The 111,668-nt window shown below is 48.1% G+C and overlaps 1 protein-coding gene, 1 non-coding gene and 1 pseudogene across 3 annotated transcripts; all 3 read left to right on the top strand.

Annotated features, from left to right (window-relative positions):
• The first annotated feature begins 2,066 nt into the window (after window positions 1-2,066).
• On the top strand, window positions 2,067-3,310 carry LOC122702504 (annotated as a pseudogene).
• A 41,096-nt stretch (window positions 3,311-44,406) lies between these two features.
• UXS1 (UDP-glucuronate decarboxylase 1) lies at window positions 44,407-101,784 on the top strand. 2 transcript variants are annotated; one of them, XM_043917879.1, is made up of 15 exons: window positions 44,407-44,579; window positions 57,635-57,662; window positions 58,865-58,913; window positions 59,900-59,943; window positions 63,891-63,951; window positions 75,029-75,209; window positions 84,874-84,978; window positions 87,222-87,281; window positions 88,822-88,943; window positions 92,063-92,182; window positions 92,653-92,696; window positions 96,069-96,129; window positions 97,747-97,804; window positions 99,460-99,563; window positions 100,957-101,784. In XM_043917879.1, the coding sequence occupies exons 1-15, from the start codon at window positions 44,486-44,488 to the stop codon at window positions 101,086-101,088; spliced, it is 1,263 nt and encodes a 420-aa protein (XP_043773814.1). In that variant the 5' UTR covers window positions 44,407-44,485; the 3' UTR covers window positions 101,089-101,784. The 2 variants fall into 2 exon arrangements, with proteins under 2 accessions (XP_043773814.1, XP_043773813.1); XM_043917878.1 differs by having other exon boundaries at window positions 58,850-58,913.
• Window positions 101,784-101,895, top strand: LOC122704211. The gene has a single exon (XR_006343813.1). It is a non-coding gene; the product is annotated as a U5 spliceosomal RNA (small nuclear RNA).
• The last annotated feature ends 9,773 nt before the right edge of the window (window positions 101,896-111,668 follow it).

Below are 111,668 nucleotides of genomic sequence, written 5' to 3'. Positions count from 1 at the left end.
CAGAGGGGAGCTGACCCTTCTCTTCACCTCATCATCTCCAAAAGGAAGAGTCCATGAGCCACGAGGGACACCCTGCCTGCAACCTCCCCCCACCCCCACTGGTCCACAAGCACCTCCACGTGCCACATCCTGCGGCTGGTTCCCTGGGCGTGCCTCCAGGGGAGGAAAGCATGAGCCTCTGCAGATGGCTGGTGAGCTCATGTAGAAAGCCAGTCAGTCTCTGCAAGGTTGGGAGAAAACACACATACCTGAGCAGTTGGCACCAACAGAGGGGAAGCACAAAGTTCAGTTTTGCAAGATCTAAAGATACATGTGTGCTAAATCGTTCAGTTATGTCTGACTCTTTGCAACTCCATGGACTGTAGCCCACCAGGTTCCTCTGTCCATGGGATTTCCCAGCCAAGAATCCTGGATTGGGTTGCCATTTCCTTCTCCAAGGGATCTTCCCCACCCAGAGATTGAACCCAGGTCTCCTGCACTGGCAGGCAGGTTCTTTACCACTGTGTCACCTGGAAAGCCCAAAGAATACAATTCTAAGAATTCCCTCCAAAAGGAAACAAGAAGTGTGAAGCAAGGATATCCATAGAAAAGACTGAGAAATCTCAGAATCCTGAGTGAAACTGATGGAAGGTGCTAGTCTTCTGAAGCCAGGGAGTAAAGACTGGAGGAGGTGACTCTTCAAATGCAAAGACAGCAATGCAAGACTTCAGGGAGCATGGGGAAACAAGGAAACTTGACGCCATCAAAGAAACACAGTCCTAAGGAAACGGAGATCTGTGATTTGCCAGATAAATAATTCAAAATAGTTGTTTTAAGAAAGCTCAGTGTGCTACAAGAAAACACAGAAAGACAGTCCAAAATCAAGGAATTGATACACATACAAAATGAGAAACTTAACTGAAAGATAGAAATTACCAAAAAAAAAAGTAAACAGAAATTCTGGAGCTTGGAAACTACAGGGAATAAAGTGAAAATTGCCATAGGGAGCAACAGCAGACTTGATCGAGTAGAAGAAAAAGACCTTGAGAAGTCAAAAACAGGTCACTGGAAGTTATCCATTCAGAAGAAAACAAAGGAAGTAAAAGAATGGACAGAGTGGGAAGAAAGTATACCTGAACCATGGGAGACAATTAAAAGAAACAATCTACAGTTACTGAAGTCCCAGAAAGAGAAGAGAGGAAGTTTATTTAACATATTAATTCTTGAGAACTTTCCAAAGCTGTGGAGAGATTTGGACATCCAAGTTCATGAAATTCATAGTTCCCCAAAACAATCTATTCCAAGATAGCACTGGATTCCCAGATGGCTCAGAGGTAAAGAATCCACCTGCCAATGCAGGAGACTCAGGTTCAATCCCTGGGTTGGGAAGATCCCTTGGAGAAGGTAATGGCAACCCACTCTAGTATTCTCGTCTGGGAAATCCCATGGACAGAGGAGCCTTGTGGGCTGTAGTTCATGGAGTTACAAAGAGTCAGATATGACTGAACATGCATGGTAGGGGGAAGAGAGCATTAATAAAAATCAAAGAAAGAATTTTAGAAGCAGCAAAAGAAAAATTCCTCATATGTAAGGGAAATGTGATAAGGCTCCAATTAGATTTCTCAGCTGAAACTCCGCAATCTGGAGACGGCAAAATAACATACTCAGAATGCAGAAAGGGAATCAGGTCCAACCAAGAATACTTTACCCAGAAAATGTGTACTTCAGAAAAAAAGGAGAAGGAAAGACTTTCCCAGACAAATAAAAGCTGAGGGAGTTCATCACCCCTGGTCCTGCTTCACAAGAAGCGTTGAAAGAGCTCTTCAAGCTACAGTGAACGGACGCTAATTACTAACATGAAAACATGAAAATGGAAAACCCACTGGTAAAGGTGAGTATACAGTTAAATTCTAAAACTGCAATACTGAGTATGAAAATGCAGCTGGATTAAAGGAATAGGCAGTGACTACAGCTGGACTAAGCAGGTCACCTGCAGATGTAGAGATGGGTTGGCAAGGAGGGATATCACTGTGAAGACTGAAAGACAAAAGGCACGACAAAGAAACCAAAAACCCAGATGGTATTTCATGCATGGGGTTTGTAAGGAAGGAGATAACTGTCACTACCCACACGCCCTCTCTAACAGTCCGTATGGTATACTGTGCCCTCATTTTCAGGGAGGGTACTGTCTTTACAGAGACCACTCCAGATATGAACACAGCAAGCCACTGAAACAGGAAGAAGCAGATCTAACTGCAAAGTCATCCCTTGCTGCTTCCTGGAGTCTCTCATCTGTTGGACCAACTGTTGAATTGAATATGGGCAAGGCTGAGTCAAGAAATTCAAATTTTGCAACTGTTGGAGCTGCTTCAGAAGACTGAGTGAACACCATCGAGTTTGTTCCAGGGCAGCCCTACTGCGGCCGGACTGCCCCTTCCTCCACTGAAGCCCCCCTGCAGGGCTCAGTGACCAAAGAAGACTTGGAGAAGGAGCAAAGTGCAGTGGAGGCCAAGAAGCAGTTCTCACCCTATGCCGCAGTGGGGGATTGCCACTATGGGGAGAACTGTGCATATCTGCACGGAGATGTGTGTGATATGTGTGAGCTGCAGGTCCTCCGTTCCGTGGATGCTGCCCAGAGGTCACAGCATATAAAATCCTGCATCGAGGCCTGCAATGAGAAGGATATAGAGCTCTTATTCGTGGTGCAGCGCAGCAAGGACATGGTGTGTGGCATCTGCATGGAGGTAGCCTACAAGAAAGCCAACCCCGGCGAGCGCTGCATTGGGATCCTCTCCAACCACAACCACACCTACTGTCTCAAGTGTATTTGCAAGTGGAGAAGTGCTAAGCAATTTGAGAGCAAGATGGTAAATTCCTGCCCAGAATGCTGGATCACATCTAACTTTGTCATTTCAAGTGAGTACTGGGTGGAGGAGAAAGAAGAGAAGCAGAAACTCACTCAGAAATACACGGAGGCAATGAGCCACAAGGCGGGCAGGTATTTTGATGAAGGCCATGGGGGCTGCCCATTTGGAGGGAACTGTCTTTACAAGCTTGTTACCCTGATGGCAGTAGAGAGGAGTCACAGAGACAGAAAGTGGGAACAGCAAGCAGATACCGGGCCCAACAAAGGAACCACTTCTGGGAGCTCATCGAGGAATGAGAGAACTGCAACCCTTTTGACAACGAAGAGGAGGTTGTCACCTTTGAGCTAGGCAAGATGTTACTCATGCTTTTAGCTGCAGGTGGGGACGACGACCTGACAGATTCTGAAGAGGAGCGGGACTTGTTTCACATTGAGATGGAAGATTTTTATGACTTGGATCTGTAGCAGCTCAGCGGGGTGCATGAACCCGTCTGCCGAGCCTCAGATGGCAGTGGGCCTCCAGGGTGGTGGCCGTGCCCGGGGCCGCTCTCCTAGGCAGGCCTCTCAACTCCAGGTGCTGCAGTAGTCATTTTTACCCAGGGCCTGTCTTCTCAACTCCTCACCTTTCCCCAAGGAGTATATTGTTTTCTCTGTTTAAAAAAGTTACAAAAATAAATCTGAAAGTTAGTTTTTTTGTAACATGAATTCAAGGGTCTAGACAGTTAGTGTAGGTTTGTCCCATCATGTTTTCCACCAGATCCACACAGTTCGAGGGGAGTGTTTCTAGATTTATAGGACTCTAGAGGACTTGTTGAGGACCCCCCTGCTTTGGGGGTCCAGGAATCGGGGTGATGGGTGAAGGATCTGAACTGTAGCAAAGAGCCGCCTTCTGCTCTAAACTTGGGAGGTGGGTACTTGGTTTCTGATGAAACCTGCACATCTGTATTTTCTACCTGGTCCCTGTCCTGTCTTCCGTCCCCCACCCCCACCCCCACCACCGTGCACTCATCCTGTGATTTTGGTCTCTTGTTTCATTGCACACAAGTAATACTACTGGGTAACCAGAACCAGGTGTGAATGTATTTGAGATTTTTACCATGTCTAGAGTGATAGAAAAATTGTAAAAGAACACATATAAAAGATAGGAGTGGAAGAAAATAATGCAGAGTTGGAAACTGACTCCCAAGGCTGATGGACTTGGGATATGAGAGTGTGACTGCGTGACAAGCTTCCCATTCCTGCATAGGCACAGTGCTTGTAGCCTTAGCGAAAAATCTCCATTTAGTGGTTTCTGCCTCATGGGGCAAATAGATCTTAAAAGACAAAGCAGTTTATTGGTAGCTGTTAATAGAGCAGAGCTAACTCTGTCTGTATAAACAGAGAAATGGGCTTAGCCATAGAAGTGCAAAACTATCTGGTTATCCCATGTATTAATACAACCTAGGGCTTGGGTCCACAGTTGTGTTTAATGTTGTATGATCTCCAAGACTTCCCAGTCCAGGCACTTTTTGACAAACCTTTGTCCTTATTTGAGGGTTTCTTGTCAGGTTTTTGTGTTCCTTTTTTGTGGATATTTGCCTCATTCCATCCCCAAGCTTTTCTGCTAGACAGTGTGATTCAAATCTATGTTCTAAGGTGTTTCCTGTAGTTGGTTGGCAGTATAGTAGTCAGGCTTTTCCACTAAAAGGGGAAACAGAGGGTGCTAATCCACATGATAAGCTAATGTTAAATTGTTAGAAGAATCCCTCAGTCAGAAATTTTAGCTTTGCGTTTTGTTGCTCTCTTTCCCGAAAATAACTTGGAGGTGCCCCGGCTGTGTTCATCTACTGCTCTGATGCCTCAGATATCACTCATTCTTTGCTCACTCATGTTAAGAAAAAAAAGCAGTAATTGCTACAGAGGTCTTTGTATTTTGCAGCTACCCTTTTGTAAGAGGCACTTTTCCCAAATAAAACAATTTATAACCCCACCCCCCTGCCCAAAAAAAAGGAAAGGAACAGAGAAAAACTAGCTACAATAACACTTTGAAAGAGGAGTGGGTAATTCAGTTTAAGACAGAGTGGACCTCAAAGCAAAGAAAGAAAATTATTAGCTTAGACAGAGGGATTACAATGGCAAAAGGGGTCAATTCTTCCAGAAGACATGACAGTATTTCAGTTCAGTTCAATCGCTCAGTCGTGTCTAACTCTTTGTGACCCTACGGACTGCAGCACACCAGGCCTCCCTGTCCATCACCAACTCACAGAGCTTGCTCAAACTCATGTCCATTGAGTCGGTGATGCCATCCAATCACCTCATCCTCTGTCTTACTCTCCTCCTCCTGCCTTTAATCTTTCCCAGTGTCACAGTCTTTTCCAATGAGTCAGTTCACCTCAGGTGGCCAAAGTATTGGAGCTTCAGCTTCACCATCTGTCCTTTCACAGAATATTCAGGACAGATTTCCTTTAGGATTGACTGGCTTGATCTCCTTGCAGTACAAGGGACCCTCAAGAATCTTCTCCAACACCAAAGTTCAAAAGCATCAATTCTTTGGTGCTCAGCTTTCTTTATAGTCCAACTCTCACATCCATACATGACTACTGGGAAAACGATAGCTTTGATTAGACGACCTTTGTTGGCAAAGTAATATCTTTGCTTTTTAATATGCTGTCTATGTTGGTCATAGCTTTTCTTCCAAGGAGCAAGCGTCTTTTAATTTCATGGATGCAGTCACCATCTGCAGTGATTCTGGAGTCCAAGAAAATAAAGTCTGTCTCTGTTTCCATTGTTTCCCCATCTATCTATTTGCCATGAGGTGATGGGACCGGATGCCATGATCTTTGTTTTTTGAATGTTGAGTTTTAAGCCAGCTTTTTCACTCTCTTCTTTCACTTTCATCAAGATCTTTAGTTCCTATTCACTTTCTGCCATAAGGGTGGTGTCATCTGCATATCTAAGGTTACTGATATTTCTCCCAGCAATCTTGATTCCAGCTTGTGCTTCATCCAGCCCAGCATTTCACATGATGTACTCTGCATATAAGTTAAATAAGCAGGGTGACAATACACAGCCTTGATGTACTCCTTTCCCAATTTGGAACCAGTCTGTTGTTCCATGTCCAGTTCTAACTGTTGCTTCCTGACCTGCATACAGATTTCTCAGGAGGCAGTTGAGGTGTTCTGGTATTCCCATCTCTTTCAGAATTTTCCAGTTTGTTGTGATCCACACAGTCAAAGGCTTTGGCATGGTCAATAAAGCAGAAGTACATGTTTTTCTGGAATTTTCTTGCTTTTTCTATGATCCAAGGGATGTTGGTTTGATCTCTGGTTCCTCTGCCTTTTCTAAATCCAGCTCAAACATCTGCAAGTTCATAGTTCACATACTGTTGAAGCCTGTCCTGGGGAATTTTGAGCATTACTTTGCTAGTGTGTGAGATGAGTGCAATTGTGCAGTAGTTTGAACATTCTTTGGCATTGCCCTTCTTTGAGATTGGAATGAAAACTGACCTTTTCCAGTCCTGTGGCCACTACTGAGTTTTCCAAATTTGCTGGCATATTGAGTGGAATACTTTCACAGCATTATCTTTTAGGATTTGAAATAGCTCAACTGGAATTCTATCACCTCCACTAGCTTTGTTCAGAGTGATGCTTCCGAAGGCCCACTTGACTTCACCTTCCAGGATGTCTGGCTCTGGGTGAGTGATCATACCATCATGGTTATCTGGGTCATGAAGATCTTTTTTGTATAGTTCTTCTGTGTATTTTTGCCACCTCTTCTTAATATCTTCTGCTTCTGTTAGGTCCATACCATTTCTGTCCTTTATTGAGCCCATCTTTGCATGAAATGTTCCCTTGGTATCTCTAATTTTCTTGAAGAGATCTCTAGTCTTTCCCATTCTATTGTTTTCCTCTATTTCTTTGCACTGATCACTGAGGAAGACTTTCTCATCTCTCCTTGCTATTCTTCGGAACTCTGCATTCAAATGGGTATATCTTTCATTTTCTCCTTTGCCTTTAGCTTCTCTTCTTTTCTCAGCTATTTGTAAGGCCTCCTCAGACAACCATTTTGCCATTCTACATTTCTTTTGGCGGGGATGGTTTTGATCACTGCCTCCTGTACAATGTACAAACCTCCATCTATAGTTCTTCAGGCACTCTGTCTATCAGATCTAATCCTTTGGTCTATTTGTCGCTTCTACTGTATAATTGTAAGGGATTTGATTTAGGTCATACCTGAATGATCTAATGGTTTTCCCTACTTTCTTCAATTTAAGTCTGAATTCGGCAATAAGGAGTTCATGATCTGAGCCACAGTCAGCTCCCAGTCTTGTTTTTGCTGACTGTGTAGAGCTTCTCCATCTTTGGCTGCAAAGAATATAATCAGTCTGATTATATTTAATCAATCTGGTGATGTCCATGTGTAGAGTCTTCTCTTGTGCTGTCAGAAGAAGGTGTTTGCTATGACCAATGTGTTCTTTTGGCAAAACTCTTAGCCTTTGCCCTGCTTCATTCCGTACTCCAAGGCTGAATTTGCCTGTTACTCCAGGTAACTCTTGCCTTCCTACTTTTGCATTGTGGTCCCCTATAATGAAAAGGACATCTTTTTTGGGTGTTAGTTCTAAAAGGTCTTGTAGGTTTTCAGAGAACTGTTCAACTTCAGCTTCTTCAGCATTAGTGGTTGGGGCATAGACTTGGATAACTATGATATTGAATGGTTTGCCTTGGACACAAGCAGAGATCATTCTGTTATTTTTGAGACTGCACCCAAGTACTACATTTTAGACTCTTGTTGACTATGAGGGCTACTCCATTTCTACTAAGGGATTCTTGCCCACAGTAGTAGACATAATGGTCATCTGAATTAAATTTGCCCATTCCAATCCATTTTAGTTCACTGATTCCTAAAATGTCCATGTTCACTCTTGCCATCTCCTGTTTGACCACTTCTAATTTACCTTGATTTATGGACATAACATTCCAGGTTCCTATGCAATATTGCTCTCTATAGCATTGGACTTTACTTCCATCACTAGTCACATCCATAACTGGGTGTTGTTTTCGCTTTGGCTCCGTCCCTTCATTCTTTTTGGATTTATTTCTCCACTCTTCTGCAGTAGTATGTTGGGCACCTACTGGCCTGGAGAGATCATCTTTCAGTATTCTATCTTTTTGCCTTTTCATACTGTTCACAGGGTCCTCAAGGCAAGAATACTGAAGTGGTTTGCCATTCGCTTCTCCAGTGGACCACATTTTGTCAGAACCCTCCACCATGACCCGTCCGTCTTGGCTGGCCGTACATGGCATGGCTCATAGTTTCATTGAGTAGACAAGGCTGTGATCCATGTGATCAGTTTGATTAGTCTTCTGTGATTGTGGTTTTCATTCTGTCCACCCAGTGACCGATAAGGATAAGAGGCTTGTGGAAGCTTCCTGATGGGAAAGACTGACTGTGGGGGAAACTGGATCTTGTTCTGATGGGTGGAGCCATGCTCAGTAAATCTTTAATCCAATTTTCTGTGATGGGCAGGGCTCTGTTCCCTCCCTGTTGTTTGACCTGAGGCCAAACTATGGTGGAGGTAATGAAGATAATGGTGACCTCCTTCAAAAGGTCCCACCGATGCACTGCCACGCTCAGTGCCCCCAACCCTGCAGCAGGCCACCGCCAACCCACACCTCTGCCAGAGACTCCTGGACACTCACAGGCAAGTCTGAGTCAGTCTCTTGTGGGATCACTGCTCCTTTCTCCTGGGACCTGGTGCACACAAGGTTTTTCTGTGCCCTCCAAGTGTCTGTTTCCCCAGTCCTGTGTAAGTTCTATAAGTTCTGTAATCAAATCCCACTGGCCTCCAAAGTCAAATTCTCTGGGAGTTTTTAGTCCCTTTGCCAGATCCCCAAGTTGGGAAATCTGTTGTGGGTCCTAGAATTTTCTTAACAGTGCGAGAATTTCGTTGGTATAATTATTCTGCAGTTTGTGCCGTCTGCTCAGTGACTCTATGGTGGGGTTAATAACAACCTCATCCAAGAGGGCTTATGCCACAGGCTGTGTGACCCAGGTAGCTGCACCCAGAGCCCCTGCCTCTATGTCAGGCCACTGCTGATCCATACCTCCACAGGAGACTCAAACACAGATCTGCCTCAGTCTCTGTGGGGTCTCTGGGTCCTGACGTGCACAAGGTTTTGTTTGAAGCCAATCATGGTGCCTTTGTTTGTGTCTGACTCTTTACCATCCCTTGGACTGTAGCCCATCAGGTTCCTCTATCCATGGAATTTTCCAGGCAAGAATACTGGAGTAGGTTGCCATTCCCTTCTCCAGGAGATCTTTCTGACCCAGGGATCAAACCCAGGTCTCCTGCATTGCAGGCAGATTCTTTACCATCTGAGCTACTAGGGAAGCCTTTGACAATATTTAATATGTGTGTATCCAAAAGAAAGTGCCCAAATCCATGAAGCTAGAACTGCAAGAAGAAACAGGTGAATCCACTGTTACAGGCCAGAGAATTTAACTCCCCGCTAGCAGACAGAAAATGAGGAAGGATCTGCATGGCACCATACATAAATGGGCCAAACTGACGTTTATAAAATACCTCATCCAACAACAGCATCATAAACATTCTTCTCAAGTTCACAGGGGACATTCACCAATACATACCACATTCTGGGCCATAAAACCTACCTTAACAGATTTAAAAGAATATATATCATACAAAGTGTGCTCTCGGACCATAATGAAACTATAAGTCGATAACAGAATGAAAATCCCCAATATTTGGAAATTAAACAACACACTCCTAAGTAACAGAAGAATTTCAACAGAAATTCAAATACATTTTGAACTAAATGAGACTGAAACCACAGATTTTTTAATAAATTAAATAAAACTCAGGGATCATTCCAATGGGGCGGGGGCTGTATGATACTATAATGGTCAATCCATGACATCATGCACTTGTCACAAATCTATAGAATGTGCAACACAAAGAGTGAACCCCGATGGAAACTACAGCCTTCCGTTAATAACGTGTCAGCGCTGGGCCATCCACTTTAACAAACGCACCGCACCTGTGCCAGGTGTTAACCGGAGTCCCTGAGGGACTGTGCACCGTACCTGTGGGAAACAGTTCTACTTTCTGCCCGATTTTCCATAAACTTAAAACCACTCTTAAAAATAGTCTTTTAATTTTTCCTTTTAAAACTGGAAAGGTGACCAAGTCCCGTCTGAACAGTAACCAGATGACCAAGTACAGTATTTATTCCATGGGGCAAGGCCCAACAGGTGACGCCGGCTCTCTGCAGGGTAACCAGGTGGCTTGGGCTCCAAGTGGCCCCCCACCAGGTGATAGCCCAAGGGCACCCCTGCCCCCCGAAGGGGCCCCAAGACAGCAGCATCTGCAGGCCTGGCAGCTGCTGGGATTTCAGGTTCAGCTTCCTCCTAGGTAGGGGCTGGGAGGCAGCTGGTACCAAGCCCGCAGGCAGCCATGCAGGGGATGGGATCCGAGAGGAGACCTACCGACCACCCTACTGGCTTCCTCCCAGCGGCTTCTGCTCCCACCCGCCTCAGCGTACATGGCTGCTCCGCCTTCTCTAAAAGGAGAATGACTCACCTTCTCCTGCTCCCGTGCCTCTCACACTCAGCAGTGATGCGTCCATCCTTCCGTCTTGCAGAGAAAGCGGCGCTGAGGCAGGGCAGCGGCATCCCCTGACCCCTCACACAGGAGCAGAGCAGCACCTCACGCACCCCGGCTTCGTCCCCTGAGCTGACAGCGAGGATGCTGTCCGTCTTCCCGCCGCGAGCAGTGACCCCCCTGGCCATCCACCCCATCAGCCAGTCTCCAGGGCCTCGTCCTCTACAGGACGATCATGTGTGGGTATATGTAATAACTGTCTCTGCTGCAATTCACCCTCTTTAATCAGACACATCCACCGGCTTTAAATTAACCACCTCCTACTTCTCTGAGAGCCTTTCCACTGCTTTTGAGTAAGTTTCTGCTTCTTGTATTTTATAGCAAACTGGGATGACTGGGGGTGCTACTGGTAAAGAATCTGTCTCCATAAATGCAAGAAACGTAGGAGATAAAGATTCGATCCCTGGGTCAGGAAGAGCCGCTGGAGAAGGAAATGGCAACCCACTCCAGTATTGTTGCCTGGGAAATCCCATGAACGGAGGAATCTGGCAGGCTATAGTCCATGGGATTACAGAGTCAGACACGACTGAGTATCTGAGCATAGCACAGGGATGACCTTCACTTGACCTTAGCCACTACCCTATGTCCTTTTGGACCCTCATAAGTCTCTTTAAAAGTTATTTAGAGGGTCTAGATGGAGTAATAAATTCATGTTCTGGTCCACTCGCTCTGCTACCAGCCATGATACTTGAAATAGAGAGGAAATCAAAGTGAAATGACTTGTCTCAAACAACAAAGCCAAAAAGAATAAACCATAAAGGAAGATATTTATAAGTCTAAGGACATTGAAATTAAAAACATCTGTTCAAAGAAAGACACCAAAACAGACTGAAGGGTAAGGCACAGATTGAAAAACTATTTTGTAATGCACATTCCTGAGAAAAGATTTGGGTACAGAAAACATAAGAAATTCCCAGATGTTAATACGGAAAAATAGTAGAAATCTTCAGAAAATAATGGGCCAAAAGAAGAGGTGACACAGAAGAGGAAGCCAAACTGCCCATAAATGAAATAAACATATTCACCTCCATTCAGGCTCACAACCGTACATCCCAGGATCCCACTTCTAACAGTCCTCCGACACGGGTACAAAGAGGCAGATGATGGCGAGTTCAGGACAACAGCGTAACAGTAAAAACCTGAAACAGTTTAAATGTCCATCACACACGAGCATCACATATATACACATATTCATACAAGCATGCGTTATACACATATGTCACAAACACATGTTTACATTACATATATGTACACATATGCACTCATGTTACATGCATATGGGCATCACATACATGAATGCACGAATACACACATACACATTCTGTTACATGTATGTGCACCTAGTGCACACATATACACACTGCATGCACACATGCACATGTGCACACATATGCATGCATGCATATGCCCAGAAGCCTCTACTCTGTCCCCCTCACAATGCCCCCCTCTCTCAGCTACCAATAACTCCCTTAAAGGCAGTGGCTCATGAGCTATATTAAATGACATCCTCCAGTATTGACTCAAACACTAAAAGGTAAATTAAAAATCTAAAACAATCAATACTTAACAGTGGAATGACAAGTAAATGCTCTTGTTTTATATGAGAGCATCATGTCCTTCCTCTTTCATCCTCAGTTTAAATTCCATCTGCTCCTAAACCTGGCCAAATTGCATGACAAATCAGGAAATAAAGCAAGTATGTTGGAACCAAAAAAGCCTCCAGCCATTTCTGTGGACAAAGTGCCAGCTTATTAACTTAGCGTTCACTTTATTTCCTGAAGTTTAATTTACTAGACTTAAAAACCTTTAGCTACAGAAAAGAGGAAACTTCAGAGATGCTTCAGAGGTGCTTGACGCTTTAAAGCATGCATGTGATATTCTAGGAGATATCTGTGAAGAGAAAATTAGAAAATTAGATTGCAAAGTAGAAACATTTAACCCCATCTGAGTCACCTGAGCCTCAATTGAGCCATCCCTGGTGGCTCAAATGGTAAAGAATCTGGTGTGTCAGGTGTTACTATTGAATATAATAACCTGTGAAGTGCTAGTGAAATAACTAATTTTGGGTCAGCCAAAATAAACATTGCCATCACAGGCATTAGTTTCGGGGGGGAAGAAAAAAGCCGGCATTTTAAATGCACATAACCAATGACCCAGCAATTATCCTTCTTAAATTCTATTTCACAGAGAAATTCATCCCTTTATAGTCATTGATTTGATGGGTCTCCAAAGGTCACAGTTTAATCGACATAAGACAAGAATATTTATTCCCTATTTGCATTTAGAAGATTTATGGAAGGGGAAGGTCACACGCAGGGCAGAGGTGTGAATAAATATCAACCAGAGGGCTGAGGACAGAGGTACTCTGAGATCCTTTGATCTTCTCCTGCAGTTCCTGCCAGGCCAGTGCAGATTACAAGGTGAGTGATGAGCAAGAAGGGAAGCCAACTCTCAGATCTCGGTGGTTGGATTTGGCTGTCTTACCTCATGTGGACGCCAGGTGGCAACACCACCCGCGTCTTTCTCTGTCCGGGCCACGGAGCCGACGCAGCAGCTGCGCGGGTGCGAATGAGTTCCGCGCCCTCCTCGTAGGCGTGGGTGCAGCGGGCCAGGGTGAGAGGGGGTCTCCTCATTGCACACAGCTGGCCCATTCGCTCAATACCTGCAAACCCAGGTCACAACGCACTTTCAAGTTCAGAGAGGGAGCTGTGGTCTGTTTGATTAGGGGGTTTGCACCAACCCAACGGGCATCCCTGGGCTTCGTTGGTGGCTCCATTAGTAAAGAATTCGCCTGCAATGACGGAGACCGGGTTCAATCCCTGGGTTAGGAAGTTCCCTTGGAGGAGGAAATGGCAACCCACTCCAGTATTCCTGCCTGGAGCGTCCCATGGACTGAGGAGCCTGGCGGGCTACAGTCCCTGGGGTCACAGAGAGTGGGACATGACTGAGTGGCTAACATTTTCAGTTCAGTGGGTACCCCAACCTTTCGTGGGGTGACGCCAAAGCTGCTCCACTGTGGCTGGCCCAGCTGGGTCCCAGGACCGCACAGCCTGTGTGGTGTCCACAGGCCCCTTGGGACCACCCGGGCTAAGGCCCATAAGGTCTCCTTCCAGCTGTTCTGGGCAGGAGAAACAGAGGACCAGGGGCCGCACCTGCAGTGCTAGACCCTCCGCTCTTCCTGTTCACCCAGAGGGACGGCCTAAAAAACACACTTCGAGATGAAAAGGGAAGGAAAGCAGTGATGAGAGAGAGGGCCAAGCAGGCCAGGAGTCAGGGAGTGGAAACATAAGAGATGAACAAGCAGCCCAGCCTTATGCTGAATGAAGCGCGGATGCTATGCTTCTGAAATGAGGTGGTGAGGGAACTTGCTCTCTCTGTGTCTCTCTGTCTTTGTCTCTGTCTTTCACACACGCTTCATGTAAAATGTGGGAAAGGAGAGTTGGATAAGATGAGTGCACAGATGTGAGTTGGGAGTGGGGCAGATTGACAGGCAGGAACGGCTAAAAAGAAACCCTGCCAGCCTGTCTTGCCAGCAAATATGTCACTTGAGTCTCTCATCTCGTTAGGGAAGTGGAAGGAACAGAAGGCCCGGCTTCTGCTGGCGGGGAGGATTGTGAACGGGTGGTTCCACTTGATAGAACAGGTGGGGCAGGGGGTAGGGGGTGAAGAGACGCTGCAGGAGTCCACAGCCCACAGCCGGCAGACACGCAGCAGACAGGACCGGGTGCCCCGAGCAGGTTGACCTGAAGGTGGCCACGGTGAAGCATCTGAAAAGGCCAGGACCTCTGTCACGGGACCCAGGACTGAGGTTGAAGCTGCAGTTGAAACTGGGCTTCCCTGGTGGTCCAGTGGTTAAGAATCCAGCCTGCATTGCAGGGGACACCAGTTCCGTCCCCGTCCAGAAAGATCCCACATGCCTCAGAGCAAATAAGCCCATGTGCCACAGTTACTGCAGCTCATGTGCTCTAAAGCCCCTGCTTCACAAGAAAAGTCACTGCAATGAGAAATCCGCACACCACAGCTAGAGTGCAGCCCCCTTTCATGGCAACCAGAGAGAAGCCCAAGCAGCAAGCAAGACCAGCACAGACAAATAAATAAGCAAACTTTGTTAAAAGTTGCAGAACAGAGAACATCTGGGGGGGGGGGGGGGGAAGGATGCAAAACAAAATAGAAAAGACCCAGCAGCTTTGTTGACATAAATCAGTGCAGAGATCTAAAGAGCCCTGGTGATGACGGCAACCTCCAGGCCACTCACCAAGGAAATTAGACAAAGATCCAAAACGTTCCCTCCCTGGAGTGAAGTGTTGACAGAAGCCGGAAAGCATGAGTTCAGCAGCCAACTCGGGAGGGGTGAGCATTGGCCTTGAAAATCTCGGTTCTGTTCCATTCTTTCCTCCCTCCCCCATCGTGGCCCTGGAGCAGGGCAGTGAGTTTCTGCCAGCCTTGCTCCTCAGGTTTAAGTGACAACACCCAGAGGGTCAGAATCCACAAGGTGAACAGCAGAGAGAAGGGGCGGGAAGTCCCTGAGGTGATGGGAGAGCTGAAAGGACAACATCAGCCTCAGATGAGCAGCGGCAGAGGGGTGGGGGGTCCTGGAAAAGCTGCTTATTTGGGGGAATCAGGAACTAGGATTACAAGTATTTATGTTTAAATATAACCTGTATGCTCAGCAGAGTAAGGATGAGATAATGCCATTTGCAGCTACATGGATGGACCTAGAGATCACCATACTGAGTGAAGTAAGTCAGACAGAGAAAGGTAAATGAATATATGACTGGACAAAAGAAATTTTCTGACTTGTGAATTTTTATGTGAAAATCTATAAACAGGTCTGAAAATGAAGCCCATTTGAAGGAGTCCATAGAATGTGTGCTCAAGACCAGGCCCGTCAATGGACTCCTGGGTGCGCTCCTACCAGCCCAGGGGGACAGCCTCCTTCCTCCTGAGGGGCTGGGGATCCAACATTTCAGCCTCAGTTCTCATCAGCATGGCTGAAGGCTGCTCCTGCTGGTGTCGTCTCCTGGGTGCTTCTGGAATGTTCTGCGCAAGCTGGGCCTGGCAAAGAAACCGCTCAGTGGAGAACCCCAGGTGCTTGCAATAGAAGCTGACAAAACAGCTGGGGAGGACCACACCTGAGGGGCCTCTGGCATCATCAGCATCCTCTGTGCATGCAGGTGGGAGGCAGCCAGCAGACCGTGATACAGCCTGTAGACGTGGTCCCTGGGGCCAGTGCCCCGGGAGACACAGCCCACTGCCCAGCCTCCCCTGGCTCCTGGGGAGCAGCTGTTCAGTCTCAGGAACAGCCAGTCAGGTCTGTTCACACAGTTCCTCTCTGCTCATGGGGCAGCAGACATCCTCCAGGGCAGTTCTGAGCCCGGGTCACCAAGTTCACCGGGCCCCGAGGTAAAGACGGGAAGGTGTTCTCTGGGAGCCACCCCGGCCAGCTGTGCCCATCAGCAAGGGCTTTGACCCTGGGCACTGGTCAGGAGGTGACCCCTGGGACATGAGGGGGTGCCTTTTTTATTTTGCTGGCTGCCTGGGAGTTTTCACACATCCAAGCTGACAGGAAACCCTGGACATGATGTGCAGAATGAAGAAAAAAGACCGTTGACAACTTAGTTTGTGGTTTCTGCAGACATTTCACTTTCCTGATTTAGTCTGATTTCAGATCTGCCCCAACATTCATGTCCCCATCGAGCTGACAATATTTAAACGTCTAAATTGGCCAACAGCATATGTAACTGGATGAATTTTTGTTGTGTGGTCCAATCTGAGTCGGTCTCTCACCCACCTTTGAAGGTACAAGAGTCATTTCTCTGATTGTTTGCCTTCTGAAGTTCGATCATAGAGCATCTCTAAACACAGTTTATGACATAATCAGCTTGAGATTAAAAATATCCATCTTATTTCTTTTGGTTTCACAGGCCCTGCTGCTTCAAAACCCATTGCTTGACTATGTTTATTGTTGTACCATTTATAATATGTCCATAAATCCAGAGCCAATTATTCCAGTCTCTCATTTGCTGCCAATAAAAAGTCCTCCACCATTTCAGCTTCTCCACTGATGGATCCTTTCCATAAGAAAATTAGAAAGCTTCCAACAATGCATCTGATGTACAACTGATGATTTTTTTCTCCTTTGCAAATGACACAGGGGCTTCCCAGAAGGCGCTAGTGGTAAAGAACCTGCCTGCCAATGCAGGAGGTTGAGCAACTATAAACAAACAAACAGCATGGACCCAAGGAAAGAGGGTTGAGGATGATGCCTGTGCCCACCTGTGGGGCGGGGAGGAGCAGGGCTGGGGAGTGGCCAGAATGTACCAGTCAGGGTGAAAACCTGTGCCCATCACCCAGCCTCACCCCTCCTCCGGAAAGGATCCATCTGAGTGCCACAGCTCGGCCGCGGTCTCTCCCGGATTCCCTGGACACAAAACACTGGCTTCGCAGAGTTGCTTTGTCCCTAAACATCTGCACGTACAGCTGCCGAGGAGGAGACTTTGTGGCCTCTGAAATGATGGTTTTTTCCTCCTACTGTCCATTTCTTACAACAACGTTGGGGAGGTTTAACCATGATTCATCTTGGTTTCTTGTAGTATTACTGTCCTTGTTGTTATCTTAGCAGAGAGTCTCTGCGTGTTTTGGCAGGAACAGGGAGCCAGTCTCCCCTGCTTCTGTGATTTGCAGAGACGGAGGGGCCGATGCTTTTCCCACTCTGCGTCCTTCCCCCACTTCAGGCTGCCCTTCTTCCTCCTTTGTCACCATGACCCCTCCTCCCTCTAAAGAGAGTCTGCTGGCAGTTTTCCCTGGGGGATCTCTGTTTGGGAGAAAGTTTCCTTTCCAGGTTTGGGGTCTTCCTGTGCCTGAACCCAACCCCTCAGCACCTCACACAGCCCTGCAGACACCCCAGGGCACCCCCCCTCCAGCTCAGCCTGCCCCACCAGAGCCCGCCCTCCCCCCGGGGTTGTCCTGCCTTCTCTCTGCTCCCTCCGGAGGAGGACCAAGGCCCCCCTGGTCCCGGACACAGACACTGGGGTGCATAGGGATCCCTCAGCACCCGGCTCGCCTGGAGATGCTGGATGCAGGTCTCTGCCCGAGCTGTCCGGTGCCACATCCTGCCCCACCACCCGGAGCTCCATCTAGAGCAGAATGTGCAGAAGAGAGGGGACATGCTGAGAGAATCTGGCAAGACCAGCACTGACATGAGCTCTTTCTTTGCAGCTAAGATATTTTTATTGTCAAATATCTATGACCCGCCCCTCACATCCATCTATGAGCTTGTTGAGGAAAGCTATCCTATTTATCCATCTTCCTAACTCCAGGGCCTGCGATGGTGCCCATCATGGAAGAGACACAATCAATTGTGGTTGCATTGAGTTAACTCATGTTTCTTGCTGGGAACTGTGGTTCCTACCAGGGCTAGACAACCGCTGGAAAGTAAGAGATGTGTGCAGTCCATACGGTTTTGAAGACCCAAACACATTTTCTTTTCTTGAAGGGACAGCAGGAGAATAAATAAACCTAGGAGACCTGAGGTCAAAGTGCTAAAATCTGAGCCCCTCATTGATAAACTTCACGGATGGACACTCCCCTAGAGCCTGTGCTCCACATGAGAAGCCACTTCAGCGAGAAGCCCGAGCACCACAACTAAAGACTAGCCCCGGCTCGCCACAACCAGAAAAAAGCCCACACAGCAACAAACACCCAGTGCAGCCAAAATAAATAAATAATAAAGTTAATTTTTTAAAGGTCAATGTAAAAACAGTAGCAGTTGTAATCATGTATTTTGTTGATTTGCTGCCTTCTAAGATACAGTCCCCATTCAGGCAATTTTCAGAGAAATTTTGCAAAGGAAATAACTTCTATTTTCCTCTACAAATGTCAATAACACCTCCATATGTCCTGCTCACTACAAAATTGGGGTCTTATTAGCAGAAGAGGACACGAAAGACTGGTGGGCAAAGGACAATATTTGCCATCTTTGTCATCAGAAAAAAAAAAAGTGGGTGCAGTTTCCTCAAGGAGCAGCAGAGAGCAGCAGTGGGCCGACATCTCACAACGGTAGGACCCTAAACAACCTTGAGTATCTGCCTCTGACTTTGCTATTTGAGCATCACTGAATGGGCTGCCTAAGCAGACAGCATTGACACATGTGTGATGTACCCGATAGCAACACTTCCAGAATTTAAATGTCTTGACGCCAAAATGATAAAAACCTCTTAGTAGAGTGTAGAGTATAATAACATAAAGTGTAAGGTATGCAAGAAATCAATGAGTCAAACTGTATTTAATATAAATGTTACATGATTCCAAATGAAAGTGTTCATGAACTGTTTATCACTTTCTGAAGACTAGACATATCCGTGGGGACTTAGAAAACAAATTCTTGGTTACCAAAAAGGAGCGTGTTAGTCACTCAGTGGTGTCTGACTCTTTTGCGACCCCATGGACTGTAGCCCGCCAGGCTCCTCTGTCCATGGAATTCTCCAGGCAAGAATACTGGAGTGGGTTGCCATTCCCTTCTCCAGGGGATCATCCAGATCCAGGGATCAAACCTAGGTCTCCTGCATTTCAGGGAGATTCTTTACCCTCTGAGCCACTGCTCATTTTATGATGATTAAGAGGTGGCCAAAATGACCCCACAGGATTTCAGAGATTAGGTCATGAAAAGCAATAGGGCTTCCTCCTGCCTGTCCAACCCCCTCACCCTGAGAGCCTTAGGCCACAGGGAGAGGGCCTGAGCTCCAGCAGCCCCAGCTGGGGTCTCAGCCCCCACACTGCCCAGTTGCTAAGTGGAAAGGAGTCAGAACATGCCACCCCGCCCCAGTCCCTTCTCAAACTGCAGATTCATGAGCAAAATACATGTTGTGTGTTGTTTGAATCCACTCAGCATTGGGATGGGTTGTTTTGCAGCAAAAAACTAAAACAGATATCAAAAGAGAAGAGCATTGTTATCTTGAAAAGAAAATGTTTGGTAAAGAGTTTTTTCCTACAACAGATGGGTCTATGTAGTTAAGCACGTTTATATTTAAATGTTAAAACATTTAGTTACAACTAAAAGTGTACTGTTCTAATTTTAAAGGCATTCTCCTTAAGAATTCAGATATCCATTTTACAGCAAATGGTCAGAAAGTCACAGAATTTAGAGCTCAAGTGACATTGATGGTCCCCAGCCTTGCTTATGCAGCATAGAAGCAGGAAGCCAGAGTTCTTCTTGTTTATTCTGCAGAAACTGGAACATAGAGATGGACTTTCCTGCTTGGCATGACTTCTCCATTGAGGGTGAAGTATACTAAATTTGATAAGGAAATATTCTTTCTTTCCTGATACAAAAACAACAACAACAAAAACACTTCTGTTTAAGAAGCTAAATTTTTCTCCAGTGTTATTAAAATTCCAATTTGCTCACCATCCAGCAACAGTCCTATGGGCCTCACAGATATAATTTAGGGCTCCCCAATACCCAGATGTCCCCCAAAGGTAAGAAGGCAAAGGTCTGATGAATTGAACATTTACTTCCTGTTACCCCAAAGAAGTGTTGCCAGATGAAACACAGATAGCTCAGTTCAATTGAAATTTCAGGTAAACAGTGTTTTTTCTTTTTCTTTTCCTTTTCCTTTTTTTAACTGTAGGTATGTTCCATTCTTCTTTTTTTTTTTTTTGGCCACATTGAGAGGTTTGCAGGATCTTAATTCCCCGATCAGGGATTGAACTAGGGCTGCTGGCAGCAAACACACCTAGTCCTAACCACTGGACCACCAGGAAAGACATGTCTTGCATTTTATTGGCTGAATCTGGCAATAATACCCCACAGAGACTCTTTCATATTGAATCAGTCCGAGGGACCCAGAATGGATATGTTTAAAATTCTTCTGGAAGAATGGGGTCAGAATATCATACTGTGGAAGTTTTATGTTATTAGTATTATTTTATTACTGAATAGAAATAGAGACCCTAGAATAAAAGGAGCTCAGTATTTAAGATGAAGCAACATTTGGTACGTTTCAGAGTGTCGCATTTTACCTGACTCTGGTGATCTGCACACAGCGGGCAACATGCGTGAGGAAGGCCAAAGGCAAAATGTTCTCATTTTCATCAGAGATGGACATCGAGCTGCCATCTGACTGAGTCAGATGCAGAGATCTCAGTGTGTCCAAAACCAGGGAGTAATCACAGCCCTAAATGCACATGACAAAACTTAAACTCACCAGCACGCGAAAAAACAAAACATAGGCATCCCGAATCCCACTCTAAGAGTTATCTTGTTAGGGGGTCACCTTTGGAGAATTCAGCTATTGATGCTGCTATTTTCTGCTGCTTTTCATCAGAGGGCTGTCCTGAGTAGCACATGGTGGTCTGGGAGGTGTGACTCACACCTAAAGTGTGGTTGCTTCCTGCAGAACCCTGGTGACCGGAGCATGAAAACGTGGCTCTCAGCCTCTTACTCTCTGCAGGAAATGAGCTATGAGGGAGGGAGGAAGGGTGGTCTGGCCGTCTCCATTGTCTGCCCACCAACAGACTTAAACATCTAAAATGGACATAGCAGAACTCTAGTGAATGACACTGAGAGCCTGAATGAATGGAAACACACACCTATTTCTTTAGTGGAAATAATTAATAGTGCAAAGATGCCAGCTGTCCCTAAGTCACTGCCAATCAAATTTCAGAGCAAGATTTTTTGAGATGAAATATTCTAGAAACTCTGAGTTTCCTGTAACCCAGCTGGCTCCACTCCAGCTGTGGGCAGCTGTCAGAGCACACACCAAGTGAGGTGAGGTGGTGGAGGCAGGGGCGGGACCCAGTTCTCAGTCTGGTCTCAGGGAAATCTCAGTTGTTCCCAGACCATCTCCCCCAGCATGGATTATATCCCTGTATCACCTTTGCTCATATGCTCTAGGGGAAGGCAGTTTGAGAAGCCCTACATTAAAGTTACCATTTGACCCTTCTTGCTTTTCATCTAGCAACAACCACACCCTAACCTGCTAACCCCATCTTCAAAGTCTGCAAAGTGTCCTAAACTGCAGAGTCACTGAATCACCCCGATGGCATCATAGGTTCAGATACAGGGAAAAGCACAATATCTTGTTCAGTCTTCTCAAAATAGCAGCAGAGTCACTCCGCCAGATAACTGCCTTTAATAATGTCTTAAAGAGACCGCAGGGTTTAATGTGAGTTGCTCCCCTCTGGACAAACCCTGAAAACAGCACACTTGTGCAATGTGCAGGATTTCTTTTTCTCCCAGATCCCCAGGTCCCACTCTATCCCACTCCAGGCATCCAGTGAGTGATGTCAGATGGATGGAGAGCTCCCAGCAGTTAAGGGAAGCGGTGATGAGTGAGGCTGGAACAGTGCACAGTGTTTGAGGTCTTCCAAGAAAATCAGCATAAAAGACCGGTCAGTGACTCGCTTGGCAACCAGAGAAGCTCACAGGGCGCCTGGCAGCTCCTCCTGCTCAGAAGTCGCTGGGCAGCTGGTGTGACTGGCGCTCAGCCCCTTAGGGACTCTCCTGGGCTCATACTTCCCTCCCCCACCCCATCCGGGGAGCTTCTCCCAAGTTCAGCGTGTACAGCATTTTAGAACCAGTGCCAACAACTAGAGGGATGTAAGAGAACCTGAAATCAGTAAAGGAAAGCAGCATTTCTCATAAATGTGGTAACTTACCTAAGCCCCACATCATCAAACTGAGACTTCACTACTATTTCCACTCTCCCAGAAATAGAATCTGAAGCTGGTTCATCAGGCATCGTCTGACCAGCACTGGTGAGGTCACCTGCCTGGCAGACCCCTTCTGTCCATCACAGAAAAGTGACCTTAATAACCAGCCCGTGTTGTCCAACATAACCTCCTTCTCCCCACCCCCATTCACCCATAAAGTCCTTCATTCTATCCAGCTCCTGGGGCTCCTCTCTGTCTGCTGATGGAATGCTGCCTGACACATGAATAGTTGAATAAAGCCAATAAGATCACTAACACTTAGTTGAATTTTATTTTTTACCATTCAATATAGACAGATATCTAGACAGGTGAAGGATGGATGGATGGATGTATCGATCGATCCATCGATGTAGAGATGATAGATAAATAGATAGATAGACAAGACAGGATATACATGTAAATCTTCAGATCACCGCAGGCTGGGGAGGAGCAAGGAAGGGAGTGGAAGGCACTGGAGAAATGTGAGGAGGAGGTGGAAAACCACTGGGTGTGAAGCAGTTCCTGTGAACTGTTGAGCTGCCAGATTCAGCAAAAACACTGAGGTCAACTTCAATCATCAGAGGTTAAATTTTTCTTAACAACACAGCTTTCTTCAGTTAATATTAAATATCTCTATTCTACACAATATACAAACACAAAGGACCAAAAGAATAAACCTGCACCCTGAGTTTATGGAATAAAACATCACAAACACGGTGGGATCTGGACCATCCGTGCTGCCTTTGCCTCCTGCCCCGGCCCCTTGCAGCTCCCACTCATGCTCCCTGGGATCTGGTGTTTATAACAGAATGTTCTCACCCTGCGGCACTTTCCTGTGTGTTGGTCAACAATGGAGATTATCCTTCTGCATGTTTTTAGTCTTTGATATGAATGGTGTACTTCATGTCTTCTGTAACTTTTCTTCTTACTTCAACACATAATTGGGACTTATCTATGCTGCTTCTGTCCTTCGTTTGTTATTTTCACTGATGTATAGCATCACACAATATGAATGAACCACAGTTATTTATTCTCCTGCTGATGGCCACTTAGGTCATTTCCGCGTGTTAAGCTCTCATAAACAGTGTCGAAATAAACATTCTTCCATACACTTCTGTTAGCACATGTGTGAACATTTCTCCAGGGTATAAAAGCAGGATTGGAATTTCTGGATCGAATAACAACATAATTTTTCAATTCTCTTCTTATGATAGTTCTCTTGATTGATCTCTATATCAACCAAAAAAAGATTTTTATGGAACAGAGATTAAAAATGTCTGATTCAACATTTCGTTAATTCATTATAGTGACTGTCCATCCCTGTTTTCAAGAATGAGACTGAAAATCTTGTGACTTATAAAGTCTTCTCAGACTTGAACTACATTGAGTTTCTTAGATACAAAGTAAAACATGAAATCCTGCTACCCCTTTTTATTGTCTGACACACCCAAGCTAATCATTGTATTTCCAGCCAAGCTGTCATTCAAATATCAAGTTTACATGGCACACTCAGAATTTATGCACCAACCTTGATGCCCTGAGGCTGGAACTCAGACCCTGAAGTCCACTACTGGTGACTGTGAGTTCAGTATATATTAACTTTCAAGTCACTTTGTCTATAAAAGTAAGAAATGCTTAATTTAGTGATGAAAGATCAGAGATTTGACATGCAATAGGTTTCCTGACAGAAAAAGAAAAAAGAAATAAGAGAATTGCATCCAATGATGAGAGTAAGTAACTTCCAGTCTGGAAGGAAACTTCACCCCCCTACACACACACACTGCCTATGGTCACAGTCTCTGTTGATGGATTACTAATCAGTCCATGCCCATTTCTTGATAAATACCCACAGTTTCTTTTTTTTTAATTTTACTGAAGTTTAGTTGATTTACAATGTTGTATTAATTTCTGTTGTACAGCAAAGTGATTCAGCTATACGTATATATTCTTTTTCATATTCTTCCCTATTATGGCTTATCACAGGATAATAATAGTTCCCTGAGTTATGCAGTGGGACCATTCTATTAATATATATAATAGTTTGGATCTGCTAATCCCAACTCCCACTCTATCCCCCCATGCCCCTCTCCCTTGGCAACCACAGATCTGTTCTCTGTGTCTGTGAATCTGTTTCTGTTTTGAAGATAAGTTCATTTGTATCATTTTTTTTGGATTCCACATATAAGTAATATTATATATTTGCTTTTCTCTTAGTATGATAATACAAATATACATACATTTTCCTAGTATGATCATCTCTAGGTCCATCTGTGTTCCAGCAAATGGAATTATTTTATTGCTTTTATGGCTGAGTAATATCCCATTGGATATATGTGCCACATCTTCTTTATCCATTCATCTCTCAGTGGACACTTAGGTTACTTCCATGTCTTGGCTATGAACATAGGGGTGCATGTGTCTTTTAAAATAATAGTTTTGTCTGAATACCCCCAGTTTCTTGAGGAAGACAGTGATTTGCAGTGATCTCCCTTGACTTTCTTGGCTCACGTAACTCCTGAAGCAGCTAGCTGAGACACCTGGGTGATCCTCAGCCCCACAAAAGCCATCTAGACCAGCATCTGCCCTCGACTGACCTCCGGCCGGGCTCCTGCCAGTTAGCAGTTACTCTGCTGCTGCTGTTCTGACCAAAGCCCCAGTGTCCCTTTGAGGCATTTGCAAGTATGTTTCTTTGCCACAAAGAAATCATTTTTATTCAAGGAGACTTCCCCCAGCACCATCCCTGGATTGCAAACAATCAATGCCTTCCTCGCTCTAACACTCCTCCATGTGATCAGCACCTCTTTATTCTATCTCTGTGTACTTTTCTTGTCTTTTTTGGGTTTAACGTATGTTTTGAATCTTACAGCCTGTTTTGATTCCTTCTATACAAAAGAAAGTGTTTCATAAATTACTAATAACTAATACATTGTCAAATAAGATTAGATGTTAAATTATTTCTGAGGCAAACTGTACCATTCTAGGTTTATATCTGCCTTTTGTATTCTGATGCCTGTTTACCGCCAGTGACATCTATGCTAAGACGAAACAAACCCTGAACAAACCCTGAACCCTGAGCAAAATGTATTAAGCTGAAAATTTGCCTGGCATTTACTGGAGGCTCATGCCTTGCCTTTAAAAAATTTATTTGCCTGTCTTTTCTGTTGGAGCCTCACAAAGAGGGGCCCAGACAAAGCATCAGGCTGGTAATATGAGCTGCATGACAAGTGCTCCATATGGACCCATATGAGCTGCTAATAAGCTCTGAAAAAGATGAGGTCAGCACAGAGCGCCTGGCTCAGTCCATCCCTCCGGTTTATGGCTGTGCCGACCCTCATGCAGATAATGGTACAGCTTCTGCCTCTAGACTTCCTCCGAGGAGCCCAAAGTGCTTTGCAAATGTCTTCTTATCGATTTTCACGTCTCTGATGCAGGGTTTTGAAGGCAGCAGACAGAAGAGGTTAGTAGCCAGCCAACCTGTTCAAAGTCAATGAGAGACCTAGCTCTGTGTCCCACAGCCCAGCCTTGATGGGCTGCTCCCTGGCGGTGGGTCTGCCCCTCTTCACATCTTCCTCCAAACAAGCGAGGAGCTGGGGTGGGTGGGGGGGGCGGGGTTTCTCTATGCCTCCAGTTTGCTCATTTCTATGGCTATTACTCCCTTTGAAGGCTTATCCCAGTGAAGAGTTTGTCTACTGCGAAAAAGACTTCCCACTGTCCCAGCCTGCTTTCTTTTATCTATAAAACAATGGACAATGGCAGACACTGAGAAACTTGTTTAAACAGAAAAAGAAGGAAAACAGGACAGGAAATTTTTTAAAACTCCCAAAGGAAATACTTCCTTGACTTTAAATCAGCTTAAATATATACTTATATTTGTATATAACATTTACATATATTTATTTATTTAAAGTTTAATATACAAATTAATTTTACGTATTTTAATAAAATTATACATGTTTACATACATATTTGACCTTTCAGAACTCATCAGAAGCAAACAAGCCTAAAGCATTTAGCTTTCTGACCTGGTTTTCTGGAGACTGGAACACAGCCCAGTAAGGATGCCCCGGTGGGGCCGCGTGGAGGAGCAAAGCAGAGCCCAGTGGGAACCGCCGTTTCCACACACCAGCTGCTGTGCTGCCATCACTGGCTTCTGGGAGGCTGGGCAGCGTGGACCTGAGCGGCCCGTGCAGCCTCCAAGGAAGCAAAACGCACGGCATCCAACTCAGTTCCCAGCATCAGGACCAGAAATTCTCTGTTGTGTTGGGATGGGAGTGGGGATATCCTGAGCTCTGTAGAGGACCCAGCAGCATCTCTGGTGTCTGCTCACAGATGCCAGCTGACCCCTCCTGACTCTGCCAGAGGAAGATGTCTCCAGAACCAGTGTCCTTGATCAGCCACCCTGAAGGGTCAAAAACTAAACGACCCAAAAGCTGGCTGTTGTCAAATGTCACCAAGAACGCTGTCATTCCACTGGGGCTGACCCAGCACCTCAGCAGAAACTCGAGATAACAGCAGATCCACATGACTCGCCCTCCCCCTCAGCCTCCCCTGCTGTCCCCACACCCTCCCCCTGCCTCTCACCAAACACCTGTCCAGGAGCAGCTGCTCTGACGTCCTTTCCAGGGAAAACCAACCACCTTTCAAATGAAAACACTTGCTTCACTACCCAAGACTTTAAGGATGAAGCATAGGTGTACTAAGTCACTTCAGTCGTGTCTGACTCCTTGCGACCCCATGGACTGTAGCATGCCAGGCTTCTCTGTTCATGGAATTCTCCAGGCAAGAATACTGAAGCAGGTTGCCATGCCCTCCTCCAGGGAATCTTCCCCCATCCAGGTATCAAACCCACATCTCCCGCAGCTCTTGCATTACAGGCGGATTCTTTACAGTCTGAGCCACCAGGGAAACCCAAGGATGAAACACATGATCCCCTAATCACAGGTAGAGGGAAGGAAAACTTTGCCCTCTTCCCTTCTTGGTTCGTTGGCTGGTCTAATAATGAAATTGACAGAAGACAGACTAACAGAACAAAAAATAAATTTAATTTTGTCCATACGTGCATGCTCAGTCGCTCAGCCATGTCTGACTCTTATGTGACCCCCATGGACTGTAGTCCTTCAGGCTCTTCTGTCCATGGAATTCTCCAGGCAAGAATACTGGAGTGGGTTGCCATTTCTTACTCCAGGGAATCTCATAAAAATAGGGGATTCAAAGAAGTGACCAAAGCAGACAGCTTTGATACTTTTCAGACAAAGAAACTGCACATTTTTGAGGAACTGACCTGATGAAAAGGGTTTGGGCTGGGTTGGTGAATTAGAGAGAAAGTAACAAGGTCTGTTCATACAACCATCTCAGCCCTTAAAGCCTGGTCTTTGGAAGTAAGGAGGCTTCTTCCTCCTGTTTAGGGAGGATACCTTCACCCAGGAGATTTATCTTCTGTGTTCAGGGGGAAAGAGGTGTTCAGAGTGTATCAGTTGTTTCTTAACTAACTTTAATTCAAAATAATCAATATGCCAAAATGGCATATTTGGGGTGGCATAGTCTGTTCCCCTTCACAGGTGTTAAGAATTCACTGAGGGCTTCTCTGGTGGCTCAGTGGTAAAGAATCACCTGCCAATCCAGGAGACAGGGGTTTGATCCCTGGTCCGGGAAGATCCCACATGCTGCCAAGCAACCGAGCCTGTGCCCTGCAGCTACAGAAGCTTGCCCAGCCTAGAGCCATGCTTTTGAAGAAGAGAAGCCACCGCAATGAGAAGCCAGCGTACCAACTAGAGTAGCCCGCTCTCGCCTCAACTAGAGAAAAGCCTGCCCAGCAGTGAAGACCTAGCACAGCCAAAAATAAACTTAAAAATTAAAAAAAAAAAAGAATTCATGAAGGATTACACTTAGCAATCAACTTTAAGATGAACTGCTTTGCCCTTAAAAATGCATTCTGATTGTAGGAAAACTCAGTGATTAGCCAAGCAAATTGACACACGTTATAATCATGCTATCACACTGAATCTTTACCTGTTGATGACTAAATTATAGGTTTCCACTTCAAGAGTAAACAAATTCCCTTGCATTATAATATCTTTGACTGTTGGGAGTTTTTAGAAAGATGAGTAATCAATCATTAAGAGTTTTTTCAAAGTGACTCAATTTACTGGTTTACAAGCAGTACTGTTATCATTAATTTGACTGTTACAAGTTTTAATTAAGTTATCTACCATTTCCTTTTCTTTGAAATGTTCAGCTTGGAAAAGTGCAACCCCAATGAATTGAGTCCAGTGGCTGCAGACAGATCTCATTTATAGCAAAAACAACAAAGGCAGTATTTTCCAAGGGAAGTCACCCGGCAGGACCCTTGCTGGTACAAACATTTCAATGCTGCATCAGTAAGAATATACCACCATGCACAGTAGATCAAACATAGCCAGGGAGGAAACAATGGGACTGCAGGAAACATATTTTAAATGGGATCAAAGAAAAGCTAGAGGAGGCCAGGAGTTGAAGCCCAGAGCCTTAAAAGGAAGCCTACAGTGAGTGAAGTAGCAGTTATATGCCATCACCAGGGAGAAATCAGGAATTAACCAACAGAGAAGGCTGCGGTGTAACCAATGAACTACAAGGAGAGACTCAGAGACCAGACAGGATAGCTTGATGCTATCTGACGATTATGGATTGGGTTGTAGCATTTGTTCTGAGAGTTGCCGGCACTGAACAAAAACAGGGTAGGAAGGTGGACATGCCAGAGCCCTCACTTGCCTCTTAACTCATAAATGCTACAGAGGCTACTTTCCAAAAAGAGACAGAGTATGCTCGGGGGCTGGAAGACTTAGTACCATTCAAATGAAAATTCTTCCCGAATTGATCTAGAGACTCAATATCATCCCAACCCATCAGCCAGCAGACTTTTCCTGGATGTATAGACGTGTACGTGTATGGTGTGTTTATGTATGTTTACCTGTGTATATATATGTAGATGTGTGTATTTATATTGTGTTTATGTGTGTGTTTAAGTGTATATGTATATTTGTATAGACCTATATGTATATTGTGTGTTTATGTGTGTATGTATATTTGTGTAGATCTGTGTGTATATATATTTTGTGTTTGTGTGTTAATGTGTGTATACATACATGCATAGATGTGTGTATAGTGTTTGTGTGTGAATGTGTTTATGTGTGTGTATATATGTTTACATGTGTATGCACATATGTGTTTATGTGTGTAGGGGTGTGTGTGTGTGTGTGTGTGTGTAGAGGTGGATTTGGAAAGAGAAATGTCAGAGGGCCCGACTTGTCTGGGTCTGATGAGGAAACAGTCTCCACTCTCTGCATTCTGTGTTCACAGCATCATCTGGGCTTCCTGACTCTGGGAAGAGCTGGAGAAGAGCATGTCAGGAGGCTGCCAGTGAAGGTCAGAGAAGCCAAAGGTGAAAACATCAGTGGAGGTGTCAGAGGCAGGTGTCAGGGGGAGAACCGGAATTCTACTACCTCCATCAGGGGGGAGCTCCTACAGGGCTGTGTGCCCACTGCATCGGCACCCGGGGAGAGAGACCCACAGACCAGTCCCGTCCTACCAGCAGCCCTCCTAGAGTGGGGTCTTCCCCTCCCAAACCTCACGCATACCCTCATTCTCTGACTGTAACCCAGAGTCACACAGCTAGGGCAGCATCCCGACCTCAGATGGGTGGGTGACAGTGTCAGTGACCGCCCACAACCCCGCCAGGCACCTGTCCAGTTTTACCAAGTACATCTATAAGGTCAGAATCTGAACGTGTGGCCCCTTGTAAATCCTGTTACCACCTTGATCACTCCTGGAGTTCATCCAATCCCCCACACAGCACATCCACTGCGGAGAAATTGCCTTTAACACAACCACTGAAAATGTGACCACAGTTCCTGTTAATTAATCTCTCTTTATTTTCATTTGAACAGAAATAGCTTCTAGCAAAGTGATGGGCATCTATTCAAGTGAGTCATTAAAAGCCCACTGACAGCTGCTCACAGGCGATGATAAATGCCTCTTGTAGAGATTTATGATGGAGAAAAGCAAAGCACCTCATTCGCCATTTTCTCTCCAAGAAAGATGCACAGGGGCTCACCCTCAGGTTACCATATGCATCACTTTGCTATCTCTTACTTCTGGCAGAACAGAAGTAGGCACCAGAACATGGAGGCAGAACATGGAGGCAGACAGATTTACTGCCTGTAATGCCACGTCCCCCTCCCAGGATGGCAGAGACAGTTTTTTTTTTTTTTTTTTAATTATTTGTTTATTGGCCATAAGAGCAGCATGTGGGACCTCAGTCCCCCAACCAAGGACTGAACATTGGAAGTCAGGAGCTTTAACCAGTGGACCACCAGGGAGGTCTCATAGCAGAGCCCAGCTTTGCTCTGAGACTTGGGTGAATTTGACTGATCTGAGGTGTTCTCTCTTTGGGAATCATTCCAGGTGGTCCAAGGAGCCTTGAGGGACTTGAAGGAGGTTGTGGGTTCCTCTCAGAAAGGTTTCCCTCGGTCATCCGAGGGGCCAGGCAAGACAGCATCTCACCTCTCAGCAGATCGCATCCTACCTGGATGTGGCACCCAGACAGCCATCTTCACGGTGAAGCAGTGTGGGAAGCGGCCAGGCTGAGCGCAGCACAGGGGGGACAAGGCTCCTGGTGCCTAAAGTTAGGGTGGAGTGCCGTGCCTGCCCCTTCTCTGGACTCACAGGACAGTGGACATTTGATGTCTGCTGCTTTCCATGAATGGACCTGGGATTATTTGCATCCCAAACTGTCTTACTCGATAGCAACTGCCCTTATTAGAATCCTTAATTACAACCCCGGGTTTCCTCACATGCTCAGTTGTTTCAGTTGTGTAAAACTCTTTGCGACCCCGTGACTGTAGGCTGCCAGGCTGCTCTGTCCATGGGATTCTTCAGGCAAGAATATCAGAGTACATTGCCATGCCCTCCTCCAGGGGATCTTCCCCATCCAAGGACTGAATCCACGCCTCCTGCATCTCCCGCATTGCAGGTGGATTCTTTATTGCTGGTCACCAGGGAAGTCCCTTCCTCTCCTCAGAAGTGAAATTTAACGGAAGCATGAGGTCACATTAAAATCTAGACTTGCCCCCTTCATAAGCTCATCTCTGTTCCTCAGTTAGATCATCGTGATAACCGATATTTCCATTCTGTCATATTAAGACTAGTTGCTAACTTTAATCCACCCTCAATGGATTTGAATAAAAGCCGGTAATGAAATCAGGAAATCAGCCACGTTGGGTCCATAAGGAATCTTATGACTGGCGGGGCACATTTACAATGCTTGGGTCACTAGGATCTTCCCAGAGCAAGCTGGAAAAGTGGCTACTTTTTGAACAGATGAACATATTTTATTAGTTTTTATTGATTTTATTGATTTTTCTTGCTTTTATGCTTCTACAATTATAGGCTGCTTCAGCAATAAATATGTGAGTTTTGTTTGAAATGGTTAGACCGATTTATTAACAGCCATGCTTTCTTTTATATTTTGGGCAGTGAACCTGATGGAATTTGTCACAAAATGTTTCAAGCTGAAATAGATGTTATCAATCACATTACTGTCTTCTTTCATTCTTTCTCCTGTTAATAGGGGGCTTACCTGATGGCTCAGCAGTAAAGAATCTGACTGCAATGTGGGAGACACTGGTTCAGTCCCTGGGTTGGAAAGATCCTCTGGAGAAGGAAATGGGAACCCACTCCAGTATTCTTGCCTGAAAAACCACATGGACAGAAGGGTCTGGGGGGCTACAATCCCCCAGAGTCACAAAAGAGTTGGACATGCCTGAGCAACTAAGCATGAGCACTGTTAGTAGCGTTGGTTGATTGGTTGTTGGTTAATTCTAAGACATCTTCAGAAGTGGATGAAAACTCTAAAGCTTCTTTCAACACATTTAATCACACAATACTTTCCTTAAGCAGAGAGAAATAAGTTAGATTTATGACGATATAAAGAGATTCATGTTAATCTGGTAAGCATAACAATAATGGGGCTTCCCCGTTGGCTCTAGTAGTAAAGAACCCACCTGTCAATGCAGGAGACAAAGGAGATGTGGGTTCAATCCCTGGGTTGGGAGGAGGGCATGGCACCCCACTCTAGATTCTTGCCTGGAGAATCCCATGGACAGAGCAGCCTGGTGGGCTACAGTCCATGGGATCACAAAGAGTCAGACATGACTTAGCAGGCATGCAAAAATAATATTGCAGTGATTTTTTAAGACCTTTATCTTTTGAAGACAATTTCTGAAATATTTATAAGTGAAATGCTAGTGTCTGAAATTTGTTCTAAAATTGAGGGTGGAAACAGCAGGTGGAATAAAAATGAAATCAGATCAGCTGTGACTTGATAATTAATGAAGCTGATGGCGATGAACTTTTGCATATGTTTGAAATGTTCAGTAACAAAAAGCACTTTTGAAAACTTTCAGGACAATACAAAAATAAAAGTTTAGCCTCCATATGTTTGAATTTTTAATAATTTTTTTCCTGTAATTGAGATCTAATCTTACTGCACTGTGGTCAGAAAAGATGACAGGAATGATTTCAATTTTTTTGAATTTACCAAGACTAGATTTATGGCCCAGGATGTGATCTATTCTGGAGAAGGTTCCGTGTGCACTTGAGAAAAAGGTGAAGTTGATTGTTTTGGGGTGAAACATCCTATAGATATCAATTAGGTCTAGCTGGACCATTGTGTCATTTAAAGTTTGTGTTTCCTTGTTAATTTTCTGTTTAGTTGATCTATCCATAGTTGTGAGTGGGGTATTAAAGTCTCCCACTATTATTGTGTTACTATTAATTTCCTCTTTCATACTCGCTAGTGTTTGCCTTACATATTGCGGTGCTCCTATGTTGGGTGCATATATATTTATAATTGTTATATCTTCTTCTTGGATTGATCCTTTGATCATTATGTAGTGTCCTTCTTTGTCTCTTTTCACAGCCTTTATTTGAAAGTCTATTTTATCTGATATGAGTATTGCAACTCCTGCTTTCTTTTGGTCTCCGTTTGTGTGAAATATTTTTTTCCAGCCCTTCACTTTTAGCCTGTATATGTCCCTTGTTTTGAGGTGGGTCTCTTGTAGACAGCATATATAGGGGTCTTGTTTTTGTACCCATTCAGCCAGTCTTTGTCTTTTGGTTGGGGCATTCAACCCATTTACATTTAAGGTAATTATTGATAGGTATGGTCCCGTTGCCATTTACTTTGTTGTTTTGGGTTCACGTTTATACAACCTTTCTGTGTTTCCTGTCTAGAGAAGATCCTTTAGCATTTGTTGAAGAGCTGGTTTGGTGGTGCTGAATTCTCTCAGCTTTTGCTTGTCTGTAAAGCTTTTGAATTCTCCTTCATATCTGAATGAGATCCTTGCTGGGTACAGTAATCGAGGTTGTAGATTATTCTCTTTCATTACTTTAAGTATGTCCTGCCATTCCTTTCTGGCCTGGAGGGTTTCTATTGATAGATCAGCTGTTATCCTTATGGGAATCCCTTTGTGTGTTATTTGTTGTTTCTCCCTTGCTGCTTTTTATATTTGTTCTTTGTGTTTGATCTTTGTTAATTTGATTAATATGTGTCTTGGGGTGTTTCGCCTTGGGTTTATCCTGTTTGGGACTCTCTGGGTTTCTTGGACTTGGGTGGCTATTTCCTTCCCCATTTTAGGGAAGTTTTCAGCTATTATCTCCTCGAGTATTTTCTCATGGCCTTTCTTTTTGTCTTCTTATTCTGGGACTCCTATGATTCGAATGTTGGGGCGTTTCACATTGTCCCAGAGGTCGCTGAGGTTGTCCTCATTTCTTTTGATTCTTTTTTCTTTTTTCCTCTCTGCTTCATTTATTTCCACCATTTTATCTTCTACCTCACTTATCCTATCTTCTGTCTCCACTATTCTACTCTTGGTTCCCTCTAGAGTGTTTTTGATTTCATTTATTGCATTATTCATTTTTAATTGACTCTTTTTTATTTCTTCTAGGTCCTTATTTAACATTTCTTGCATCTTCTCAATCTTTGTCTCCAGGCTATTTATCTGGAGACATTTTGTTTTCAAGATTTTGGATCATTTTTATTATCATTATTCTAAATTCTTTTTCAGGTAGATTCCCTATCTCCTCTGCTTTTGTTTGACTTGGTGGGCATTTTTCATGTTCCTCTACCTGTTGGGTATTTCTCTGCCTTTTCATCTTGTTTAGATTGCTGTGTCTGGAGTGGCCTTTCTGTATTCTGGAGGTCTGTGGTTCCTTTTTATTGTGGAGGTTTCACCCAGTGTGTGGGGTTGGACGATTGGCTTGTCAAGGTTTCCTGGTTAGGGAAGCTTGCGTCAGTGTTCTGGTGCATGGAACTGGATTTCTTCTCTCTGGAGTGCAATGGAGTGTCCAGTAATGAGTTTTCAGATGGGTCTATGTGTTAGGTGTGACTTTGGGCAGCCTGTATATTGACGTTCAGGGCTATGTTCCTGCGTTGCTGGAGAATTTGCGTAATATGCCTTGCTCTGAAACTTATTGGCTCTTGGGTGGTGGTTGGTTTCAGTGTAGGTATGAAGGCTTTTGGATGGTCTCTTATTACTTAATGTTCCGTGTAGTCAGGAGTTTTCTGGTGTTCTCAGGTTTTGGGCTTAAGTCTCCTGTCTCTGGATTTCAATTTTATTCTTCCAGTAGTCTCAAGACATCTCCAACTATACAGCACTGATAATAAAACTTCTAGGTTAATGGTGAAAAGATTCTCCATCATGAGGGACACCCAGAGAGGTTCACAGAGTTACATGAAAAAGAGGAGAGGGAAGAGGGAGATAGAGATGAACAGGAGGAGAAAAAGGGGGACTCAAGAGGAGAGAGACAGATCTACGCAGTTGTCTGTTCCCAAAGTGTTCTCTGTAGCCCAGACACCCACAAAGATTACAGAATTGGATTGGGAAGAGAAGGGGAAAGGAGGAAATAGAGGTGTTCTGAGGTAGAAAATGGAGAGTCAAAATTGGGAGAGAGTAATCAACACACTCCTGAATAAAAATGGGAATTGAATATTGGATTCTTAAATGTCCAAAATTTATATCACATACTGAAAAACAAAGATTAAAAATCTAGAGTAGAGGTTAGACTCTTAAAAATACAATACTAAAAACAAAAACACAAAAAATTTTAGAAATATATATGAAGTTCGGTTTAAAAATAGGGGAGTAATGGGGGAGTAATAGGGAATTTTAAAAGAAAATAAAAGAGAAAAAATAAAAAAGAAAAGAAAAAAATTTTTAATTAAAAAATAAAGGTAAAAATATATCTAGGAATTTATCTGGAGCTGTTGTGGTCAGTGTGGGTTCGGTTCAGTTTTAGATAGCTCCTCATTCCAGCTTACACTTCTTGATATCTATAGGCCCCTTCCGGTGTAGTCGGTGTTACCTACAGGGATTTTAATCTGTTGCACTGGTCACTTCTGAAGCGGTTCCCTTTGTTTATTTGGCTTCTGTTTGCCGGTCTCTTCAGTGTCTAATTTCCACCCTGACACAGGCGGGCGGAGGTGGTCTCTTGTTCAGGTTCACTAGTTCAGTCCTGCTGCGGGGAGGGAGGGGCCCTGCAGGCAGATATCGCTGTGTATGGGGAGCACTCACAGTGTTCCGGCCACACTGGGTTTGCCCCGCTCACGGGTGTGTGCTCTCCCCATCTACACTGCTCAGGCTCCCGGCTGCTCTATATGGAGTGGGCCCTGCGTTGCGTGCAGTTCCAGTTTTTGGGTATTCCACAAAAGTGCGGACTTGGTCGCACCTGCGTTTTGTGCCTTCCCCGGCCGGAGCAGCTCAGGCAGTCAGGAGCTTGACGGGCGCACTCTCCCCAGGGGCGGTGCACCTTCTCCCCTCCGCGGCCCCAGCCTCAGTTTCCGCCGGCGCCAGTCGGGTGCATGCGCCTTGTGTTTAGCCGTGACCCTCTAGGCGGATGTCGACCATCCAGAATCTCAGGAAGTCTTTGGTTAGAAACTGGAGGCCTGTTTGCAGTGTGGTAGGGGATATCATCTCTGGGGCCGAGTTTGCCCCTTTCCCCTCCCCCCTGCCTCCTGCCTCCGGCGGGGATGGGCCAGTCTGCAGCCGGCTAGCTCCTCTGGACTTGCTCAGTCCCTTTGTTCTGTGAACGGCCGGCAGTGTGTTTGGGCCGGTTAATTTTCTCTCTCTCTCTTTTGCTATCCCACAGTTTAAGTTGGTATCTTACAAAAGCTCCCTCCGATTGCCCTCAGGGCACTCAGGCCCGGTCCTTACCCTAAGCAATGCCGCCCGCTCCTCTCCGTTCTGCCCCCACTTGCTGGTGGCGGATGCGGGTGTCTGGCGTACTTTTCTGCTGGAAGTTGCTATTAGGCATGTAATCTGTGGGTTTTATTTATTTTTCCTCCCAGTTAGGTTGCCCTCCGAGATTCGACAACTTCCCCGAGAACCACCAGTGCGAGGGTTTCCTGATGTCCTCAGCTAGCGACCAGAAGTTGTTTTGTGAAGTTTGCTCAGCGTTCAGTTGTTCTTTCGATGAATTTGTAGGGGAGAAAGTGGTCTCCCCGTCCTATTCCTCCACCATCTTGGCTCCTCCAAAAATAAAATTTTAAAATACACTTTCATCTGCAATAACATCAAAAAGAATAACAGAAAGAATACCTAGGAGTAAATTTTTTAAAAGAAGTACAAACTTAAACTGCAAAACCACAAAACAAATAATTTCATCTACATAATTGGGGAAGGATCCCATGATCATGGATCTAAAGATTTACTGTTATGATGGCAATATTCCCCAGACTGATTTACAGATTAAATCAATTCCTATTGGTTGGATGGCATCACTGATTCAATGGACATGAGTTAGAGCTAATTCCGGGAGAAAGTGAAGGACAGGGAAGGCTGGCGTGCTGCAGTCCACCGGGTCACAAAGGGTCAGACATGACTAAGCAACTGAACAGCAACAATCAACTTCTTTGTAGAAATTGATAAACTGATTCTAAAATTCTTACGAAATTGCAATGGATCCAGAATAGTCAAAATAATCTTTTAAAAGAAGAACAAAGTAGGAGGACTTACATTTCTCAGTACAAAGCAAGTATTACCAATGTGGGTTCTTGGACCCTTTAATCCATAAAAATTGAGGCCAGATGAGAAATTCAGGCTTTATTGGGACTTGTGCTGGAGCAGGAGGAGGGAGCAAAAATAAGTAACAAGTTAACAACTAACCCTAACCCTACCTACTCCCTTAAATGGAGTACCAGTGCAGTGGTGAGCCGATCCCTTAAGTGGAGGGAGGGTGGGGGAAGATCAGTGGTGCTCCCAGACACAGAACAACTAGACATCAAAATGAGAAACCCACAGAAAACATTTACAACAAAACTAGGAGACAAGGTACCTCTGCGTGCCCCAAGATACAAACATCCACGCAGGAGAACTGAGAGAGAAGCTGACAGAACAAGTAAAGGGGTCCTCCTGGGAGCTGATGGATGACTCCTGATCAGAATTGTTTTGAAGGATTTGGTTTAAAGGTCTAACATTATTTGCAGATTTTCTTTAACAGAGGTCCTAGGCAAATAAAAGCCAGCCTGCATTCCGGCTCTGTGTAGCTTTGTATTGGGCTTACCAGGTGGTGCTAGTGGTATAGAACCCTCCTGTCAATGCTGGAGACGAGAGGGTTCGATCCCTGGGTCAGGAAGATTCTCTGGAGGAGGCCATGGCAACCCACTCCAGTATTCTTGCCTGGAGAATCCCATGGACAGAGGAGCCTGGCGGGCTATAGTCCATGGGGTCGCCAAGAGTCAGACACAACTGAAGCAACTTAACATGTGTGCGTAAATAGGATGCACTGTATCCCTAAAGTCCCTCGATGGAACTTACTAGTGGTCCGGTGGTTAGGACCGCACACTTTCATTGCCGAGGGTCCAGGTTCAAACACTGGTTGGGGAACTGGGATCCTGAAAGCAGCACCACTCAGCCAAAAGAACTAACCAACCAAACAAAAAAGTTAAAGTGCCTCTTCTTCCACCCACCCCCCCCCCACCTTGTTCTTTCAGTCAGACTGTGTCCTGTAATTTTTTTAAAAATTCCAACTCAAAACTCATCTCCTAAAGAAACCTTATAGGATTGGTCCTTCCAGGTTAATCTCTACTTGAGGATGACCCCCTCCAGTTCTCAGATGCCTACTTTCCAGGATTCATTTCCTCGTGTTGAGGTTTTGTGCTTTTCCCAGGTGGGCCTGCCCAGTGAGTGGAGGTTTTCCTGGATAGGAGGCTGCTTTCTCTGTATCACCCCAGGGCGACCAGGATGGGTTAAGTAGGACACAACAGGAAGGCCATTCTGATGCCAGTTCCTGCACGATCATGGGCAAGTGGGGACCATTTATCTTCCACTTTAAGCAGTCTGCTTACAGATGTGTGATCTCTGATGGCTCATCAAAGTGCTCTGTCTTGTTTTAAAATGCTGAGAGGATCATTAAAAAAAACCACAGTCTTCTTTTTACCTACTCCTGAGGGAAGTATTGAAAGTGTTGCACTATGCACAGTAAACTTCCCAACAGCTTTACTGTTTGAAAATGTGTTTATAACTTAGAAAGCAAACTTAGGTCTAGGTGAGCCAAAGTGACCTCCCGTGGTACATTTTCAGCAGCCCACTCAGAACATCATTGGTATTTGGCCAAAGGAATGAAGAGAGGTAGATATTACGCAAACCCACTTGACCAAGCATATTTTACAGGCTGTCCTCCCCCGTAAAGGGTGATATATGATACTAATTTGCAATTTAGGTACTAATTAAGCAGTTGGGAATGGGTCATCTTTTCCAAACAGTTAGGGAGATCTCCTTTCCATTTCAAACAGGTTTCGCCTCTTCTCCTGGGAAAGAGAAAAACAAAGATGGGTTATTAAACCCCACCTTTTTTTTTGCAAGGCTTTTGAGTTTTCACTCAAAATCATCTGGTATCACTATATAACCATGTAGTTAGAGTGCTTAAAAATTAATTGGACTTCTAATAGTGAACAGATTCACAGTAGATAAGGTAGCTGTTGAAAAGGCAAGGCATCTGCCTCTCAACTGCACATAATAATTGTCAAAAACGGACTTTGTGAATTGTGATGTATGTCTGATGACTGCTTTTTATCTTCGCTGATGGGAAGTTAATTACTCAACACACCCCAGAGAAATCATCTTCTTTAATAGCCAATGCAAACTTCAGAAAATAACAAGTTGAAAACGTAATTTGCCTGTATCTGGCACTTCCCCCAAGTCCATTGGTTGGTAGGTATTCACTGGGCATTCACACTACAGCTGGCACGCACATTAACAACCAGAATTTATTACTTGCTCATCAGAAACCTGGCTCTAGCGGAGAGACCATATTACCAGACCATATTACCACAAATCAGTTTATGCTTCCCAAAGGGACGCAGAGGGAGAGCCTTAAGGAGACCCCAAAGGCAGCATCTTTTTCTCCCCTCCACTCCTCAGCAACAAGAGCTCAATAGGTCCTTCAGCAGATCCTTCGAGTTCTACAGACGTTTAGAATTAAGCACTTTAAAAATGACTAGTCCCAGCAGCATGATCTACTTCTCAACCTGATCTTGGCTGATTGCCAGTAAAACCCTCTGCTCAGATGCTCTGGGGCACATAAACCAGGTGGACCAGGGAGGTGCAGAGGGAAAAGCTGTCACATTGTAACAGGAAGAACACACCTGACTCCCTATCAGATCTGTTCCTTTTACCTTAACCTTTGCATCTGTTTGCAACAACCAACCCTTTGGATATAAAAAGGAAAAAAAAAAAGTGTTAGTTGCTCAGTTGTGTCTGACTCTGCGACCCCATGGACTGTAGCCTGCCAGGCCCTTTTGTCCATGGGATTTCCCAGGTAAGTGGAAAACCAACTGGAGTGGGTTGCCATTTCCTACTCCAGGGGATCTTCCCAACCCAGGGATGGAACCTGCACCTCCTGCATTGGCAGGCGGGTTCTTCACCACTCACTGAGCCATCAGGGAGGCACTGGCTTAGTAAGAAAAGTAGCAGGAAGAAAAGTAGATAAAGTGCGCAGGGGTTGGAGGCCTCCCTTCTGCACTCTCGGATACATTGCTGGAGGCTTTCTTATCCAACATTATCTGCACATTTTTTTCCTGCTCCTCTAGCCATACAGGTTCCACTATGTCCTATTGGGTCCTCTCCCTCTCCATCACCCCTGCCCAATGTGTGTGAGCAAAAACCTTACATGTGATTTCAAATTCAGCCCATGTAGCCCTGGCTCTGCACAGCCTCCCTCTTGCTTTTCTCACCTGGAAGGGGAGGTGTGCTGGTCAAAAAACAGAAAAAGCCCTGATCTGCAGCAATTGCTCATTCACATGGGAATGGGCACCCCACAGGAAGAGTTGTGAACACTCAGCTCTCGGAGCCAGGAAGCTGTTCAGCCAACTAATTGGGCAAACCGTACTCCCAGGGAGTGATGTCTCTTTCTTGTGAATGCCTTGGCCATCCATCTGCATTGTCCTGGTCCTGACCACTTTCTACCATGAAGTATGGTGGCTTCTGCACGCCTTTGCTCTCCTCCCCAAAAGCATCCCCCCACCCCCCTCCCACCCCAGCTGTGTGGACACTGACAACTTTCAGAGCCTGTTTTCTGTCTATTAAGCACAGTCCCATCAGCAACCCTGCCTCTTGGGGCTGTTACAGAACTTGGGTGAGGTGACACATGCGAGTGTCTCACATCACAGTCCCTGCCTGGCTCCTGGTGGACACTGAATAGATGGAGGTTTTCTGCTCTTCTTGAAAAGTGTTAGTTGCTCAGTCATGTCTGACTTTGTGATCCCATGAACTGTAGCCCGCCAGGTTCCTCTGTTCATGGATTTCCCAGGCAAGAATACTAGAATGGGTAGCCATTTCCTTCTCCAGGGTTTCTTCCTGACTCAGGGATCAAACCTGGGTCTCCTGCATTGCAGACAGATTCTTTACCATCTGAGCCACCAGGGAAGCCCTACTCTTCTTAGTTTTTTTTTTTTTTTTGGCTGCATTGGATCTTCCTTGCTTTGTACGGGCTTTCTCTGGTTGCTGTGAGTGGGGGTTACTCTCTAGTTGCAGTGTGCAGGCTTCTCATTTTGAGCATCACCAGCTCTAGGTACATAGGCTCAGGAGTTGTGGTTCATGGGCTGAGTTGCTCTGAGGCATGTTTAATCTTCCTGCAAAAGGAATCAAATGCATGCCCCCACCTTGGCAGGCAGATACTTTACCACTGAGCCACCAGGGAAGTCCCCTCTTCTTAGGCCTTTAACACACTAGGACAGGAGTCCTGTTATGATTCATTTTTTAATCATCCCAAGTGTCAAGAACACTGCCTTGTAACTAAGTAGTCACTGTTGAAATATTCTCATTGATGTATCCACTGAAAAAAAGGAGTAGCTGATAGCAAGGCTGAGGCAGGAAGGGGACCTGAGCACAGAACTCACTGGGGCAGAGGGCGTGGGCAGTCAGAAGAGGGAAGAGAAGCTCAGGGAAGTGACCTGCCCAAACCCACAGTTTCCCTGAAGAGCCCAAGGTGGCGCCTCCTTCCCTGGGGTCTTCTCATCTCTGCTGGGCAAGCACTTACTGCTGCTTACTCCCAAATTCTGGCTTTGGTTGAGCTGAAAATCAGGGTCAGGGCCACCCACAACCCCCTGAGGGGTCATAAGGACAGCAGTGGCTGCTGCTGCTGCTAAGTCACTTCAGTCGTGTCTGACTCTGTGCGACCCCATAGACAGCAGCCCACCAGGCTCCCCCGTCCCTGGGATTCTCCAGACAAGAACACTGGAGTGAGTTGCCATTTCCTTCTCCAATGCATGAAAGTGAAAAGTGAAAGTGAAGTCGCTCAGTCCTGTCTGACTCTTAGCGACCCCATGGACTGCAGCCTACCAGGCTCCTCCGCCCATGAGATTTTCCAGGCAAGAGTACTGGAGTGGGGTGCCATTGCCTTCTCCGACAGCAGCAGCTAACCTACATGAAACTGTTGATGGTGTTCCCATACACTTCACCCCTTGGGGCAGGAGACCTTGGCAGCAGTGTCTGGTGGTGGAAAGGAGGCTCAGGTAGGAAAGCTGGATTTAGGGACTTTTGTGCATTGGTTACATGTGTTTCACAATTTCTTGCCTGGTTGAACAGATAAATATATATCAGTGAAATACCACCTACACCCAAAAAGCTTGGAATCCACTTATAGCTTCTATCTGATTTTGCCTTAGGGCAAATGTTAATCTTTTCTCATATCTCTGCTGCTCATCTTTTACCTAAAAACCATGGAATTCCTACTGCATAGGACAGGGAACTCTATTCAATACTCTGTAATAACCTAAATGGGAAAAGAATCTGAAAAAGAATAGATATATGTCTGGTGGTGGTTTAGTCACTTAGTTGTGTCTGACTCTTTGCGACCCCATAGACTATACCCTGCCAGGCTTCTCTGTCTATGGGATTTTCCAGGCAAGAATACTGGAATGGGTTGCCTTTTCCTCCTCCAGGAGATCCTCCTGACCCAGGGATTGAACCCATGTCTCCTGCATTGTAAGCGGATTCTTTCCCACTGAGCCACCAGGAAGCCCTAGATATACATGTAGAGCTAAATCTTGGCTGTACACCTGAAACCAAAACAGCATTGTAAGTCAACTATACTCCAATATAAAATAAAAAATTAGAAGAATAAAGTGACCATGGTAAATAAAAAAGTAAAATAAAAATCATGAAATCATAGGATCAGAGGAGCTCAGGGCAACTACATGCTCTAGATACATCTTTTGAAAAATTAGAGGTTTAACCCAAACTTAAAATGTTAACGATGAGGAAATAAAGTTGCTGTTGTTGTTGTTTAGCCACTAAGTTGTGTTGTGCTCTTTTGACCCCAGGGACTGGAGCCTGCCAGGCTCCTCTGTCCATGGGATTTCCCAGGCAAGAACACTGGAGTGGGTTGCTATTTCCTTCTCCCGGGGATCTTCCCCACTCAGGGACGGAATTGGGGTCTTCTGCTTGGCAGATGGATTCATTATTATGGAGTCACCAAGGAAAAAAGACTCCCGGACAAAAAGAAACTTGTCCTTGGCTGGTGTGCTCACCTGGAAGCCCACCCCGGGGGGTCTCTGTCTGTCTCCAAAGGAAGTGTCACCTGGCAGCCTTCTTGGATACTGGAATGGGTTGAGAGCGTGTTGGGCAGTGGGCGTCCTGACAGGAGGCCGCTTCAGATGTATCATCCTCTGGGAAAGGGCTTAACGATTTTCCTCTTGTTCCACAGTTCTCAAGGTTAATGGGGAGGCCTGGAACTGGGAAGTCTGTCTTACAATCACAGAGTCATGGCATTTGTGCTGAGTAGCTAGAAAGATGTAACCAATTACTGCTTTGATTTATTGCTAATTGTGATGCTTATTTTTCTCGGAGGTTTATAACAAAGTTGAAGAAGGGCATTCGACTGTTTAGCAAAAGAACCCGGCGTCCACAGAGGTTAGAGGCGCTGCGGGCCGCCGTGCAAGGTCTATAATGTCAGCCTGCATCCCCCGCACTTTCGGTCTCCCTCCGGGTCGCTCCAGTCCTGGTTTGGCTAAGGTCCGCGCACACCTGTCTTCCCCCGCCAGGGGCCCAGCTCCCCGCGGGTTCAGGACTCCTTCGGCATCTGTGCGTCCCTGGGCAGAGCTCTTCTCTGGGAGCAGGCATGCAATACCCGCTTATGGAAGAAATGAGCCAGGACAGCGCGTGCATCCGTGTGCTCTCGGCTCATAGCTACGGCTAGTGCATTCACTCTCCTGCAACGAGGCATCCGTTTTGCTGCAGGCAGACAGCGCGGTCCTTTCCTTCCTAGTCTATCCTCACTCTACATCACTAGCAGTACTTTTAAAAATAATAATAATAAACGAGTTATTTTTAAAAGAATGACGTCCTAGCCGATCAGAGGGGGAAACGCACGGAATCTGGACATCAGTGATATGTAAGGGACTAATCGTTGCCGCTGTTTCAGCTAAAGAAGCCAGGAGAACAGGTAACTCTCAGAGTGAGCGGGTAAAGAACTCCAAACACCTGCCTAAATATAGAACAAACCAGCCCGGCGGCCGCCTGGTGCGCTGGTACCCAGGTCTGAGGCTCACCGCCCGCCGCGGCTTCCACGCTTTAGCTCGCGCGTGCGCACGCGCCGCCAGCTGGGGCCGCCGCACTGCGCCTGCGGGGTGGGGCGGGGCGAACGCGGAGCATGCGCGCGGCCCCCGCCGGCAGGAAGCGCGCGCGGGGCGGGGCGGGGCCTCCGGGCCGCCCCCGCCGCCGCGCTCGGAGTCGGGCGGCCGCAGCGCGCGGCCCGGGATGCTGAGCCAGCCGCTTCTTCGCCTAGCGTCCGCCGTCAGCCGCAGGAGGATGAAGCTACTGCTGGGCATCGCGCTGCTCGCCTACGTGGCCTGTGAGTGCTTCGGCCATTCATTCCCGCCCGCGGCCTGCTCCCTCCCGCTCCGCGCGCGGCCGCCAGCCGAACCGCGGACCCTCGGCCCTCGGCCCCGCCGCCGCACACCGGGCTGCGGTCCACGGCTTCCGAGCGTGCGGCGCCGCCGGGCGGGACGCGGGGCTGCGAGGGCTGTCTGCTGGCAGAGCCCCCATCGCGGCTGTCTGCTCCCAGGACAATTACTGAGCGTTTGGCTGCTGGGAGCCCAGTGTCGCCTGACTCCGCCGGCCCGCGGCCGAACCCAGGGGTCCTGGAGCCCACGGGTCTGACGCCCCGGGGTCCTGGCGCCCAAGTGTCTGTACGCCCGGGTGGGGGTGTCTTTGCCCCCAGGTGTCTGCACCTGGGGGGTCCTGGCGCCCAGGGGTTCCCCGCGCCCAGTTGTCCACTCCAGGGGTACTGGCGCCAAGAGGGGGGGGGGGGCCCCGAGCCCAGGTGTCCGCACGCGCCAGGGGTTCCCCGCGCCTGTGTTCTGAGGGTGCGGGTCGACTCAGAGCCGAGGCGCACCGCGGGGAGCGGGGGGCGGGCCTCGGCGCCGCTCCGTTTTGTGTGGTTCCCCTGTCATCACTCCCGGAGGCTTCGGGACGGAGAGCAGGAGGGGACACTTTGCTGGCAGGTGGTACACCCTCTGTCTTAGAAGGGGAAACCGTCCCTTTAAAAAAAAAAAAAAACCTATTGGATGGGAACGTGTTTTCCTTGATGCTATTAATATTTCCCCAAGTACCAAAATTGGACCAAGTGTGAGCTCGTTTGAATCCTAGCCACGAGGCTGATCCACGCTGAGACGAAACACCTGCTCACCGGTTGAGTTACCGAGGTCTGACTCCCAAGTTGAGGGGGCCTCCGGACGTGGCTTCAGTTGAGCTCTAGGCAGATGCGCAGTCATTGAGACCTGGCCTGTCTGCAGCCCAGCTGGGGGCTGTTAGATGCAAGTAGTTTGCCGAGGAGGAAGATGGCTTCTGAAGTGTATGCCAGTCTTGAATCAGGAAGCGGAGACCCCAGGGGGAAGACTGCTTCAAGTTGTGTAATTACTGTTAGGACTACAGTAACAGGGTTCAGACTTGCTGCCAGTTTCCCCATGTGTGGTGAGTCTGTTTCCTTGTCTCATTTAAGTGTCTCAGCAGTCCTAGGAAATAGCTCCTATCATTATTCCCTTTCTAGAGGTGAGTCTGTTAAGACCAAGAGAAATTAGGCAAATGATCACACAGGTGAGAAGCTACAAAGACCAAGAATTTGAGCCCAGGAGGGCTGGGGACCTGCGACTGGAACTCAGGTCTGCCGGCAGGCTGCATGTTGATTCTGAGGCTTCTGCAGGTCAGAGGTCGTGGAATGTCATTCACCATTCTGCAGATCAGGAAACCCTCCGTCCTTACTTTTGTCTGCAAAGCCCTTGTCTTTGTCCCTGTGCTGGGTCCCAGGGATCCCCAAGGTGTGCAGAACGCCTGGGCAGTGGTTCTCAACCTGCTATGTGCATCGGAATGACCTGGAGGGCTTTCCAAACAGAGGCTGTTGCCTCCCATCTCAAGCTTCTGATTCAGTAGGTCTGGGCTGTGGCCCAGCTAGTAGTTTCACCTCATATGCTGTTGGTGTGTTCTGGGGACCCCCACTTGAGAACCACTGGCTTAGATGGTGAGTTGGCCATGAATTAGACTCTCACCTAAATGAGGGTGAAATTACAAACTAGTAGGAAGGAAGCAAAAGAATGCATGAGGGCTCCTGACAGGGGCAACCAGCATGTTTTCCCACGGAAGTGAGGCTTAGGCTGAGAAGTGAGGCATGTGTGGGAGTTAATGGGCTTCCGAGGTGGCACTAGTGGTAAAGAACCCGCCTGCCGGTGCTGGAGACTTGGCTTCCATCCCTGGGTCAGGAAGATTTCCTGGAGGAGGCCATGGCAACCCACTCCAATATTCTTGCCTGGAGAATCCCATGGACAGAGGAGCCTGGCAGGCTTTAGTCCATGGGGTCGCAAAGAGTGGAACGCCCTGTGGCATCTGGAGCAGGGCGTGTTCTAGGAATGCAGAGAAGGGGGGGTGTGGTTAGAGCATAAACATGAAGCGGTGATGAGGCTGCCCTGGCTGATGGGCTGGGGCAGGCAGGCCTTGTGCCAGCTCACTGTGTGGGTGAATTTAGCTGTGAGGTTTAAGATAGGTGTGCAGGCAGTGTCAGTAATGGGCATGGGATGGTAACTCCAAGATGCTTTACAGGAAAAGTGAGTTGGCGACTCCTGACAGTGTCCAAGAGCGGTGATTTCTAGTCTTGGCGCTCCTTGTTAATATAATAATCTTGTGTCCTTGTTTGAGAAAACTGTCCCTGCTCCCAGATGACACACAGCCCCTTCTGGAAAGGCTCTCCCATGTCCTCTCAAGGCTCTCTCCCATCTTCCTCTGTCTCTTGAGCCTGTGCGGGCCCATCCTCCTCCCTCCTGGCACGTAACTCTTCAGTCCAGGGCCCAGGGCCTGAGCACAGCCAGCTTGTGCTGCCCTGGGTTCTTTGCCTGCACGTGTTTTCTCCTATGGGGTTCCAGTCCTTGTAGCCCTCAGGTCAGCGCTGGTCACTGGTTGGAGGAGCTCAGAGGCCTGATTGTCTGAGAGTCATACAACCTGCTAGGGGAATCCATAGGCAGAGACTCAGCTGGAATTACTTGTAGTGTTTTTGACATGAGTACAGTTTAAAAAGTCAGATTGCCTTTGCCTGGTTGCTTGGTGTCCCTGGGCATCTCTTCCCTGCCCATGGGCAGGCGCTTCTCTTCTCTGAACTAATGATCTTAGTGTTTGTGCCATAGCATCCTGTTTCCTAGTTTTTCGTTTGTAGATGCTGTTGTATACCTCGTGACTTTCCCTTTTAGAAGGTGACTATTCTCTTTACTTTCCCCCACCCATGCTCACCCCCACATAGACTTAGTGTGATCTTGAGGAGGTCAGCATTTCATGTTTACACGTGTTGGAGGAGGAAATGACAGCCCACTCCAGTATTCTTGCCTGGAGAATCCTGTGGACAGAGGAGCCTGGCGGGCTACATCCACGGGTTCGCAAAGAGTCAGACACGACTGAAGGACCGAGTGCAGCATTTGGCATTACAGACTAAATGTAATCCACATGCGCCAGGTTGTACGTCCGTCACCTCTTATTCTTCCTGGAGCTGATGACTCTGCTCTGTTAACTCACTGGACTCCAGCGCTTGTCACCCATGTCATCTCCCCCAAGATGTCCCCGAGGAGAGGCCCCTGGCCTCAGCTGTCCGGCTATGTTGGCCTGGAGATCACCTGTCCCCTGACTTCCCTCACCTGATGTCAGGGAAGAGGATTGGCAGGTGTTGGCCATGCCTTCTCTGTCTTCACATTTAAGTGATAGGCGGGTGGTGCAGAATTCTAGAAAAGGCCCCTCAAAGCCTCTCAGGCAAGTTTCCATCCCTCCTGGGTCCAGGCTCTAGCCGGTACCCCGCTCTCTCTCTGCGACTTGATTTCTCCTGGGAGATCCTAGGTGCTCCTTCTGCCCCGGTGCCATCCTCCCGCCACACAGCTTGGCTTGGGCTTGGTCACTCCTCACTCCGGGGGCCTCTTGTGGCCCGTGTGCCCAGAGTGTGTCCTTGTGAACAGTATCCCTGTGGTGGATCACTGGCCTCCTTCAGGACCGCAGTGCTCACGCGCAGAGCCCCTCCCAGAGTGAGGCCTCTGTGCCGGGGCGGGGGGGGGGGGGGGGGGGGGGGCGGTGGCGGGGGCGAAGCCAGGGGCACCTGCCAGTCCACGGATGCTGGTGACATGTGCCAGGCACCTCCAAGCCCTGGCCACCAGGGTCCTTGCTTTGCAGTTCTGAAAACTTGAACTGCCCTTTGGCCTTCCCCCTCCCTGAAACATTCTCCCACAGGTGTGGGGTTGCCAGGTCTCATCCATTTTGTTTCTTCACGTCTATCATTTTAGACTTTTGCTCAAGTTTTCGGGAACTTTGTCATCTTTATAACCGAACTCTTCCAGTGATATAAAACATTTGTTTTTGCTATTATTTTTTGCTCGAGACTTGTTTTTTTTTTTTTTCTCTTAATTTAAAAAACTAAAGCATGTGGTTTTTGTTTCAGAGTTTTCTGCTTGGTGGTCCTTTGCTCCCTTTTCTTCCCATGGAGGGTCTCTTCCCTTTGGGGGGTTCCTTTTTCCTGGGAGGGACCCTGGGCCATCTGCTGCATTTGAGCGGATCCTAGGTGAGTGGAGGGCCGCTGACTGCCCCAGACCCTCAGCTGCCTCCCTTGCTGGTGGATCACTCAGCATCCCCGAGGGGCAGTGCCAGCTTGCCTGGACATCTCAGGGGCCCCACGGGAGAGCTGTGGGGCTGAGTGGTACCCTAGTCATCTCCCCAGCTGACAGGGGCTCGCCTGCTGCAGACCCTCCATCCTACACTCTGCAGAGATGGGACTGGGCAGGGCTGCAGCTGGCAGATGCCCCATGTCCAGGTGTACCAGGCAGGCTCCTTCCTCACCCTCCACAGGCTGCAGGCGCTTCACTCTTCTGTGCTGGCCCCAGGGCTCCTCCCCTTTTGCCTGTCTGTCTCCCCTGTCCCTTATAAGGACACTGGTCAGGGGATGGAGGGCCCAACAGGATAATTTAGGGTTATCTTTTGGTCTCAAGATGCTTCATTACACCTGCTAAGACCCTTTTTCCAAATCAGATCCCCAGGTTCTAGGAATTAGGTTGTGGACATGTTTTGAGGACACCATCAATTTACACCGCTCTTGTTTTTTTTAAAATCACTGAGGACTCAAAGGCTCTCCCAATCTTTGAGCATGTCCCTGATCTCCAGATGCTCCGCGCTCACCTGTGTTTTCTGTGCCCAGACCTGCAATCAGCCACTCCTCCAAGGTGCATGCTTCCTTTCATTGGAGAGTGTGGACTGGAACTCAGGGTCTCTGCACTGGCTGAGGTGCCCTTAGTGGATGGAGCCAGGTGCAGATTTTTTCCCACCATGAGTTTATGCTGCTACCCCCAATTTAAGTTATGACAAGCTTCTTCCTCCTCCTTCCCATCTTGCTAGTTCCTTCTTCCCACAGTGAAAATCTTGTTTCTGACATCAGTCCAAACTCATTTGATGCGTACCACCAGGCAAAACAGTTTCAGAATTACTGCATCGTTACCAGTACCAAGAAAATTCAGAATTTCTCTGTCATTCCTTTTGTCCTTAGACTCTGTCTCGCTCAGGGTGTGCCGTTACTGTGTCGAAAAAGCTCTGTGAAATGTGTTTTTCTGTGCCTGATACAAGTCATGTTCCTTTTTGTTTGTTTGTTTGTGTTCCGTTTATTTTAGGATTTGCTTTCTTCTTTCCAGTTGTTAAAATGTATAAGCCAGTTACATGGTTCAAAAGTCAAACTGAATGAACAGTTCTGTGCAGACGTGTCTTGCTGCAATTGCTGGCCCCCACCCTCTTTCCCATTGTTACTAGTCCGTTTTTTGCATCTTAGGTTTCTCTTTGCAAATGCAGGCATTCATCTGCGTGTGTACAAGCACATGCTATTCATCATTCCCGGAAGGTATCGCACCACCTGGACCATTTTGTTCTCTTTTTTCCTTGCATTGTATTTCCTGGAAAGCTCTGGCATCAGTGTATGAGCGCACCTTTGCTCTGTCTGTCACTCATGTGTATGTGCCCTGAGCTCTCCCGACGACCTCCTGTGCAGGACACTTTCCTTATTTCAGATTCCCTGCTGTTAGAAATAACCACCACAGTGAGCAAGCTTGTGCCCGCTGTCCCCCAGCCATGTCCCAGAACAGCTGTCGTTCCCCCCACCGCCCCCAGCCACACACATCATCAGAGCTTGTGGATGGCATACCAGGCAGAAATGGTCCCTCCTGCTTCAAGGGGCCTCTTTCTTCATACGAGTGATGTTGAGCATCTTTGCAAAGTATTAAAGGGCTGTTAACACCTCTTTTTCTGAAAACTGTTCCATTTGCCCACTTTTCTGTTGGACTTTGGGTCACCTTTCCCCTCATTTTTTAAGAACTCTTCATCTACTGGGGATGTTAGCTGGCCTCTGTGAAGTGAATTGCAACTGTTTTCTCACGTCTTGGGTGGAACAGAGGAAAAATGTCTGTGGTCTCGGTCCTTTCGTGGCACAGAGCTCCCAGAACCCTCAGGGTTTCCCAAGCTGTAGGGGCATCTTCTGTTGTTCTTAAGAAGCCCCCTGTGATCACTCTGAATTTTTGCCTAGGGGGTGACTCAGCGTGGTCCCTAGGTTGGCCTGGGATGGAAGCAGCTCACTGTCAGCCTTACCCACCCACCTCCAGGAAGGGGTTGGAGCTGGAGGTGGAGCTTTGTGGAAAATAAAAGAAACTCCTCAACAATGAGATCTGATGGCTTCCCAGTAAGTGAGGCTCGGGTTCCGTCCGAGACCTTCTATTCCTGAGCTGTAGCCTTCACGATGAACTGGTCGTTGTAAGGAAGCTGTTTCTCTGAGTCCTTTCTAGCAAACGATCAAACCCAAGAAGGTGGTTGTGGGTGCCCTGACTTAGAGGTGGTTGGTTAGTCAGAAGCACAGGTGGCCCTGGGCCTGGAAGCAGGCATCTGAACTGGGGTGTCCTGTGGGCTTGGGCCCCTCGCATATGGGGTCTGCGCTCAGGGCAGGTCGTTAGTGTCCAAAGGGCTGGAGGGCAGGTCGGTAGTGTGGACAACCCATACTCCGGGAGTCAGCTGTGTTCTGGGAGTGGAAACAGACCTTAGCACAGTTTTCCTATTTTCCCACATGGTTCTTAAGAAACGGGTCCAGGTGTCCAGTGGGATTCCTCAAAGTGACTGTTGGGTTTAGGGTTTCTTTGCTAACTGGCCAGTTGGGGGGTTTTATTGGTCACCCTGTACTTTACAAGCAAGGCAGTCCCCTACCTGGATGGACAGAAGCCCTCGGCTCCTCAGCAGACCTCAAGGGACCATCCTTCAAGCTCTCTCACTGCGAGCTGTGGGAATTGCAGTAATGCCAGAGCCCAGAAAGTTCCTTGTGTTCCCCAGCTCCTTCTCTGAGCAGCTATACCCACTCGGCATTTTAAACATGTGTCTCATGTGACAGCAGAAATGGCTTCTAGGAGGTTTCCCTTCTGGGTTTCCCATCTCACTTAGTGACATTTTTACACGTGAAGACTTTTTAAAGGAACAAATGTCATCTACAAAGCCCACGGCTTCTTGCATTTTTTAACCATTTTGTTTTTTAAAAAAAAAGGGAACATCTTGGGGCAAAAAAAATTTTCCCATGGGAACGTTAGTCTGGTTTTCTTAGGAAAGTCTGTGAGTCACTCAAAGGTGTTTTATCGCCGGAGCTTGGGGCTGCCAGTGGGGACTGCTGGGGCTACGGAGCAGAGAACTGGGGAGCCTGTTCTGGGGCTCATCCTGGAGGCCAGCCTGGGGGCGGGGATAGTGCAGGGCTGGCCCAGGGTCCCACAGTGCCCCCACATGTGGCCTGTGAAGGATGCCAGCTGGCAGCCTGCTGGGCTCCCCAGGTCACCTTCTCACCTGGGCAGCTTCCTCTTGTGTAACCACATGGGTGAACGCAGGCCCGGCCAGCTGGGCACAGGTGTGGGGTTTGGGGCCAGCTCTCTCCAGGTCGAGGAGCAGAAAGGCTCCCCGCTCTTCTGTGTGGGATGCTGTCTGAACCTGAGTGCCTGATTCTTTCAGGGGAGCTGAGGGGGAGGCTCCCTCCTCTGACAACCTCATTTTGTATTTGGAGAATTTTAGCAGAAGAGTATCTTTGATTTGAACCTTCCGCTCTGTTTAAACAGCTCTTCCGATGCTTCTCTTGTTACACTGATGGTGCTTCGCGCCACCGTGGAGTTTATCCAGCGCAGGCGGGTGTCTGCTTCTCTGGCCGGGGCTGTCGGGGCTCACGGGGTGAGCCGGGCACCACCGTCCTGGGTGTGTTTAATGCTTTGATCACACGAGGCAGGCAGCCTGCGGGGTTGGGGTGCAGGGTCCCCCAGAACTTCAGTCTGGAGCCAGGTGTTCTGCCCAGGTGGGCATCTTGGGCCTGCGACATGGGCGCTGGGCCCTGGGAGGAGTGTAGCCCAGATCCAGGGTCGACAGGGAATTAAAGGCCAGGTTCCCATCCGTGCTCTGGTTCTGGTAGTTGTGCTGCGTAAGTGACAATCTCAGGACCGGGTGGGACGGAGCGGCAGTGGCTCACCGTGCTCACGGCTCTGTGGGGTGGGAGTGTGAAGAGTCTGTTCTCTTTATGGTGTTATCTGGGATGATGGCTGGGACTCAGCGGGACCGGAGGGTCCACTTCCAGAGGCTGTGAGAGCAGGTCTGCCCTGACCTTCTCTTCCCACACAGGTCGTTACAAAGTATTGAGTAGACTTCCCTGCGCTGTGCACTAAGTCCTTAGTAGTTTTCTGTTTTGAATACAGTAGTGTGTGTGTGTCAGTTCCTAGAATTTATTTTAACTGCATTCACCCATTTCACCCACTTCACCCACCTCCACCCCTGGCAACTGGTAGTCTGTTCTCTGTATCTGTGAGCTTGGGTTTTTGTTGTTTGTCTTTAGATTCTGCATGTAAGTGAGACCCCCTGAAGGAGGGCATGGCAGCCCTCTCCAATATGATTGCCTGGAGAATCCCAGGAACAGAGGAGCCTGGCAGGCCACAGTCCACGGGGTTGCAAAGAGTTGCACATGACTGTGCGACTTAGTATGCACGCACATAAGTGAGATCGTACGTTTGTCTTTCCCTGACTTACGGTGTCCTGAAGATCCATCCATGTTACTGCAGTTGTCAGGATTTCCTTCTTGTCACAGCTGAAACCTATTCCATTGCATATATTCACCACATCTTCTTTATCCACCCTTATTTCTTGAACACATAGGTTGCTTCCATGTCCTGGCTGTTGGATAGTGCTGCTAAGAGCACGGAGGTGCATGTATCCTTTTGAATTAGTGTTTTCATTGCCTTTGGATAAATGCCCAGAATTGGAATTACTGGGTCATATGGTAGTTCTGTATTTAATTTTTTGAGGAACCTCCATACTATTTTCCATAGTACACCACTTTGTATTCCCATCCATGGTGAGTGAACTAGGGTTCCCTTTTCTCTATATCCTTGCCAACACTTGTTATCTCTTATCTTTTTGATAATAGTTATAGTCATACTTAATGACTTTATGATTTCATTAAATGAATGGCTATATCATATTCTCAGCTATTTCTAAGGTCTCCTCAGACAACCATTTCGCCTTTTTGCGTTTCTTTTTCTTGGTGATGGTCTTAATCACTGCCTCCTGTACAGGGTCATGAACCTCTGTCCATAGTTGTTCAGGCACTCTGTCTATCAGATCTAATGCCTTGAATCTATTAATCACTTCCACTGTATAATCATAAGGGATTTGATTTAGGTCATACCTGAATGGTCTAGTGATTTTCCCTACTTTCTTCGATTTCAGGCTCAATTTGGCAATAAGGAGTTCATGATCTGAGCCACAGTCAGCTCCTGGTCTTGTTTTTGCTGACAGTATAGAGCTTCTCCATCTTTGGCTACAAAGAATATAATCAGTCTGATTTCAGTATTGACCATCTCGTGATGTCCATGTGTAGAGTCTTGTCTTGTGTTGTTGGAATAGGGTGTTTGCTATGACCAGTGCATTCTCTTGGCAAAACTCTGTTAGCCTTTGCCCTGCTTTATTCCATACTCTTCATTTCATTCTGAAATACCAAGGGAACATTTCATGCAAAGATGAGCACAATAAGGGACAGAAATGGTATGGACCTAACAGAAGCAGAAGATATTAAGAAGAGGTGGCAAGAATACACAGAAGAACTGTACAAAAAAGATCTTCATGACCCAGATAACCACAATGCTGTCATCACTCACCTAGAGCCCGACATCCTGGAATGCAAAGTCAAGTGGGCCTTAGGAAGCATCACTATGAACAAAGCTAGTGGAGGTGATGGAATTCCAGTTGAATTATTTTAAATCCTAAAAGATGATGCTGTGAAAGTGCTGCACTCAATATGCCAGCAACTTTGGAAAACTCGGCAGTGGCCACAGGACTGGAAAAGATCAGCTTGCATCCCAATCCCAAAGAAAGGCAATGCCAAAGGATGTTCAAACTACCGCACAATTGCACTCATCTCACACGCTAACAAAGTAATGCTCAAAATCCTCCAAGCCAGGCTTTAACAGTATGTGAACTGTGAACTTCCAGATGTTCAAGCTGGATTTAGAAAAGGCAGAGGAACCAGAGATCAAATTGCCAACATCTGGTGGATCATCAAAAAAGCAAGAGAGTTCCAGAAAAGCATGTACTTCTGCTTCATTGACTATGCCAAAGCCTTTGACTGTGTGGATCACCACAAACCATGGAAAATTCTGAAAGAGATGGGAATACCAGACCATCTGACCTACCTCCTGAGAAATCTGTGTACAGGTCAAAAAGCAACAGTTAGAACTGGACGTGGAACAACAGACTGGTTCCAAATAGAAAAAGGAGTACATCAAGGCTGTATGTTGTCACTGTGCTTATTTAACTTATATGCAGAGTACATCATGTGAAATGCTGGACTGGATAAAGCACAAGCTGGAATCAAGATTGCTGGGAGAAATATCAGTAACCTCGATATGCAGATGACACCACCCTTATGGCAGAAAGCATAGAAGAACTAAAGAGCCTCTTGATTAAAGTGAAAGAAAAGAATGAAAAAGTTGGCTTAAAACTCCACATTCAGAAAACTTAAGATCATGGCATTTGGTCCCATCACTTCATGGCAAATAGATGGGGAAACAATGGAAACAGTGACAGACTTTATTTTTTGGGGTTCCAAAATCACTGCAGATGGTGACTGCAGCCATGAAATTAGAAAACGCTCCTTGGAAGACCAACCTAGATGGCATATTAAAAAGCAGAGACATTACTTTGCCAGCAAAGGTCTGTCTAGTCAAAGGTGTGGTTTTTCCAGTAGTCATGTATGAATATGAGAGTTGGACTATAAAGAAAGCTGAGTGCCGAAGAATTGATGCTTTTGAACTGTCGTGCTGGAGAAGACTCTTGAGAGTCCCTTGGACTGCAAGGAGATCCAACCAGACTGTCCTAAATGAAATCAGTCCTGGATATTCTTTGGAAGGACTGATGCTGAAGCTGAAGTTCCAATACTTTGGCCACCTGATGTGAAGAACTGACTTATTTGAAAAGACCTTGATGCTGGGAAAGATTGAAGGTGGGAGGAGAAGGGGAACGACAGAGAATGAGATGGTTGGATGGCATCACTGACTCAATGGACTTGAGTCTGAGCAAGCTCCAGGAGTTGGTGGTGGACAGGGAATCCTGGCATGCTGCAGTCATGAGGTCACAAGAGTTGTACATGACTGAGTGAATGAACTGAGATGAACTGATATCGTACTTCATATGATAGTTCTCCAATTGTAAGATACTTTGATTTATACCATTTTTTAAATTATAAATAAGGCAGTCATTTGTGAAGATAGCTTTCTTGTGTGTATAATTATTTCCTGAGGATAATACTCAAAAGTAAGGTCACATGGTCCAAAAGTATAAAAATATGTATTTTTAGTGAATAGTGAATATATGCTGTGTGCTCAGTCGCTCAGTCATGTCTGACTCTTTGTGACACCATGGGCTGTAGGCTTCTCTGTCCATTGAATATTCCAGGCAAGAATATGCTGGAGTGGGTTGCCGTGCCCTCTTCCAGGGGAATCTTCCTTACTCAGGGATCAAACCCAGGTCTCCCGCACTGCAGGTGGATTTTTACCAGATCTGAGCCACCAGGGAAGCCCAAATAGTGAATAGTTCAGTTCTATTTTAAAATTCTCCCATTTCTTGCTTACTTGCCACTTTTTAGTTATTTATTGCTTATCTTTTACTATCATAGTTTCTTGTGTTTGAACAAGGGCTGTGCTTTTATGCTTTCAACACCCCTTTGTTAACAATGGGAATTTCCTCGGGGGGGGTGTGATCTGGGGGGTGTGATTTTGGACCCTGAGAGTTATCCAGTGAACATTTGTTATCTGTGCTGTGTACCTGAGGATGCAGTGAGAACGTGTCTGGGGTCACCCCTCACCTCGCCACCCGCCTCACACACCGCCCGCCCCCCCCCCCCCGCCCCAAGCTCACACACTCGCCAGCCCTGGACTCCAGGGTGTGTGTGTTTGCTCTGTGTCTCTCCCGGCACCTAGGGGCACCTGGTCCCTGAAGGTGAGAGTATTGGAGGAGCAGCCACGTGGGGCCCGCGCTGGGATGTGGACACACCATTCTCTGTGAAGGTTTCTTTGTGAAGTAACTCTCTGATCGGGAGCTTCAAGTGGGTGTCACGGTCTCCTGTGTCAGTGGTCACCCTTGGTGAAATAATTATAAGTGGTTCACAGTTATTCAAGTGTCTGTCACCCAGGAGGTACCCCCGCAGGGGAAGCTGATGTAGGGGCGATGAGTGAGGGCTGACCACAGAGTCAGGCCACCTGTAGTTTCTCTGGGTCTCATTGCCGTTTGATGGAAGCAGTGGGACTGAGCCCTGGCATCTCTTTTGTTCACGTGGTTCTTTGATTTCTGTGACTGGCTCATCCCCAAAGGCTGGACATACAGGTATCACAACGCCTGCCCCGGGACTTCCCTGGTGGTCCAGTGGTTGGGACTTTGCCTTCCAATGCAGGGGGCGTGGGTTCGATCCCTGGTCAGGGAGCTAGGATCCCACATGCCTTGTGGCCAAAAAAACAAAGCAGAAGCAGTATTATTCAAATTTCAATAAAGACTTTAAAAATGGTCCAGATACCCCCTGCCCCCACCCCCGAAAAGAACCTTAAAAAAAAAAAAAAGGCACGTGCACCATTGCACTCCAGGTCCCAAAATGTTACTCTAAATTAGGAGATATATAGGATCATCTTCCCACTTAAGTTTAGTAGGGCTTATTATTTTAAAAGTGTGTATTTTACTGTCTTCGTGAGCTATAGTGTTCTTACTGTGCTTTAAGATACAGGTTAAAAATTAATGTTGTACTAGTTGGAGTCCTTGAATGTTGCAAACTTAAATATTGACTTTTCCTTTTTCTTTCTCTTACAGCTGTTTGGGGCAACTTGGTTAACATGAGGTAATTGATTTTTAATAACTTGGCTGTTACTTTTGGGCTGAAATGACACACCGGTTACACACATACCTTGGCGGCACAGGCCAATTTGAGGACAGTGTAAAAGTGGAACTGAGCTCCTCACTGCTCACACACCCGTGTGCATCTCTCTCCTGGATGCTCCGGAGGGTGCAGCTAGTGTTCAGGCTGCCCCAGGTCAGCCCAGATGAGAAGAGGGGTCTCTGGGCAGCAGTGGTGCCTCTTTGGTGTTGTCTGCACCCGCCTTCCTGGCTTTCAGGCTCCTGAGATGTAAACGGCATTTCTGGGTGGTTAGAGCGAGTGCTGGGGTGCCTTTCCTAAGCCTATTAGGGAAACCGAGACTGCCCACCGCCCCAGGAGCAGACCAGTGGATGCTGAGACCACCTTCCGTCACAGGGGAGGGGAGGCCCGAGGACCTTCCACTCTGGGTGGGCATCGTTTGTGCTGCTCAACAGAGAACGAGGGGCCCTTGTAAAAGTGGAATCCTGTGTCAACTGTTGCTTCTTAAAAAAGATCAGTCAAAGTAATAGGCGTTCACTGTAAAACCAGATTTGGTGCCATGAGTACGATTTCACATTTAAAGAACAGCCCTCTCCACCTCGTACTTCTTGTGTGACGGTAGAGAACAGCGGTCACATTGTGGTGACACCGGGGGCCGCAGGGCTGTGGGGAGGGGAGCTCTGCCCCACCCGCGCGGCTTGCCCAGTGGGGTTTGCAGGGCGGGTGGGGCCGCGGGGACCGGCTCCTCCCCCTTGGCTGGTGTGTGTCTGCCAACAGAGGCCTCTGTATGTGGCTGGAGGGCTGCTCAGGTCCCATTAAAGGAGCTCAGTCTTTTCAGTTGGAAAAATTCCACTTTGCCTTAAATCCCAGGACAGCCCAGCAGGAACTTGTGCTCCTGTAGACACACTTCCTGCCTCTGATTTAAAAATCGCACACTGGGCATCACGGGAAAGTGATGCGATCTTAGTTTAGCAGAAACACCCCGGAGGTGGTTGTGATCCCTGGAGACCCACCCCGCAGTTGTCTGGTCCCCTGGCCTCCCCTCAGGGGGTGGGGCTGGGCTGATTGCTTGGGAGGAGGCAGTGGTCTGCACTGGTGCTGCATGTTGGGGTGATTTGTTCAGAAATAGACCTCGCGGTCACAGAGCCTTTCAGTCTATCTCAGTCTTGCAGTGTTCTACTCAACAGGTCCATCCAGGAAAACGGGGAGCTGAGAATTGAGAGCAGGATTGAAGAGGTGAGTCTCCTCTCTGTTTTGTTCCCACCTGTCTGCTGTCTCTCCACTTAGTGCCTTTGTCTGTGCTGGTGCCTTATTGTGGCCACATCATGCCAACCGCGATCCACTACCTTATTTAAGAGGAGATTTGCTGTCTGTGAGGCTGTGGATGCACCTCTGCGTCAGCTTTGCCCGTTTATAATGGTGCGACATGTTAAATTCTGCCCCACAGGCAAGATGGGTTCACGCTTTTATGTGACTTTTCAGGGGAGCCTTCCCAGGCTTCCGAAGAGAAAGGGCAGTGAGGATCTTTACCTGGATGGAGACAGGGGTCCGCCTCAGCTCACCTGAGCTGGTGTAGATGGGAACACGGCTGGACTCAGATGCCAGGACCCTGGGAGCTCACAGGGCAGCGGGGACACACGGGTGGAGGGGGGGCCTCGACGAGAGCCGGGGTGTCTGGCCTGCTCCACACCTTCTGTTTAGAACAGTTGCTTGTGTTTTAGTCCAGTGTCTGTGAGGACAGACTGTTGTAACACGGATTTGGGGGGGGGTCGCTCACTGGGATTTGGAGCCACGTGCTGGTCGTTCTGGGCAGCCCCGGCCCTGACATGTGGGTACAGTGGACATGTGTGCTGGGCTGACAGCAGGTGGCACACAGGCAGCTCCTGGCAGTTCTCTGTCTCATGTGAAGAGAGGCAGAGGTGGAGATTCACCTGCTTTTGTGAGCCCGCGCCACCTCGAACGACGCCCATGTGGTCTGGAAGGTGAACTTCCTCAGGGTTCAGGTGTCTCTGGAGTCAGAGATCCCAGCATGCGGTTCAGCATCTTGGCTCTGGAATTGTGACTTGGGGGCTCTGACTTCATTTCAAGCTGGAGGTGGATCGTAGAAGTAATTGGAAATCCATTTTGTGTCATGTCCCATCCTCCTGGAATGTCAGAGTGGGTGGAAGTGCTAGAGGACTGTGTTTCTGCTTCAAAACTGATCCTGGTTATTTTTGTTTCAGATCATTGAACCACTAAGGGAGAAAATCAGAGATTTGGAAAAGAGGTATGTGTACCTGTTATTTGTGGTTTAATCTTTCTTGCCACCATTTTGTGCTAAAGTTATACTGCCTATAACATTTCAGTGGGTGGGATCCAGAAATTCTGCCTTTGACAGGACTGCCATAGTTTGAGCAATTTTAATTGAAGCTTTGAAATAAATAGTTTAAGAAGAAACCCACCACAAGTTTTAGGTTGGCGGAAAGAGAAAAAAAATCTGCCACCAGTGATCATTTTCACATTAACTTTTTTGAAAAGAAAGTGAATCATTTGGGTAACTTTTCTAAGACAGTGGCTTTGCACACAGGATCTCTTGAAATATGAGAATTGCATGACTCCTTTCGGTACCACACGTATGACCGTCATCCTAACGAATTTTCTGGTGACTCGTTCCTGTCAAACATGAGAGTCCCCTGTGACTTGGGGCTGCTTCCCTGCTGATTTCATCCTGAAGGGCTCTGTCCCCCAGGTAGTTGAGCCAGGCAGGTGGCATCTGACTGACCAGGTTACTGTTGGAGTTAGAAAGTCAGATGTGGTTGTGACCTTGTGGTGGAAACCGGCAGAGCTCTGTCTAGTTTCATGTTTCCCGACTTTGTGTTAGGAATGTCCACATAGCCATCCTGCTGCGTGGCAGCATAAGAACGTCCCCGGACGGAACATGAGCTCATTACGTGGGGGCACTGGGCCCAAGAGAAGAAAGGATACATTTGAGAGGTCAGGGCCAGTTTACACAGGGAGACTCAGGGATCAGTGCTGTCTCAGAAGCCTGGGTTGTGGACTCTATGGACCTTTTTTTTTTTTTTTTTTTAAGAAAAGAGTACTGACCCCCTGGCCCCTACTCCCTGAAATTATGATGTAACTGGGCATGCACGCTGGGCTTTGGGGGTTTGCAAATTTCCCCGAGTCGTTCTCATATGCAGGCAAGTTTGATTTCTTTTTTAAATTTTACTAAAGTATAGTTGGTCCACAGTGTTGTGACTCTGCAGTCTTTCTGTCTTCCTGATCACACACCCTAATAACTTGATTATGTGCTTGATTCCATCTCCCCATCTTTAAATATTCTTTGGATAGATAGCAGGTATTAAAGCTACTTAGGGCTTCCCTGGTAGCTCAAATGATAGAGAATCCATCTATAGTGCAGAAGACCTGGGTTCAATCCCTGGGTCGGTAAGGTACCCTGGAGAAGGAAATGGCAACCCACTCCAATATTCTTGCCTGGGAAATCCCATGGCCAGAGGAGCCTGGTGGGCTACAGTCTGTGAGGTTGTAAAGAGTCAAACAAAGGCGGAGCGACTAACACTTTCACTTTCAATGCTGATTAAAATTCTAGGAACTTGCCTGGTGGTCCGGTGGTTAAGACTCTGAGCTTCCGCTGCAGGAGGCACGGGTTTGATCCCTGGTTGGAGAACTAAGATCCCACATGCTGGGCAGCACAGCCAAAAAAATAAAACCTTTGATTTAAAAAAAAAAATTCTTAAGTACTGAGGCTGTGCTAATAAACAGGAAGGTTCAAGTCTGAAATGGGGTAAATAATGACAGCAGGATTGATTTGGGGGTGAGGGACGGTCCATTATTACTGAATTCACAACTCCTCCTGTCTTCTCACTGCTTGTCACTCAGAAACGTAGGCTCTGGTGGGCGGCCTCCCACGTCTGCCGTGTTGCCACTGTGTCCCCAGGACAGGGCGTGGCCTAGAATAGGTGCCCAGGAGAAGGTGCTTGAATACACAGATGCGTGGCTGAGCCAGCACCTGAGCAGAGTTTTAAAGGGGCTCCAGGCTTAGAAGAAGCCCATGCCTTGCCCTTGCCCGGCCCACCCAGCACGGGGCTCCGGGCCTGGCCACCTTGGTCACCCAGCTCTGTCACTGTGGCCTGGGCGGGCCATTGCTTGGCTTCTGGAGCTCTGTGCCCTGGGTCCTCAAAGCAAGAAATGAGGGCTGTGAGATCATTTTTTCAAAGTTTAGTAGCAGTCACACATATGGAGTCTGAAACTCAGTCGCTACACATGGAAGAGAAGCAAGGCACGAAACCCAGCCAGTGTCGTGTTTTCGTGTTTGGTAAACCAAAGGCTTAGCACACACTCTTTGAAGCAGTTTTCTTTTCAGTGTATTTCCTGCAGGAAAATGTTTGCTGTTTCTGCCTGGTGTAAATTACTGTTGCTCAGTTGTGTCTGACTCTTCGTAACCCCATGGACTGTAGCCCGCCAGGCTTATCTGTCCATGGGATTCTCAGGCAAGAATACTGGAGTGGGTTGCTGTTTCCTCCTCTAGGGGATCTTCCAAGTCCAGGGATCAAACCCACATCTTCTGTGTGTCCTGCACTGGCAGGATTTGAAATCTGTTTACCACTGAGCCACCAAGGAAGCCCCATGTACACATAGTGTATCTAATTTCATGTTAAGTTTTCACTCAGGTACTGTTCTAAGCTCATCACTTGGATGAACGTTGATTTCAGTGTCCACATTTGGCACCCCACCCCCACACCTGTCTTACCCTCTGTTCCTCCCGCCCCTTCTGTCCCAAGGGCAGCCCTGGTCCGCTCCCGGTGACACTGTCTATAAACGCTGCAGGGGATGAACCTCAATGGGTGAGGGAAGGGAGGCGTCAGGAGGACCTGGAGAAGGCGCAGACTGGCAGGCCTGGGAGGTGGGACAGAGCCGGGTCAGCTGTGCCTGAAGCTGCTGGGAGCTCAGACTGGGACTGGAGCAAGGGGTGTGTGGTCCTCGGAGAAGGGGGCCGGGCAGGTGTGAGGGTACCCTGGCCAGTGCTGGGCTTTGCTTTGCTGTCCTCCCCGACTCCACTGCATCAGGCACTTGTGTGGCAGCCAGAGCTCAGGCGGCCTGTAGGTTGCCCTTGGCTTCACGGAGCAGGAAGCCCCCATGTGCCTGGAGTACCTGGGGGGTCTTTCTCCAGGGGTGAGAGTGGGGGTCACAGAACTAACTGTGAGTGTGGAATTCTCATCCACCCCTTGGGCATCTCCCACCTGCCTGCCTGTGTTTGGTGTCTGCAAAGGGAACTGACGTCTTGAGAGTCTGGAAGTGCTTGTGGGGGAAATCACATGCCCTGTCAGAGGTCCCCCCACCCCTCCATGCCCAGCTCCCAGCTCCGGTGTCTGTCCGAGGACCTGTCCTGCTCTGTCCAGTTCCACCAGCACAGAGAAGATGTGTTCCATATCTTGGGTGTGCTGGGGAGGTGGAGGCGATGGAGGCTGGGCCCCCACCCAGCATCTCTCCAATTAAAATAATGACTCCAGAGCTGGTCTCTCCACGTTTCTTAAACGCACTTTTGTCTCTGACCGAGTCATTTTAAGAGGATATTTCAAATCTGCGTTTATCGACTCTCATTTGATACTTTCTGTGTTCTTTGCGCGGCACAGGTCCTGGGACATCTGTGTGGGTTGGGGGACCGGTGGTGCCTTCATGGGGGTGGGAGACATTGAAAGCTAAGACGAGACTCAAGACAGGATCAGATGGACCCCGGTGGGTAGGAAGGGCTGATTCCCAGTCACTTTGTCCCGGGGCCTCTGGGCAGGGGAGGCTGGAATCGTGAAACTGCCCAGTCAGTGCATAGGCAGGGAGAGTTGTGGTCAGCACCTTCCTCTCTTACTCTCAGAGGCACAATCCGCTGGGCTGGGTCTCCCTCCCCAGCCCAGGCCCAGCATCTCAATGCCGTGATATCTGGTTTGTGTTTAGCTCTGGCTGCTGGTGGTTGGGTCATCCTTCGATTTTCCCCGCCCAGGGATAACATCTCTTGTCACACCTGTTTGATCCTAGCCAAGAAGCAGGTTCATCTTGAACTCAAGTTAACCAGTGAGGGCTTGGTTCCTACAGCGCTCATTTAGAGAGGAGGGGGAGTCGACAGTAGCAGTTCTCACATCCGCATTTGTTTTGGGGCCAAGTAGAGAAAATACACAGATGTTTTGACTTTTTCTTTTATAATCTCTTTATGCTCTACAGCTTCACCCAGAAATACCCGCCAGTTAAATTTTTATCAGAAAAGGACCGTAAAAGAATTTTGGTAAGTTTACACATCTGATTCATGTTTGTGGTATCAAGTAATTTGCTTTTTAAGTGGAAGTGTAATTTGCAGCCTGTAAAAGTTGCCGGTACAGTGTATACAGTTCAGTGGTTTATGCTTTGTTCACATCCTGATTCCAGAGAAACCCCACGCCCATAAGCAATCACCTCCCAACCTATCCCCCTGTCCCCCGAGCTCCTGGCAACCATGGGAATGACTTTCTGTCTCTGTGGATTTGCCTGTTTTGTGTATTTCAAATGTTGCAACATGTGGTCTTTTTCCTAAGCTGAGTAATGTTTCTGGGGTTCATCCATGCTATAGACACATCCAGTCTCCATCCCTTTTTCTGGCTGAATAGTATTCTGTCGTGAGGCTGGGTCACGTTTTGGTTATCCAGAAATCATTTGATGGGCATTTACTTTGAGGTTACTGTGAACATAAGTTATAAGGCTCTGTGGACATAGCTTTCTTGTTCCTCTAGGCATATATACACTTGGGAGAGGACTTAGCGGGTTGTGTGGTTACCCTGTGTTTAACTTTTTGAAGAAATGTGAAACGGTTCCCAGAACAGTGGTCTTAAAAAACCTTTTCAGGTTCACAGACCACCTTGATGAATATGCTGGGGGCTTTCTCGGCTAGTGGTTGCCTTGTTAAACATGAACACAAATTCACCAGTGAAAGAACCCCAGTGTGGGTATCGTGTAGGAAAGTGTGTCCCAGGAGACTGGCACCTTTGTGTTTGAGCCAGTGCCAGCTGTGTTGAGATGTGATACACCCTGAGGTGTATATTTCAGTAGTTCTAGCATGTCCACAATTGTGCAGCCATTACTGGCTTCAGAACATCTTGTCCCCAAAGACACCCCAAGCCCATGAGCAGTCATTCTCCATTCCCCCAGCCCTGCCACCCCGAGGCAACCGTGGGGTTACTTTCTGTCTGTGGACATTTGTCAACTCTGGGTGCTTCTACAGATGGAATAATGCATAATTTGGCCTTTTGTGACTGACTGCTTTCACTTAGTGTTTTTAAGATTTATTCATGTTGCAGTGGGCTTCCGAGGTGGCTCAGTTTTAAAGACTCCACCTGCCAATGCAGGAGACATAGGTTCAATCCTTGGGTTGATTGCAAAGATCCCCTGGAGAAGGAAATGGCAACCCACTCCAGTATTCTTGTCTCAGAAATCCCATGGACAGGGGAGCCTGGTGGGCTACAGTCCATTGGTTTACAAAGAGTCAGACACAATTTAGTGACTAAAGAAACCAAAATAGAAATTCTCTTGGTAAATAGAAACACAGTTGATTTTTGTATTTTCTTAATGTCTTGCAGCCATGCTGAATTCACTGATGAGTTCTAATAGTTTTAAGTAGATTCCTTAGTATTTTCATGTAGGTCATGTTACCTGTAAATACGGGTGGTTTAGCTTCCACCTTTTAAATATAGATGCATTGTATTTCACTTTCTTGCCGAATTGTCCTTGCTGGAATCTCTAACACTTGATGCTGAATAGAAGTGAGAGGAGCAGACCTCCTTGTCTTGTTCCTGATCTCAGGGGAGAGGTTTCAGCCTTTCACCATTGAATATGGTGTTACTGTGGGTTTTTAGAGGTGCCTTTATCAGGCTAAGGAATTTCCCTTCTCTTCCTAGTTTATTCATTTTGCAACCCATCTTGCATACCCAGGATAAATCTCAGCTGATTACCATGTATAATCCTTTTTCATATCTTGCTGGATTTGATTTGCTAGTATTTTGATAATTCCTATGTCTGTGTTTATAGGAGCTATTGGTCTGTAGCTTTCCTTTCTTGTGATGTCTCTTCCTAGTTTTTGTGTCAGAGGTATAATGGCTTTGTATGATAAGTGAGGTAGTGTTTCTTCCTCTTCTCCTTTTTGGGAAAACTTTGTGTAGATTTGATGTTAAATTGACCTTTGAACAACATGGGTTTGAGCTGCACTGGTGGATTTCTTTTCAGTGTATATGCACTACAGTACTTGACTTACAGGTGACTCAGGGGTAAAGAATCCGTCAGCCAATGCAGGAGATGTGGGTTTGATTCCTGAGTCGGAAGATCCCTTGGAGCAGGAAATGGCAACCCACTTCAGTATTCTTGCTTGGGAAATCCCATGGACAGAGGAGCCTGGTGGGCTACAGTCCATGGGGTTGCAAAAGAGTTGGACACAACGTAGTGACTAAACAACAGATACAAGACTGTAGCCCACCAGGCTCTTCTGTCCTTGGGATTTTCCAAGCAAGAATACTGGAGTGGGTTGCCATTTCCTTCTACAGGCTGCTGTCTGTGGGGTTCACAGAGTTGGACTTGACTTAGTGACTGAACAACAACAATAGTACTTACTACACGGTCTGTGGTTAGTTGAATCTGCAGATGTGGAACCACAGATGTGGATGGCCCACTGTAAAATTACCTTGGATTTTCCAGTGTGTGGTGGTTTGGCACCCCTGACTGTTCAGTTGTTTGAGGGTCAAATGTAATTCTTCTTTAAATGTTTGGTGAAGTTCACCAGAGAAGCCATCTGCACTTGGGCTTAATTCAATCTCTTGTTATAAATCTACGCAGTTTTCTGTTTCTTCTTGAGTTAGTTTTGGTAGTTTCTATCTTTCTAGGAATTCATTGCTTTGGCTGCATACTCTTAAGTTTTGGCAGTGCTGTTTCTTCTTTGTCATTCATGTCAAAGTATTTTCTAATTTACCTTATAATTTACTGTTTGATCCATTAGCCTAAACACTTGTGGATTTCTCAGATTTGTCACTGAGGTCTAACTTCATTCCCTTTTACTCAGAGAACATGCTTTGTATGATTTGAATCCCTTTAAATTTGAGGCTTGTTTAGTGGCCTAGAATATGGTCTGTTCTGGAGAATATTTCCTGTTCTCTTAACAACTTATTGACCAGAGATGTATTAATATGTCTTTTGTTACCCAAATGGTATTGATCTGAGATGTATCAATATTCACTTATATAACAAATTACCTGACACAGGTGGTTTCTACAAAGATCCCCTGGTCAATAATGTGTTAGAAGAACTGTGTATTATACTGCTGTTGAATGGAGTGTTCGAGGGGTATCTGGTAGGTCCAGCTGGCTTGTTGTGCTTTTTGAGTGTTTATTTCCTTTATTTCTGCTGTGCAGTTCTGTGCAGTGTTGAGAATGAGATGTTGATGTTTCCGGTTATTCTTGGTGAATTCTCTGTTTCTCTCTCCAGTTCTTTCAGCTTTGCTTTACATATTTTGTATCTCTGTTGTTAGATGTGTAAATGTTGACAGATTGACTCTCTTATCCTTACAAAAGGCCCCCTCTTTGTCTGTGAACATTTTTTGTTTGAACTTTGTTTTGTCTGGTAGCATTACAGCCGCTCCATCTTCCTTGCTATTTCTGTGACACTGTGTTTTAGATTCTCACGTTCAGCGTGTCGTACCTTTGAGTCGACAGTGACCCCTTTAGACCGTGTGTGCCGTGTCTGCTCAGCTGCTAGCTGTATCCCACTCTTTGTGATCCCACGGGCTGGAGTCCTCCAGGCTCCTCTGTCCCTGGGATTTCCCAGGCAAGAATACTGGCATGGGTTGCCATTTCTTTATAGAATGTTAATCTTTTTATCAGCAAGTCTACTTTCCTTTTTTTGTTCCTGTGGATTTGAATTAACTTTGGTGTCACTTCTTTACTGCAAACAACTTTGCTCTCACCTACCTTCTTTGTTTTATTGTTGTCAAATATGTTTCTACATTTTATAAGGATAAATAACACAGTTTTTTAAGGATAATACATTTTTATAGGGATACATAATACAGTTATATACATATTGTTTTCAGCTGGCTTTTTCTTTTTTCTTGTAGTGCTGAAACTTACATATAACATAAAATTTTTATTTTAATCAGTAAGTATATAGTTCTTTGGCTTTAAGTGTGTCCACAATGCTGTGCTAAGTAGTTTGGTCTTTAAATTGAAAGCATTTCAGAACAGAAGAAAAAAAATGTGATTGTACTGCCTTTTATAGTTAGTTACTCAATTACTTTGTTCTCCCCCTGCCTTCTAGAATCGTTTGCCTTCAGCCTGAAGAATTTAGTGTTTCTTGTATGGCAGGTCTGCTAGCAATGAATTCACTCGTTTCTTATCTTATTTTTGTTTTTTATCTCTAGAAGTCATCTTTGGTGTTTGTAATTCTTGGCTGCAGTTCCTCTCTGCTGCTTCCTCTGTCATTTGTTAGGAAACGTCAGCAGTGAGTCACGGAGTTCCCTGCACTTCGGGGGTCATTTTCTTTGCCTCCTGTTCAGTTTCCTGTGGCCGCAGTAACAATTCCACTGACTCTGTAACTTACATCAGCAGAGACTCCCAGTTCTGGAAGCTGGATGTCTACACCCACACTGTTGGCAGGGCTGTCCTCCCTGGTGGCTCTGGGGGGGACTGTCCCAGGCCTTCCTCTCCCGTGTACTTTGGCTAGTAGTCCCTGAGCCCCCTGCTCTGTGAGACTTCACCCCAGTCTTGGCCTCCACCGCCAAGTATTGCTCTCCCTGTGTCTCATGCTGGACTCGTGGTCCACCCTGCTCCACAGTGACCTCACCTTAACCAGTCACACCTGCAGTGACCCCGTTTCCAAATCACGTCACGTTCTGAGGCTCACAGGACGTACACTTCGCCGGACAGTGTTCAGCCCAACACAGCTGCTTTCAGACTTCACCTTTGTCTCTGGTCGTCATCATTTTTAGTGTGACGTGTCTGCCCGTGACATGTCTACCATGTTTACGTTTTCCTGCTTGGAGCTTGTGGAACCTCTTGAACGTGTGGGTTACCGTGTTTCATCAGTTTTGGGGAGTTTCAGCTATTCTTTCCTTAGTATTTTCCCATTACCTTCATGTTGGGCTGGTCATCGGCACCTCATGTTTGTCACAAGCTCTGCTCACATTCCCGTACAAGTTCTGTCTGTTCTGCATATTGCATAAACCACTTCTGGTTCTGGCTTCCCATTTGCATGTTTGTTCTTCTTCTGGATCCAGATTGTTGACTCTCTGGTGCCTTTTCCTCTTCGGTTACTGCACTTGATGACAGAATCTCCATCCATTTCTGTCTTCCAGCTTTCTTCTCTTTAGTCTCTCTCCACTTCTTCAGCTGGCTTCCTCCAGTTCTTTGCGTATACTTGTGGTGGCTACCTTGGGACCACTGAATCTGACGTGTGGGTCCCACGGGCAGGTTGTTGTCTGGTTGCTGTCCTGTGCATGAGTCCCACATGGCTGTTTCTTTGTGCATCTCGACATTTTTGGTAGAAAACTGGCCACTTTGGGTAGGAGCTGTGGCCGCTCTGGATCCTGTCACCCCTCCCCACCAGGCCTGTTGTATTTTGATTTGTTGGTGTGTTTGTTCAGTGGCCTGGCTGGTCTACGTTGCTGCCATGTTTCCCCTGGAGTGTGAGAGTCTGGTGGCTGCTCATCAGAGCTGCAGTCTCGGGCGTGGACACGGTCACCCTGGAAGGTGGTCCCAGCACAGGCTTTGTCACTGTTTCTTTCCCTGATGGCCCTGTTGAGCCGTTCTCCTTGTGCGGGGTCACAGCAACTGTTAGGCTCCTATAATTGGCCTGTGGTCTGTCCTTTCAGCAGGACCTTACGTAATAAATTGTCCCTTGGTCCTACTCAGCTGAATTCTCGCCCCTTTGGCGCTTTGAGCCAAGCTGTGGAGGTTTGTCCTGAGTCTGGGGGCTCCAGGGTCTCTCCCGGGTCTGCCTGCTGAACCAGCTGTCCTTGTGGGGCTCCAGCCCGTCTCGCTGCTCTCCATCCCAGTCCCCCCTTACGCTTAAACTTTTCCCCCTTTATTCCAAATAAAGTCAGCTCCTTAAGGGACAGCTTTGTTCTCTTTTTTTATTGACTCCTTCTGTCCCCAGGGAACAGTCTCTGAGCCACCTGATGGGAAACCTCTGGAGCTGGAGGAGGGAGTGAACCCAGCTTGCAGGCGGGGAGTGGGGCAGGAGGAGTAGCCCCTGATCTTCTTGCCTCGCCCCTAGGCCACACAGGGGCTGAGCAGGGGTGACCAGGGCCCCAGAGCCACAGCCTTTTGTGGGCGTGGGGAGGAGCTTCTGCTCTAGGGCGCAGGTGGGAGCTGGGTGGGGAAAGGGGCACTTGACCACCAGGCTCAGGGGTCAGCAATCCAGACCAGAGGGGACCAGAAATGAGAAATGCTGGAGGCAGGGTTTGCCCTCCCCAGTGAGATGCCGAATCTTGTCACTGGGAGCCCCTGTTTTTGGCCATCCCTGAGAATCTCACCTTCTCACCTGCTCTGAACTGGTGGAGGCGGGGTGGGGGCGTGGGGGTGGGGGTGGACGGTGAGGCAGTGAGTCGGCTGGGGCTCCTGTGTCCAGACTGAACTTTAGTGGATTTTCTTGGATAATGGTTTCTTCATCTGCCATTTACCTTAGGACAAAATCCAAAGACTTAAATACTGGGTTCTGGAGTTAGTTTTCACCAGTTGTGGTTGTCTAGTTTGATCAGGTATGTGGAGCACCTGATTGACCTGTGACCTTGACGTATGAAAGGTTAGGATGCAGGGGTGTCTGTTCATAGCCAACATCTCTGTTGAGGGACCATGTGTCCCGGACACCAGAGTTGACACTTGTGACTTGGAGTTAAACTGCTTCCCCCACACAACCTCTTTTTTTTTTTTTAGAAGTTACAGGAGGTCCCTGCCTGTTCAAGTGGCTCCGTAAATCTCACTGCGAGCAGACTCTGAAGCCTGTGTATACTTGTGTTCTGGGTATTTTCTATCATATCAAAAACGTGCAAGCCTTTAGGCACAGATTAGGAGAGACATCAGTGAAGAGGGCTTCCCAGGTGGAGCTGGTGGTAAAGAACTCACTTGCCAATGCAGGTTAGACATAAGAGATGTTCGATCTAAGACAGCAAGAGGGTCCAGTCCCTGGGTCAGGAAGATCTCTTGGAGGAGGGCATGGCGACCCACTCCAGTATTCTTGCCTGGAGAATCCCATGGACAGAGGAGCCTGGCGGGCTACAGTCCATGGGGTCGCAAAGAGTCGGACATAACAGAAGTGACTTAGCCACACACACATCAGTGAAAAGCTGATTTTCCTAATCTTCCTGCTACCACCCGTCAGAGTGATCAGAAAATCTGACACTCTGTGCTGATATATGAGCCCTGCATAGCCTCTTGGTTCCTGTCACTGCCAGGGGGGATGGTTTTCCTGTCAACGCTGAGCCCTGTGGAATTAATTTCATTTTCCGTACAATTACAGTCAATAGGCTTAGTGTTTTTCACTCTTCACCACCTCATTGGTTAAGCCACATTTCAGAGTCATTTGGTGCCCAAGGCTGGCTACTGAAACTTAAAGCCTTCTGAGTAATTGCTGAAGCCTCAGCACAAAGAAGAGATTTGCTCCAACAGACTTTTTTTTCTTTTTGCTGATGAATTGTGAGGCCTGAGTTTGGGTGCTGACCTGAGCCAGACCCTGCTGGCTCCCACAGGAGTGTGTGGGGCTGAGATCACGGACCGCAGAGGCAAGCAGAGCTGTGCAGGGCCTGATCCGTTCCATCTGTGAGGCCTGAGGAAGCCATCTGAGTGCCAAGCTTCTGCCCTTTCTGTTTCCATTTGAAATGCTTGCCTGAGGGGATGATGAAACATTTTATAACCACCCAGCTGTGTTACATGGTGGCACTAGTGGTAAAGAATCTGCCTGCCAGCTCAGGAGATGTAAGAGATGTGGGCTTAGCCCCTGGGTTGGGAAGATCCCCTGGAGAACAAAATGGCAACCCACTACAGTATTCTTGCCTGGAGAATCCCATGGACAGAGGAGCATGGCAGGCTACATACAGTCCATGGGGTCACAAAATGTCAGACATGGCTGAAGCAACCTAGCACACACACATGTAGCTGTGTTACAGAAACCTAAGTACTTGAGATAGAAAGGAATTATTCCAGAAAAAATCTTTAATCTATTTTAAGAAAGGCTAAGGTACTTCCTTCTCTAGGGGATCTTCCTGATCCAGGGATTGAACCCATATTTCCTGCTTTGGCAGGCGTTTTCTTTAACACTTCTGAAGCCATGAAATTAAAATCGCTTGCTCCTTGGAAGAAAAGCTATGACCAACCTAGACAGCATATTAAAAAGCAGAGACATTACCAACAAAGGTCCGTCTAGTCAAAGCTATGGCTTTTCCGGTAGTTGTGTATGTATGTGAGAGCTGGACCATAAAGAAGGCTGAGCACCAAAGAATTGTTTTGACCTGTGGTGTTGGAGAAGACTCTTGAGAGTCCCTTGGACAGCAAGGAAGTCACACCAGTCAGTCCTAAAGGAAGTCAGTCCTGAATATTCATTGGAAGGACTGAAGCTGAAGCTCCAATACTTTGGCTACCTGATGTGAAGAACTGACTCGCTGGAAAAGACCTTGATGCTGGGAAGGATTGAAGGCAGGAGGAGAAGGGGACGACAGAGTATGAGATGGTTGGATGGCGTCCCTGACCCAATGGATGTGAGTTTGAGCAGGCTCCTGGAGTTGGTGATGGACAGGGTTGCTGGCTTGCTGCAATCCATGGGATCTCAAAGAGTCAGATGGGACTGAGCAACTGAACTGTAACTGTATTCTTACCTGGGAAATCCCATGCACAAAGGAGTCTGGTGGGCTACAGTCCATATGGTTGCAAAGAGTCGGACATGACTTAGCAACTGAACAGTAACAAAGGTGCTTCACGCAGTTTTTCTTCGCCATTAAGCCTAGTGCGATGTTGGCGGCTGTCCTGTGTGACTTAACACCCTGCTTTTCTGCTGGCTCCCAGGTCTCACCCGGTTACTTTAGGTGCAGAGATAAAGTTGGCATGCCATGGGACATCTTATTTTAGGAAGTGTTTGCATATCGATATAGAGTTACATTAAGAGGGGTTAAATTTCTTCTGAAAAGATGTAATTTTACTAATGTAGAAACTGTGGGAAAATGCGATTAAACAGAGGTAAGACACAATGAAATCTCACCTGAGTCAAGCTCTAAGGGTGAGCCAGATTGGAAGTTAGTAATTTTTCCAGAAAATTGTTCTTACAAATCACTGTGCAGGTGTATAGATGAAAATGTAGGAGCACTGAAGGTAAAATGCACCCCAGACAAGTGGACAGACTGTGGAATCAAGAGGACAGGCTGATGTTGTCTTTCTCAGGGATCCTGGCCCAAAACCCCAGCCCCCAGATGTCGGTTCTCTTCCTGAAGCAAAGGGGAGTAGAATACAGGGTTCCTGACAGAGAACAGGTGCAGCTGATGGGAGACTGAGAGGCTTCTTGGTTGTGCATGTTTTAAACCTTCACATTTGTATTTTCATCTGAGCACATCCTCCGGTGGTGGGCAGGTGGTTCTTCTTGGGCTGGTGTGTCGTTCCCTGCCACAGTCAGCCTTCTCCCCTGTTCCCCAGGCAACTTTGCTCACACCTGGGATAAACACTGGAGAGACACATCAGGTTTTCTATGAACAGAGGACTTCATGCAGAGTAAATGTTTTACAACCACAGACCTAGAGGTTAAGATGCTTTCTCCTTAGGTAAAAAGTGCATGTTCTCTCTACTGTTAATTCTTTCACTTTGGAACAGGAGGGTGACAGGAATGTGAATTTTGAAGGAGGAGAAGGTGAGATGGGTCACCAGGATGAGCAGAGAATGTATTTTCCATCAGTTTATTATTTTCGCTCCTACCCTCCAAAAACAAAATGCGCTTTACCTAGCCCCCTCTGCTTACATTATCTGGATCAAGTCTTTTTATCAGTTAAATTTTTTTTTCAGTCATAATTGCCTTTTCCCATTTGCTGGGTGTCTGTTTTAGAAGCACATTCCTGGTGATCTCTGGCCTCCGGTGGTCATTCAAAGCTGCCCCACTTCTGTTCGGCTGGGTCTCTGACAGCGCATAACCAAACAGTGCAACTTACTTACGTCGGGCCTTGGTCTGCACACGTTATCTACTGCTTCTTATTTTGTTCTTGTGAACAGCTTGAAAGGGCGTAGCTTTTTATGAGGTTTCTGAGTCCAATTTAAACATGACATCCTTCTTTTTGGTAGTTCACCAAATAGACGCATGTTCTGGTCACTTTTTACAAAAGTGATTCTAAAAGAATTAGAATCCCATCAGTGATGCTAACGGAGAAGGCAATGGCACCCCACTCCAGTACGCTTGCCTGGAAAATCCCATGGACAGAGGAGCCTGGTAGGCTGCAGTCCACGGGGTCGCTAAAAGTTGGATACAACTGAGCAACTTCACTTTCACTTTTCACTTTCATGCATTGGAGAAGGAAATGGCAACCCACTCCAGTATTCTTGCCTGAAGAATCCCAGGGACAGAGGAGCCTGGTGGGCTGCCGTCTATGGGGTCGCACAGAGACGGACACGACTGAAGCGACTTAGCAGTAGCAGTGATGCTAAGCGTCCCACCCATATAAAACAAGGATCTTTTAGTAATGTCAGGTTCTCCGTCGAAGAGTGCACTTTGAACTCATAACTGCTACTTTCCATATAACTTACTAGCTGCAGTTTGGATTTCCAGGCTGCCTAGACCTATACAGGTCCAACTCCCTGCTCTGGAGCCACAGGACCCGAACCTCCACAGCCTGCCTTCACACACCCTCCCCTGCCCACACATACAGCCTCTTGCTCTCACACACCCTCCCCTGCCCGCACACACAACCCCCTCCCCGCACACACCCTCACCTAGCCACACACACCCCCCTGCCCACACACACACTCTCCCCTGCCCCCACACACACCCCTGCCCACACACAACCTTCCCTGCCTTCACACCCCCTCCCCTGCCCACACATACAGCCCCTTGCTCTCACACCCCCTCCCCTGCCCACACATACAGCCCCTTGCTCTCACACACCCTCCCCTGCCCACACATACAGCCCCTTGCTCTCACACACCCTCCCCTGCCCGCACACACAACCCCCTCCCCGCACACACCCTCACCTAGCCACACACACCCCCCTGCCCACACACACACCCTCCCCTACCCACACACACCCTCCCCTGTTCAGTAGGGGCTACACTGGTACACATCCCTTGTACAGAGTGATCACCGTCCTCTCCTCTCCTGTCCCCACGCAGGTAACTGGGGGCGCAGGCTTTGTGGGTTCCCACCTCACAGACAAACTCATGATGGATGGTCACGAAGTGACCGTGGTGGACAACTTCTTCACCGGCAGGAAGAGGAACGTGGAGCACTGGATCGGCCACGAGAACTTTGAGCTGATCAACCACGACGTGGTGGAGCCACTGTACATCGAAGGTGAGCGAGGGCTGCTGTGCTGGTTGGTGCCTGGTGGGTGGGCGGGCTCGATGGGGCCCCCGGATGGGTGGCTGACTCGGTCATGTTGAGTCCCTGTCTGGTTTTGGAAAGTCTCACCACATCTCGGGCACTACCCTGGCCTCTGTGATGGAGACTGGATTGGGGAGCGGTCTGGATTCCCTGTTACATGGCTGTCGATCTGATATTTACAGCAGGGCAGGAATGTTCTTCTGTGGGACAAGCATTCTGTGGGACTGTTTTGGTCTGTTTGTCTCCCGGGCTGGCATGCTGTGTGGGTTTTTACAGGGTCCCAGGGGTACCACTTGATCTTCATCTCCCCAGCAGAGGTCTACCAGCTTCTTCTCAGCACACATCTTGTTATTTTCAAGTGTGACCACTGTGGTTTATTCTGATTTCCTATTTCCAGTGGGAAAGTAGCTTTTGTCTGGACTCAGGACGGGGTGGTCCATGTGCAGGAGGAGCTTATAACTGGAGTGGCTTGAGTCTGGGCGGGCGCAGTAGCCTCTGGGCCCCCTTGTGGTGATGAGTTATGAAATGGTCAAACAGGAAGCCTTCTTGTCACAGGGGTTGCAACAGAGGCCTCTGCATTGTCAGGGTTAGAGGATTGGGAAAGAAAGTTGTTGCTTTGGAAGAAATTGTAATCACTGAAATAACTTAATCAGATTGTCTATGGCCTTAAAAGAATTCTGGATTTTACCCACCACAGCGTTTAAGTTTTTGATGTTGAATCTACCCTGCAGACTGGCTCTGGAAGCAGTAAAGTGAATTATTCTCCCCCTACCCCACCCCCCAACCCATTCAGGACATGGGAGGTTTCTGAAAAGCCAGGCCCAGTGGAGGGTGTGTGCAGTTTGTGGGGTGGACGCCAGGCCGCCGGGACGGTGGTCGCTGAGCTGTGGCTGGGGACGTCACCTTGGACACAGGCAGATGTCTGTCCCAGGAGAGGGCCCTAGGGACAGGACAGTAGGCGGTGATCCTGAAGGGAGGGGGAGCCCCTCGGAAGATGAGCTGGAAGAGGAAGGAACTATCTTCGTGGGCGGGTGGACTTCAGGTTTCTGGTCTGACCGATTGGGAGCCTGGAGTAGCCCCTCCTGTCCTCACAGCTGGGAGATGAGCAGATTGATGGCCGGCAGCCTTTTCTGCTCCTGCAGGGAACAGAGAGCCCTGCCCCCGGGATCCCAAGATGGTGCTGGACACAGAACCCTGACTGGGTGGAAGTGAGTGGGAGCTGCCCGGGGGCTGGGACAGTGTGGACGGGCTGTAAGTCCCAGCCTCAGCTCTGGGGGTCGGGGGCCCTTGTGTTAAGTTTCCCCTCCAGGAGCCCCATGAGGGGGGTTCTCAGTGACAGGTTTCCAGCGAGGGGCCAGGGGGACAAGCCCTCCTAAAAATCCACCCAGAGAACCCAGTTCTCTCCTGAAGGCTCCTCAGGGGAGACCTCCCCCCATAGCCTGCCCAACATGGATGGATGCCGCCAGCCCAGGCTCACAATGAGGAGACCCCATCCTGGGACCCCCCCCCCCCCCGCCGCCTCACTCCCCACGCCCCTCAGTGGAGACCCCAAGGACAACAGGTGCACCAGAGGAATCCCAGGGCCCCGGGCCTAGGTAAGGAAGAGTCTCTAGGGAAACCCAGGGACAATCAGACCACACCAAGGTCCCAGGGGGTCAGCTCTGACCCCGAGGGCTGCAGGGCAGCGAGCGCAGCTTGTGTCTAGCCTGTTTATCCCCACTGTTCCTGGTGCGTGGTGCACGTCCACGGTACAGACTCAGTCTGAAGAGGCAAAGCCAGCATCAGACCTGGAGCAGACGTAGCAGGGACATGGAGTTACCAGAATGACTGTTTAAATACCTCTGATCCATGTGCAGAGGACACGGATGGGTAAAGTGGAGTCGGCAGAGATGGGAGGGTCACAGGGGCTGAGAGATAGAATGTCATGGTCAGGGGGTTAAGAGTCTGGCCTTCTATGCAGGGGACACAGGTTTGATCCCTGATCTGGGGAGCTCCCACATGCTGCAGAGCAGCTAAGTCTGACCATCCACAAAGACCAGAAATAATTAAATAACTAAAAGGCAAGAAATAATTAAAAATAAACAAAATTTTTAAAAGTTACATAGAAGAGAATCTTAATTTTTTCTCCCCTTTCAAAAGATGATTCTTTCCTAGTGATAAAAGTAATACACAGATGCTACAGAACATTTGGAAAAGTATAAAAAAGAAAATAGAAAATTAATCCTCTTATCCAAAAATGCTCTCTCTGTTTTTATTAACATCTAATCATTTTTTCTTTAAATGTGATCTTTTTAGATTAAATGTATGGTTAATAGGCAATATAAATTATATGGTTCAATTTTTTTAAAAAAAATTAAAAAGAAATTCCTTAAAAAGTCTTCCTCTTGCCTCTGCCTGCCACCTCACTCCAGGAGACTGCTCTTAACATTCACTCATCTGCAGTTTCCTTCTGTGACCCAGTTAAAACAAGCAGGTATTCATGATTCTTCCCCACGGTAGAGAAAGTAGCATTTTTTGTGTTGCTCTGAATTTTTTCCCCCTTGCTTTTTGTATCCTGGTGATCTTTCTGTATCATTCACGCAGTGCTACTTCATTATTATTTTGTTTATTATTATTTTCATTTTTGTGGCACTTAGTCGTGTTCTGTTGTGCGGCTGCACCAGGTCTTTTTACAGAGACTTGTCTCCCCCCTACTCTGTGCTGTTCGCATCTCCCCATGGCGTGGACATAGCACAGCTTCGGACCCCATGCGGCTGGGGGCGGGGCTTGTTTGCCGCATGTGGCCGTCCAGGAAGTGGACGTGGCTCGGGAAGTGCCCAGTACGGATGTGAGGTCACTGCTGTCATCACCTGGGATGTGTGTAGCCTGTGACTCCCCAGAGCTTCCCTGAGAGCTTGTCCCCTCGCTTCATGGGCAGCGTGTCTGCAGAGAAGGAAGCAGGCAGAGAGGCCCTGGTGGCTGGGGAGCTGGGTCCTGGCCCTGACGGCGCCCTGGGAGGACATCCAGGGGCCCAGAGCCACGGGCAGATGACGGTAGCGACCCCGATGTGCACTGCTGTGTCCTGGCACTGTTGGCACATCTTTGTGGTGGACACTGCTAGTTCTCTGAACATGTGTGTCGGGTGGGATGTTAGCCCTGCGTGCTGAGCCCTTTCTGTTAGTGCCTTGTACCAGGCGGAGGAATCCAAGGGGAGACCTGGGCGGGGGGAGTTGTCAACACCTGACCGTCCCCCCGACCCCGCAACTCTGCCAGGTGACGGTAAGAGGTGGGACTGAAAACAGCATTTGCTGAGAGCTTTGGGTCCGTGTTTCTGTGGGCCTTTGAAGAGTGCCCCTCAGATTGGAATGTTTCTGTAGAATTATATTCAGTAGTTTAGAAATTTTCCCACTTACAGTGATGGTGCAAGTGTAAGCATTGAACGCAGAGGCTGTGGAGCTCAGAGACCCTCCGTGTACCATGGAATTCCTCCAGGGAAGCCAGGACGTTGGGTGCCGCCTTTTATCGTTGTGGGGGGCGGGGGGCATGCCAGCTGGTGGCTGATCCGGGGCTGGGCCAGGCCTCAAGCAGGCAGCCTCCCCTTGGCATTAAGTCAGTATTATTTGATACGAAGTCAAGGCACAATCCCACTCTTAATTTTCCATGCCAAGAGAAATTTGGTCTTTACACTTTGAAAAGTTGTGTATCTTCCTTTTTTTTTTTTTTTTTGTGTCCCCCCCCCCCCCCGGTTGTGTATCTTCTTAAGCCCTGTTTTCCACCACAGATGCTGGTGTCGGGGAGCAGTGGTCAGGCTGTGTGTGCCACGTGGCCATGAGTGGCCGTGACACAGCAGAGGTTTGACACAGGTCACGCAGGGAACTTGGTTAAAAAAAACATGGTAAAAAGAAAAATACTGCAGAAAGATGTAAATATTCTGTCTCTGTGGATTTCCCCTTTGGTAGGAGATAGCACCTGATTTTTTTTTTGGTGTGGATTCTGAGCAGTAATTTTGAATTATCTCAAGAGCAGTTAGTTTTGAGTGCTTTTTTCTTTCTGTATCTATGTCTCACATGTGCAGAATTCATTCATTTGGGGTTAGACTGCCTGAGTTTTCAGAATTCACAGGAGGACCATTGCGCTGTGGCCACCCCACCCTGGGCCCGTCTTCCTCCCAGCATAAAAATAACATGCCCACAGCCTGCCAAGAACACTACTTTGAACCTATTTAAGGAAATTATGCGAGAAAGGAGAACTCAAGTTGGTTTTACTGTTTTAATCATGCTTTAACCTGAGCTCTTTCGGGCTCATTTCTCAAGACTCCTGTTTTCCCAGCTGCCGTTCCGGCGTGCCGGCTATTCATGGGACAGTGTGGCGGGAGAGTCGCTTGGTGGCCGGCAGCCAGCACGGATGGATTGCCACGCCGGTCGCCCTCCCCCGGCTCAGGGGTTTGAACATCATGCTTGTTTGGGTGCAGTGTGCCATGCAGTGGGCAGGCTCTGAGCAATTTTTCCTGGGTGGTGAGAGTTCACCTTGGTTATTAATGCTTCATGGTATCTTCCTAGCACCTCTCATGACTGATTTTTTATGCTTGTTCTGAAGTTTCCCCCACTGTCCTGCCCGTAATTCCTTCTGGGAGACTGTCAGTGACTGGTGAGGGCACTGGGGCCTTACTGTTACAGGCAGGATGTGTCCCCTCTGGAAGGAGACACTGCTTAAGTCAACGTGAGGTCTCGTGTTACAGAGCGTGCCTTTGCCCTCCCAGGAGGGACGGGCGGGCAGTCCTTTGCTCACTGGGTCATCTGTGCGGGGACCCTGCGTGGCTCTCGCCTCTTGGGCCGTCTGTGCGGGGACCCTGCGTGGCTCTCGCCTCTTGGGCCGTCTGTGCGGGGACCCTGCGTGGCTCTCGCCTCTTGGGCCGTCTGTGCGGGGACCCTGCGTGGCTCTCGCCTCTTGGGCCGTCTGTGCGGGGACCCTGCGTGGCTCTCGCCTCTTGGGCCGTCTGTGCGGGGACCCTGCGTGTCTCTCGCCTCTTGGGCCGTCTGTGCGGGCACCCTGCGTGTCTCTCGCCTCTTCGGCCGTCTGTGCGGGGACCCTGCGTGGCTCTCGCCTCTTGGTCCGTCTGTGCGGGGCACCCTGCGTGGCTCTCGCCTCTTGGGCCGTCTGTGCGGGGCACCCTGCCTGGCTCTCGCCTCTTGGGCCGTCTGTGCGGGGACCCTGCGTGGCTCTCGCCTCTTGGGCCGTCTGTGCGGGGACCCTGCGTGGCTCTCGCCTCTTGGGCCGTCTGTGCGGGGACCCTGCGTGTCTTTCGCCTCTTGGGCCGTCTGTGCGGGGACCCTGCGTGGCTCTCGCCTCTTGGGCCGTCTGTGCGGGGACCCTGCGTGGCTCTCGCCTCTTGGGCCGTCTGTGCGGGGACCCTGCGTGTCTCTCGCCTCTTGGGCCGTCTGTGCGGGGACCCTGCGTGGCTCTCGCCTCTTGGGCCGTCTGTGCGGGGACCCTGCGTGTCTCTCGCCTCTTGGGCCGTCTGTGCGGGCACCCTGCGTGTCTCTCGCCTCTTGGGCCGTCTGTGCGGGGCACCCTGCGTGTCTCTCGCCTCTTGGGCCGTCTGTGCGGGGACCCTGCGTGGCTCTCGCCTCTTGGGCCGTCTGTGCGGGGACCCTGCGTGGCTCTCGCCTCTTGGGCCGTCTGTGCGGGCACCCTGCGTGGCTCTCGCCTCTTGGGCCGTCTGTGCGGGCACCCTGCGTGGCTCTCGCCTCTTGGGCCGTCTGTGCGGGGACCCTGCGTGGCTCTCGCCTCTTGGGCCGTCTGTGCGGGCACCCTGCGTGGCTCTCGCCTCTTGGGCCGTCTGTGCGGGGACCCTGCGTGGCTCTCGCCTCTTGGGCCGTCTGTGCGGGGACCCTGCGTGGCTCTCGCCTCTTGGGCCGTCTGTGCGGGGACCCTGCGTGGCTCTCGCCTCTTGGGCCGTCTGTGCGGGGACCCTGCGTGGCTCTCGCCTCTTGGGCCGTCTGTGCGGGGACCCTGCGTGGCTCTCGCCTCTTGGGCCGTCTGTGCGGGCACCCTGCGTGGCTCTCGCCTCTTGGGCCGTCTGTGCGGGCACCCTGCGTGGCTCTCGCCTCTTGGGCCGTCTGTGCGGGCACCCTGCGTGGCTCTCGCCTCTTGGGCCGTCTGTGCGGGCACCCTGCGTGGCTGTCGCCTCTTCGGCCGTCTGTGCGGGGACCCTGCGTGTCTCTCGCCTCTTGGGCCGTCTGTGCGGGGACCCTGCGTGGCTCTCGCCTCTTGGGCCGTCTGTGCGGGGACCCTGCGTGGCTCTCGCCTCTTGGGCCGTCTGTGCGGGCACCCTGCGTGGCTCTCGCCTCTTGGGCCGTCTGTGCGGGCACCCTGCGTGGCTCTCGCCTCTTGGGCCGTCTGTGCGGGCACCCTGCGTGGCTGTCGCCTCTTCGGCCGTCTGTGCGGGGACCCTGCGTGTCTCTCGCCTCTTGGGCCGTCTGTGCGGGGACCCTGTGTGGCTGTCGCCTCTTGGGCCGTCTGTGCGGGCACCCTGCGCGTCTCTCGCCTCTTGGGCCGTCTGTGCGGGCACCCTGCGCGGCTCTCGCCTCTTGGGCCGTCTGTGCGGGGACCCTGCGCGGCTCTCGCCTCTTGGGCCGTCTGTGCGGGCACCCTGCGCGGCTCTCGCCTCTTGGGCCGTCTGTGCGGGGACCCTGCGCGGCTCTCGCCTCTTGGGCCGTCTGTGCGGGGACCCTGCGCGGCTCTCGCCTCTTGGGCCGTCTGTGCGGGGACCCTGCGCGGCTCTCGCCTCTTCGGCCGTCTGTGCGGGGACCCTGCGCGGCTCTCGCCTCTTGGGCCGTCTGTGCGGGCACCCTGCGCGGCTCTCGCCTCTTGGGCCGTCTGTGCGGGGACCCTGCGTGGCTCTCGCCTCTTGGGCCGTCTGTGCGGGGACCCTGCGTGGCTCTCGCCTCTTGGGCCGTCTGTGCGGGGACCCTGCGTGTCTCTCGCCTCTTCGGCCGTCTGTGCGGGGACCCTGCGCGGCTCTCGCCTCTTCGGCCGTCTGTGCGGGCACCCTGTGCGGCTCTCGCCTCTTCGGCCGTCTGTGCGGGCACCCTGCGTGGCTCTCGCCTCTTGGGCCGTCTGTGCGGGCACCCTGCGCGGCTCTCGCCTCTTGGGCCGTCTGTGCGGAGACCCTGCGTGTCTTTCGCCTCTTGGGCCGTCTGTGCGGGGACCCTGCGTGTCTCTCGCCTCTTGGGCCGTCTGTGCGGGCACCCTGCGTGTCTCTCGCCTCTTGGGCCGTCTGTGCGGGGACCCTGCGTGGCTCTCGCCTCTTGGGCCGTCTGTGCGGGGACCCTGCGTGTCTCTCGCCTCTTGGGCCGTCTGTGCGGGGACCCTGCGTGGCTCTCGCCTCTTGGGCCGTCTGTGCGGGCACCCTGCGTGTCTCTCGCCTCTTCGGCCGTCTGTGCGGGGACCCTGCGTGGCTCTCGCCTCTTGGGCCGTCTGTGCGGGGACCCTGCCTGGCTCTCGCCTCTTGGGCCGTCTGTGCGGGCACCCTGCCTGGCTCTCGCCTCTTGGGCCGTCTGTGCGGGGACCCTGCCTGGCTCTCGCCTCTTGGGCCGTCTGTGCGGGGACCCTGCGCGGCTCTCGCCTCTTGGGCCGTCTGTGCGGGGACCCTGCCTGGCTCTCGCCTCTTGGGCCGTCTGTGCGGGGACCCTGCGTGTCTCTCGCCTCTTGGGCCGTCTGTGCGGGCACCCTGCGCGGCTCTCGCCTCTTGGGCCGTCTGTGCGGGGACCCTGCGTGTCTCTCGCCTCTTGGGCCGTCTGTGCGGGCACCCTGCGCGGCTCTCGCCTCTTCGGCCGTCTGTGCGGGGACCCTGCGCGGCTCTCGCCTCTTGGGCCGTCTGTGCGGGGACCCTGCGCGGCTCTCGCCTCTTGGGCCGTCTGTGCGGGGACCCTGCGCGGCTCTCGCCTCTTGGGCCGTCTGTGCGGGGACCCTGCGTGGCTCTCGCCTCTGGTTACTGTAAGCAATGCTGCTGGGCACGGGCGAGCGCGAGTGTCTCTCTGCGACTCTGCTCTTTCATTCCCTTGGCTGTAGTCCCAGGAGTGAAATGTCGTCCTATGTTGATTCCATTTCTAATATTCTGAGGGAAGGCCCCACTGTTCCCATGGTGGCTGCAGGGTTTGCATTCCCACCAGCAGTGCACAAGGGCTCCAGTTTCTCCACATCCTTGAAGACAGCTTTTGTTACTTGTGGGGAGGGGGGGTTTGGTAGTAGACATCCTGATCCATGTGAGGCAATACCTCAGTGTGGTCTTGATTTGCGTGTTTCTGTTAAGTGACATTGAATGTTTCTTCATACACTTATTAGCCATTTGTGTATCATCTTTGAAGATGTATCAATATATTCAATGTTTGCATCTTTTAAGTTGGTTGATTTTGTGTTGTTCATTTTAAGAGTTCTTTATGTATTCTGAATATTAGCTTATCACATATAATTTGCGAGTATTTTCTCCTATTCTGTAGGCTGTCTTTACTTTGTTGATGGTGTCTTTTGATCCTGGCAGAATGTTCGACCTAGTCTCATTTGTCTATTTTTGCTCTGTTTCCTTTACTTTTGGTGTCAAATTCAAGAAATCTTTCCTAAATTCAGTGTCATGCAGCTTTTTCCCTGTGTTTTCTTCTGGGAGTTTTATTCCTTTAAGTCTTGTATTTAGGCTCTTAGTCTGTTTCGAGTTGGTTTTTGTGTGTGGTGTAAGATCAGGGTCCAGTGTCATTCTTTTGCACGTGGATGTGCAGTTTTCCCAACACCATTTGTCAAAGAGACTATCCGTTCTCCACTGTGTGGCTCAGCACCCTTGTCAGAGATCGTGTGTACACAGAGGGTTTATTTGTGAGCTGTCTACTCCAATCCTTTGGTCTCTATGTCTTTATACCAGTAACACACCCTTTTGTTACTGTAGCTTTGTATTGTGTTTTGAAATCAGAAAATGCGAGTCCTTCAACTTTGCACTTCTTCAAAGTTATCTTGGCTATTTGGACACCCTTGAGAGTTTCCATATGAATGTTGTTTTCAATTTTTATTTATTCATTCATTTCTGGGGTCGAGGGCACAGATATTAAAGCATTACCTCTGTGCCAGGGGAGTCATGTGGGATCCAGACGTTTTTGCTATTCATGGCTTTGAAACCACCTCTAGATCTGGTGTTTATATGCAGGATAAGTAGAAACAGAGCAAAAGCTCTCTCATCTCCCACACTTTCCTACCCTTTGTGTCAGATTTGTTTTTATAAACTTAAAATATTGCTCATTTTGATATTCATGCTTCTCTCCGTGTCTGAGAACTCAGTCTGCCTTCCAGTCTGAGCACTTCATCCAGATAGATCTTCTCAGGGAGCAGTCCACTTGGCGATCAGACCGATTCTAGGTAGAGGGGAACAGGGCACATGAGGGGCCCTGGCATGCTCTTGTTCCAGGTGATCAGACTTTGTTTCTGTTTAAAGTTCTTCCAGTCTCATATATGTGAACTAGTTTCTAAGGAGAATGAAAGGTGATGAGTAGAATTTCGGTGAAAGATACCTGAGCACTGTTTTCACACAGTCCAATTCTGAGAGGTCTGCATTTTCCAGTGTTTTCCCTGAAAGTAACAGGTGTGTTTTGCCTCCCACCACCCCTCACAGTGGACCAGATCTACCACCTGGCCTCTCCTGCCTCACCTCCCAACTACATGTACAATCCCATCAAGACACTGAAGACCAACACCATCGGAACACTAAACATGCTGGGTGAGTCATTCCCTCATCCTGCAGGCCATCAGGGTGTCGGGACCAGGCGTTGGATCCTGTCAGTTCTGTTCTTCAGCGCCCCCTTCCCCATGCATGCTCTCAGGGTGACTGGATTTGCCGTCACAACTCATCATGGGGGTCCATCGCTGTGGGAATCAGTCTGCATTGCCTCAGTGACATCCCCTGCCTTCCAAGTGGCCGCCTGCCCCTCCTGCACTTCCCCTACTTGTGGCATGCGTGCCTTGGGGCTGGAAGGGGCACTGTAGGCTCTGATGTGAGGTGGGGCGTGGGCTGGGCCCACAGCATTGGGGATGGGAGAGCCTCCTCGTGGGGTTGAGGAAACTAAGCTCCAGACTGACTGCAGGCCTCACCCTGGAAGTGGAAGGTGAGCGTGAGCACCGCCCCAGGTGGCCATGTTTGAGCCCACAGACAAATCCAGAGCGTGGACCACGTGCACTTGGGTGGTTGAGGTCAGAGGCGCTTCCGTTCCCATGGGTTTAAAGACCAAGGGTTTTGATTAGGTGTGAAGTGAAGAGAGGAACCACTTCTTTAAATGTCAAGTGAAAAGTGGATTTAATTATGGAATATTTAAAGCAGATTTTGTAACTGGGTTTGGGAAACAGCCCTGCATTTCAATTTGAGAAAGGGGCAGCGGGGAGGGGAGCGCGGTCTCTTAGAGAAAACCTTCGGGGCAGCAGGCTCTGCGGGAAGTGAAGGACGCTTTCTCTAACTCAGAGAGGGCACTGGTGCCTGACCATCAGGTGCATGTGGTGGAGACGCCCTGTTCTTAGCACTGCACGCACCTGCCCCCAGCTCTCTCCAACCCCCCACCCCGCCTCCACGTGGAGCTGGAGGCAGTGCAGAAACAGCTACCATGCTCACTATATTTAGAAAGAGGACCTTCCTCCCACCTGTTACAGGATGCTCCCTCCTGTCCACTGACAGGGGGTAGGTCAGATGAGGTTACACTCGGGTACTTGGTGACCATGGGGGATGGAGAGGTTCCCACAGCTGATGCCCTGAAATGCCCTTAGAGCAGGGGCCCCAGGTACTGGTCCATGACCTGTTAGGAACCAGGCCGCACAGCAGGAGGTGAGCAGCGAGTGAAGCTTCGCTGTATTTACAGCCACTCCCCATCACTCACATTTCTGCCTGAGCTCTGCTTCCTATCAGGTCAGGGGCAGCATTAGATTCTCATAGGAGCACAAACCCCACTGTGAACTGCACATGCAAGGAACCTAGGTTGAGAGCCCCTTATAAGACTCCACTGCCTGTTGATCTCAGGTGGAGCTGAGGCGATGATGCTAGTGCTGGGGAGCAGCTGCAGTTACAGAGTATCACTGACAGAGAGGTCTGACTGCAGAGACCAGAATAAATCAGCTGCAGACTCATGTCTGAACCCTGCCAGTGAGTGGCAAGTGACAGCTAAGCTGCATCTGGCAAAGTGTGTAATTATTTTACTATATATCACAGTGTAATAATAATAGAAATAAAGTGCACAATAAATGTAATGTGCTCGAACTGTCCCCAGACCATCCCCCTACCCCTGCCGCGTCTTTGGAATAATTGTCTTCCATTAAACCGGCCTCTGGTGCCCAAAAGGTTAGGGGCTGCTGTCTTAGAGCTTGACCAGAGCTTGGCAGGTGACAATACTCTAGTCCATTTTTGCTGGGAGGGGTGAAGGCAAGAAGGGGTCAGAGCTGGACACAGACATGGCCAGTTACTTTGGAGAAGATACTGCGGAAGCTGGACCTCAAAGGAAAGAGGGAGTGGGGCAGAGGTACCTGAACAGGAGACGGTCTTGGGCACAGTTGGAGGTCCCGGGGCACGTGGGGAGCAGAGGAGGGAAGGCTGACCATCAAGGGAGAGAGTGGCAGGGTTCGAAGGACCTTGCCCTCTGCCTGCGAGGGTGGGGGTAGTTACCTGATGGGGTGCTGGTTGCCACGTTCAGGTAAAGGGATCTTTATAAAATTACCCACGTCATACCTTATAATAAAGTCCACAGGCTGTGCGTTTGGCCCTGTTCACAGTCACACATGTCCAGCTAACTGCCGTGTTTCTGGGAGTTCATTTGTGCTTTTCTTACAGTTTAAATTTAGATTCCAAAATAGATGCAGTAAGAGTGGATAACTTATAATGCCCGGATGGCCAGATACCATTTATACCAAAACATTCCTTAAATTGGCTACACGCTTGTTTTCCTTGTTCCTTGAAGCTGACAGTGTCCTGTCATGTTTCCGCAGGGCTGGCAAAGCGCGTTGGGGCCCGTCTACTCCTGGCCTCCACCTCAGAGGTGTACGGAGGTGAGTGGGTATAACTCCAGCCCCCTGGACAGCTGGCTCCTGTCACAGCAGGGGGAGAAGGACCAGTGAGTCTAGACTCGTTTCCAGAAGGTCCGCCTGGCTGTTCCTCTGCAGTGGGCAGCAGCCAAGGGGTTCCCTCCTCCGGGTGGGATGAGCCTTTTTCTCCTGCTGAAGGACCTCCCCCTACCAGGACTGGGTTATGTCACCTTGCCAACGATCAGCGGCCACTTAAAAATCCACAGAAGTGTCTTTGCTCCAGAGGCACCTCAGGAGTCAGATCATGGAGGCTTCGCTGGTTTAGCCAGAGGGTTTGCTCTTTAGTGAAACCAGCACCCCCATCCCCTCCACTCTCCAAACCCCGGAAGCTCAGGGGTCAGGAGACAGATGGTGGGGAAACAAATGTGTGCTGGTTGCCTCCGCTGTTTTAGGGTAGGTTCTGAGAGAGCCTTAAGTAGGTGGAGCTAGAAAGCCCTGGCACCTGCTTTGCCCTGCCCACCCCAAACCTTGAGGAAGCGAGCGTTCAGAGGGAGCTGAGGGCTCCGTCCACTCGGGCTCCTGCCCAGCCCCGCCTGCAGACGCAGGGTGCTGGAGAACCACTTAGTGGATGCAGCAGAGGCCGGATGCTAATGCAGTGTGATTTTCTCCAGGCGTTGCTGTCACGGCCGGGGAGTGAGAGGGCAATGTGGGAAGAGATGCCTTTTAAAAAAATAAATAAGGGAACCAAGTGAAAAAAATCACAGAAGCTGAAGTTCTGATGACGCGGCTCTGCTCTTTGCCTCCACTGGCAAGGCAGAGCACCCCCACAACTCTGAAGTCCAGGCAGCGCCCTGCCTCCCGCCAGCTCCTGGAAGGGGCGTTGAGAGGTGCTTGGCAGTCCCCACGCGGTACCAGGAGGCCTTTTGTATCATGTGTCCCAGAAGCATATGTCCCAGAAGCAGTGAGGCCATGTCCTTGTTCCTGTCTCGGTGTCCTGATGGTCCCTATCCTGCCCTGGATGTCTTTTCCACGACCCCCTACTACCCTCACCTAGCATCTTGCCTCTGATGTCAGCTTGTGAGTGATGTTGGGGTGATTCTCAGAGGTCCCCAGGTCTGCTCCAACAGTGGTGCCTGCAGGCACCCCCATCTGGTGTGCCGGCCCCCCCGATGCTGAAGGGGGGACGGGTTTGAGATGATGTGTCCCCTGCACCCTCACTGCTGTAGTAGCAAAGTGGCTTTGTGAGGGGGTGAAACTGGGTCGTGAACCTCTGGCATTTCTACCCCATCAGTGCCAGCTGAGGAGCAGGTGTCTGTGCCCCCCCTTTTCTGTTGGTCCTCTGAGGCATTCAGGGCCTCTCTGTGGGTGTCCAGCCTACCCCGCCCTTAGCAGAAATCCCGAATCCCCTCTGATAGGTGTCTCTCCAGGTGAGATGCTGATCCTGGTCTTTCCCAAACTCCCTTTTGCATCATCGTTATCCATTGTCTGTAAAATATGTGAACTTGAACAAAGGGAGGTTCTGAAAGCTCTTCCTCTTCCACCACCGCCCCCCTCCCTCCTGCAGACCCTGAAGTCCACCCACAGACCGAGGATTACTGGGGCCACGTGAATCCCATAGGACCCCGAGCCTGCTATGACGAAGGGAAGCGAGTCGCTGAGACCATGTGCTATGCCTACATGAAGCAGGTATCGGGGGCTGGCGGTGTAGACAGGTCACTGTGCTGGATCGAGTACAGTTGACCATGGTTGACCCTGTCCAGGGACGGGTTCCCTGGTTCCCCACTGTCATAAATTAACGGTGCTGTCAACAGCCTTTCCCATGTCTCGTTTTTAAAAAATGTTTTCTGGGGATGAAGCCTTGGGTTTTGAAGACCCTGGCATGGCTGGATCAGCTTTATGACTAACCGCCCACCAGCAGTTAATAATAAGTGCTTCTGTTTTCTCAAAGCCTCCGGGTGGGTGGACACTTCTTTTTTTTAACATCTCTTTCTGTGATCTAGTGGGTATACTTCATTTTTGCTTTCACATGGGCGTCTTCACGGATTGTTATTCACCCTCTGAGTCCCTGCCTCCTTAGTCACCCCGTGCTGTGGCCTGCCCATGGATCTTTCCGTGTTATGGATTTGCTCACTCCCAGCTGAGGGGTGGGGTCTGGGTTCCCACCTGGCTTCCCGCTGTCTGCCCTGGGCTGTGAGCTGTTGCTCACAGGCCCTGTCCCGTCCGTCTGAAGGCTGTGCAGACACCAATGAGATGTCCAGATGGGGCCCCAGCTAGGCCATCTGTTGTTCTTGATCAGTTCTGGGGTCCTCACTGACATACTCTTTACTGGAGGGACATGTAGGTAGATGACTGTGGCCAGGTGTTTTCTGGGCAGGCCTCTGTGACAGAGGCCTCTCTCTCTCGGACTGAGAGACATCTCTGAGACTGAGAGGCTAGCAGGTGTCCATCCTGGGAGCAGCCTTGGATTGAGTGTTCATCATCCTGGCCCAGTCAGAGTTCAGTTGGCCATGGGCTTTGTGCAAGGTGGGGTGGGCGCTGCCTGGGTACCCAATGCCAAGAACTCAGGGCTGGGCTCGGAGGCCCTGAACACTGTTTCTTTTTGGGGGAGGGGTGCAATTACCAGAGACTTTTTTTCCTTATATACTTAACGTTTACAAGGTTGAAGACCCACAGAACAACGTTATGCTGATGTAGGTATTTACATTTTTCTGCATATTTCATATTTCTTGGCAGAACTAATCGCTTTCAAAGTTTATCTAGGCCAGTTTACTTTATTATTCATTTATTTTAATCAGTTTTAGGAAAGACATACCTATGTCATCCTTTTTTAAAACTGGAGTATAATTGCTTTACAATGTTGTGTTAGTTTCTGCTGTACGGTAACGTGAATCGGCCGTATGTATACACATCTCCCCTCCCTCTTGAGCCTCTCTCTCACCTCACCGCCCCACCCCACCCCTCCAGGTCATCACAGAGCACCAGGCTAAGCTCCCTGGGCTGCGCGGGGGCTTCCCCCCAGCCGTCCGTTTTACACGTGGGAGTGTGGTTAGTTATGTCAGTGCTACCTGTATCATTTTTGAGCCCAGAATATTTTGACAGCAAAAGTTAAAATGGTCTCCCAGGAACAGCCTCCGTGTATGTTGGTCCCTAAGAACACTAACTCGAGCACGTGAGGGTCATAACTACACTTTATTGTGTGATAAGTTTGTAGACTGTAGGCTGTCTTCTTTTGTGCTCGTATTTCTTGGCTTTTACGGAGCTAAATAAAGATGGTACACAAACAGGACATTTTTGTTGAACTTTCAGTTTCTGTTAAAAAAACTAGGAGTGTAACTTAATGTCATAAGTGTACATATTAAGGTATGAGCTCATGATAACTAAGGGTATTTAGTAGCAGCATAGCCAGCATTTATTGAGCACTGACTGTATGCCAGGACCTGTGGCCCACGCATAGGTCTTGAGAGAGTCACACTCTCTCGAAAATCTGTAATGTACCCACTGGGAGTCCTTTGGGTGGTGGCCCTCGGGAGGTGTCACTCATTGCCCAGCGCGTCTGATGCAGGTGGTGCCTGCCGGGGCTGCCCACTGGGAACCCCAGCAGATGATGTTGCCTGTGTGCAGAAGTCACGTGGTAGTCAGGGTGACAGTGGGCATCCCCCTGAGGACAGTGTACAGACTGATCCCTGTCATGGTGTCCAGTCTAAGAGTTGCCCGTGGACACAGGCTCAGCAATTTCTGTGACCCTGGGGTCTGGGCCAACAGTGCCGAGTAACCTGTGGGTTCTTGTCAGCACACCTGCCCCAGGACTCATGTCTGCCCAGGTGAGCAGTGCGTCCCGGCTGTCTGGAAATGTCCCCCGCAAGGCCTGCGCTGTGGGCTTGGGGGCATGTGTGGGTCCCCACTCTCCACAGCCCTCACCTGCTCCTTGTGGGGGGCCTTTCAGTCCAGGAGACACATGTCTGTTGTCTGATGGATGATGGATTGCTCTAAGAGTTCACTGATTCAGAGTAGGTGATAGAAACAGTTATCACTGACAAAGCAGCCTGTGAAATTAATAGGTTGCAGAAGGCTTTTGGGGTTTAAAAAATACATACTTTCCTGATTACATGTTTGAAAGTATGTTTTCCCCGATTACAGAAGTAATAGATGTTTATTGTAATGAAAATAGAAACATTGGAAACACGTGCAGAAGAGAGTGAAGGTCTGCGATCTCACCACGTGGGACTCCCGTTGCTGTGATCAGTGTTATGTGTGTATCTTCTCAGGCATTGAGCCAGTCGCCTATATCAGGTGCTAGGTGGTCTGGTTTTTCACTAAATAGATGAGTTTTTCAGCAGAACAGAAGAGGATGTAGGTACAATGTGGTCCTTCCCCAGGACAAAGTGCTGTCTTACTTTCCTTCAAATCAGCTGTTAAACATTCACTGACATTTAAATCTCTATTGAGTGATCAATTTACACAAAACATTATGTGAAAGAGATTGGGAAAGAGATGCGTAGCATGATGCTTGTTGAGAAAATAGATACTTATTTACTGGGGCAAAAAATGTACACCCATCACTTCCTCTTGCCCCGATTAACTGCCTCTTGGGTTTCTGCAGTGTATTCACACCAGGGCCTCCTAGCCGTGGGATCCGGGGCTCCTGTGAGTTTGGGGTGACTCTGCAGACTCCAGGCTTGATTACAGAGCACACACATCCCATGTGTGCAGGGCAAGGCCCCTGCGTCTGGAAGGAGGAGCCACGAGGCACGGCAATGGTGAATCCTGCGGCTGTGGGCATGGGGCTCAACTTCTCTCTGTTGCAGGAGGGTGTGGAGGTGCGTGTGGCCAGGATCTTCAACACCTTTGGTCCCCGAATGCACATGAACGATGGCCGGGTGGTCAGCAACTTCATCCTGCAGGCGCTGCAGGGGGAGCCGCTCACGGTGCGTGGCCAGCAGGCGGGTGTAGGGATGTCTTCCAGGGGGCTCAGGGTAAGGGCGTCCCATCCGGGGGAGCTCGCTCTGAATCCCACGTCCCCGCTGCCCTCGGAGGGAGGGAGGGAGGGAGCTCATGGGAGCTGTGACTGAGGACGGGGTCAGGTCACCCTCTCCCCAGCCACAGACACCCTGGTGCCTTGGGTGCAGGGTCTACCTGTGAAGACCTCTCTCTACGTGCTCTTGGCCCTGGGGCATCTCCCTCCCAGAGGGAGGGGCCCTGAGGAGGTGCCTCTGGGGGAAGCTGCAGGTCTGGTGGAGGCCCTCCTGCAGCGGGGCCCTGAGGTGTCATTCATGTGAGCTGGAACCTCACCCACGTGACCTGGCAGGGCCTGGAGCCGCAGCCTCTGGATCCCGAGGGCATCAAGGTTGAGGTCCCGGTCTGCGGTTTCAGCACCCTCACTGTTGTCTCCCCGCAGGTGTACGGATCCGGATCGCAGACAAGGGCCTTCCAGTACGTCAGGTAAGACCCCGGGCTCACTACAGCTCCCATCTGAGTTGGTCAGCCTCAGGCGGGACTGACCGCTCTGCTCCTCGCGGGTGCCTTGGATCTGTGAGCCGAGGTCAGACATGCTGGTCCCTTGCTGCCACCTAGTGTCTGGTCGGCAGACCCACTGGCCCTGACGGTCACCCGGGGGCTCCAGGTCAGGCCGGTGAGGTGCTGGCCTCTGCGTCCAGCAGACTTGCAGATGCTGGAATCAGACCCTATGGACATGGTCTCCTGGGTGGACAAGATCGTCCTCATTGAGGGAAAGATAAGGCTGAGTGTCGTATTGTCAGGGAATGCGGTGTCAAAACTACACACAGTTAAAAGCATTTTTAATAACTTTGTTGAATTATCTCGCAGGTAATATTTACCATTTTCTCAGTCATCCTCCTAAATCTAACTTTTTTGTCAGCCAGTTTGGTTGACAAACTGCTTGTCACCAGTTTGGTTGGTGACAAGTTTTACAGTGCAGTCTAGGTTCTAAGAGTCATTGTGTGAGCAGTTACATCTACCACTGTTCTCCCGCGTGCCAGGAGGTGGTGAATCCTGCATCGTTCTGTGGTGTCCTGAATCACTGGGCACACGCTAGTTGTTTGTTTTGGTACCTTGTCCACTAGGAAACGCCATTCCTGGTGCTCCTGGTGGCCACCCCAGGGGTGCTGTCAGGGGAAGTGGTGGCAGGTGGCCCCCAGCCCCACCCTGACCCAGGCAGTCACCCTAACTTTTGCCTGGCTTAAAAGAAAGAAAAAATTAAACATGTAACTACTGTAGATTTTTTTTTTTTTTCCTGCAAGTGTTTGTGAATTTTCACATTTAGTCCAGAGGAAAGTTGTGAGTAAATGTATATAATGAGCAGTGTTTTTTTTCTCACACCTGTTCGTATGTTGACCAGGAGGGCAAAGTGCCTGAGACCGTCTTGTCACTGGCCCACTTTGTTGCCCAAATATTCTAAGAAGGGATTTGAGCACAACCTGGCAGCCTGTTTCCAGGTCAGGGCACTTGACCCCAGAGCCATGAGGGGATGGACAAGGTCCGTGTCAGTGTGGGGACTGTGCTGGGGGGAGGGGCGTGTCTGCATCAGGTACCTCCTGCTTTAGTGACACATCTCCATCCCACTCCCCTGGCCCGTCTTCACACTTCTCAGGGATCTTGGCATCTTAGTCACATTGAATCTCCTCTAACAGCCTCATCAAGGCCCCCAGACTCCTCCAGCCATACCACCTTGTGGAATATTCCAGAGTCTGTGCAGTAAACAAGACATCAGTCAGAACACACTTATTTCAAAGGCATCAGATATGAAATCATTTAAAGTAGCCTCTCAGGTGTTTTTTTTTTTTTTGCTGATGGTTAAAAGTCTTTTAAGCATCACGTGATGCACTGGTTGCGTTCTATCCCAGCCAGGACAGGATGCGCCTTGCTGCCTGCCCTGCACAGTCCGTGTGCCCCTCACTGACCAGACACCAGCGTGCAGCCTGAGAGACCTTGATGCGGTCACTGGAGTGTTGCTGGGGACCCTCTGGGCAGAATGTCTCTTCATGGGGCTGTGCTGTCTGCTGGTTTTGCTTCTGGGGTCACTGGGCCCTGACACACGAGGCTTCGCTGACCTCCCCAAACTTGGAGGAATGAGCTTTCCTGGCCTCCACTCTACCTTGTTCAAGACTCGGCCAAGATGGTCAGCTCACCAGGGCCAGGCTGTTTTAAATAAGCTAGTTTATAGAAACTGAGACTCTTCTACTTCACTGTTACTAATAAAAATGCACAATGTCGGGACCTTGCGTTGCTGAACTAAGTTACCCATTTCCAAAATCCATGGTTGCCCTGAAGCAGCATGGCGCAGTCTCTGGGTGACTGTTGGGGTCTCAGGGTGGCCTGTGCACTGATGTCCTGTCCAGTCTGTGCCTGGTTCTCTCATAGGCAGATTGCATCCTCACCCCATCACAGAGGCAATGCAGTGTTGTCTTAAAAAGTAGCTTTGTCAAAATGACACTTTAAAAGAACTTCAGGTTAAATGGGTGTGATCTATGCAACTCTGACCTTAGAAGTGGATGGTTTGTTGCATAAAAGATGCATGCCCCATCTCCACCTCCACTGAATGATTACATGATTCCATCACCTTCCAGCTTAGTATGGGGATCCCCCCCCCCCCCATTTCAGTATTAAAAACTCATGGATGCTACTGAACGGCAGCTTTCAATGTCTTTCCAAACAGGCAGAGACATGTGTCATCAGAGAGGGAGTTGGGATGTGGTCATTACCGCCATAGTGATGGAGGGGCCTGTGTTCGTTTCTAGGAGAGAGGAAACATCCTGGGTCAGCGAGTGTTTATCTGCACTTGTGCTTGATCTGCGAGAGCAAGGCATGTTCCCAAAACACCCATTGGTTGTAAACAAGATCCTAGAAAATTGTGTTTGCTAAGTAGCAAACCCCCCTCATTTTTTTCCCCCCTCAATGAAAAGGAGAGGGAAAACTAAGGTCTTTTTTTGGAGGTGAGCACAGTAACCTGCTCCTTGCTGGTTGTGAAGGAGGAGGAAGGAGAGGTTCCAGGGAGCCGCATGTGCAGAGTCCCCTACAACCTCGTCAGAAACACAGCTGGGGGAAGTGCCTTAGCCCGTGCTTATGTAGCACTGAGGTGTCATTTTTACAAAGTCACTTTGTTTTTTGTTTTTTTTTTTTGACAGAACCACCCTTTAATGGTTCTATAAATAAGAACCAAACCTTGGTAAGCAGAAGTTTGCCTCCTCACCATCACCATCATGACCCAGTTGCTCACGGTCCATTGGCAGCATCTAGACACCCCAACTGTTCCCTCTGGGAGCTAGGGGCTCCGGTGGGAGGTGAGGCTTGGAGGGCCAGGGAACTCACTTTAATGCTCAGAGTTGTCTGCTTTATCTGAATTGTCAGTATAGGACTCACATACTGGAGTTTGTTTTTTTTTTTGCAGGGGAGCTTATTTTTTTTAAAAAACCATCTGCTTTTCCGTCCTGGGCCAACTACCTGGGTTTGTGTTAAATATCGTCTTTCCTCAGAAACTTGCATAAACACCATCTCTTTTGGATATGTGTCTACTTTTACTTTTTAATTGTTAAACAATTTCAGAAATACACAATGTAGGGAACTCAGCCCCATCTCTCAGCTCCCATCCTGTCCAGTCGTCTGCCTACACTTGTGCACAGAAGGCAGCTCCCTGACACCACCCTGTCTCCTAGAATACTTGAACATCCTCCACGCCCTCTAACATGTAGGATTTTATTCTGATGTCCCATCTCTCCTCCCAGGAGGTGGCTCATGTCTGATGCACCACACCTGTGGGCATCAGCAGGCACCTGAGCGGCCTCCCCTCTTTTCCAGCGACCTGGTGAATGGCCTTGTGGCACTCATGAACAGCAACGTCAGCAGCCCCGTCAACCTGGTGAGTCCATCCCTGCCGCCCACTGCCTGCTTAGCAGTCCGGTTCCTGCTGTGGTTCACTTGCTGTCAGCAAGCTTAGCGCATGCGCCTGTTTGCCACTTAACCAGCACTAGAGGAAAAATCACAGAACAGAATGAAACAGGAGTCTGCCAAGATGTAAGGCGTCTGCAACGGATAGATGAACCGCATAATAGACACTAACCTGACTCCGAGCACCTGGAGGCCAGGTCTCAGAGCTCGAAAAGCCTCTGCTGGTTGTGGGGCTGTGTGTATGTCTTTTCCCCATCATGGCTTGTGCAGTTTTGTTGGTGTCCAGTTGCTTAGTCATGTCCGACTCTGTTACCCCGTGGGCTGTGCACATCAGGCTTCCCTGTTGTTCACTGTCTCCCAGAGTTTGCTCAAACTCACGTCCATTGAGTTGGTGATGTCATCCAACCGTCTCCTCCTCTGTCGTCCCCTTCTCCTCCTGCAGTTAGTCTTTATAAAGCTCACATTTCAGGGACATAAAAAGTGAAGGATTAGGACGATTTCCCTGCCTTGCCAGGGCTGCGGATGACCCAGGGCTGCCCGAGGCAGCTTTGTGTCTGGCTTCCTGTAGCTCCAGCCACTCCTGGCAGGGTTGGGAAGTAGTTTAGCCTGCTGTCTCATCCAGCCTTTCGCCCCTCGTGCTGGAGGACATGCTTCTCTGCAGAGCAGCTTGTTGTCTTTGGTTCTTGCTGGCAGAAAATTTTCCGTATATTTATGGTAAAACCTTGGGCTTCCCTGGTAGCTCAATGGTAAAGAACCTGCCTGCTAATGCAGGATATGCTGGTTCAATCCCTGATTTGGGAAGGTCCCCTCGAGAAGGAAATGACAACCTATTCCAGTATTCTTGCCTGCAGAATCCCGTGGACAGAGGAGCCTGGCGGGGTGCAGTCCAGGGGTCGCAAAGAGTCAGACATGAGTTAGCAGTTAAACAACAACAACCCTGCCTGCCTCTGTCATCTTGATTCAGAGGAAACTAGGAGATTGAGAACAAAGAGTACTTAGGACATTTAGTTGCCAGGCTCCGTGGTGGTCTCTCACGATGGGATCAGCAGGACTGGGAAAGGAAGGGGCTGAGGCTGCTAGAAGGTGTGAGGGGAGGAAGAGAAGGAGAAAATGGTTTTCCTCAAACCCTCCAGAAGTCAGCTCCTCTTCAACCAGTTCCTGTCTCTCCTGCCGGCTGCCCGGAGCCCACATCTCTGAATACATTTCATTTCTGTCAGGCTTCGTGTCTGAGCTCAGGGGTCTTCACTACTGAGGTGGTGAGCGTGGTGCCCCATCGGGGTATCGCGTGTCCTGGGGGAGCTCGCTGGCAGAACCAGGCTTCCCTGCCCAGCAACACTGCGGTTACAGAACCTTTGCACCTGGACACCATCCTGTACCTGGGCCAGGGGACGTGTCCCTGTTAGATGCCCCCAACCAAGGCCAAGGCGGGGACAGGCATAGTGTAGCCCGCAGCCGTGCTGTGCCTCCTGCGGAACCTTCATGGAGGTGGGAGTCCGGTGACTTCATGAGCCTGCAAGCACCCTGGAGGACGTGGGTGGTGGCGTCCTGTTGTGTTGACACTGCTAACCAGAGACCCTCTCCTCCTCAGGGGAACCCGGAAGAACACACCATCCTAGAATTTGCTCAGCTCATCAAAAACCTCGTTGGTGAGTAGAACAGGGGCCTCCCTGAGTGAAGCTGGCCTATCGGTTAGTAACACCTCGTCTGGACAGTGCATGGTTAACACTCGCTGACTGAACTGGATGGGAAGCAGAGCTGGGTCAGGAGCACCCCACTGTTTTGAGATGCTTTAAGTAATGGAAAGATGAAGGGGAAGGGGCTGACTTGGGTCCCTGTGGTGACAGCAGGTCTTTGTGTAGCGGGAACGTCCATTTGTCCCCGGTGCCTGAGACGTGACTTGGTCAGCAGTTCTCCACAGGTGACGGCTGTCTGGTGCCACATGCTGGCCATGACGTGCACAGAGCTTCAGGGAGCAGGAGGGCAACGCTGGCCTGTGTGCCTCTGACAGAGTCTGGTAGGCAGCTTTAGGTTCCGTGTGCAGTCCTGGCCGCCCTGGCCGCGGGGATAGGTGGTGTGGACACTGGGAGTGGCTCCAGAGAGGGTGTGCTCGTAAGCCACGAGCAGTTTGTGTGTTTCCAGCTATCCGTGGGCTGCTGGCGCCCACGGGCTGTGCCCTTTGTCACAGGTGTCCTGGGGCTCCCAGGAGCCTGGCTCAGGGAGTGTCTGCTTCCCACGGTTGATCAAGAAATCAGAGTTTCAGACACAACCAGATTGGGATGGGTTTGGCTAGACTGCATGAGCAAGATGTTGGCCCATCCAGACCGCCACTTTAGCCGGCTACAGTGTCTGGGGTGGTCTGTCCTGGCACCGAGCTGTCAGCTACCAGCCGGAATAGTCAGATAGTACAGGGGATAGTCTTCCTAAGACAGAAATCTCAGCAGCCTCTGTTTACATTCTTCCCTGGCGTCTCCCCTGGGGGTCTGTCCACCCTTCCCCAGTGGGGAGGCTCACCTTGGACCCCAGGCCCTGGCACCCCGAGTGAGGCCCTTGGACCAGCAGCTTCATCACCATCTTGTGAGAAATGCAGACCCACAGACCTGCCCACGTGTCCCGGAGCAGAGCCTGCGTGTGACCAGATCTTCGGGGTCATGCTCGTGCTGAAGTGGAAAAGTTTGTCTAAATCCCAGGACGACGGCTGTGTGATGCACGGCCCCAAACACCAGTGGCTTCAGACAGCAGCTGTTTATTCACTCCAGATTCTGGGGTGGGGACTCCCTCTGCAGGCCTGGCCAACGGTCACTGGCATGGCTTCATTCTACTGGCCGGCAGGGTGTGGGCCCACAAGGAAGCTGGACCGGCCAGGCTTCTGTCCTTCTTTCTGCATGTGGTCTGTCCAGGGTGGCTGGACATCTTTGTGTAGGCTGAGGGTGGCTCTTGTGTCAGTGGCCAGGCCCATGTAAGGTGTTGGCCAGGGCTAGCCCACATTCACTCCCCTGCATGCTGCCCGTTAGGCGGCCTGACTGTAGGCGAGGGGCTCTGGTAGGGTGTTCATGCCTGGAGGATGGCTCGCCTGGATTGTGGGCAGTGGGCGCACAGCCATGTTGGCTGAGGGTGGTGGTCAGCGTGGGGCCTGCCCACTCACCCACCTCAGGGTGGCTCAGGCCTGTAGAGCCAGAGCAAGGGCACTTGGACACATCACACCGTCTACATCTGAATTCCTCTGCAGGTGGGACTTGACGTTCACATATAAAAATCACACCTCAGAGGTTCCTGATTCTGTTTTTGTTTTTCTTAAATTCAGGCAGTGGGAGTGAAATTCAGTTTCTTTCTGAAGCCCAGGACGACCCCCAGAAAAGGAAACCAGACATCAAGAAAGCAAAGCTGATGCTGGGATGGGAGCCAGTGGTAAGAGGGGGTCGGGGCTGTCACCACCCGCTGGAGAAGGCCTTTCCCTGTGTTTATCCCTCACGGGCACTGCTGAGTGGGGCAGCTCTGGCACGCTCCTCTCCAGGCCTGCGTCCTTTCTTCTCTGTTACGGTTGTAACCTGGACTCTTGGGGCATCTGCCATTGAGGGTCTCCCTTCACTGGCTTCACTTGGAATGCCGTACTGAGGGGGCAACAGTGCAGGCTTAGAACTGAGTAGCCCTGCAGGGTCTGGCTGTCCATTCAGCCAGGGTGTCATGGGTGAGGAGGGCCAACCTTGGTGTCCATTACCTATGTGACCTCATCCAAACTGGCCCCCACTCAGGCCAAGCAGGGTGGGCGAGTGAGAAGCCAAAGCCTGCAAACTGCAGACCTCCCGGCCTTCCCCGCCCTCTTAAAGGCCTTTGGCCTCCCAGTGTGGCTCCCCAAGGCGGGAATGCTATCCCCTGGACCTGGTGTCCCCAGGTTCCAGAGGCTGACTCCCGCTCCCCAGGGCATGGGGCCCCCTCAACCAGAATGACTGCCTCCCTCCTCGGGCGAAGGTCCCTATGTCCTCCCACGCTGACTGCCCCGCTCCTGGGGCATGGACCACTCATCTCCCCAGGTTCACTGAGTCCCCCTGGGGTGTGGGTCCCCTTCTCCCCAAGGCTGACTGTCCTACCAGGGCTCACTGCTCTCCTTTCTGGGCCTGGGTCGGTCTCCCCATCCCCTGTCCCCCCAGTTGATTGCCCCCCTCTTGGGTTGTAAGTCCTCCCTGGGCTGACTGGTCCTCTCCTTGGAGCCTGGGTTCTCCCCAGGCTCACTGCCCCCACTTGTGAGGTTCAACCCCACGTGTGGGTTCATCTGTCCCCCCCCGGGTTGGTTGCCCCCCTCCCTGGGGGTGGGTCCCTTGCCCCTTGAACAAACTGCCCTCCTCCTTGGGCGAGGGTCCCCCGTTCCCCGGGCTGACTGTCCTCCAGGTTCTCCAGGTGGACTGCCGTCGGGCTGCTGCTTTCCTATCCTTCGTTGTGTCTGTACGGCATGGGCACCTGCTGTGATTTCTGCTCCGTGTTTGCTCTGGTGGCCTCCACATTATGAGGCTGCTCAGTCGTTGTCCCGGGTCCCTGTGCAGAGGGTGAAGAGTCCCCGGGGTTGAAGGTGCAGATGGTTTCGAGTCCCTGGGAGTGACAGAGCAGAGGGTGTCAGGTCCCCAGGGGTGAAGGTCCAGAGGGTGAGTGTCCCCAGGAAGAGTCAGGTGTGTGAATCTTATCTGGCTGCCTTCCTGAGCATCTTCCTCCATGGAGACTTCTGAGAGGAGGAGAAGGGGGCCCCTGGTGTTAAAGCGCACCATGCAGGCAGAAGCTGCCCCCTCATTCTCACCCTCTCTTTAAACAGGTCCCGCTGGAGGAAGGGTTAAACAAAGCCATCCACTACTTCCGGAAGGAACTCGAGTACCAGGCAAATAACCAGTACATCCCCAAACCAAAGCCGGCAAGGATAAAAAAAGGACGGACACGCCATAACTGAAAACCTCGCCTTTTGGGACCGTACATGCCCTATTTCACACTTGACAGGATGTATTTTTTTTTTTAAAGAAAGACTAACTAAAACAGGTGTCATGAAGAAAAAAACTGGAATTCATACTGAAGCTTGCTTTAAGAAATGGATGTGCCTAAAAACTCCCCTAAAAAAAACTGCAGATTTTGCCTTGCACTTTTTAAAATCTTTTTATGTAAAATAGCGTTGATGCATCTCTGCATATTTTCAAGTTTTTTATCTTGCTGTGAGAGCCTATGTCGTGACTGTCGTCGACAGTTTTATTTACTGGTTTCTTTGTGAAGCTGAAAAGGAACATTAAATGAGGTGAAAATGCCGATTTATTTATGAAGTGGGTACTTATAAACGAGACGTTATTCTATGCATAGAGGAGAAAGAACAGACCAGCAGTAATGTCAGCTGGGTGGCATACTGTATTAATTCTCAGGCAGAGAAAAGAATTCTGCTCGAGAGTTTTGTGATGTTTCTTCTAATGCAGAATTTTTCCAAGGTCTAGTTTTTAGTTGCAAACTTGACTTTGAAATGTTTCTGTTGGTTATCACGATCAAGGATATTTGAAATCACTACTGTGTCGTGCTGCATATGGGGTTGGGGTGGGTGGGACAAAATTAATATTCTTGGTTAACAGTGGTTAAATATGCTATTTTAATAAAATATTGAAACTCATACTCTGGTTTCTCTTCAGACCATATGAATCTTCTGCCTTGTACTAATTTTTCTAAGAGGAGCAATTCTGAGTTTGTACCCAATTTTTTGAGGCCTTGCTCTTGCAAGGCTAAAAAAAGAAATTTAATCTCACTTTAACAACTGGCTTTCTACTTTGCATGGTGTATCTTTGAATGTTAAGAAAAATATCAGAGAATTTAATTTTAAAGATTGAATGGCTACAAAAAATAATGGTGAATTTCATTTTAAAGAAAGTTCTGTAAACATCCAGGTTGGTGTAATATGTTACTTGATGTATGGATGTGGGCTGAAACTATGCATACTGTTATCTGCTGTGTATACCCAAGGTTAGCATCATTGTGTATCCTTCTCTGGGAGTACAGACCAGATGGAGAAAAGGAAGTACCATTACCGACCTGTGCTGTAGGAACTGAGAACTTCCACTTTCACTAAGAATTCCTTCAAAGTTTAGTGTGAGGTTTTTCTAAGTTCCTGTTATAACAAATGGAAGAACATGTAGGGAGTTAAAGCGACACATTTTTGAGTCAGTTGGTGCTGCGTGGTGGTGACATATCCCGCACGGACACCAAAGGGATCAAAGCATGATGCAGGGGGCACTGTGCTCGTTTACATTCTTACCAGGGTGACCTAGGCTTGTCTGTCCTTCAGAATCTCCTGGGGATGTATCTTTTAATCAGACCTGTTTTTCCAGTCAGAATCTCTGGGCTTACACCAAGGAAGCTGTGGTTTTGTTGTATTTGTTGTGCAGAGTAGGAGTGTTACAGTGTGAGAGGGAGAGGACTGAGGCTAGCTTCTTCTATTTAGTTGTCATTATTTTGGCCTGAACTGAGTGATACACCATTTTTGGGGAACCGCTGGTGGTGCCCGGGGTCACCAAGGAAAGCACGCAGCCGTGGAGCTCCATGGTGCTCAGCTGTGTAGTGTGTTTGGGAGAACCCCAAAGCCCCAGGCTCCAGAATTCTCTTACCTTGTTTATTGCTAATATCTAGAATTCTTCTGGGAGATTAATTCCTTCAACTTTCTTCCCCATGGTTTCCATGGAATATGTTCAAAGAACAAGAGACACAAAGGGGGAGCTGAAAAAAATTTTCCAAGAAAAAGGGCTGACCATTTCCTGACTTTGGCAAAACCACGGAAAGGCTCAGATTCAAAATGCCGATGAGCATAGGATAAAACCAAAGGAGTCCACACCAAGACCTCACAGTAAGACTCAAAACTAGAGCCACAGGAAAATAACCTAAAAATGGGCCAGAAAAACGACTCGTTTCCTCCAAGTGGTGATGTATTAACACAGAGCAGCAGCAAGTTCCTCAGAAACCAGGGGGCCTGGAAGCGAGTGGCACATTTCTCGTGGACTGAAAGACCTGTCTTTCCAGAATTCTAGTGAAAATACCCTTCAGAAAGGGAGGAGAAATTGAGACATTCTCAGAAGTAAAACTGAGAAGTTTTCTCTAGCAGACCTCCCTGAGAAGTATGACTAAAGAAAAGCTCTCTAAACAAGAAGGAAACAATAAGAGGGAACCTTGAGCCATCAGAAAGGAGGAGCATGGAAAGGGAAAACATGAGTAAATGAAATAGGTTTTCTTTCTCTTCTCAAGTTTTCTGAGTTACCTTTGATGGCTGAAGCAAAAATTGTAACAGTTTTGTCGTTTTCAATGTATGGAGACACAAAAGACCCCAAATAGCCAGAAGAATCTTGAGAAAGAAAAATGAAATTGGAGGAACCAGGCACTCTGACTTCACACTATACTACAAAGCTTACAAAGTAGTCAAAACAGTATGGTACTGGCACAAAAGCAGAAATATAAATCAATGGAACAGGATAAAAAGCCCAGAAATAAACCCATGCATCTATAGTCAATTAATCTATGACAAATGAGGCAAGAATATATAATGAAGAGTCTCTTCAATAAATGCTGCTGGAAAAGCTGGACAGTTACATGTAAAAAAGTGAAACCAGAATACTCAAAATGAAAGATCTAAATGTGACACTGGGTATTGATGAAACTCTTAGAGGAAAACATAGGCAGAACACTCTGACATAAATTGCAACAGTATCTTTTTTGATCCCTCTCCTAGAGTAATGGAAATAAGAACAAAACTAAATAAATGGAACCTAATTAAATTCAAAAGCTCCGCACAGCAAAGGAAACCATAAACAAGACGAAAAGACATCCAACAGAATGCCAGAAACTATTTGCAAATGATGTAACTGACAAAGGATTAATCTCCAAAATATACAAACAGCTTATGTGGCTCAAAAAAATAAAAATTTAGGCAAAAGACTTGAAAGTTGCTCAGTCATGTCCAACTCTTTGCAACCCCATGGACTGTAGCCACCAGCCTCCTCTGCCTATGGTATTCTCCAGGTCAGAATACTGGAGTGGGTTGCCATTTCCTTCTCCAGGGGATCTTCCCAACCCAGGGATTGAACCTAGATCTCCCACACTGTAGGTGAATTCTTTACTGTCTGTGTCACTAGAGAAGCCCCATCAAAAAAGGCAGAAGACCTAAGGAGACATTTTTCCAAGAAGACACACTTAGGGCTAAGGGGCACATGAAAAGATGCCCAACACTGCTAATTATTAGAGAAATCTGAATAAAAACTATAATGTATCACCTCACATCAGTCAGAAAGGCTGTCATGAAAAAGTCTGCAAATAATATGAACTCCATACACAAAAATAAGCTCAAAATTATTAAAGACCTAAATGTGAGACCAAACACTATAAAACTTCTAGAGGAAATACAGGCAGAACACTCTTGACATTAATCACAGCAACAGCTTTTTCGATCCATCTCCTAGAAAAATAAACAAATGGGACCTTCTTAAATGCTTTTACCCAGCAAAGAAAATAAAAAGTCTACAGATTGGGAGAAAATATTTTCAAATGATGTGACTGAAAAAAGACTAGTCTCCAGACTTTACAAACAGCTCATGATGCTTAACATCATCAAAACAACCCACTCAAAAATGGGCAGAAAACCTAAAAGAGACATTTCTCCAAAGAGGACATACAGATGGCCATGAAGCACAAGAAAAGATGTTTGACATCGCTAATTACTGGAGAAGTGCAAATATAACTGCAATAAGATAGCCATTCTGGCTGGTGTGAGGTGCTATCATCAAAAAAATCCACAAACAAATGCTGGAGAAGAAGGGAACCCTCCTACACTGTTGATGAGAATGCAAATTGGTACAGCCACTATGGAGAATAGGATGGCGGTGCTGTAGAAAACTAAAAATAGAGCTAACATACCCTGCAATTCCACTCCTGGGATATATCCAGATAAAAACATGATCCGAAAGGATACACACACCCTAATGTTCATTACAGCACTGTTTACATTAGCCAAGACATGGAAGCAGCCTAAACGTCCATCAACAGAGGAATGGATAAAGATGTGGTACATATATACAATGGACTATTACTCAGCCATTAAAAAAATGAAATAATGCTATTTGCAGCAACATGGATGGACCTAGAGAGAGTCCTACTGAGTGAAGTAAGCAGAGAAGGAGGAATATTATATGACATCTCTTATATTTGGAATCTAAAAAGAGATGATACAAATGAACTTATTTACGAAACAGAAAGACTCACAGACTTGGAATTTATGGTCGCTATGAGGGAAGGGTGGGGGGAAGTGATAGGGAGTTTGAGATAGACATGTGCACATTGCTGTATTTAAAATGGATAACCAACAAGGATCTACTGTACAGCACAGGGAACTCAGCTTAGTGTTATGTGGCAGCCTGGATTGGGGGGAGTTTGCAGAAGAATGGATACATGTCTATGTATGGCTGAGTCCCTTCGCTGTTTGCCTGAAGCTATCACAACACTGTTAATCAGCTATACCCCAATATAAAATAAAAAATTTAAAGTTTGGAACAAAGAAAAAGTCTACAAATAATAAATATGGAGAGGATGTGGGAAAAAGGGAACCCTCCCACACTGTTGTTAGTAATGTAAATAGGTGCAACCACTATGGAGAACAGTAAGGAGATTCCTTAAAAAATTAAAAATAGAGCTACCATATCACCCAGCAAATCCCACTTCTGGGAAAATACCCAGAGAAAAACATGATTCAAAAGGACACATGCAACCCTATGTTCATTGCAGCAGTGTTTACAATAGTCAAGACATGGAAGCACCCTAAATATTCATCAACAGAGGAATGGATAAAGAAGACGTGGTACAAATATACATGGGAATACTATTCAGCCATTAAAAGAATGAAACTGCCATCTGCAGCAATATGGATGGACCTAGATTGTCATGCTAAGTGAAACCAGTTAAAGACAAATATCATATACTATTGCTTATATGGGGAACTTAAAAAAAGGATACAAATGAAATTATTTACAAAACAGAAACTTAGTTACCAAGAGGAAATGGTGGGCAGGAGGGATAGATTGGGGGTTTCCAACGACATGTACACACTACTATATTTAGAATAGACAACAAGGACCTACTGCATAGCACAGGAAACTTTGCTCAATAATCTGCAATAAACTAAATGGCAAAAGTATTTGAAAAAGAATAGAAACATATATATGTACAACAGAATCACCTTGCTGTAGACCTGAAACTAACAATATTGTTAATCAACTGCTGCTGCTGCTAAGTCACTTCAATCGTGTCGGACTCTGTGCGACCCCATAGACGGCAGCCCACCAGGCTCCCCCGTCCCTGGGATTCTCCAGGCAAGAACACTGGAGTGGATTGCCATTTCCTTCTCCAATGTGTGAAAGTGAAAAATGAAAGTGAAGTCGCCCAGTCGTGTCCGACTCTTAGCGACCCCATGGACCGCAGCCTACCAGCCTCCTCTGTCCATGGGATTTTCCAGGCAAGAGTACTGGAGTGGGGTCAACTACAGTATAAATTAAAATTTTTTTTAAATGTGAAAGTGAGCTCAGATGGTAAGAGACCCAGGTTCGATACCTGGGTTGGGAAGATTCTCTGGAGAATTACATGGACAGAGGACCCTGGTGGGCTACAAGTCCATAGGGTCGAAAAGAGTTGGACATGACTGAGCAACTCAGATTTTCACTTCACTTTCACAACTATGCTATCTACAGGGCTTTGAAAATATGAAATTCAGACTTCTTACAAAATGACAGAAGCCATGAATAATCAAGATTAGGAATGAAACAGGGAATACACAAACATCAAAAAGATTCTACATAGATTTGACAACATGGATGAAACAGACCAACTCTTGGACAAGTACAAACTCACAGCTTGTGCTCATTCAGTCGTGTCTGACTCTCTGCAATCCCATGGGCTATAGCCTGCCAGGCTCCTCTGTCCATGGAATTTCCCAGGCAAGAACACTGGTGTGTGTTGCCATTTCCTCCTTGAGGGATCTTCCCAACCCAGGGATTGAACCCATGTCTCCTGTGTCTTCTGCACTGGCAGGTGGATTCTTTACCACTAGCGCCACCTGGGAAGCCAGATGAGGTTGCAGTGATGTGACATTCAGATGTAAGGAGGGTAGTATTTCTTCCCAGAACAGAACCGTGTCTGAGGCACCTGGCTGACTAGTAGGAGGGTCACTGAGGGGCAATTCATCACATTCTTCATCCCTAGTTCCCTCGATCCAATGGCGGAAGGTGGAGTCTGTCTGTTGTCGTGCGGGAGTACAGCTCAGTGGTGTTCCTGGCAGCATCTGGGCTTTACTAATGGACACTCCACGTGTTCCCTTCCACAATTCCTGGCTTGGTTTCACAAAATCTGCTTCTCAGCAAAAAGGGAAAGGAACTAGAAATCTGAAAATAGGATGAAAGAGTTTCATTAAAAGCAATAAAAATCCAACCCTGAGTTGGCATCAGATGCTCACCACATAATGTGGGTAGCAGAGTGCATTCCGTGCCTTTTTAGATTATGTATATGTATAATATATATACATGTATATTATGTATATATGATGGTGATGATGTTAGTCGCTCTTTGTGACCCCATGGACTGTAGGCTCTTCTGTCCATGGGATTTCCAGGCAAGAATACTGGAGTGGGTTGCCATTCCCTTCTCTTTTCCAGGGGATCTTCCCGACCTAGGGATTGAACTGGGTCTCCTGCATTGCAGGCAGATTCTTTACCATCTGAGCCACCAAGGAAGTCTATATTTATATATAATATTATATATTATGCATTATTTAATTATATATTAATAATACAATACACATATATAAATATGTTAAATATATTTAAATATATTAAATATATAATGCATATGTTAAACATTAATATATAATGTGTATATTACTATATATATACACACATATAACATCCTCTTCAACAAACCCTAGAAAGGAATAAAAGTAAGCATAATCATTATCCATAAAAGAATTAGGTCAAGGTGTAACCTCTGGGATGGAAAGAAATGGGCTACATTTTCTATTTTAAGAATATGCTCTCTATAGGAAAATTCTTATGAACTCTAAGAACTAAAGGAGGATTTAGTGATAAGAGTGCTTAATTGAGTAAGGCCATGAAGCACACACACACCGCCTGTCATCTCCCTCAAATAATGTAACAAAATACTTAAAATTATTTGTAAGTGCTAACTGTGTGAGAGGAAACAAGTCATAACAAGGTCACATACCAGAAAGTGTGCTTGGATAAATCACAGCATAGCTTAAATAAAGCACCATGATTTGTGAATGCCGTGCACCAAATCTATCTCACTCCTTTCCCCATGATACTAGCACAACCAAATTAGATAAAACACTTACTTAAATATCCAAAGTATAGGAGATAGAAATTTGAATAATATTTGGTGCTATAGAGAAAGCACCGCAAAGGAATGATGAAAGAAAAATTACAAGTAACAAAAAGCACAGATTACCCCTTGTTCGTTCTGCATAATGATTCAACTAGCAAAACTTTAACAGAGAAGTTAAATTATCCGAAACCAGATGAGTTACTTACAGTTTATCAGAACAAGCTCATCTATGTGGCAAAATAGTGAGAAGTTTGTAGGTAGAGGTGACAAGCATAACGAGCCTGCTGATAGCTGATTGTCCAGGAAATGAATTTTAGTTCAACTTTTAAAAAGCCAAAAATCCCCATAAATCATAATGTATTTTTAGGAGTTAATCTTAAAAGACAGAGCCTTTTAGAAACAGATACAATCTTCACTAGAGAGTAAAAAATAAACACCACCACAGTTGGCCTAAAAGCAACCATCAATTAAGAAAGCAGTAAAGCTCAACAATATTTCCTTAATACCAATAGTAAATAAATCAACCTATCGGTCTATTACTGGACTAATCTTTTTAATAATAGAAGCAATAATGTTAATGAGCAACAAGAAGTATTTCTCCTTGCCTAAGTTTACATCATCAACTATTGTTATTTAACAGTAAATAAACGTAACTTAGCATTACGTTGGGCTTCCATGGTGTCTCAGATGGTTAAGAATCCACCTTGCCAATGCAGCAGACCCAGGTTCGATCCCTGCATCGGGAAGCTCCCCTGGAGAAGGGAATGGTAACCCACACCAGTATTCTTGCCTGGAGACTTCCATGGACAGAGGAGATTCAGGGCTACAGTCCACAGGGTTGCAAAGAATCAGACTTGAATGAGCAACTTAACACTTTTACTACTTCAGCATTAAATTATTTATGAACCATACTGTTAACCCAACACAGGCATGCACCCAAGGAAAGGTTAAAAAGAGTAAAAGGAGCTCTGCAATCACAAACCCCACCTATTTGTCAAGAACATGACCTCTATTAATAGCATAAGTAGTATTAGAGACACTGCCTGCCCAGTGACAATCGTTCAATGGCCACAGTATCCTGGCTGTGCAAAGGTAACAAAACCATTTGTTCTCTAAATAAGGACTCTAAAAATTGTGGCCATTTATATAATGGCCACACAAAGGTTTTACTGTCTCCTACTTTTAATCTGTGAAATTTATCTTTTTGTGAAAATGTGGGAATAAACAAATAAGATGAGAAGACCCTATGGAGCTATAATTCATTAACCCAAAAATACAAGATTAAGCCATCAAGGGATAACAAAACTATGGGCGCTGTGCTAAGTCACTTCAGTCATGTTCAGACTCTTTGCAGCCCCATGGACTGCAGCCCACCAGTTTCCTCTGTCCATGGAATTCTCCAGGCAAGAATACTGGAGTGGGTTACCATGCCCTCCTCCAGAGCATCTTCCTGACCCAGGGGTCGAACCCACATCTCTTATGTCTCCTGCATTGGCAGTCAGGGTCTTTACCACTAGTGCTACCTGGGAAGCCCCACTCCAATATAAAATGACAATGAAGAATGGAAACGGTTAAAAAAAAAAAAGAAAAGTGGGGCATGAAGAAATGCTGCTGCCTTGTGGCCATGTTTTGTAACTACAACTATAAAAGCTGTGTTGACAGGGTACTCACAATACAGGGACAGGGTATTCACAAGGTCCAAGGGGTTCCAAGTAAACAACTGATCTCCTGGACTTTCCCAGGAGTGGTCATTGAAAAAGAATTCATAACTGGGTAGACCATCACAAAACCAATTTTAATAGGTGCCTTTAATGCACACATTTTTAAAAATCACATGAAAAGATGTCAACAATGCTAAATATTAGGGAACTGCATTCGATCCTACAATGAGGTATCACCTCACACCAATCAGATCAGATGAAATAACACCATTCAGATCAGAATAAAACTATACGGGTTAATAATTTTGGTTGGGGTGACCTTGGAGAACAAAAAATCCTCCAAGTGATTTTAAAGACTAGACCTACCTGTCAAACCACATCATCCCTTATTGATTCAAAAATAGATGAGCAGAACAGGTTACCTAGGTGTAACAGCACAGTCCTATTCTAGAGTCCATACTGACAACAGGCTTTATGACCCCTGTGTTGTATAAGGGCACCCCAATGGTGTGACCACTATTAAAGTTTCGTTTGTTTGATGATTCAAGTCCTACGTGATCTGAATTCAGACTGGTATAATACAGGTTGGTTTCTATTATACATTTTTCCAGGTAGGAAAGGACAGAGAAATAAGGCCAACTTCAAACAAGCACCTTAAAAATAATCAATGATCTCATCTTAATTAATAAGCATAAAATCTTACCCAAGAACAGGGTTTAATTAAGGTGACAGAGCCTGGTAACTGTGTAAAACTTAAACCTTTATAACCAGAGATTCAAATCCTCTCCTTGACAAAATGTTCATAATTAATATTTTAATACTTACAGTCCCTGTCCTTTTAGCTGTAGCATTCTTAACACTAATCGAACGGAAAGTTTTAGGTTATATTCAATTTTGAAAAGGCCCAAATGTCATAGGACCACATGGTTTACTTTAACTCATTGCCAATGCAGTCAAGCAGTTCATTAAAGAACCATTATCACCAGCCACATCCTCAGTCTCTATATTCATTTTAGCACTAATTCTAGCCTTAAGTTAGCCCGGACCTCTGAATCCCCTACCTACCTATACCTGACTCTGTCACTAACATAAACTTATAAGTCCTATTTATACCAGCCACATCAAGTTTAGGCGTGTATTCTGCTGTATGATCTGGATAGGCCTCCAACTCAGATGTGCACCAACTGGAGCCTTCTGAGCAGTAACACAGACAGTCTCATATGAAGTAACACTAGCAATCATTCTGTCAGTCCTTCTAATAAATGGGTCCTTGACCCTTCACGCCCTCATCATCACTGTGACTAATTTTTCCATCATGACCCCTAGTCATAATATGACCTATCTCCACTTCAGCAGAAACCAGCCGAGCCCCATTTGATCTAACAGAGGGGGAATCTGAACGCGTACCAGGCTTTAATGTAGAATACGCAACAGGCCCATTTGCCTTATTATTTACTGCAGAATATGCAGATAC

The sequence above is a fragment of the Cervus elaphus genome, chromosome 11 (assembly GCF_910594005.1).
Source record: "Cervus elaphus chromosome 11, mCerEla1.1, whole genome shotgun sequence".
NCBI classification, from domain to species: Eukaryota; Metazoa; Chordata; class Mammalia; order Artiodactyla; family Cervidae; genus Cervus; species Cervus elaphus.
This window is presented reverse-complemented; position numbering and strand designations above follow the sequence as displayed.

Excerpts from the sequence above, each read along its gene's own strand:
- UXS1 (XM_043917878.1), top strand. The coding sequence starts at position 44,486 with ATGCTGAGCCAGCCGCTTCTTCGCCTAGCGTCCGCCGTCAGCCGCAGG. Across the intron at positions 57,663-58,849 it reads GGCAACTTGGTTAACATGAG|TGTTCTACTCAACAGGTCCA; the intron begins GTAATTGATTTT and ends TCAGTCTTGCAG. Across the intron at positions 88,944-92,062 it reads GCTATGCCTACATGAAGCAG|GAGGGTGTGGAGGTGCGTGT; the intron begins GTATCGGGGGCT and ends TCTCTGTTGCAG.